Source organism: Eptatretus burgeri, chromosome 1 (genome assembly GCF_056783735.1).
Source record: "Eptatretus burgeri isolate ZD-2024b chromosome 1, Ebu_testis_v1, whole genome shotgun sequence".
NCBI lineage: Eukaryota > Metazoa > Chordata > Myxini > Myxiniformes > Myxinidae > Eptatretus > Eptatretus burgeri.
In genome coordinates, this window is record NC_140961.1 from 54,204,961 (window position 1) to 54,349,139 (window position 144,179).

At 43.2% G+C, this 144,179-nt stretch overlaps 2 protein-coding genes across 6 annotated transcripts in view; both read right to left on the reverse strand.

The window, feature by feature from the left end:
* DMC1 (DNA meiotic recombinase 1) overlaps window positions 1-18,884 on the reverse strand; it is a 39,864-nt gene extending 20,980 nt beyond the window's left edge. The window contains exons 1-5 of one of the 3 annotated variants that reach the window (XM_085884559.1): window positions 18,654-18,884; window positions 3,911-3,956; window positions 2,246-2,343; window positions 1,756-1,800; window positions 1,459-1,605 (exon numbers count right to left, since the gene is read on the reverse strand). In XM_085884559.1, the coding sequence (XP_085740685.1) occupies window positions 1,459-1,605; window positions 1,756-1,800; window positions 2,246-2,296 (243 nt within the window). In that variant the 5' untranslated portion in view covers window positions 2,297-2,343; window positions 3,911-3,956; window positions 18,654-18,884. Of the gene's footprint in view, window positions 1-1,458; window positions 1,606-1,755; window positions 1,801-2,245; window positions 2,357-3,910; window positions 3,957-18,653 lie in introns of all 3 variants that reach the window. The other 2 variants (XM_085884540.1, XM_085884550.1) reach the window with 2 other exon arrangements.
* A 13,383-nt stretch (window positions 18,885-32,267) lies between these two features.
* LOC147034511 (arf-GAP with dual PH domain-containing protein 1-like) lies at window positions 32,268-110,073 on the reverse strand. Of its 3 annotated transcripts, none has more exons than XM_085884677.1 (11): window positions 110,052-110,073; window positions 70,097-70,227; window positions 59,013-59,104; window positions 56,044-56,126; window positions 55,409-55,521; window positions 48,269-48,418; window positions 43,797-43,880; window positions 38,334-38,396; window positions 37,033-37,110; window positions 36,394-36,622; window positions 32,268-33,524 (listed from the first exon to the last, which is right to left on the reverse strand). In XM_085884677.1, exons 3-11 carry the CDS (start codon window positions 59,099-59,101, stop codon window positions 33,496-33,498), a joined length of 918 nt encoding a protein of 305 aa, XP_085740803.1. In that variant the 5' UTR covers window positions 59,102-59,104; window positions 70,097-70,227; window positions 110,052-110,073; the 3' UTR covers window positions 32,268-33,495. The 3 variants fall into 3 exon arrangements, with proteins under 3 accessions (XP_085740803.1, XP_085740795.1, XP_085740786.1); XM_085884669.1 differs by lacking the exon at window positions 110,052-110,073 and adding an exon at window positions 107,947-108,271; XM_085884660.1 differs by lacking the exon at window positions 110,052-110,073 and adding an exon at window positions 104,794-104,815.
* Window positions 110,074-144,179: the final 34,106 nt, after the last annotated feature.

The following is a 144,179-nucleotide window of genomic DNA, read 5'->3' on the forward strand; positions in this document are numbered from 1 at the left end:
AGTGCCTCCAAAAACCATGGCCCCATGTTAAAGTTGGAGCTCCTTTGCATGACCAGGTCGGCGAGTGAAAGCCATTTTTCGCGTTCGGGGCCTGGCGGGGCTACGACTGCTTTGGACCAATGATGAAGCTTGAATTCACCAAGAGCCTTGTTGGATCCGATTTTTGGCTCCTCCTCTCACCCAAGGCTGATAAAAAGAGCAAACACAGCTCAGTAGAATCAGATCTCGCGAGAATCGCCAAGACGGAGAACTCGCCAGACAAGAGGCTACGTCAGACAGCGGACCTCGCCGGGGAAACAGGCGGTGCAAGGACAAGCATCGGCGCTAAGCGAGGGGTGCCGTAAGTCAGCGTAATCAAATGTGGGATCACGTGTTACTGCTGTGAGCTGGGGGCTCTTCTCATTCTATCGACACTCAGTTCGGTTGCATCCCGCAGCAACACTTACAAGTCCAGATTCTCACACTATTACAATCGGGTCTTTTCTGTTATGCAACTTTTCTCTACCATCTATCTCTCGTCTACTGTGGACGCAAAAGGGCAATCAACATGGGCGAGCCCAACCAAGAATGTTCTTTGCAGAGCGAACCTTGCTGACTCGCATCTCACACCTTCCTCTTACACCACGCTGCATAACATGCTGAATAACAATCACACCGAGCACTCCCACACCATAGACACAGACACACTCAGTATTTCTCCCTCCTCCCCTTTCCTAAGCGTTTTGGGTTGTGCAGGTCTGTTGACCATGCCAGGTATCAAGAGGTTGCTAATCCTCAACTGCTTCTATCTCTCTGGGCTATCTCTAATTTTCCTTGGGTTTGTGTGTGTGATGGCACCTGTCGTAGCTTAAGTTAAGACTGTATAAGAATATTCGGGGTAACTCTACACTGTCTTCTTCTGTTGTAAATGTTGTATGCCTTTTTCCACACCCCACAAATTCCTTGCTTTCCCCTGCTGTACATTTGCAATAAATCCTGTACTGTGCCACATAATTTTCCTCACTCTTGTTTAAATAAATGTGCCTTTTAGAAATGTACCCAACTCATTTTTGTCCTTTTCTCCATTGGTCTAGCATGGCCCGCACCCTAGCCTAGCCAGGACATTATTCCCCAAAATATGCTTAAATAGTCGGTGCGTACTTGGCAGCTCCGCTCGTCTACACCTGATATGGTAAGTAACTTTAGTAATGCAAGTACGCATCGAGTGCGTGATTCCCCGATAAGACGATCACGTGTTCCTCGGTAAACGGTTGTCAGACGGAGGAGCCTGGGTCACGTGGTCAAATTATTGGCGTTCGCGGTCAATTAGCGACCCGCTGTGACACGAAGTTATTCGTGTGTGACAGCCTGTGTTTCCCGGTGAATCCGGAGAGGAACCAGGGACAGCCCCTCCCTCGTGGTTCCCCCGCGACTCTGGGATCGCGACAATATAAACAGATGTGGTCTGGAGACACTCACAATTATCTTGCTCACTGCTTCCTTAATCTTGTCTACTTTTGCTTCAGAGATGCCTTTAATGTTGCACAAAGCTTTTTTTGTTGACATCTGAATGCCTTTAACTGTGCAGATTCCGACTGACTTCAGCTTCTTTATATCAGCCACGTTCTGAGAAAGAGGAATACAATAAAATTACAATTGCAAGGATTATGATATCACTTGCATTTGGAATTAATTGTTGAATTATTAAGATATCATATTAAAGTACAATAAGTCAATGGTAAGAAAGCTGATAAATTTGAGAACTACTTTGCTTACAATTCCAAATTTCTGCAGCAATTCTGCGTCTTGGAAGAAGGAGTCCTGAAGAGGAAACATGAACAATAAACATACCAACTTGCAAAGTTACTGGTTGACCTCACCTGTTACTTAAAGGATGGAAGAGGTTATTTTAATCGGTGTGTATGTGTGTGTCCCTGCATGCAGATATACTTCAATAGAGAACATTCAGTCATTCTCAGATTGAACGTAATCTATGTACCCCAGCGACACAGTTTAGTGTGCACTTGTTCTCAAATCTACTGTAACGCCCAGCGAGGTGCTGCATTGTTACATACTGTGCTAGGCATGCCCATTCCCAAAGGGATGGGAGAGGCTATTGTAATTGGTCGGTGTGTCTGCATTCAGATCTACTTTAATATCGATCATTACTTTTTACTTTAATTGATATACTTGTGGTGCTCTGCATTGTCAAATGCTCAATCTTGTTTTACATTGCACTTTGGTCATTTGTTTCTGGTCGGCAAACCTCATCAGACTGTTGATCTTCATTCTCCTCCTGCATTTGCTGTCCCAACATCTTTGCTCCTTTTGCAATCCAAGATCACAGTTGCCAATCAGACAAAGCTGCAAGGAGAAACTGGAATAAGAGGATTCAATGTTATCTTCCTTGAGTTTAGGAAGATAGGAAAAGCTTGACAGCAAATAAAATCTTCAATAACACAAAGGTCATTAATTAAAACAAACTCTCAAAGCCTTTTCGTTGACGAGCTGTGGTACCCAGCATTGCCCGATGCTATTTTAATCCTGTAGGCATTTTAAAGAAAACGAATGTTTTTTTTTTTGTATTTTATGTGGGAGCTTAAAATGCTTTCCTACACCCACAACAGAATGGGGTCAGGGATCGTTTACAATTACCTTTCACATACCTACAAAGGTTTTGGCATTTTAGAGTGCTTAAAAAAAATTCCAACTTTTTCTTCAAAAATGTTCAAAAAAATCTTTTTTGCCCAAACCATTCCCTGACACTCAATGATTAACCTCTCTGGAAGTAGGACAAAGATCCGTTTGGCCATCTCTGAAAAAATGGCGACACAGACGGACATCTCTTATAATATTGATTAAAATTGTCAATTTCTTCGTTCTTGAGTGTACTGTACTGTGTCATACGGGGAGACTTTTAACTGTCTCAACTCAAAACACTTGCAACCCGGTCTATAGTCATGATTACAAATGTTCAAGTTATGATCAGATTTAGTCGGACTCAAAGGAAACACAAGTTCAACAGTGAACTGTGACCTCAAATCTGCGGTATTCAAAGGCATGGTATCAAGTGGGTGTTAGGATGGCCTTGAGGTACGCACACTGGCCTCTGAGCTAGTCTGGGTTCAATTCTTGACCCAGCTATAAACCGTCATCCCCTTCATCATGGCTCTTGTTTCACAGGCAGGGTGAGGAGTCAATGTATGTGCCATTCTTTGGTTGGACTTTAACCTGGGTGTCCCATCTACCAGCATTAGTTGGTGAACGGTGAAGATTGAACGGTGTCCTTCGCGAAGAGTAGGTGAGTTATCGACGGCACCATGGACAAATTGCAAATTCCTGCCCTCATCCCCAGACGGCATTGCATCAGCGGCAGAACCACGCTCTCAGCCAATGATTACTCTGCAGCCATGTGCTGCATATGAACGAAGAAGAAGAAGAAGAAAAAAGAAAAAAAAAAAGTGTTCAAAGTCACCTTACTTGGATGGTCTGAAAATAAATCTGTTCAGCATTCCCATCAGCATCTGGGTGCATTGTTTAATGCAAGTAAAAGTACACTGACATCTATTAAAATCTGTCCTCCATGCGATTTATGTGTGCAAGCTTCATTACAAACTCCACATCAGCTTTAAAGAAATGTGATCACTACAAAAAGGGAGTGAACACAACACAAGCCACATCAACTGCAGGTCTTGTTAAGTACTTGCAACCAACCCCAAGCAAGACATCCACACTCGCAATACAAATGGAAGTGTGACGGTCGAATTTACGTCCCAGACAAAGGACAGCATGCTCTGGGGTGTAGCACCTCCTGTTGTACGTAACTGTAGTATTAAATAGTATCAGAGTGCCTAAAGTTGGAGTATCTTTTCGAAAAAAAAAATAATAATAATAATAATAATAATCACTTCGGCTACATATGAGAGCCTACCTGGTCTGTTCAGTTGATTGTGTTGGCCGGGATTTTCTATTCAGTTCTCCAGTCCATGGCAAAGCAAAAAGAAAAGAAAAAAAAAACCAGATCTGTTAAAATCGGCAAATCTCATTCATCATAATAATAATCTTCAAACAGTGTATTTCCAAGCTGCCTCTCTCAATGGCAATGACCATCTGACAGTTTTACTTGGTACAACATCTTTTGCTCCCGTAATTTTAATGGCTTGAAAGGAAGGATTCCACAAAAAGTATACAAACCTGCATTCCTTTGTAAAGAAAGAGGAATGGAACAGAAACAGGGTGGGACTACGATTGTCAATCAGGCTGATGGGGGTGGGGCCACGAGACATTTGTCCAATCAGACCGAAAAGCAAAAAGGGTGTGGTTAACAGTGGAATATCAGGAAGTCGGTGACAGCAACAACCCACACATTTCTACAAAGTACGGACTATTTAGAATGTTAAATCGTCTATAAAGTGTGTACCACAGCATTTGCAAATCAGTGGTAGAACATCTATATGTATTTCTAAAAAAACAGAGAAGAAACAAGAAGGGCACTCAGTAGAGCATATAAATCCACCACGCAATGCCTGATCAAATAGAACATATCGGGCCAAATATTTTTTTTGAAATATCATGCTAAATATAGTTTTTAGCGCCGCCTCTCAATGGTGAAGAATCACTTAAAAAAAAAAAAAATCTCGAATCCGGATTCAGATCTTCACCAAAATTAAATCAATTCTTCCGAGTCACACACCCAACATGTCTACCAAGTTTCGTCCGAATTAGTCCACAACTTTTTGAGATATCGTGCTATATATCGTTTTGGCCCGATCTCACAATGGTGAAGAATCACTTTAAAAATTCTAGTAGTCGGATCCGGATCCGGATCTTCACCAAAATCTAATCAGTTCATCCTTGTCTCACATCAAACCTGTCCACAAAATTTCATCCGAATCCGTCCACAACTTTTTTAGATATCCTGCACACAGACAAACAAATAAACATCTGTTAACATTTCAACATCCCGATCCCAGAACAATCATGGAAACACAAACCAGAGCCGATCCTCTAAAATTAACATGTTGCGGCGCTGGCGGCTAAGGTTAATCCCCTGACCCAAATTGTGGTGACGGGCAGTTAACACCGCCAGCCCCAGACGGTAGAACTTCTCCCTTGGAGGCTGACAGCCGAAACTCTCGGAGATTAATGCGCGTGCGGGGGAAAAGGGCGCAATGGCGGTGCGACAGGGGCACAGAAATGGATGCACAATGGGGGTTTTTATACCCGAACCTCTCGAAAAATACACGGATACGGTCACTTAAAATTAACACATTTAATGAAAATACAGATATTTACAGAGGACAATAATAAATGTAACAAGTGGTGCCAGGCAAAAGAAATCCCGCCCATTTAAGGCATAAAGTTATTTTGGGGATCAAATTTTAATTTTCGTAACCATGTTTTAGTTTTAATGGAAAATTTGTAATTTTGACCAATGACCATGACCCCCAAAACTTCGAACCCCACCGATCTTCACAAATATGCATTTTTCACTTTAGGAATGGGTAGGATTATAAGTGACAAATAGAATAAGGTTCAGTATAAGCTTAGTTTGAAGTAAATCAGATCATTTTTGATGAAGTTATGAGCGAAAAACGATATTGATCTTTTCGTGACCTTGACCTTTGATCCAATTGGACCCAAAAGTTAATGGGGTCGTCCAACGTTCATTGCCCACCTGTGGATTAAATTTGATAGTGTTTGCTAAAGCCGTTTTGCCATAAAGTTGCTAACAGACAGACAGACAAACAAACAAGCAGTCATAGACTGGTACTTACGAAATCTTCAACTTGACCTCTGACCTTGTCAAATAAAAGCTGTCTCCAGAGAAGGTAGCGACGCAAACCAGAAGTTTCCACGATGATTCTGTACCAAACCTCTCATAAAACATTCGATTTTTATCAGAATTTGGACAACCGAGTGTTAAGCATACTTAACCGTTACCAAAATTGAAGACAGGATTGAAATTGACTTTAAAACGAGCGCATAATGCCGTGTGTTACAATCCCCCTCATTCGCATAATCTTCAGTTAAGCCTCAGACACGACACCCGACATAAATCTCATAAAACATCCGAGTTTTACCAGAATTTCGACAACCGAGTATTAAGCATACTTAACCGTTTCTACGATGATTCTGTACCAAACCATCAAAAATCGAATGTTTTGGATGTTTGACCTCACTGTGACCTTGACCTTTGACCGATTTTGACCAAAATCTAATCAGCACTTGCCATCACCCTCCTAAATCACGTGGTGTAATTTGACATTGGTAGCTTTTTCCGTTCTCGAGTTATCGTACCGACAAACAAACAAAGAAACAAGCAGTCATAGACTGGTACTTACAAAATCGTCAACTTGACCACTGACCTTGTCCAATAAAAGCTGTCTCGAGAGAACGTAGCGAGGCAAACCAGAAGTTTCTAAGATGATTCTGTACCAAACCATCATAAAATCGAATGTTTTGGATGTTTGACCTCACTGTGCCCTTGACCTTTGACCAAAATCTAAGCAGCGCTCGCCACCACCCTCCTGAATCACGTGGTGTAATTTGACATTGGTAGCTTCTTCCGTTCTCGAGTTATCTGTACCAAACCATCAAAAATCGAATATTTGACCTCACTGTGACCTTGACCTTTGACCGATTTTGACCAAAATCTAATCAGCACTTACCATCACCCTCCTGAATCACGTGGTTTAATTTGACATTGGTAGCTTCTTCCGTTCTCGAGTTATCGTGCCAACAAACAAACAAACAAACAAGCAGTCATAGACTGGTACTTACGAAATCGTCAACTTGACATCTGGCCTTGTCTAATAAAAGCTGTCTCTTGAGAAGGTAGCGACGCAAACCAGAAGTTTCTACGATGATTCTGCACCAAACCATCAAAAATCGAATGTTTTGGATGTTTGACCTCACTGTGACCTTGAGCTTTGACCGATTTTGACCAAAATCTAATCAGCACTCACCATCAGCCTCCTGAATCACGTGGTGTAATTTGATATTGGTAGCTTCTTCCTTTCTCGAGTTATCTGCACCAAACCATCAAAAATCGAATATTTGACCTCACCGTGACCTTGACCTTTGACCGATTTTGACCAAAATCTAATCAGCACTAGCCATCACCCTCCTGAATCACGTGGTGTAATTTGACATTGGTAGCTTCTTCCGTTCTCGAGTTATCGTGCCTACAAACAAACAAACAAACAAACAGAAACGGAAGGCATCTATATACTTACGAAATCTTTAGATTTCGGAAGTAACAAGCAGTCATAGACTGGTACTAACGAAATCGTCAACTTGACCTGTGACCTTGTCTAATAAAAGCTGTCTCTCGAGAAGGTAGGGACGTAAACCAGAAGTTTCTACGCTGATTCTGTATTAAACCATCAAAAATCGTAACGTCGACCGAAGCAAAAATCTCCATTTCTCCACGCAATTATACCTTAACGTAACTCAACGACGCGTCTGCTCGAGCGCACTGCATCATGGGACGAGCCGTGACGCGTCGAGTGAAATATTTTTTATACAATCTTAAAACGTCTCCAAAAAATCCGATTTTTACCAGAATTTCGACAACCGAGTTTTAAGCGTCCGAAGCGATCGCAAAAACCGAAGACAAAATTAAAATCGAAGTTAAAATGAACTCGTAAAGTCGAGCGAAGCAAAAATACTCCATTTCTCCACGTGAATTTACGGAATTATGTTTGACCTCACTGTGACCTTGACCTTTGACCGATTTTGACCAAAATCTAATCAGCACTAGCCATCACCCTCCTGAATCACGTGGTGTAATTTGACATTGGGAGTATCTTCCGTTCTCGAGTTATCGTGCCAACAAATAAACAAACAAACAAGCAGTCATAGACTGGTACTTACGAAATAGTCAACTTGACCTCTGACCTTGTCTAATAAAAGCTGTCTCTTGAGAAGGTAGTGACGCAAACCAGAAGTTTCTACGATGATTCTGCACCAAACCATCAAAAATCGAATGTTTTGGATGTTTGACCTCACTGTGACCTTGACCTTTGACCGATTTTGACCAAAATCTAATCAGCGCTAGCCACCACCCTCCTGAATCACGTGGTGTAATTTGACATTGGAAGCTTCTTCCATTCTCGAGTTATTATTTTTTGGATGTTTGACCTCACTGTGACCGATTTTGACCAAAATCTAATCAGCACTAGCCATCAGCCTCCTGAATCATGTGGTGTAATTTGACATTGGTAGCTTCGTCCGTTCTCGAGTTATCTGTACCAAACCATCAAAAAATCGAATATTTGACCTCACCTTGACCTTGACCTTTGACCGATTTTGACTAAAATCTAATCAGCACTAGCCATCACCCTCCTGAATCACGTGGTGTAATTTGACATTGGTAGCTTCTTCCGTTCTCGAGTTATCGTGCCTACAAACAAACAAACAAACAAGCAGTCATCGACTGGTACTTACGAAATCGTCAACTTGACCTCTGACCTTGTCTAATAAAAGCTGTCTCTTGAGAAGGTAGCGACGCAAACCAGAAGTTTCTACGATGATTCTGCACCAAACCGTCAAAAATCGAATGTTTTGGATGTTTGACCTCACTGTGACCTTGAGCTTTGACCGATTTTGACCAAAATCTAATCAGCACTCACCATCAGCCTCCTGAATCACGTGGTGTAATTTGATATTGGTAGCTTCTTCCTTTCTCGAGTTATCTGCACCAAACCATCAAAAATCGAATATTTGACCTCACCGTGACCTTGACCTTTGACCGATTTTGACCAAAATCTAATCAGCACTAGCCATCACCCTCCTGAATCACGTGGTGTAATTTGACATTGGTAGCTTCTTCCGTTCTCGAGTTATCGTGCCTACAAACAAACAAACAAACAAACAGAAACGGAAGGCATCTATATACTTACGAAATCTTTAGATTTCGGAAGTAACAAGCAGTCATAGACTGGTACTAACGAAATCGTCAACTTGACCTGTGACCTTGTCTAATAAAAGCTGTCTCTCGAGAAGGTAGGGACGTAAACCAGAAGTTTCTACGCTGATTCTGTATTAAACCATCAAAAATCGTAACGTCGACCGAAGCAAAAATCTCCATTTCTCCACGCAATTATACCTTAACGTAACTCAACGACGCGTCTGCTCGAGCGCACTGCATCATGGGACGAGCCGTGACGCGTCGAGTGAAATATTTTTATACAATCTTAAAACGTCTCCAAAAAATCCGATTTTTACCAGAATTTCGACAACCGAGTTTTAAGCGTCCGAAGCGATCGCAAAAACCGAAGACAAAATTAAAATCGAAGTTAAAATGAACTCGTAAAGTCGAGCGAAGCAAAAATACTCCATTTCTCCACGTGAATTTACGGAATTATGTTTGACCTCACTGTGACCTTGACCTTTGACCGATTTTGACCAAAATCTAATCAGCACTAGCCATCACCCTCCTGAATCACGTGGTGTAATTTGACATTGGGAGTATCTTCCGTTCTCGAGTTATCGTGCCAACAAATAAACAAACAAACAAGCAGTCATAGACTGGTACTTACGAAATAGTCAACTTGACCTCTGACCTTGTCTAATAAAAGCTGTCTCTTGAGAAGGTAGTGACGCAAACCAGAAGTTTCTACGATGATTCTGCACCAAACCATCAAAAATCGAATGTTTTGGATGTTTGACCTCACTGTGACCTTGACCTTTGACCGATTTTGACCAAAATCTAATCAGCGCTAGCCACCACCCTCCTGAATCACGTGGTGTAATTTGACATTGGAAGCTTCTTCCATTCTCGAGTTATTATTTTTTGGATGTTTGACCTCACTGTGACCGATTTTGACCAAAATCTAATCAGCACTAGCCATCAGCCTCCTGAATCATGTGGTGTAATTTGACATTGGTAGCTTCGTCCGTTCTCGAGTTATCTGTACCAAACCATCAAAAAATCGAATATTTGACCTCACCTTGACCTTGACCTTTGACCGATTTTGACTAAAATCTAATCAGCACTAGCCATCACCCTCCTGAATCACGTGGTGTAATTTGACATTGGTAGCTTCTTCCGTTCTCGAGTTATCGTGCCTACAAACAAACAAACAAACAAGCAGTCATAGACTGGTACTTACGAAATCGTCAACTTGACCTCTGACCTTGTCTAATAAAAGCTGTCTCTTGAGAAGGTAGCGACGCAAACCAGAAGTTTCTACGATGATTCTGCACCAAACCGTCAAAAATCGAATGTTTTGGATGTTTGACCTCACTGTGACCTTGACCTTTGACCGATTTTGACCAAAATCTAATCAGCGCTAGCCACCACCCTCCTGAATCACGTGGTGTAATTTGACATTGGTAGCTTCTTCCGTTCTCAAGTTATCATTTTTTGGATGTTTGACCTCACTGTGACCTTGACCTTCGACCGATTTTGACCAAAATCTAATCAGCACTAGCCATCAACCTCCTGAATCACGTGGTGTAATTTGACATTGGTAGCTTCTTCCGTTCTCAAGTTATCGTGCCTACAAATAAACAAACAAACAGAAACGCAAGGCATCAATATACTTACGAAATCTTTAGATTTCGTAAGTAACAAACAGAAACGGAAGTCATCAATATACTTACAAAATCTTTAGATTTCGTAAGTAACAAACACACAAACAGAGGACGGAAGTCATCAATATACTTACGAAATCTAAAGATTTCGTAAGTAACAAACCGGACGATTACAATATCCCACTCCCTCCCTCCGGGGGGCGGGATAATAAATATAAATCCATGAAGTGAATTAAACACTAAGTCGAGGCACCTCTATACACAGACTTAAATACAAAGGGAAACAAAAGAAAACCCCTACTTTATTCTTGTACTGAGCTTGGCCCAGAGATGGTCTTTGTGGAACTTGGAATCGAAGCGCATCTACTTGCACATGAGGACGCGTGGAAAATGGCGCCAAGTCGCTTCCTCGCAGCAGAAACGTTTGTCAGGCAATTTGTGAGCAGTATTCAACACCAAGGCTCAGAGACCCCGTACAACTGCTTCGTGCGTCGATCGTCCTCACCAACCCGGTATTTGACATACACGAGGACGGATCCAACAAAGAGCTAAAGGCCAGCATCTTGCTTCACCACGCGAGCCAAATCACCTCAACACGAATACAAGAATCATGCAGTCTTCTTGATGCTTCGAAGGAAAGCCAGCCATAAAGCCCTGTTCTTACAGGCAGTCTCCTCGCTGCATTCTCTCTCGACCGCGTGCGTCCTTCACTCCGCACTGACCTCGTGTGAGCACTCTCTAGCCTCTGAAGGTCCAATTTGGTCTGATGCCGCCCACGCCCTCTTCCCCTTCCTGCGTCTCATGTCACACCCATCAATCCTCCGCCTATGCGGCATGTCCTGCTTGCATGAAACACGGGAAGGTGGGGCTTTTGCCTGCTCGGTACATTTGGCTCGCTTGTAAATGCAAAAATACACCCGTGCGGGAGTGACGGTCATCTCTGCGAGAAACAAGCATGAGTTCCTGTTACTAGGGTGTAGTGTTCTCGGGTCAGGAGGGATTTTTGGCCAAATTTGAAGTCACGTGACACGAAAACGAAAGCGAATATCGAAAATCCGGCCCGACCAAATTTAGATATTGTCCCATAGATTCATATGCCACAATCAAATTAAAGATAACTTAAGAAATGTAGGAAGAGATAGATTTTCAAAATCGTCATTTTGCAACTACATGAAGCAGTTTTCGCAAAATTCAAAGTCACATGACGTGTACGTATTCGAAGATATCGGTATTCTTTCGAATGGACATGAAAGACAAGGTCAGCTGCTATGCAATGACACCATTCACTAACTTTTACCATGCCCAGTAGAGAATATATAGCCTCCTGAAGGTAGGGCAGTTTTTGCAAACTTTGAAGTCACGTGACGCGAAAGCGAAATTCGAAAATCCATGCCGACCAAATTTAGATATTGTCCCATACATTCATATGCCACAATCAAATTCAAGATCTCTTGAGAAATGTAGGAGGAGATAGATTTTGAAAATCGTCATTTTCGCATTTTTTTGTCAACCTTGAAGTCACGTGACACGAAAACGAAAGCGAATATCGAAAATCCGGCCCGAACAAATTTAGATATTGTCCCATAGAGTCATATGCTACAATCAAATTCAAGATCGCTTGAGAAATGGCGGAGGAGATAGAATTTGAAAATCGTCATTTTCGCAACTTCAAAGGCCTCGTGACCTTGAATGTCATACCGTCGTGTACGTCTCATCGACCTCCATCAGGATCACTAATGACCAGATCTCCCGCAGCAACTTCATTGTGAACGGACGGACGGACGGATCGAAGGACATCAACACCCATATTATGAGGTCATGCTCGAAGAGATGACCTAAAAATGTAGGAATAGGTTAAAGGGGGGCAATCACATACTGGGGGGATTATTCTTACTCCCTATCAAACACCGCACCACCCCCCCCCCCCCGTGGTGACACGTAACACTGAAGCTCACAGTGTCACTACTTAATTACAGAGATATTGTTGTGGGCTGGGGCGGGGGGGGGGGGGTCGGTGGCGAGGAACGACCACTAGGTGGAGCAGTAGAGCCGTCTCCCACCGAACACCCAGAATTTAGGTCGCGACCCTCTGAGAACTCCGAAGGTCATGGGTCATTTAAGGACTGTGATCGCCAATTCTCTGACGGCGTGGGGTTGGGTCAATAGCCAAATTTCAATATACCTAAGTACCCACGTCGTCAAATTACCGGGGAAGTCACACCCTCAACGGACTCTGTCGAACCGGGTCGCTCTAGCGACCTCGGTCCGGTGTAACCAAGCAGAATTACCAAAGTCCGTCAAACCCAATGACAACTTACGGCACCGATGGCCTCACTATTTCTCAAGCCCGCACCATGCTGGGTCAATGGAAGAAAACATGGGCAACGAACTGGAACATGTAACAATTGGGGGTTTATTTATAATGGGGCAATAATCGGGAAGGGAGACACAGAGCAGAGTTACAACTGAATAAGCAATGCAATGTACAATGAAAAGAAAACACTTAAGCAATTTCTACTTAAAGACAGGGCCCACTCAGACACACACACCCCAAAATAAATGGACCTCAATGGTCTTTATTCGGCTCGAGAGGGAAGGCGAGCAGAGGGTCAAGGTCTGGTTGGTACCTCTCCGCCTCTGCGGTCTTCACCGACCCGCGCTTGTGGAGCTCGGATTCCGTGGAAGGAAATGGGATCCTCAGCTCGCTCGCTCCCACACAACCCACCTCGGTGGGACTTGAACCCACGCCTCCAGAATCCAAGGAGCGACTTGGCCAGCTGCGAACGCCAATCAGTGACCCGAGCACCAACCAGGACGAGCGCCAACTCCGACCAGCACGATCATTGACCAGGAGCCACAAACTCAACCAGTAGGAACCAACCAACCAACTTCTCTCTCTCACGAGCAGCTCGCGACCTTTCTTATCCCTCCCCCTGTTCGGTTGGTTCTTTTCTTATCCCTCCCCCTGTTCTTATTGGTCGGGGGCATCGCGCGATTCACTGGCCGTCCCTCATTGGACAAGCCCACGGTAGGCGGGGCAACTCCCAGCTTTATGCGGCGGAGTAGGAGCTGAGGCGATTGTAGCTCCGCCTACTTCCTCACCTAAGGCCACATGCGTAATGGCGACGGTGGAGCGAGGGTCCGCTGTTGTTGTTGTTGATGTACAAATTCTAATTATAAAATAACTCGCAGCACACACATGAAATTCCCATTAGACAGAAGGAGGGATTCCAAGTATAAACACATACTTATCGAAATAACTACTGCGGGGACTGCTGTCTGTGTGCAAATGGCTGCCAAATCCATAACAATATCTCCTACACGTCCATGGACCAAACTACTCGATTCAATCCTAAATTTCCTCCATCTCCATCCATTAAATTAAATTCCTCCATCTACCCCCTCCATTAAATCTATCTCCATTAAATTCCTCCATCTACCCCCTCAATCGTAACAATATAATGCTCACATGTGACAAGGTTATGCCGTCAAATGTGGACATTGCAAACAAGCATTGGGTCCGGACAATGTGCTTTAACACAAGAAGGAAAAATCGTCATTGTTGACCGAGGTCTCGGTTCCCAATGACTTCAAACTAAATGCCACAGAAATTAGGAAAATCACCAAATACCAGGATCTTAAAAACGAGGTAAAGAGAATGTGGAAATTGAAGAAAGTTGAAATTGTACCAGTGATAGATAGGAGCCACAGGAATGATGAAGAAAACCCTTACTGAGGACTTAAAAATAATTCCCAGGAAATATCACTATAAACGAGCTCCAAGTGGAGGCTGTCAGAGGTTCATTGAAGAATCTGAAAAGAGCCCTTGGAACGAGGCTGTGAGAACTAACTTTCACCGTTTGGTTCATAAATCATGACCCTTTATGAAAAAGGAGGTGGAGATTTTGAGTTCTGGGAGAACTCCCTCCCACCTCCTGAAACCTGAAAATGGCGATAACAACCAAGGTGAAGACATAACCTCCTTCCACCTTCGGTGGCAGAGGTAATGAAAGAGGATGTCGGGATGTTCCTCCAAAATGTATGTAAACAAGGTAGGGATGGTCACGAGAAAGGTCCATGTAAAACCATCTCTATATCTTTGATATAATGGTTGTCCCAAGAAGTGTGTGTGTGTGTGTGTGTGTGTGTGTGTGTGTGTGTGTGTGTGTGTGTGTGTGTGTGTGTGTGTGTGTGTGTGTGTGTGTGTGTGTGTGTGTGTGTGTGTGTGTGTGTGTGTGTGTGTGTGTGTGTGTGTGTGTGTGTGTGTGTGTGTGTGTGTTTTCTGAGGACAACCATTATTCAAAGAAAGATGCAGGGATGGTTTCACATGATCATTTCTCGTGCCCAACCTTACCTTGTTCACATACATTTTGGAGAAACATCCCGACATCCTTCTTCATGTTTACCCTCGCCGAAGGAGAGTATATTTATTGCGTTTGGGTCCATTTGTTTGTCTTTGTTTGTTTGTCCACACAGAACTTTAGTGTTTTTCTCCGCAACTGCTTCTCAGATCGAGAGGAAATTTTCAACATAGGTGCGACTATTCATGTAGAATGTTTTAATCATAATTATGACGTCATAGGTCACATGGTTTGGCAGCCAAATTGGATTTACCCTAAAAAAAAAAAAACTTCTTCTCCAGAATGGCTGGACAGATCGAGGAGAAACTTTACACAAATATTCCCCAAGCCTTGGGTGTACAAGTTTGTTAAAAAAATAATTGATACGTCACATGGTTTGTTTAACAGCCATAGTGGATTGAAGAAAAATATTAAATAATGTTTTCTCTGGAACTGCTTAGTCAATCGACATGAAAATTCACAGTTACGATCTAGTGCTGGTAGGAATACACGTGTTAAATTCTCAACTTGATCTGACACATGATCTGGCAGGCAGAATTATTTAATTTTTTGATCTGGGTTTTAAAAAAAACTTAATTTTCTTATTTTTTCAAGAAGCTGTGAAGCTTCTCACTTGGCTCACAAGCAATTAGCTCACTTGGCTGTGCCTAGATGGGTTTGAGGGTAGAGGAGTAGCAGCTGAAATGCGAATCCTATCCAGGTTCCTCCTGATGACTTCATCTTTGCTTTTTGTTTAGTTTGGGTTCCTTCTGATTACTCCAATGCAGGACTGTACCGATTTGGTCTTCTATTTGATTTGAATTTATTTTAATTCCATTCTGAATTAAATTGAATAATAATTTAAAAAACGTCATGGGTCATGGGTCATGGTCAGGTGTCCGATCAAAGCGGGACATCTTGGTACCTGGTCATCACTGCCAGCAGTTATAACGTGGCACTTCTAAATATGACTCATTAATTACGTAACACACCAGTACACAAACGCCACACAAAACAAGTTATGAAGAGGGTCTGCAATCTCTGATTTCTCTTTCCCGTTAGTTACCTCCACCACCGGAGGTGGAGGAGGTTATGTTTTCTTCTGTGTCTGTCGTCTCCATCTCCGTCTCCGTCTCCGTCTCCGTGCAGGATATCTCAAAAAGTTGTGGACGGATCCGGATGAAATTTGGTGAGCAGGTTGGATGTGTGACAAGGACGAACTGATTAGATTTTAGTGAAGACAAGTCTGAAAAACGACGATGGTTCACGAGCGGTATTTGACGATGTACATTGTTTCAGAAGTTAAGGATGAGACAATGTGATAATTTTTGACCAAGTTATAAAAATTATCAACCTGATGTGGTACGAGTGACAGGTTATTAGCTGCAAAATGTCGAAAACCCGGTTTCGTTCAACAACTTTCAAAATTTGACCTTTGCATAACCTTTAAAGGTCACAAAACAATGTTGTGGACATTAAAATAAGGAAACGGGATACGTGCTATAGCTTATTGGAGTTAGTTCGTCGAAGAAGGTCGAAAACCCGGTTCGATTCCCATAACTTTGAAAATTTGACCTTTGTGAACGTTAAAGGTCAAAGGTCAAGAATTATGACCTTTAGTGCAAAACTTCCTCTGGATCATTCCAGGAACAATACAACGCCATATAGGCTATATGGCATTTCACACTCCTCGGATTATCCATACGTTGATGAAATCAGCGTAAAAACAAACTTGAAGGGGGCGCCACGGACAAGGTGTTCGAGATAGAGCAAAATGGTTTCAAGACTTTAGGTGGGGAATGACCTCAAGATGATGCATAAAAAATATTGTCATCCTAGCTCTCAAAGTTTGGGCGGTCGTATGATTTTTATGTCAAAATTTGTAATTTTCTAAGTTGGTGACCTTGTGACCTTGACCTTGGGACAAAAATGAAAAAAAAAAAGAGCTCCATGGGGCTATGCAGGTGCCATTGGGCTAACGAAATACCGAAAACCCCTGCCAGATTCGACAAACCCCCTTGGAGAAGATGTAACTTGAAACCGGTTACCCCCTAAAAACACGTTTTTTGGGCGTGGCTCCACCCATAACGGGCGCACCACGCCCATTCTCAGGAAAACACAACTAGATCATGATATAAAACTCCTACCAAAATTTTATCAGGATCGGATCAAAACCCACGGAGGTTAAATAGCACAAAAAGCTCGGGACAGACAGACAGACGGACGGACACCAATAACGAATATAGTGGTCACTTACTGACTCGTGAACCAATACAGATCCGGATCCGGCTACTGGAATTAAGTGATTCTTCACCATTGAGAGATAAGGGCCAAAAACGATATACAGCACGATATCTCAAAATGTTGTGGACGGATTCGGACAAAACTTGGTGGACAATTTGGGTGTGTGACGAGGAAGAATTGACTCGATTCTGGTGAAGGTTCGAATCCGGATCTGATTATAATTACCTCAGCCACCGAAGGTGAAGAGGTCATGTTTTCACCCCTTTCTGTGTGTTTGTTTGTGTACAGGATATCTCAAAAAGTTGTGGACGGATAAGGATGAAATGTTGTGGACGGGTTGAGTGTGTGACGAGGAAGAATTGACTCGATTCTGGTGAAGGTTCGAATCCGGATCTGATTATAATTACCTCAGCCACCGAAGGTGAAGAGGTCATGTTTTCACCCCTTTCTGTGCGTTTGTTTGTGTACAGGATATCTCAAAAAGTTGTGGACGGATAAGGATGAAATGTTGTGGACGGGTTGGGTGTGTGATGAGGATGAACTGATTCGATTCTGGTGAAGGTTCGAATCCGGATCCGATTATAATTACCTCAGCCACCGAAGGTGAAGAGGTCATGTTTTCACCCCTTTCTGTGCGTTTGTTTGTGTACAGGATATCTCAAAAAGTTGTGGACGGATCGGGATGAAATGTTGTGGACGGGTTGGGTGTGTGATGAGGATGAACTGATTCGATTCTGGTGAAGGTTCGAATCCGGATCCGATTATAATTACCTCAGCCACCGAAGGTGAAGAGGTCATGTTTTCACCCCTTTCTGTGCGTTTGTTTGTGTACAGGATATCTCAAAAAGTTGTGGACGGATAAGGATGAAATGTTGTGGACGGGTTGAGTGTGTGACGAGGAAGAATTGACTCGATTCTGGTGAAGGTTCGAATCCGGATCTGATTATAATTACCTCAGCCACCGAAGGTGAAGAGGTCATGTTTTCACCCCTTTCTGTGCGTTTGTTTGTGTACAGGATATCTCAAAAAGTTGTGGACGGATCGGGATGAAATGTTGTGGACGGGTTGGGTGTGTGATGAGGATGAACTGATTCGATTCTGGTGAAGGTTCGAATCCGGATCCGATTATAATTACCTCAGCCACCGAAGGTGAAGAGGTCATGTTTTCACCCCTTTCTGTGCGTTTGTTTGTGTACAGGATATCTCAAAATGTTGTGGACGGATCGGGATGAAATGTTGTGGACGGGTTGGGTGTGTGATGAGGATGAACTGATTCGATTCTGGTGACGATCCGGATCTGATAATTTTTTTTATAGTGATTCTCCACCATTGATCGGACCAAAAACGATATAGTATTGAATAACATGATATTCCGAGAAGGTGTTGGGCCTGATAGTGATATGTTCTCGTTGATCAGGCATTTGGCGGAGGTACGCGGTCCATTGAGTGACCTTTCGAATTCAACGTTTTTATTAGTCGTCATACAATATCCTGTGATATAATACATTAATCACATCACTGTGGTATAAAATATTGTAATATACTTACAAATCCTTAGTGTGGATCCACCGTCGTCCTGATTTCTGTATCTTGCAGAAAAATCTGACTGAAAATGAATCCGAAAAGACAAAACCTCAGTGAAGCGATTTCTTCACAGGATGAGACTTCGTTTCCAGCCAAGTGTGACGTCACCGACGTCCCTCAAGCACCGCGTCATCAACTAAACGTCAACCTTTTCATCAAGCCCACATGAGCTTGGAGCAGGGAGGCGATTATAACATGTTCGTTATTATATATTCTTGCCAAATTATTCTACTATTGTTATTGTTATTAATATTAGGAGCATTAATTAATATATGCTTTGTTACAATGTTATTATTTTTGTTATTTATTTTGTAATTAGAATGCCAGGCCGTGAAAGGACCGACTAAGCTGCCCTATATACCTCAACGCGGCGTGCATTGAAAACATGGGAATTCTTTTGAGTTCTTTGTAGGTAATTAGCCTCATCAAATCAGGAGACCATAACGATCATTTTGGTGTACCACATTCCACATCAGAATGCTCAAGTTTAATTCCACAAAAAAAAACATGCCTCACACCACACATCCATTTATAGATGCACATAAGCAACATATGGAATGTGGAGTGATTGTACCTATAATAACTGCATTTGAATTGTCATTATAGCAGGAATTTGTTTAACCACAATACGCACAGATGTTGAAATTTCTGAAGGTAACATACCTCCTCCTCCGCCCTCCCCCATTCTCAAACATGAGCATGTCCAAACGTCTCATGCAAGATGGCTCACCAGAAAGCTCAACACTCACAATCAGCAGCAACAGCATCATGTCGTGAAAACATGATTATTATAGCCTCTCCCTCCAGTAAAGGGGAAGGCATGTTGTTGTTGTCGGGTTGGTTTCTACAATATTTTTTAATGGTATCATAGAGTTTCTCGTACAGTCCACCTTGAGGAGCACGAAACCACCATTTAGGTTTTTCTTCAAACGTCCGTGCTGTATCTCGCAGCCGGTTGAAGACTTTCGGAATGAAATATTGCATCAATGATGTGAATAGAAAGTATGCCGTGTTGACATCATTTTCAGGTCATGACCCAATTGTATAGATTTTAAAAATTTTCATCAAAAATATCATCAAAAAAATCAAAAATTCATCAAAAATCAAAAATGTCATCCAAAAAAAATCAAAAATTCATCAAAAAATTGAATAAAATATAATCAAAAATCATCAAAAATTTCATCAAAAAAATCAAAAATTTCATAAAAAAATTTAATAAAATATATCAAAAATCATCAAAAATTCATCAAAAATCAAAAATTCATCAAAACTCAAAAATTTCATCAAAAAAATCAAAAATTCCTCGAAAAAAAATTAAAAACTCATCAAAAAAATAAATAAAATATATCAAAAATCATCAAAAATTCATCAAAAATCAAAAAATCATCAAAAATCAAAAATTTCATCAAAAAAAATCAAAACTTCATCAAAAAATATAAAAACAAAAATAACAAAATCATCAAAAATCAAAAAATATAAAACTATTTCATCAAAACTTTTCATGAGGTTTGTCCGACCGGAACGAAATTGCTCCCTTGAGATAGCCGAGTTTGAGGCGCATTTACGCTTAATTTACATCATATCCCTCAGAGTTAAAGGTCAAGGAAAAATGTTGGTCTGAAAAACATGAACATGTTTTTTTTTGTCATTACTCAATTTTGCCAATCCGGAATCTCATCAAAGACCGTTTGGCCTTCCAACATGTACTTACATCATGATAGTGTACCTGCACTGAAGTTGTGCACTTGATATTTGATTAGTGTCCTTGACCTACTTTTTTCGGATTATGACCTAATTAACAAAAAAACATCTTTTTGATCATAATGATTATTTTTCCCTGGTGTTGGCTTAATGAATCGGGTGGTGGGCTTGGGATCCTGTGGTTCTGAGTTGAAATCCGACTCAGATGTTGAATTAATACCCGGCGGGGTTGACTCAGCATGTGATCTTTCCAAGGTGAGCAAAAGGAGTACCGGCTTTCTGGGATGATTGAACCATGAGTATCCTGCTTCGGAGTGGTGACCCATCCAGGATTGTGCCCAAGAGTCCAGGAGACTGCTTCGGCAGCACCGACACTCTGCGCAGAGTCTGGTCCAGATGGATTTGGATTGGATTAATCTTCCTCCGATTTTCATGGTGTTAAGTTTTATGGATAGGATGGGGGCACATTTTCTTAATTTACACTCTATCCCTAAATGTTGAAGGTCAAGGTTATATGTTGGTCATCATTGGATCACGGGTCAAGGGTTAGTCGTGGGTGATCACCAAGGGTAAGACTCTCCCGATTTATGAACTTCTAAATTCAATTGAATAGTAATCGCTTTGTGATCGCAGATACAGTATCAAGTTTGGCTTTGTTTAGCATAAAGGTTTTTGAACGTTCAAAATTTCCCGACCCAGAGAGGAGGGATATACCCCTCCCAGACCCTCTTCACCCTTCCAGACAACCCCAGACCTTCCACACCCCCCAGACCTTTCAGTTGCTTCGCTCCCTCGTGCTGCAGATCTTTTCCATCCCATCGCGTTTTTCTCTCAACGTGAGCAACTATGGTGTTCGTGCATCACAGTAATTGGCCGCATGACTAAAATAAGCACCAGGATACTGAGAATGTGGGACAAATGGCGTCCCAGGAAGGTATGAAAGTGGACGCGGCCCATTTTGGTATGAAATAAAATGAGATGATCACAGCGGCACAAGGGATCACCATGCACCACTGAACACATTTAGCACCCAGACCTGAGGCGGCTTAAATGGTGGCCTCGATTATCTGGGATGCTACGACAATCCTACTGATTGACTATACTTCTCTCAAAACGACAATCATAGGGGAATATTACACCAGACTCATGCAAATATTTAATTCGGACATCAAGGATGCCGAGGGATGTTGACCAAAGGTGTGCTCATCCTTCACTTCACATGCCTGTGCACACAGCACATATGAGGTGACCCCAATTTGTGTACATGGCTTCAATGAATTTTATCACCCTGATACAGCTGCTACCTTGCCCCATTGACTATGAGCTGTTTTGACATTTTTAAGTCACACCTGCGAGGCTGCCAATTCAACGATGACAAGAAAGAGAGTGAAGCAACCGAGACACGGCTGAAGGAGCAATCTGGAAACATCAATCTTACTGGCAGAGACTGCAAAACAAATCCAGCATACATTGAAGTCAAGGGACACGATATATTGGGGAGAAAATTGCACATCTTGCACTGGAGGTCTGTTTTTGAAGTAGCCCTATAACAATCTACTTATACATAAAGCAGTGTGGATTTGGCTATCCCCCTTCATGAGGACGATTTGAGTCGGGTTTAAAGGCCAATCTTTAACATGACTGTGAGTACACTACGGTCTATTTTCGAGGATAAAAAAAATCTTGAAAAACATTTTCCATGAAAGAGTAATTACATCTCTCCTGTTGGAATTGTAGATGGTGACTTGCAAACTGAGCCTCAAGTGTGGTGTACAGTAAACGATTTTTTAAAAATAACAATAAATACAAGGTGCAGGGAGGTGAAATTTGCAGCACATGATGTGCAACACACGCAGAGTAAAACAAGTGTTCATTTACATCTGTAGGATGTCTAATAAATAAAGGAGATACAAGTACACCTGACGCTAGGCCGAGGCTTCAGAGTTTGGCATGCTCACGAGGCTGTGCCGTTGAAACAAAACGTCCCAGGAGATAAAGAAAATAGGGTGGGTGACGTTTGTATTTGTCGTGTTTGAAAAATAATGCTTGTGTGTGTGTGTGTGTGTGTGTGTGTGTGTGTGTGTGTGTGTGTGTGTGTGTGTGTGTGTGTGTGTGTGTGTGTGTGTGTGTGTGTGTGTGTGTCACACCAATCATGCCAAAACTACTGGGCCAATTGGCACGTGGACAAAGTTCAACCTCGTGGTGAATATGGTCTCCTTGGTTTCATCTGTCGTCATGGAGGTTTGGGAGGGAATCTCGACGAAAGTTCTCTTTGTAAATGTGTGTCATGTAGCGCCACCCAGTGGTGATGGCAGAGGTTATTACAAGTCATCTGTGGAGATAACTTACATTTTTGCACTGTGCATGTTCTCAGAGAGTGGGAAGCCCCAAAGTAAACCTACACTAATCAGGGAGGCAGGGGAAGGGGGGTAGTCTGGAGGGAGGGGAAGAGGTGGGGTGGGAGCCTGGAGGGAGGGGGTGAGAGGAGGCATGGGTGGGAGCAGAGCCTCCACTAAGTATGTGGGTGCCCCCCTGTAAAAGCTCATGTGGGGGGGGGGGCTTTTCGATGGATGGCCCAATAATATGGTGACATCTTCAGGTGAAGAATCGATTCATGCCTCGCCCCCAAAGGGGATTAGCCAAATATAAGAATGACCAGCTCTCTGGCTGTCACTGTGTATCCGTCTTTCCGCACCATCATGGGTTTATGTCGGTGATGCCTGGTCCGATTGTGACCAAACTTGGTAGGAATGTAGCATGGGTCAACCAAAGTGTGATATGAGGCCAACAATGACCGAAGTCAAATATCAAGGTCAAGGTCATCAGAGGGTGATAAATTACGTTTCTAACTAAAACTCTGGAATGAATCATCAGAGAAAGAAGTGTTTTTTTTTTTTGCATTAGATTCTTTGAATGAAAGCACATCAAAAGTATCATTGACATTATTCTTTCTCTGTGATGCCACGTTTTCGCAGAAAATGACGTCAAAAGTGATGTTTTCAATTGAAATGGAATGAGTGTAGAAAAAGACATATTTTCCTGAATGATTAATCAAATCAGACTTAAGAATTGACTGTCAGGTCCCACTGGGATCAGGTCAGGTGAGGTATGGGAGCATGCGCTGGAGCAGCGCGTCGCTGCGTCCACTTTCCGCCGGTACTCTCAGGGTCTCCGTCTGCCATACCCCAGGTAGATGCCTGGCCCATCCGCAACACCATAGTTGCATTGGTTATACATTCGCCTTTGCAGGGAATAAGTATTCTTAAAAAGGAGAGTTGGGCCTTCAGCAATCTTTCTAAGGTGAAACTAGCTGTTGTACCTGACAAGATTGGGATGATGTTTTGATGAATATGTTACGAATGAGGACAACGAAGTTCAACCAACTCACACAGGTAAGGGAGAACAGTTGAGGGATGGGGGAATTGGGCAAGGAAGAAACAGACTGCAGGCAGCAGAGTAAGTAAATACGGACAAGACAAGTGGGCAGTTGAGGATGATTTGATGAAGGACAATTGTACAGCTAGGAAAAGCTGACAAACCATATGGAGATTATGAAAGTGTGTCGTGGGATTGCAGAGGAGAGTCGGTGAGAATATAAATTATCAAGAATAGGAAGAAAGGATATGATGAGATGGTGATGGCTCGACATTTTAAAGGAGCAGAGGGAAGAACATGAGTGAACAGACTCAGGGAGGTGAGGACAATGCAATTGCTTGCAGACAGTCAAGTAGAGGACCCCGGACTCCATAGGCACACAGTTTAGTGACCAGAGGTGGATACTGGATGGTGTTTAATGCTGGAAAGAAATCCAATGAGACTGCTCTGACTCCTTGAAGTTCAGAGCATATGTCCATTGTTGAGTTAGCAGAAGCAGAAGAAGTCAAATGGTGGGGTCTATGGTGGACTAGCCATGAGAGAAGTCAAATTGACAAGTTCATGTTAAAGAGTTGGAGTACAGGCAGGCCTTGATGTCCAGGAATATTATCAATTCAGCAATATCTTCCTGATAAAGTGAAATATCGGAAGAAGGTGGATTATCGATCCATCTATAATAATAAATGCCTGTCCGTCAGTCTGTGTGTCTCCTCCAAAACTCCAAAAAACCATGCAACCAAGCGACCCCAAAGTTTGCATGCATACGAAGGGAACTCCAAGGTGGTGCATGGATAAAAATTGGGTGTTTGGGTTAATTTAAACATCCTTTTTGAAGATAATTTAGGGAGTGCTCATCACGAAAAACCAAAATAAGCCTAACCAAGATGGTGGCATGCCATCTTGGTCAGCCCTCTCTCAGCTTGCAAAAGTCTTAAGCTGCCATTTTTTTGGCATACTCAACAATGGCTTGGCTTGGAATGAGCTGCAATGATTTCTTAACGATAAAGTTTTTTTTTCTTCACTTTCCTCATTTATATCAGTGAATGCCTGATCATCATACTTACGAATCGCTGGATACATTGCAATACTTATAAACACCCAGAGACACCAGAGTTTGTGGCTTTACTTAATTTCCGCACATGACATAAGTTCTAGAATCTTAAACTAAGCTGCATTTCAAATTTTAAGCTCCAGAATTGAACTTAGCAACAGTTCTGACTGCTAAAAAAACAAGTGTTCATTTGTCCTATTTGGACAAAGTTTCACATTTTGGGTGTCTCAGGGAGGTGTTTAATATGATGGATCAGTGATTGCTAATCACTTGCCAAGCCAGCAGTTCCTTAACAACTGTTTCATTAGAGTGCTTCCTTGAATGCTTAAGCCACTTGGTGAGCATTCTACAATGTTCACACTGTCACAAAATACTGTATATCAAGGAAATCCAACACAGGTTGAGGCCATTCAGCCCATCATGCCTGCGCGAACACCACACCAACCCATCTACACAAGATCCAAGGAAGAAAATGCAAAAAAAAAGTTTTTAATTAATGAAATTAATGTTTTTGTTTGTTTGTTTGTTGTTGTTTTTTGTAGTTTTTGTATTTTTTTTCCCCATTTCTTCCCCTCAGGGGAGGGGGCATGGGCTTGGTTAAAGACACACAACATCTACCACACAGCCCCCCCCCCCAACATGACCCCACCAACAGCATTCCCTACACATGCACACAATCACCCATCAATGCTCAAACTACCTATAAACATCCCAATACCCCTCTATCTCCATAACTTCCAGGTACCTATCTAATTCTAATTTAAACTTTTCTACTTTTTCTGCTGCTACTGCCTTTCTTGGGAGACCATTACATGCATTATCTACTCTCTGAGTAAAAGTCCCCTGCCTTGCTAGCATCTTCACTCTCCTCTTCTCTACTCTCAGGCTTTGGCCCCTGGTCCTATCACTGTCTACTCTGTTGAATAATTCATCTGCACTTATTTTATCTATACCTTTCATTATCTTAAACATATCCATCATATCTCCTCGTAACCGCCTTTTTTCTAGTGAATAAAGCCCTGTCTCCTTCAGCCACTCCTCATAGCTGAGTCTAGCTCGGCCCGGAATCAATCTAGTAGCCCTGCACTGAACCCTCTACATGGCATTGATGTCCTTCCGCAACTGTGGTGACAAAAACTGCACACAATATTCTAAATGTGGCCCTCACTAAATTCCTGTCCAATGTTAACACCACCTCTTTAGATTTATAAATGATCTCCCTCCGAAGACAACCTAAAACCCTGTTTGCTTCACCTATAGCTGCCTGGCATTGTGCTGCCTGCTTACCTCCCATATCTATTACCACCCCCAGATCGTTCTCCTGTGTGACACGCTCCAAAATTACCCCTTGCATCCTGTAATCTCTATTTTCATTGTTCTTTCCCATCCCGAGCACCTTACACTTGCTCAGGTTAAATTCCATCTGCCAATCTTTTGCCCAATCCATACAAGTATCAATACTTTCCTGAATCTGATCACCACCTACTCTGCTATCCACATTACCTCCAAGCTTTGTGTCATTTGCAAATTTGGAAAGCTTACTCTTTACCCCATTATCCAAATCGTTGATGTAAATAATGAATAGTAATGGTCTGAGTACTGATCCCTGAGGCACCCCGCTACTTACATCCTCCCAGCAAGACATCCTCCCACTCACAGCCACTCTTTGCTTCCTATCACTAAGCCAGTTTGCAATCCAATTAGCGACCTGACCAGCCACTCCAAAAGCCCTCACTTTGGCTAACAACCTCCGATGTTGTACCTGATCAAATGCCTTCTTAAAGTCTAGATATACTATGTCCACTGCCTTTCCCTCATCCACTCGATCAGACACTGCTTCATAGAACTTTAAATGATTTGTTGAACAGGAACTACCTTTGTTAAACCCATGCTGACTACCTTTAATTAGTTTGTATTTGTTTAAATGGTTCCTTATCTGGTCCTTAATTAATTTCTCCAATACCTTCCCCACAACTGAAGTCTAACGAACAGGTCTATAGTTTTCCAATTCTTCTCTGGATCCTTTCTTAAATAGTGGTGTTACATTTGCTACTCTTCAATCCTCCGGTACCTGCCCTGATTCCAGGGTATGATTGAAAATATCCGTTAACATCTCGCTTACCTGCTCAGCCACCTCCATCAATACTCTCGGTTGCATATTATCTGGACCCAGAGCCTCATCTACTCTTAGATTTCCTAGCTGTTCCTTTACTTCCTCCACTCGAACCTGGATCTTCTGTAAAAGTCCTTCCTCACATCATCGATAGATACTCACAGCTATTGGCAATTCTCCTGACTGTTCTTGTGTAAAAGTTGAAGAAAAATACCTGTCTAATAAACCTGCCATCTCACCTTCATCACTAACCACTCTCCCGGTGCTCTTCCTCAATGGGCTCACACTGGTCCAAACCTGTTCTTTCCCCCGATATACTTAAAGAGAGCCTTGCTATTATGATTAATATTCTTACCCATGTCATTCTCATACTCTCTTTTGGCTTGCCGAGTTATTTTCTTAACTTACCTCTGTTACTCTGATAGTGATATAAATCGAACTCCAGTCCTGTTATTTTAAACATAATAAATGCCTTCTGTTTCTACATAATAGCATTCCTTATCTCACTGCTCAACCACCCTGGCCTCTTTCTGCTTCTAGTTTTCCACCTCATTGGAATGTACTTACTCTGCACTCTGCACATTTGGTCCTTGAAGGTTTCCCATTTCTCTGACGCCGATTGTCCTGTTGTTAGAGTCTCCCAATCTACTCCACCCAATTCTCTCCTCATTCCCTCAAAGTTTGCCTTCCTGAAATCTAATAGCCTATAGCCTTACCCTACTATCCTGAACTCTAACCCTCAACAGAATCTTTGCACACACAATGTTATGGTCCAACACTGCATCCCTCCTCGTGGGCTTATCTACAAACTGGGTAAAAAAGCAATCCTGGATTAAAACTAGAAAATCCTCATCCACTCTTCCCTTTCCCTGTTCCTCCACCCAATATATCCCTGGCAAGTTAAAAGCCCCCAGAATCAATACTCTTCCCTTACCACATGCCCTTTTGAATTATTCATGTACTCCTCCTTCCTCCTCTTCCTTCACACCCAGAACACTATAAAAGCATTCTACCAGTATCTTACTGTTTTTACAATCTCGAATCTCTACTCATACAGAATCCTCTACATTAATTCCATTCTCAATGTCATCCCTTCCTCTTGATACAATGCTGTCCTTTACCCAAATTGCTCCTCCTCCTGTTCTCTCCTTCCGATCACACCGATACACCTTGTAGCCTTCTAATCCTGTCCTCCAGTGACTCTCCTCCTTAAACCATGTCTCACTCACTGCAACTATATCGTACTCCTCGCTATCTAGTTTGGCTTCAAGCTCTTCCATGTTATTATTTAAACTTCTGGCATTGGTATAGAATATATTTAACTTTTCCCTTCCTGAAATTATATTTTCCTGCCTGGCCTTACTCATCACAATCACATCGTCCGTTCCTTCCTTAACAGCTTCCCCACGCTCCACTGACCTAAAAAAGCCTGAATTCCTTCCTCAATTCCCACTGGAAACCTTGCTGCCCCTTTCCATTTAACATACGGCCATCATTCCGGAAACACTCCCTTTGTCCCCTAAATGATTCCCACTGCTTCTTAAATGTAAAACCTTCCTCCCTACACCATTCTTCCAGCCATTGGTTGACATCTATTGCTCTGCTCATAATTTACACATCATTTCCTAATCTTGGGAGAATCCCAGAAAACATGACCTCACAACCCTTTGCTTTCAGCCACTCACTCAATATCCTGTATCTATTTTTCAAAACCTCTGAGTAAACTATCCCTACATCATTGGCTCCTAGGTGCACCACAACCAACTTCTTCCTGCCATGACCCGATACAATATTGTTTACCTTTCCTTCAATGTCCCTAACTCCCGCTCCTTCATAACTGTACAGAATTCTACGTCTACGATCCTTCCTGCAGAATGAAGAATCGACATATTTATTTGGCTCATCACTCACAAAACTCTCTCCCATACCGCATTTCTTCCAATTTCTATTTCGCCACCTCCACCACTGCCTGCACCTGCTGCACCTCCACACTGCCTGCACCTCCACCACTACCTACACCTCCACCACTGCCTGTACCTCCACCACTGCCTGCACCCACTGCACCTCCACCACTGCCTGCACACACTGCACCTCCACCACTGCCTGCACCCGCTGCACCTCCGCCACTGCCAGCACCCACTGCACCTCCGCCACTGCCTGCACCCGCTGCACCTCCGCCACTGCCAGCACCCACTGCACCTCCGCCACTGCCTGCACCCGCTGCACCTCCGCCACTGCCTGCACCCGTTGCACTGTCATCGCTGGCCATCACCGCTGCCCGCCCCTGTTGCACCGTCTCCACTTCCAATTACCCTCAGCAACCTCACTCCATAACCGTAACCAACTATTATCTACAAATTTCTTAAATTCTGCTACTTGCTGCAAATTATCAGTGCGTTTCTTCAACCCGGTAATAACCATCCTCAAGCGGATAATTTGCTCACACTTCCTACAACAATAAGAACCCTCTGCTTCCCCCTCATTTGCCGGGGTGTCGTGGGAAAGTCGCCCTCTGAGGCATCTCAACCCTCATTGGCCGGGGTGTCGTGGGAAAGTCGCCCTCTGTGCGTGATCTCCACCCTCATTGGCCGGGGTGTCGTGGGAAAGTCGTCCTCTGAGGCATCTCAACCCTCATTGGCCGGGGTGTCGTGGGAAAGGCGCTCTCTGTGCGTGATCTCCACCCTCATTGGCGGGGTGTCGTGGGAAAGTCACCCTCTGTGCGTGATCTCCACCCTCATTGGCCATCTCTGAGGCATCTCAACCCTCATTGGCCGGTGTCGTGGGAAAGTGATCTCCACCCTCATTGGCGGGGTGTCGTGGGAAAGTCACCCTCTGTGCGTGATCTCCACCCTCATTGGCCGGGGTGTCGTGGGAAAGTCGCCCTCTGAGGCATCTCAACCCTCATTGGCCGGGGTGTCGTGGGAAAGTCGCTCTCTGTGCGTGATCTCCACCCTCATTGGCCGGGGTGTCGTGGGAAAGTCGCCCTCTGTGCGTGATCTCCACCCTCATTGGCCGGGGTGTTGTGGGAAAGTCGCTCTCTGTGCGTGATCTCAACCCTCATTGGCCGGGGTGTCGTGGGAAAGTCGCCCTCTGTGCGTGATCTCCACCCTCATTGGCCGGGGTGTCGTGGGAAAGTCGCCCTCTGTGCGTGATCTCCACCCTCATTGGCCGGGGTGTCGTGGGAAAGTCGCCCTCTGTGCGTGATCTCCACCCTCATTGGCCGGGGTGTCGTGGGAAAGTCGCCCTCTGTGGCATCTAAGCCCTCATTGGCCGGGGTGTTGTGGGAAAGTCGCTCTCTGTGCGTGATCTCCACCCTCATTGGCCGGGGTGTCGTGGGAAAGTCGCCCTCTGTGCGTGATCTCCACCCTCATTGGCCGGGGTGTCGTGGGAAAGTCGCCCTCTGTGGCATCTCAACCCTCATTGGCCGGGGTGTCGTGGGAAAGTCGCCCTCTGTGCGTGATCTCCACCCTCATTGGCCGGGGTGTCGTGGGAAAGTCGCCCTCTGTGGCATCTCAGCCCTCATTGGCCGGGGTGTCGTGGGAAAGTCGCCCTCTGTGCATGATTGGACAAGGGGTGGAGTCAGAGCTGAGGTGATAAAAATCTCCGCCCACATACGTGGTGGAACGCACGTGGGCAATGGCGTCGGTGTGCGAAGTGAAGTGAAGGAGATTTGCTGTAAAAGAAACTCCGCAGCGCACACATGTAATTCCCGTTAGACACAGGGAGGGGGCCCCAACTATAAACACACACTTACCGATATAACTGTTCTATAAGGACCTGAGTGTTGAGTGCTCATGGCTGCCAGATTCGTAACAATACAATGCTGAACTACTTTAATAAACTGGACTTGCACTCGGTAGAGCGCATACCTCCTTCAGGCTGAATAGTTTACATTCTGTATCCCACCGATAGGCCTGATCTGGATCTAGACCTGAACCATAATCTAATCGGCTTGTTCTTGTCACATAACCAACTCGTCCACAACGTTTTGAGATATCGGGCTATACAGTATATAATATCGTTTTTGGCCTCATCTCTCAATGGTATACCTAGTGTTGGCTTAATGGTTAGGGTGGTGGGCTTTGGATCCAAGGGTCCTGAGTTCAAATCCTGCTCAGCTGTTGAATTAATACCAGGTGGGGTTAACTCGGCCTGTCATCCTTCTGAGGTCAGCAAAATGAGTGCCAGCTTGCTGGTGTACTGTGTTGGAGTGGCGACCCGTCCAGGATTGTGCCCAATAGCCAAGGAGACTGCTTAAGCAGCACCAATGCTCTGCATGGAGTATGGTCCCAATCTCCTCCTCTCAATGGCGACGAATCGCTTTAAAAATTCTTTTAATCATTCCTCATTTCGGATCTTCACTAACATATAATTAATCATTTCGTCTATGCCACACACCAACCTGCCCACCAAATTGCATCTGAATCCATCCACAACTTTTTGAGATATCCTGTTCATAGACAGACAGACAAGCAGACAGACATGAGTGAAAACATAACCTGCGTTCTCTTAAGGTAGCAGAGGTAATAAGTTAATTTTGTTGTTGGTATGTATAAACACTTATCTCCAAGGTTTTACCATACCCAAAGCTTTTGGGCACATTTTATCACCCTTCCCTTCCCCGCCCCTCACACCGCATTCTCTTCCCCTCCCGCTGCCTTCCCTCCACCTCCCTTCATGCTTACCGCCTCCCAAACCCTCTCCCCTCTCCACCCCCGGGGGGGGGGGTGGAAAGATGAGAGTTAAAGTGGGAGAGTCACTCAGGTGGATATTAAACTGGGCGTCCCATCTACCGGCACGAGTTGGTGGACGTTAAAGATCCTATGTTGTCCTTCGCGAAGAGTAGACGAGCTATCACTGGCATCCTGAACAAAGTCCAAACTCCTCTTCTGACTTCCTGCTGTCGGAGTGGTGACTGGCCCAGGATTGTGACCCCAGCTGTAGAAACTGCTTCGGCAGCATCGACGCTCTGTATATAGAGCATGGAACATGATCATTGATGTTTCATCTCATTTCAAACCTTCTTGATTGTAATTGGGAATTGGCATCTCTTCTTGTCCCCACATCTCTAAAGTGGAGCTTTGTCCCGCATTTCTGTGGGCTCCCTTCGTTTTAAAGTAATGCTTAAATTACAAAACCTGGTTGGAAGTACAGGTTTACAACTGAAAATGACAGTCTCACACACCGAGCGACTGTACAGTCATTCTTTGTTCAATACCTCGACCGTTCTACGGGCACTGAATGTTTAAGTTCCAGAAATGTCCGCTTCACCACATCACTAATTAGTTGAGAGCAACAAAAGAAATTCTAACTTTGCTGGACAATACACAAAATATACTTTTGATGTTATTACAACTGTAAAGCTTCAATTTAATTTGAAAAATAAAACCATACATCAGTTCAATGAAGCACATACAATCTCCAGCATTTAAGAAATTTTGAACGAGATCCTCCGCTGAATAAATGCCATCAGAGTTGTTCTAGGATTCCATTGATAAAGTACGTAACTCGTATCACTACAATTACTGAAAAACGACAGCAGAAGATTCGTGCCAGGATTGAAAAAGAAAAACAGCGTCAAGTTCCCTGATCTCTTAAAACATTATTCTTGTGCACAAGGCTCATGATACACGTGTAAACAGTGAAAATAACTCATAATTATATCTTTACATGGCATTGTGGAATTGGGGGGGATGGGGAGGAGAGGTATGAAAAATAAAATTGAGAGAGTAATATAAGGGAGGACAGGACATTGTCTATGGAGGAGGAAGAAAGGGACAATGGGGTCAGAGTAGAGGAGATAAAAGGAAATCCTACGGGGGATACAAAGTGGAGTCAGGGAGTGGCAGCAGACGGGGTTGGAGGAGGATCGAAAATTCTGCAATTTTCTATAATTAATTAATAAAAGAAAGATACAATGTAAGAAAGATCCCAGAATGAGTAGTGTCAATTATCCAGATCAGAGAACCCCACTTTCGCACTAGCAAAAGGATAAACAACTTCGAACATTTTCTGTTCAAGAATATTATAATACACACCCACGAAGAACTATCGAAGATAACCAACGAAGACATTTAATCGAGATGAATCACGAGTGTTCGCAACAAAAATCCCAAAACAAAAAAACATTTCTAAGTGACTGATTATTCCAACAAAAAAAAAACTTAAAAAAAAAAGATGACGAATGCACTCCGGGTATGTGGACGTACATTTTCAAGTGTCTTATTAAACTTTTTAATCGCCCCTTAAGCTTAATAAATTAGAACTTTGCTGTTGAATGATTAGGCAGCTGGTGAGAAGCAGAATAAAAAGACAGGTCAGTGCTCATGGCAAATCCAACCTACGTAGGCCTGCTGTCATACTGAGAACTCATTGAATGTAGCAAAAGTGGAACATAGCACACAACCCGACCCAAAGCCTTGCTTGTAACTTGCTGTTACTACATCGCCATGCAGATATCTTCATCCTGACGTGATGGCAGATGCAGCGTCGCCGGAAGGATGAGCCTGATAATTGTGCCAGCATGGCTTCAAAGATACTACAGGTGGCAGCAGGTGTGTTGATGTTCATCGCTTGTGCACAAAACGAGCTTCAACTGAAATGCAAAGAACACACAAATCAGTCGGATTTCTACGACTGTCATCATGGGAAATTTGTTTCAATTTCACATTTTGTGGACTTTGGGACCTCATCAATTAAACCAGACTGTAGATGGAGAAAAAGGGAAAAATGATATCACTTGGTTCCGGTGACATGTAGAGTTATAAAAGTTAAGGGTCACAAAGGCTGTCGTTCAGTCCAGTGTGAAGTTAAATTACTTTTAAAATTTGTTGCGAGTTGAAGGTAGCTTGTTCAATTTTTACATTGATATAAGGCCAATGGTGAGCGAGGATTGTACATAAATTACTTGCATCGACATCGGCGTGCATGTATGTTATCATCAATTGCAAAGATATTACAATGTACAAACTTAAACCATCTCAAAAAGCAAAGCCCATTCACATCCGCTTTGTACTCGGAATAAATTTTTGTGAAAACGACAGCTACGATATGGGTACTCGGTAGGGCACATGCCTCCACCACGCAATGCCTGATCCAATCGAACATATTGGGCCCAATACATTTTTGAAATATCATGCTATATACGTATAACTTTTGGCCCTATCTCTCAATGGTGAAGAATCACTTAAAAAATTAAATAACTCTCGTATCCAGATCCGGATTCGGATCTTCACCAAAATCGAATTAATTTGTCCTTGTCACACTCTCAACCTGATCACCAAGTTTCATCCGAATCCATACAAAACTTTTTGAGATATCATGCAAAATATAGTTTTTAGCCCTATCTCTCAATGGTGAAGAATCACGAACAAATTATTATCGGATTCAGATCTTCACCAATAGTGGGGCAACTTAGCTAAATATAGCATAACAATTGTGCATTTTGTGAGGAAAGCACCAAATTTGGCACACTAGTAGCCTAACATATTATGAACAGATTTGGATATTGGGCCATCTCAAATTCAGCCGCTGATGGCTGTGGCAGACATTTTCCACTGCCATTAAATTTTTGAGATGGCCCAATATCCAAATGTGTTCATAATATGATAGGCAAGTGGTGTGCCAAATTTGGTGCTTTCCTCACAAAATGCACAATTGTTATGCTAAGTTGCCCCACTACAAGGTCAAATCAGTTTGTCTTTGTCACACTCTCAACCTGCCCACCAAATTTTTTATCCAAATCCATCCACAACTTTTTGAGATATCCTGTACACAAACAGAAACAGACAAACCGACAGACAGTGGTGAAAACATAATAACCTTCCACCTTCGGTGGTGGAGGTTAAAAGTAAAAAATAAAAAAAAATTGCAAGTTTGTTGAAATAAATTGGAAGACAAAAGCTCAAATGGTAAAAAGGTTATGGCCCGAACAGACACAGCCATAGACACACACACACACACACACACACACACACACACACACACACACACACACACACACACACACACACACACACACACACACACACACACACACACACACGACTGCAAAACCCTGTCTCCCGCTGCGTTGTGGATGGGCTAATGATCACAACATGTTACACATGAGATTTGAACCTGGCTCCCCCATATCATGGCATGGATTCAGATATGAATGCGAAACAGACCAACCAAATATCTGCAAAAGAAAAGGTCGATCTGAATTTACAAAATATAAACTTGTAATGGCAAACAAAGTTCATCCTTGAGATAACAAAGGAGAATGCAAAGTGCAAATCGGAGGCGGATTATGGAGGGGTGAATAAGAGAACAAAATTAATAAACTGGCACAGAAAATGGGACTAACCCCCCCCCCCCCAAAAAAAATTGTTTTTTTGTGTGCTGGTAAGAACTTCATCCTGTAAATTAAACCTTAAGTCATGAGGGCATTTTGTCATTTGTGTTGTAGGATGAGGTTTGTGTTGTAGTATTGCATACGCATCCCTAACAGTGACGCTCTATCGAAAAACCTGGAACCATGTACACTGTACAGTGTATAAAGCAGATGATAAAGAAACAATGGAATATGAACTAGTGACCGGGCAAACAAGCCTTACAATCCTGGTAAATGTGGCACCCTGGTCCCTTGTCTTCAGGTTATAGAGGAGAGATAACCATGTTGTCAACATTGGGGTAGAATGAGAAAAAAAACACAAAGCATACTGAGAAGAGGGGGCAGACTTTCTGGAAGAGAGAATATAAATTCCCGGACGAGTTGGAACCTGACTGGAGAGCTTCATGAAACATGCCGAAGAGAACGGTGAGTAGGTAAGAAAAGTAAAAGGGCCGGGCTGACTGAAAGGCTTACTGAACAGCTGAGACGACTGAATTATTCATTTATTTTGATTGTAATATTTAATCAAAAGGTGACAAGGAGTTACAAGGAATGTCAATGTCGGAGGAGGCCATCAAGCCTGCAACTAAAGCACAAAAAGAAAAAAATACAACACAGCCCAAAGGTTTGTAATATACACAGTATGTGTTTTTATTATTCCTGTAAGAGCCAATATTCCAATGGGGTAAAATAGGTTGGGCGCCAGGCCCGATGGGCGATGGTGCGTCTCGGCCAGTCTTGGTTCAACCCACAAGTTCCTTATCTTTAAGAAAAAGACCACGAGCTCTACAGTGCAACCTTCTCATCATCGACCATGGACAAAAATGCCATTATTTTAGCTTCTGCAACCATTTTGTAGATACAGTAAGTACTTAATCCCTACCCACCATGTACTCTTTCCCTCGCCTCTTCCCTCTTCTGTCACCCTTTTTTCTCCCCTATCTTCCCAAACTTTGTCCTGTGTATTCTCTATTGCTTTATCCTGTACTATTGTGTACTATTGCTTTTATCCCTGCATCACTTGAAAGAGCATTGTGCATCGAGGGACGTGGCTATGCAACGTATACTATTACACAGCAAACACATTCACCTGCATAGTCTTGGGGACACATGGGCCGTTTGATAACATCTTCGAGAGCGGCCACCCATTCCTTCAGGTGTGAGGGCGACTCGCATGCAAAGAGGAAATTGCGTTCTGGTGTGCATATGGTGAGTCCATGCGGAAACCGTGCATTTTGGGTGCCAAGCGGAAGTTCTGTGTGCACGGAATACCCACTGTCTATGCTTCCAATGAACACTTCTCCTTTGGGGAATGCATCCTGGTGGTGAACAGTAAAAGAGTGGATGAGGTAATGACAAGGAACAAACAGCAGTTGAAATTGGATGCGGTACAAACAAACAAAAAAACCTGTACAAAAATGTAAGGCATCATTTCAGCTGAAAGGCCAATTACTTATTACATAAGCAAATGCATGGGGTTGGAGGGGGAGGGGGGAGATTTTAAGGTAAATAGGGAAATAAAGGAGAGTAGGGAAGTGGGAGGGGTGGGAGGGAGCAAAGGAAATGACTTGAGCATTGATGACAAAAGTTGGAAAGGACATGAAAAAATAAATGACGGGAGGAATGCATAGGACAATGCAAATATACGATAAAGCAATTAGTCTTATGGTGTGAGATCCGATTGCCTCACACCATCAGGCTCATTGCTCATTGCCTCGCACCAAGTTACCAATGGATCTTTAAAGTACATGAGCCTGCGATCCATAGTGTCCAAGGTGCACCAACGTCGTTTGAAGCCCTCATGAGGCTACGGAGAACATGGAAACAGCAGAAATAATGAAGGTAAACGTGAAATCACTGCATTGTGCATTGCAAACATCAGGAGTTTATCAAGAGGAGATTAACATTAACAAAACAAAAACAAATCGTCACGACCAATTAAGTCAAAAGACCATGAAAGACCAAAGCTCAAAAAAGAAAATAAAAAAACGACAAATTGAAGCTTTCTTTATGGAAAAAAATAACTTTCAAGATGCTTGTTTCATGGACATTTATCATTGTGAGATACAGTTACGACCTTACACCCTGTAATAATAAATATTGCAGACATATAGTATTTATTAAAGTTCAAACACATTTTTCTTTGACACACATTTCATATTTAATATTGCTGATTAAATCATGTCAAGACAATAAAATGAAATGAAGTGCTTTGTTCTCTTAGAAGTTAAATACAAAAGATCTAAAAACCATGGAAACACAAAAACAAACGAGAAGGCACTTGGAAGAGCACATACCTCCGCCAGGCTGAACAGTTTTGTTTTGTATCCCACTGATAGGCCGGATCTGGATTCAGACCTTAACCAAAATCGAATTGGCTTGTTCTCATCACCTAACCAACTAATCCACCAAGTTTTGTCATAATGCGTCCACTACTGTTTGAACTATCATGCTATGTATCATTATTGGCATTATCTTTCATGGTGAAGCATTATTTAACATTTAAAAAGAAAATCTCATATCCGGATCCAGATCTTCACCAAAATTGAATCAATTCGTCCTTGTCACACACCCAACCTGTCCACTAAGTTTCTCTGAATCCGTACACAACTTTTTGAGATATCGTGCCACACAAGGTGTCCCATATGTCGATAACCCCCTTTTGCTGAGTTGCAGATCACAGAATATTTGATGAAAACACACATTTCTGGCATTAAAATCTAGCTGAAGGATCAGAATAAAGATGGTGCTGCTAACCCCATGTATTTAGCCCTTAGAAAAAAAGTAGAAATAAAAAATAATAAAAATGATTAGAAATTACATGAGTAGAAATTTAAAAAAAGAAAACTTCCACTACACGCTACTTGTTTGAAGAAAGGAACAATCATTATTTTATCTATCCTTTAGTTTTGAAGTTTTGATTTAACAACAGCCATCTGCATTCCATGAGATATATTTTGTTTTTCAGAAGGGGTGACTCCATGTCGTACAAGTTTTATTGAATCAAGGTAATAAATCAAGGTAAGTTACCCGAGGGCCTGATTTCTCCATGTAGCCTTCTATAGCATACGTTCTTGTGAGCTTCTTCACCAGCTGTGAAAGATACAAAAAACAATCAAGTTGCAGATCGTACAAGACAAAGAAAGAGAACACTTTACCAAGAAATAAAGCTTTGTTTGTTTTTTTTTCCATTGACATTGCTGTCAAAACAGCATTGAGCAAAAAAAAAAAAAAAAAAAAATCCAAGGGAAGTCCTGTTCACACTGATAAAAGTGACATCCTTTTTCATTGACCACCACAATTTCGAGGGTGAAAAGGTGGCCATTTGCAGCTGATTCTTCCTGATATTTGTTGGGGTATGGAGTTATAAGGGATGATTCTCTAAAATTAATCAAAACTGAAAGCTTTGTTTCAGTGGAGACCGAACATTGCACGATACATTTCAGTTGGAAATCTTCCATACAAGTACTGATGGAAGATAAATGCGTCTGACATATGAGCTTTACGCAAAAGGCCGTCACCACATCCATTAATTTATCGATGTGCCACGCGGGGGTGCTGGTTTGCATCATGGCTGGGAGTGAGGCTGTGCAGCTGATGCATTGCTTCCTGTTGCTGTGGTTAGGGCAGAAATGTTTGGAACATAGCCTTCAGGATGCCGTGGGATCGTTAATGTCCTCCAACTAATCTGCAATCGTTAATGTCCAAAACAGCAATCTGACAATTCATAGTCGGGCCAAGAATCTAAACCCAGGCGAGAGAGAGAGCTCACAGGTAAGTGCACTACCTCTGCACCATCCTGTCAGGCAGTATCTAAATAAAGCAATGTAATTTTATTTTTTAACAAGATCCCTTTCAAGGAACTTCAATGCAGGAGGAAGCCATTGGGGCCAGCAAGCATGCACAATGGTTGCCAGCCTATAGTTGTTCGTCCACACCCTATCCCTTTCAAGTGCTGAGCATCAAGCAAGGAAGCAGCAAGTACAATTTTGAAATCTTTGGTATGACTCAACCAGGGCTCAAACCACTGACCTCCCAGACTTAGAGCAGGCATTCAAAGTAACCATTATGCCACCGAGTCTAGTTCAGAGCTTATTGCTGAGTCTGGTTATTAAATTAATTCATGGTACAGGGTGACCACAAAAAATAAACAGTACCCATACAATTTAATAATCCTTTATTTTTTTAACCCAAACACCCAATTTTCATTCATGCACTACCTTGGAGTTCCCTTGGTATGCATGCAAAGTTTTGGGCCACTAGGTTTCATGGTTATGGAGTTATGGAGGAGACACTGACATATATTATTATAGATTTAAGATGACATGTTCTTTGGAACACATTTGGTTCACATGATGCATTATCATTATGGAAGGTTTCAGAAGGATATCTTTCATGTCGTAGATTTGATTTTGGCTACAGCATATGCTCCAGGTGTTGGTCTCAATACATCAGGCACACTTTGATTCGATGGTGAGGGGCAAAATTGTTTCTTACTCTGACACATTCAGCTGCAGTGATTGAATGGATGTTCTAAGATACTGCTGCTTTGAGATAATCTATGGATTGTGGCCTTGATCGGTAGATGTTGTCCTAAGCATCTAACCCTGAACTCCATTTGAGTCTTGAAGGATTTCATTCTCAGGCAGATTTAGATGGAAAACGATTTTTCTTTAGTTGTCCACAGCATGATGAAGAAATGGGGCTATCTTGATAAAATCTAAATCTGCTGACGACATACTAACTCCACTTTATACACCTGCAAAAAGAGGACATCATGAATATTGTTGTGGGCCGGGGTTCGGGTGAGAAGACCACTAGGTGGGGGAAGCTATCTCGGCTCCCACCAGACTCCCCGGAATTGTAGGCCGTCATACACAGATAATTCCGTGGCGCGGCGGGTCGCTTAACCGACCCGACCGTGGACGCCAATAACTTAACCGCGTGACCGAGGGTCTTCCCGTCTATGGGTTAATCGGGTTACCTAATTAATGGTTTAATTACCAGGGAACACGCCCTCAGTACGCCTTGTCCAAACCTGATCACTTGACCAGACTGGATCACTTTACCGGATCGGATGCACCCGAGCGACACTGCCAAGGATGTACCGGCTAAAAGGAATGGATAGTTGAGAATAAAGTCCCGGATAAACTAGGATTCGGACCATGCTGGATCAATGGAAGAAAAGACAAAAACGAGCAGGGAACATTCCTAATAATGATTTATTAACAATGGGCGAGGAAAGGTACGTGGCACGATAAAGATTTATCGGGGTGTGTTGTGCAGAGATAGGGGAGAGAGGTGTGGTGCAGCAAATAAACAGGCAACTTACAAAAGGGGATACAGAGCAGACTTAACACGAGAATAATAACAATAATCATAATAACAATAACGATCTTCTGCAGTCTTACTTAAACAGACAGGCGCCAGGACACACACACATACACACACGCACAGACACAGAAAACCCGATGAAGAGGGAGTATTGAAACGAGAAGGGAAAGGAGTTGAGGCTACGTTCTTGGTACCTTTGTGCTTGGTAGCACGACACGTCACCAATAAATTTCGGGGGAGGGAGGGGGTGCTCTGTGGTGCGGTAACCGATACCTGGCGCGTCGTCTCTGGCTTCAGCAGAGCATGTGGAGACCATGTTCGTGAAGGAGGGGCTTGAGTGGAGAGGGGGCGGAGTCCAGGGTGCGTGGACGGAGTGGTAGGCCAGACCAGGTCGGCGGGTGGGGTTGACGTCATGTGAGTGGAGACGAGGAGGCGGTGTACAGGCAGCAGGAAGCGGGTCATGGCGATGTCGACGAGGGCGAGGCCAGAGAGACAGAGGCGGGGTCCAGGCAGCAGGAGGCGGGTTATGGCGATATCGACGAGGGCGAGGCTAGAACAAGAGAGTGAAAGAAGAAAGAGAAAGGCGGAGGGACCGCTCCGACCTTTATAGGACTTGCAGTATGGGGGGAGGGACCACCCTGAAGCGAAATGTCATCACCTGAATCGGGTGCTCCGATTGGCCCCGACCACTCATGTGGCCCACTAACTTTGTCCGGAAACCACCTCACTTCGTTTCCGGCAAGGTCATCCCAGACAGCGAACATATTTCGCTCCGACCCCACGACATAACATGAATCGCCCACACCGAAATTGGCACGCGAATCGTCCTGCAAAAACCCCCGGGCCATGCCCTGGCGACCGGCTGAGGGTCCCGCATGCCCGCTTGGGCACCCGAGCAGCGCCGATCAACGTGCCCGCTCCACGCGACAACGCGGCCCGCACCACACAACACTCCTCGGCTCGATCACAGCTTCGATGGCCGTAGAGAGAAGACGTTCACCATCCATGGGGAATCCGCTGCTGTCAGTGAGGGACGAAGGTACATGGTTATGGATAAATCCATGCACGTTTCGTGAGTGGCGTACGTGTCTGCCTTTGAGCACATTCGATACAGTGCGCGGGGTTCGGCCATTATGCACATGGTCAGTGCTCGCGTTCGCCCGATTCTGCTCGCGTGTGTGCGGGGCAAACAACGATATGTATCAGATATTTGGTTGAAAAGGAATGCGCCGCTTTTACTCCGCACACTCGTATCCCGCCCAACATGGCGTGGAATCATCTTTATCGGCCTCCACACATTTTCGTGCAACGTGGGCGTCGTGCTGGCTGTGTTTCCTGTGTTGTGAAAAACACCATTCGTGCAGCCTCTTAAGAGGTATTCATTCATATGCCTTTTTAATGCAACTGGCAATCTTCCCCAGATCATCGGAAGCTCGAGTCGATAATCCCGCACTGCTAAGTGCACTATATGACTCGCTGCAAATGTTGGGTTTAGGGTCCGCTTGGGAACGAGGGCTCTGCCCCGTCGTTTCCTCACAGCGGCGCCGCACGCGCTGGCCTCCATGAGGGCCCACCTCACAGTGAAGGCGCACGTGGCTCAGATTTACCTCAGGAATAATCAGACGAAAAGAAGAGTAGAAACGAAATGAAGAATAAATGATGTAAGCAAACCAAGCTATGAGATCATTGCAACGCACGCCCCTGTTGTCCCGATAGACAAAAGGGAAGGGACTATCTACACGTATAATAATGGAATAACTGTCTCGGGACCACTACCTGTTGGATGCATGTGGTTCCAAGAACCGCAACAATATGAAGAAAGTTATTTGAAGTAAGGTCAGTTCCATTTTTTTGTGGTCACCCTGTACAATACTCCAAGCAGAGCATCAGTGCTGTTGAAGCAGTTTCTTGGCTGGGGTTACAATTCTGGAAGGGTCACCACTCCGACACAGGAAGGCAGGGCAAGAATTTAGAATTTGGGCAGGGTGCCAGTGATAGCTTGCCGACTCTTTGTGAAGGTCACTTTGGGATGTTTAAATTCCACCAACTAATGCTGGCAAGAAAGGACATCAGTTTAACGTCCATCCGATGGACGGCACCACACATTGATGAATCACCCTACCTGTGAAACATCGGCATGACAGTTTATAGCTGGTTTGGGATTTGAACCCATGTACTTTTTGAAGACAGCTTCGTGGCAAGTGTGCTTACCTTGAGGCCATTCTGCGAGTCTGGTTATTATCGCTTAATAAGAATGCATATGAAAACCAAATTATGTTTTCAATTATTAAAAAAACAAGCTCAAATGAGCTAAGATCCTCGTCCTCTTGATGATGACGTCATAAAAACGAATATGACGTCATCGTGATGCATCAGGTTTGCGATAAATTATCTGTGCTAATGCCCAGCTTGATTCCCGCAAACAAAATTCAAACAGCTTGCCGAGTTTCGGAGATAATGGTATAGGCGATTTACATTAGCGGCGATATTATGACGTCAACTTTTTTTTCTCGGAAGAATTTCCAAAATCGGAGATGGTTACTGCCTGCGTGTGGGCTTTCTGCATATACATGGCAGGTTTCACAAAGATCCGATGAAAACTCTGGGTTGTGAAACAAAAAATGTCAAAAAAATAGGAATGACGTCATAAAAATTGATATGACATCAGTGATGTATCATATGTGCGGTAATTCATCTCTGCTAATGCCCTGTTCGATTCTCGCAAACAGAATTTAAAAAGCTTGCCGAGTTTCGGAGATAATTTTTTAGGCGATTTCCATTAGCGGAGATATTTTGACGTCATAACTTTTTTTCTCAGAGGAATTTTCAAAATCGGAGATAGTTACTCTCTGCGCAGGGTATTTTTACATATATATACCAAGTTTCAGGAAGTTTCGATGAAAACTGTAGGCTGTGAAACAAAAAAGTCCACAAGAAGAAGATGAAAAACAACAACGTGAGTAAGACTTAGAGAAGTCCTTCACGAGGATCTAAAAAAAAAAGCAATAGCTTTCTCAAAGTTTTTCCTGCTCTCAAAAAATACATGGAACATTTTCATTCGACACCAAAACAAGTTTTTAACACACCGAGTTCATTAATGGTTAATTTGCTGAGCCAAGGCTGTTGACAACAGTCCAAGGAACACAATCTTGCACTCACATCTTGGTCTTGAGCACCAGGAAATGCCACTTGGAGGTAATGGAAACGAGCCGCACGTATCGCATTAAACCAATCCACAATCACCTGCTCACAAGCAGAGGGGAAGACAATGGCAACAGGTCGTTGTGACAAACAGACACCTAATGGACCATTTTCATTATGCTAAGTTTTGAGTTTGGTGGATCTGAATTGCATCATAAAAAGATTCATTGTAAAACCTTTCCAAGGCTCTATTTTACATTTAATCGACTCTCTCAATTCACTGAGCAAGCTGTACATTTCGAATACAGATATTTCAAACGATGCACCCAGATTCTTCGATGGAAACGTTTGCATGACCCAGATACATTTTCTACAAGTTGGAAAATCGCGTATGTTTGAAAATTGAAAGGCATCACAAAACTTGCTTGTGCTCTTCTCTATTGAACTGTCTTAAGTAACAAACTCCTTCCTGGTGTCAGCGTTTAGACAAGCATAAGGTAAATACAAGTCACAAATAAACAGAAAAGTTAGATTATATACAGTACATCTGCTATGTATACAGCAATCAAGACCAAATAATTTGGGCAAAAAAGTAACTTTTATTGAGATTAACTTGATAAACCATTTAAAATACATGGACCATTTTCATTTGGAACCTTTTCCCAAAACGGAACGTTTATAAACCGCTCAGACAGTTACAACTTCATTAACTGATGCTTTCAGGAAAAATACAATTTTTTTTTTTTTTTTAAAAGACAGGCAGCTTCTGGAATGTTTTGATTGAAATGTTATATTTTGGATCATCTTGTGTAATTCTGAAAAATGCCCATTACTTGTAAAGGCCTGTGAGAGTATTCACCCCCCCCCCCCCTCGACCAATAATGCCACATTTCGATGAATTACAAATTATATAGATACAACTTTTTAATTCATAACTGAGGAGATCAAACGAAACACGGTTATAGTTGAATGTCAGGAATACCTGAAAATAACAAGTACAAATCAAAATTGACTGGTTGTAAAAGTATTCATCCCCTTAGGTCAGTACTTGGTGGAAGAACCTTTTGCAGCAATGACTTTGTGGGTAGGTCTCAACCAGCTTTACACAGTGAGATAATGAAATCTTTGTCCATTCTTGATGTGAAAATTTCTCTAGTTCTGCCAAGTTTCATGGGGATCGTCGATGAACTGCAATCTTCAAGTCTCGCCAGAAATGTTCAATTGGGTTCAAGTCAGGACTTTGACTAGGCAACTCAAGAACATTTATTTTCTTCTTCTTCAGCCACTCCAATGTGGCTTTAGCTTTGTGTTTCGTATCATTTTCCTGCTGAAATGTGAATCTCCTTCCCAGTTTCAGATTCATGGCTGACTCAAGCAGGTTTTCATCAAGGATTCTCCTGTATTTTGCACCATCCATTGTCCCTTCTATCCTGACAAGCTGACCAGTCTCTGCTAATCAAAAGTACCCCCATAACATGATGCTGCCACCACCATGCTTGAAAGTAGGGATGGTGTTGACTGGGTGATGTGCAGTGTTAGGCTTGCACCAGACGTAACGCTTTGAATTTAGACCAAAGAGTTCAATTTTTGTCTTGTCTGACCACAAATATTTTCTCCACATGCCTGTAGTATCATTCAGATGCTTTTTTGCAAACTCCATATGAGCTTTTAGATGAGTCCTTTCAGTTATGGTTTCTTCCTTGCTACCTGTCCATGGAAGTCAGCTTTGTGTAGGGAATGGGATATTGTTGATTGATCATCACTGACCCCCATCTCGGACATAGACCCAGGCAGGTCTTTCAAAGTCATTGATGGATTTACAGTGACATCCCGAACCAGTTTCCTGTTTGCCCAGCGACTGAGTTTGGATGGGCGACCTGTTCTGGGTAGAATCTGGGTGGTTTGATACGTCTTCCACTTCATAATGATGGATTTCACTGTAATCGAAGTGATAACAAGTGACTTTGAAATCTTCTCATAATCAAACGGAAGACCAAGAAGTAAAGAGCAAATATGGAGTCATCAGGAGGATCCTGGATAGGATTCGGGTTTCAGCCGCGACCCTGCTATCCTCAAACCCATCCAGGTGCAGCCAAGTGAGCCTTACAGAAAAATTTCTGCAAGAATTCACTTCTCCTTAGACAGATAGAAAACAAAAGAGAGGAATAGAGAGTAAAAGATGAAGGAGAAGAATAAGCACAAGAATTAGAATGAATAAAGAGGATTGTGAAAAAAAAAATGAGAAAGTAGTATGAAAGGAAAAAAGACCAAAGAAGAACTGAAATAGAGAGATTTCCATAGTTACTACCCAGGCTCAAATGCAGCAACATTGTAACCCTCTCCTGAACGGTGCTTCTCCACCACCATATGTCTGACGTCTTTGGACAGCTTCTTCTTCTTCATGACTGCCTTGTTAGTTGACCAAGTAGTTGCACTTTAAAACTCCTTAGATAAGTGGGGGAGTTTAATTTTTTATTTAAGCCACCGATTACATGGAGGTAAAACCTATTACAGTTATTTTGTAACCTTTCAAACAAATAATTTACTCCTGAAGTGATTTAGAGTTAATTAGCTGAAGGGCTTGAATACTTATGCAATTGAGAATCATCTGATTTTCCCTGTTAATCTAACTTATTCACATTTCATCTGCATTTTTCTTCGGACAGCTTCTTCATGATGGATTTCACTGTACTCAAAGACCAATAATTTATAACTTTGTAGTAGTTTGTGAAGATTATGTATTAAGTTTGATTTGTAAGTATCAGGAAATGAGCTCAGGTGGCATCAAAATGTGAAAACTTTGGAGGGGGTGAATATTTTTGCAGGCTCTTTGCAAGTAAGGCTTGCAGGATCTTCTTACTTTGCAAGTAAGAAGAAAGTATTTTTGACTCGAGAGCTTTCTTAACAAAAAACAAAAAACATTTTGTTTTGTTCCATCATTTGACGGATTGGTGGGTAATGCCACTATAACTTACTGACCTCTGAAATGGCTATTATATTTCCTTCCCATGGGACGATGATGCTATATGGGCAAGACATTGAATTCTAGACAAGATCATTCTGTATGGGGTTTGTAAGCTGACTTACATTTGCTATCATCTGGCATTAAAGATCCTGTGTTTTTTTTTTGTTGATGAAAAGTCAGTAGGCTTTTGGGCTTGTACCATGGCCAAATCTTCTCTCGTTGTTGTTAATTACTGTTAAAATTGATGAGACAAAAAACAAAATCAAGAAGAAGAATGACAAAGAAGAATGTATAAAGTTATCCATCTGCCGCTCCTCACAGCTTCGTCTAGATACCCCCAGAATCAATCTAGTCGCTTTACGCTAAACCCTCTCCATGGAAGCTGTGTTCTAGTTATCAAGTTCCAATAAGGCAGTCATGTCTGACTTTTGGTGGCATTCATGGTCAGATTTCAAAAATCCTACGTACCCCTCTACTTACCAGAATTAAAACTGTCTTACACCACGATTAGTGCAGAATTCCTTTATGGCTAGACTACCAAGCCTGAAGTATGAAGGAAAATAAATTCTAACTGGCTGAGGAATTATAATAGTGAGTGTTCTGTCATTGAAGCCAATTTCAACTTGCTATCCCTCTGTCCAGGAAATTTCCAAATTAACCTTTAATGAGGTATTTGATAATTTGAACTTAATTATTTTAAAATGAACACCATTAATTTTTCACTATGCTAAGTTTTGAATGTGGGGATTTTTGATTTCCTCTGTTTAATGCTAAATACGTTTAATCCTAAAAGAAGAGTTTGGCCGTGATGAAGAACCAGCAATCCTAACGTCATAAGACGTCTGGCATTTTTGAAATCCATAAATTCAGAATGATGTTGCGTGTGAAAAATTCATCATCCTGATCATATCAGAATACAATGCAATTGCAAATTTACAATGGAAATATAAAAATAAAAATGCTTGCAGTGCATTGCAATTATAGAGAATCTACTACTATTTTCTTTTAATGGCCCCCATTATTCTTGCCTTTGTGTGGGGTCGGCAAGGGGAAGTTTTTGCCCAAAGTCTTCCAGGAACCGGCTGACTCGACCTGACGTTCGACTGAAGCTCATTTGTGTAGGAATTTGTAATTTGTTCACGGTGCCGGCGATGACTCACCTACTCTTTGCGAAAGAGACCATGGAATCTAAAATGACCACTAAATAATGCTAGAAGAGGGGATAGCCAGCTTAACGTCAGTCACACTTTCGGATGCAATGCTCGGTTTGTAAAGCACCAAATCCGGCTGTTTATAGTCTGGTTAGGAATCAAACCCAGACAGAATAGCTTAAACGTACGTGCAGTTAGTTACCACCTCCTTACCATCCGGTCACACTGCAATTTCGGTGTCTAGTAAAAGGCATCATAAATCAATCCGACAGACAATATTAAACAAAGAACACAGTGCAGATTCCAAACAAACATCGTATTGTATGTCATAGTCACAAAAATAATGTTTTGCATTCCATCGACCTCAAGCCTACCTTCCCTTCCTGGTGGAAGACAAAGATGTTCCGTGTGATACCATCTTTAAGGTGGGTGATCTGTAGCCCATTTTGATTCCCAATCTTATGGGGTTGAAAGGTCGCGTTGATATCACATATCCTGATGACACTTTTAGGTTCACGTCCTTGCTGAAACACCAACAAAAGAATAATAATAATGATAATAATAATAATGATAATAATAACAATAATTCAAAAGCAGTCCGAATATACCAGACACTTTTTAATCATGGTGTCCAGGAACATGATGACAACGGTAGAAACTATGATCGAGGTTTGATGTTAATCTACAATTGGCTTAGAATTATTGTAAAAGAATGACAGATGGCTGGAAGTTTGTAAAGTGGTCTGCTGACTTCTGGCAAGTTCTGTGAGCATTGATGGCACAGGCACGCAAATCAATCTGAATAATTGTGAAACAGCATCCAACATTGTTTCAGCTGCTGGAAGTTGTGGAATTAAGTTTCTGGTGAACAAGTTTGTCAAACCAGCTATACTTTACAAATATGAGGTAAGGTTCATGATACGTGTCTCATACATATAAGTGCAATGTCTGAGTGATGCAAAAGGTTCAAAATGAGATGCGAATCACATGTTTACCTGGAACTAAAACCAGAGAATTGGCGTCAAAGCCACCCAATGCTCGCCTGTTTATACATTTATCGTTTTTAAAAGACTAGTCTAATAAGATTTTTTTTAATAAAGCATTGCAGTGAAGTCTGATCCAAATAATTTTTAAGCAATATATGTATTTGTATATTGTAATCAGCAACAAGAGCGCAAGTGAGCACAATATACGCCCGAACAAGAAGGTATATAGAGAATTGTGCTACTTCATGGAAAACAGCATCCTGGTTGCCATGGAAACCACTTTAGATGACGACCGTATGTCACGACACACCGTCTCCACAGTCTGTACCTATGTACCAAATATGAAACGTGAAAGTTGAAAACTTTGGGAGTTAGAGTGAGAACAGGAACGATGGAAAACAGCATCCTGGTTGCCATGGCAACCACTTTAGATGACGAACGTATGTCGCAACACACCGTCTCCACAGTCTGTACCTATGTACCAAATCCGAAATGTGAAAGTTGAAAACTTTGGGAGTTAGAGTGTGGACAGGAACGGATGGAAAACAGCATCCTGGTTGCCATGGCAACCACTTTAGATGATGAACGTATGTTATCCTAGACCACTGGGAAAGGTAAAAACACCACTATACACTAACTGGGGTCATGCTGATCCTTTGTAGCCAGTCTAGATGTAATCGGGCCAGAACTGGAGGAGGAGTAGCGCAAGGAGGTCTCCATTATGAAATTATTTTTTTAAATTGCAAGTGAATCAGCCTCCATTTCATCTTCTGAGCCTTCATCCTCAACTGGATAGCCTGCCACACCTGAATATGCCTGCCACAAGCAATGTGTACTGTATCCAACCCCAATCATGACAACGCTTATTAAGAAGTAATTCATCTAAAGCTTTTATTTGTTATATACTGCTTTTTTGCTCCTCCTCACTCCTCCATCCCTCCTCACCCCCCCCACCCTCCTTGCCGCCTCTGCTTCCACAGTTCCCCCACACCTCCTCACAACTCCCTACCTCCTCACTCCTCCATCCCCCTCTCTCCCCGCTTTTATTCCCCCTACCCCCTTAGTATACTCGTCATCTGGATGGTGGTTATATCCGGTTGGACCCTCCCCTCACACTGCCTCAACATGCCCTCCCCTCATGTTGCCTTCCCTTTCCGCACCCCTCCTTGTTCCCCTCCACACTCCCTCTCCTTCCTCGTTTCCTCACCCCCCCCCCCAATATAGTGTAGCACCCTCCTCCCACATCTACTCTCTCACTCTCCTCTCCCCTCTCCCTCTCTATCTGTTTCTGTCTCTGGACATATCCGGACAGTGGTTATGTCTGTACAGTGTCTCTCTCTCTCTGGGTGGGGTTTATGCCCGGATGGGAGTTTATCTCCGGATGTGTCCTAGCAGTGTTTGTCTCTGGCCAGCTTGGCTCTGGAACGTCCGGGTGGTATTTATGTCTGGACGGGAGTTTGTCTCCAGACTTGTCTGAACAGGAGTTTGTCTCGGGACCGTGTTTATAGGATAACCGGTAGAAAATGGATTTGAGACATTATTTTGTTTCCCTCTTCACTGTTATTCTATGCAGAATCATTTTGATGAGACAGTATGAATCATAATTAATGCTCCACCACACGTCTGCCTTCCCTTCCTCTCACCTCACACAGTCTTCCCTTCCCCACCCCTCCTCACTCCTATCTCCTTTCCCCTCCACCTCTTCACTCTCCCCGCTCTCTCCCCCCCCACACCTATCTCCCTCTTCCCCCCTCTTTTTCTCCCACCCCCTTTAGTATTACCGTCAGCGAAGCGGTGGGTGGTATTTGCTGGTATATACAGGGCGGTGCAGAGCCGACTGACACATTTGGATGTGTGATAATTGAAACACACGAGGTTTATGTTGAAAGCTTGCAATTTTATTATTTACGGTAGGTAACAACAGGAAGGTGGCCTCCACCAGTTGCAGTGCATTGTCTTTGAAAAATGGTCCCACAACCCAAAAAGTTCCCACTCCACCCATCAGACAGGAGAGCGGTCTGAAATGTGTCAGTCGACTCTGTACCACCTTGTGTGTGTGTGTATGTATGTATATATATATATATATATATATATATATATATATATATATATATATATATATATATATATATATATGTAGGCATGGTCGTCTCCGGATGTATCCAGACAGTGTTTTGCATGACCCAGCCAGCCGTTGCTTATCAACAGTTTCATTGGAGTGGTTGCTTGAGTGCTTAATAGTGGTGGGAAGATCGATTTCAAAGTACTCCATTCCATCCATGGAATCAAAAGAAATCGAGTTGAGAAGTGGAATTAACGTCGATTCTGAGTCATTCCTACATCATAGACAGAATCGTTTTTTGGGGAGGAGAATTTTTTTTTAGTTCTACATGGCCTGTTAATGTATTAATTGAAGAGGAACATGCCCCTGGGACATCCTGTTTGCAATATATCAGCAAAAGCAAATCACTTGCAAACTAGATACACCCCAAGGGTGTGTTCCTTTTAAAATGAATAGTAAGGAAATTGGAGTCAGCCGGTAAAGCATGCCGATTGCTTTGCTGACAAACGGGAAGGCAATACATCGACTGATAAAGTTTTGACAACATGTCGTTCATAAGGCAGAGAAGTGAAGTTTGGAAATATTTTGGGAACGTTAAAGAAGACAGTCCGAAAATTACATGCTCACTTTGTTCAATAGACCATTGCTCATCATTGTAATACATCCAATCTGCTAAAACATTTAAAAACCAAACACCAGAGAGAGTACTTATTTGTGACAGTTGTGAATGCGGATTCAAAGAAACCAAAGTCTGCAACAGTAACAAGTTCACTTTTGCAATCAACGAATGAAAGCAATTTTGCCCCGTCATGCTGCCTTCCCCTCCTCACGCTGCCTTCCCCTCCTCATGCTGCCTTCCCCTCCTCTCCCATCTCGCTCCACAACAACGGGAGGGGTAATATATTACTTTCCCGTCCCCTTACATTTTTTTCGTTTTTTTACATATACAGGACTCGCAGAGTACATTGTTCCAATTTCCAAGCATGCAACACATTCTTCTGACGCATACCTTCATTTGGGTGATGTGTCGGCAAAAACAAATAAACCCGGGTTATGTGCATGAAGCAAAAGCATACCGACTGCTGATAATTCAAAACTCATGACACTGGAAAACGTGGGGACAGGAATACTGAACTGTAAATGGTGGAGACTTGTAATACCCTCCCCCACCTGAAGGTGGTGCTACACGATACACATTCACATGGAGAATTTGCGTCACCCTCCCTAACCTCCCCCCCAACTTTGCATTCCCATCCCTCACCCCCACCCCCCCGTTATTCTTGTGGCAAAGACCACAGTGATGAAACGTGAAAGATGAAAACTTTGGGAGTTAGAGTGCAGACAGGAACGGATGGAAAACAGCATCCTGGTTGCCATGGCAACCACTTTAGATGATGAACGTATGTTATCCTAGACCACTGGCAAAGGTAAAAACACCACTATACACTAACTGGGGTCATGCTGATCCTTTGTAGCCAGTCTAGATGTAATCGGGCCAGAACTGGAGGAGGAGTAGCGCAACAAACAAACACACACAAACACCGGTCTGTGAATTATCGTAAGGAAACTGATCCGAGTCTGATGTCAGTCTCGTTATTTTTTTACCGAACTAGAATTGCACTCGGCAGAGTGCATATCTCCCCCATGCTGAACAATTTACGTTTTGTGTCCAACTGATAGGCTGGATCTGCATCCGGTGTTTAACCAAAATCGAATCAGCTTCTTCTTGTCACATATCCAACTCACCCACCAAGTTTTGTCCGAATCCGTCGATAACTTTTTGAGATATCGTGCTATTTATCGCTTCTTGCCTTATCTCTCAATGGTGTAGCATCACTTTAAAAATTCTGGTATCCAGATTCATATGTTCACTAAAATCTCATCAATTTGTCCTTGTCACACACACAACCTCGCCACCAAATTTCATGTAAATCCATCGATACGTTTTTGAGACATCCTGTTCACGAAAAGACATCCACACAAACAGGGGTGAATATACAACTTCCGTCCACCTCCGGTGGCAGGGGTAATAAATGCCTTCTGCCTATCCTGAATACTACTCCTTACCTCGCTGCTTAACTACCTTGGACTGTTTCTGTCTGTATTTACACCTCACTGGAGTACTTATCCTGTGTATTGTACGCTGCACATTTGTCCATTTCTCCAATGCCGATTACCCTCCTGTTAGCTTGTCGCAATCGAGAGCACCTAACCCTCTCCTCATACTCTCAAAGTTTGCCTTTGTGAAATCTAACAACCTAACTCTACTAACCCGCACTCTAAGTCTTAACAGAATCCTTGCACACAATGTTATGGTCACATGAACTAAATGTCCTCCTACCTCCACCTCATCCTGGAATGATGACTTAAAAAGAGGTCCAACACTTTTAAAATGATGATCCCAATATTGGGGAGGAGGTAAGAGGAATGGCAAGGCATATTAAAAATAATTGCAAAGCCTTTTAAAAAAAACATAAACAAGGGGAAAAGAGCGGTTTGATGCAGGTGTAGGCAATATAAGGGATAGCACAAGGAGATTGAGCTGTGAATTATAAAGTGAGATGGCAAGCTTATTAAATCGTTATCTTGCTTCATCATTTATCCAAGAGCAGGTTGGAAATGTATCAGCAGCAGATAGAATCTCTATAGGAGGTGAGAAAAGGCTGTTTGGGGAGTTTTGGGGAGTCAAGAGACGGATAGAAAAACCAATAGAAGGTAAAGCTCAAGGGCAGATAATAGGCATCCGAGAGTGATCCAGGAGGTCGCAGAGTAAGTAAGTGGGATGTAAGAAAATATCTGTAATATCTAATTGGAGTCAGCTTTATGGATACCACAGGCTTCAGAGATTAGGAAATGGAAAAAGAGAATTATCAACTTGTTACCTTAACTTCAGGAATGAGGAAGCTATTAGAAACATTGATTAAGGTTCAGATCTTCTCCGTCTTCCTTTGTATGCAGCCCATGGCTGTGGGGAGCATCATTTTCAGTGGGTGCAGGTATGCCATTAAAGCAGTGTCCATTGTAGGAAAGATCAGAAAAATTTTGGAATTTGGCCAGGATGCCGGCGATACCGAACTTATTCTTCGCAAAGGACACGGTGTGATCTTGAAAGTCTACAAACTAGCACTGGCATATGGCACGCCCAGTTTTAACATCTGTCCGAGGGACGGCGCACACATTGATGAATCACCCTGCCTGTGAAACACCAGGGTGACAGTTTATAGCTGGGCCGAGATTTGAACCCAGGCTAGACAGCTTAGAGGTGAGTGTGAGGGATCAGATGAGAAACAATTTGGACAAATTTAAATTAGTTAGAGCTAGTCAGCATGGCTTTAGTAAAAGAAGACTAAGTTTAACAAATTTGTTTGAATTCTAGGAGGGAGTGATTGATTTGATAGATGAAGGGAGTAGAGCTGATGCATTGTGCCTAAGCTTCCAAAGGTATTCGATAAGGAATCACAGCAAAGGCTGTTCGTTAAGGTTTTGGTTTGTGGAATTGTTGGTAGGGTAGCAAACTACATTGAGTACAACAATTCTTTTTCAAAGAAGTGTTGAGAGAGGTAGCTCAGCAAAGTGAGAAAATAAATAATGTGAAGCAACGTTTCGGTCATGAGGCCTACTTCAAAGAGAGAGAGCTTTCAGGCAAAATATTTGACGCAACGAACAAAAAACAAACCAAAACAAAACTAGAAAGCAAGTGAAAATGCAAAGCCAGTCTGTGTCTGCTTTGTATTCAGATTTCTTCTTCCATACACGAAACATGCCAAAAACAGCTTTTAAATATGACGATTTTAGGTGACCGTGACCTTTTTGACCTCAAAAGCAATCGGCGTGAGTGACCCAATTGGCGAACCCTGCTCACATTTCAAGTCAATCAGATGAAAGTTGATGATTTCATGCAACCTTTGTCCTTTGTCCTTTTGATATTAAAAAAAAATACAAAAACAATCGACTTCTAGCTTTTGATTGGTGAAACAATTCAAGTGACCCAACATGAAAATTATTTTAAATTTCACGTCGTTTGGATGAAAATTGACGATTTTACACAATCTTGATCTTTGACTTTTTTTGATCGAAAAACAAAACAAAACAATTGGCTTCGAACTTTGGAATGGTGAAACAATTCAATGACCCAATATGCAAATTCTTAACATTTCAGGTCAATTGGATGAAAATTGACGATTTTATGTGATGCTGACCTTTGACCTTTTGACTAAGTTAATAATTTGACTTCTCCATATTATCAATATAAAGGGTTTTTTTTGGAAAATTTGATGACAAAAGGTCAAATGCAATATAAAAACTTACGGCCCGGACAGACACACACACACACACACACACACACACACACACACACACACACACACAGAAGTGATTGCAAAACCCCATCTCCCACTGCATGGGGCATGGGCTAAAAGCAAGAGGATATATGTCCAGGAGCAGCTGGAGACCCAACACCTCCTCACCTCCATCTTGGTAAAGTACTTCAAGATGCCTTCCTTCTCAGACAGCACAAACTTGCGTTGCAGAAATTGACCATTGTCGCGGCCTCGTTTCCAAAGCAGTCCCTCAAGAAAGCCTGTCATACAGCAACATTGGGAATCCTTACAGTTGTAGAAAACTCATATGCAGAGGTGTGTGTGTGTGTGTGTGTGTGTGTGTGTGTGTGTGTGTGTGTGTGTGTGTGTGTGTGTGTGTGTGTGTGTGTGTGTGTGTGTGTGTGCACCTGAACAGGGACAATCAATTGTTTTCAGATGCCGATGCCAGGATGGAATTTTTAACAATACAAATAACTATTCACTAAAGGGTTTTACATTTCTTCATCTATAAAACACAAGCTTCTCCAATAATAGTAATCTAAAGGATGCTTTGTGGTCCATTACTTTCGGAAAATAAAAGACCGTTAATGAAATTGGCAATATTTTATATGATCTCTAAGTATGACAATGCAATTACAGCACAGTAACTGCTCAGCATAAAGGCAAGTCATGAGGAAAAAAATGAGAGAATTACATTGGTGGAGAAAGAAAAAGAAAACCAAAACACCGAAAAGAATGCACAGCCGGGCACCTGCAGGACCCCTTCATTGGGAACAGCTCACCTGATGTATAAGCCTCCTGTTTATCAACAGACATGAATTCCTGCCGCTGGTACTTCGCACAGATCCACTGCTCTCTCAGTACTCTGCATACAATGGAGAGCAGAAGTTGTTGAGATATGTAAGTTAGCCTTGCGTTTCACACTCGGGCAATTCACCTGCTCATTCCTGTGGAGGTGTGCCTGATTGGCCGCATTGAACTAGATGGCGTTGAAAATGCTCAATGCATGAAAATTCAATCACAACACTTTTTTTTTTAGGATATTTTAACTCAAAATGTATTTGCATGAAATGTATATTCCTAACTTAGTCGGCCAGGGGAGGTTTTTGGCCCAAATCTTGAATGACAAACCAGCTGACCCAGGCCTGACATTCGACTGAAGCTGATTTGAGCAGGAATTTAGAAGTAATTCAGGATGTCCGCGACAGCTCGCCTACTCTTTGCGATAAAGACACCGTGGGATCGTGAATCGATCAACTAACTGATGTACTGACCTGATGGTTTGTTGCCGGATTAGCAATCTAACACCAAGTAAACAGCTCAACAGGTAAGTGGACTACCGCCGCACCATCCTGCCGGACACCTGGATAAACGTTATTCACTCCAAAATGAGAGGAAATTAATTTTACGAAATATCATGTTTACACTTTGAAACACTCCGTCTGATAAGCTGTTATAATCTGCATCCAATAGGTCGGTAAAGTCTAACGTTGTGGATTTCATTTTGGCACATTGCTGAGTAAGCAAACAGAGAATGTCACCTTCCCGTAGTCACTTGTGTGTATATTGCCTTTAATTAAGGGAAATAGTACCTTGATTCGGAGAGCTTTTTCATGTGCTCATGCAAATAGGAATTTGTTTTCTTTAATATGTCCCAGTATGAAGAAGTTTTGAAATTTTATGAACCACACTCCCTCTCCACAAGCAATTTTCACTGTATTGGTGGTAACGCTTGATCATCGACATGATGGAATAAACATACCTGTTGATGGAAAAAGGTTCAGGTAACTTTTGAGAAAAAACAGCATATGAAAGAAAACAAATAAAATAATAAAAAGGAGCAAAGAGTGTAGTACGAAACGCAAAGCGGCAGACATTTACAAGAGATTAATTAACGTCGTAAAACAATTGATAAGAAAAAGATGGCACTGGGGCTCACAGGACAGGACAGATGTAGCCCACTTGCCTTTGTGGTGTCGAGTGTGGGTTTGAATGCCAACCCGACTGTAACGGTCATCCTAATACTTTGCAGGCAGTGCGTTGCCTCAATGAGTACACTATCCTTCGGAGGGATATTGAGCCAGATATCATATCTGCTGGAATTGCCAGTGGATACAAAAGATCCCATGGTGGCTTTCGCTGAGTGGAGGCCATGAGGGCTGGTACCCTGGCCAAATTACAAATTATTACCCGAGCCTAACCTGTGGAAGAATCGTGACCTCTCTAGAGTTGGTGCGCCTCGATGCTTTGTCGAAAGCATGGGCTTCCCACCTACAACGGAAACCATTTGGGAGAACCAATGCTTTGAAAACAGAGTATGGTCATGGATAATGATGAGACAAAGGTTCAACAAGTCTACAGCAGGGCATTTTGTTACAGCTTCCTCAAGAACAAAAATAATATGGTCAGTGCTTTGGATTAATCAGGATAAAGGTGACAAATGAGTAGAAGGAGCGTCAGTCAAAAGAGGAAAGAAAGCACATTTTGGTGAACCACAAACAAATGCCTCGCAAACAGCAAGAATCTGAGGACAAAAAAACTTAAAAAGCCTTTAATCTCATGCTTTGACTCTCATGACTTGTGATATATACGTCCTTCCTATTTCAGTGAGGCAATGCCCCTCTCACCTCTGTACTCACCATCCATCATCCCTCACAAATACACTCTCACAAACTATGTGGCTTTTGATTTTTAATAACATGAGAAGGCTGGACAAGAAGAACATAAAAATTTTCAACACCAAAAATCATTCAAGCCAACAAATTGTAGCTCCACTTGTAAAGGCAAGTGCACAAGTGTTCCTCATTTAACACTCATTAACTCACAAATTGGTACGAAATGGACAAGTGCTTATTCGTTGATACTCACGAACAGTGAGTTTCAAGCCACAAAAGATGTTGCTCGAGTGCTGCATGTCTGCTACTATTACACTGCATGCTTTGAGTGCAAAAAGGTGATGCCGCACAACTCTCAAACATGCATATAGGATAGATTCAGATTTGTACTGCAGAAACAAACACAAATGTTGGTGGTTTGTGACAACACTCATTTCAAATGAAAAATACTGTCCCAGAATCAATCGATCCATTGGCTCGAGCTCATTAATACTTGCTCAGGCCAGGAAGCTCAAGGAGCTTGCCGCATCAATATCCACATGGGCTGGCAGCATGGCTCAGGGGTATACCGTATGCACACTCGTCTATAAGCTGTTAAGTTGGAAAAGTAGGCGAACTATCGCCGGCACAATGAACAGATTCCAGATTCCTGCCCTAACCGACAGAGGGCACTTCATCAGCAGCACAGTCATGAACAGCAGCTAATGATGATATCCCGCAGCCTTGTCCTGCTAAGAAGAGGTGTCAATGGGAAACTCAAGATGAATTATCAATATCCATCCACAAAACTTCAAACGACTTGCCTGTTCATGAAAAAAAATCAACGAAAAGATGGAAATAATAAACAGTGATAATTGAAAAGTGTGGTTGATGATTTTTAAATCTCAGTGTAGTAAGGATGATTTCAGGTAAATTCCAGTTGCCATTTAAATAATGGAGTTGGTGGTCACATACACATTAGTGGATGCAGAAGGGAGGTAGGAATCTGTGCTAAAAAAGGGAGCAGGGGAAGAGATGAGACTGAAGGGAAAGGAAGGGGGAGGCTACGTGGAAATATTTGACACTGTCTGGCTTTCACAGGCTTTTAAGGTCAGATATATCCTCATATTCCGTGTGCAATCAAACCTTATCCTTACGTGCAATCGTCCATTGTTGGTCGGTAATAGAAGGGAGGAACAAACTTTTCGTACTTGTCTTTTGCAGCCTTGTTTCCCATGCGCTCCATGACCTGCCGAGTCAAAACAATGCATGGTCAACGTAATGTTTAACTGTGAAAAGTTTAAGAGATCTCGATTAATATGGCAAGGACAAACATCATCAAAACGTTTTTTGTTGTTGGTGCAAATATGAACATCACAGTGTCAGAATAACAGTCTTCCACCGAATTCATCCCATGGTGACCGCCCCAGCTTTGACTCCGATAAAACAAATGACTTAATAATTAATCCTTTATTAGTGCTGAGGACGAGATTAAACAAATATGCAAACGTTCTCAAGCACCTTGTGAGCGAAATTTAGAAACTTTATTCCCAAGGGGTCATTTTTAATTAAAAGCTGCTGTTCTGGTACAGCGTCCACAGGGAGCTTTGCATTCAGTTGTGGACCTTAAAGATCCCATTAAATAAAAGCACAATTAGATATAATAAGAAAATGCAGTGTTTATCCGAATGAACAAACATGATAACTTTGTGATTAGAACACAATAATAAAAATAACTTTTATAATTATAAGAAAAATAGCAATAAACCTCCCTTAAGGCTGTCACACCTTGACGATTTAGCCAGCGTATGCCGACGTATGAAAAATTCGTCTAAAACGCTGGCACACGTCGAATACGTTATGGGTAAGTTTTGTATACGTTAAGAGCATGCAGAAGCACGCTGGCATACGTCGTAGTATACCGAGCACGTCGACAAATTTTAAGCATGCTCAAAATTTTTCGACGTATGCCAGCATATGACTCACACGTTCCGCATACGCTGGCCATAAGTTGTAGGCACGTTACGCGATCGTCGACACACGTCACTTGTAAGTTACTCATTAGTCGAAACACGTCGAGGTAATGTTTAGCGTACCCGAAACTTATTTCTAACCTATGAGTAACGTGCTTTGAACCTATGTGTAACGTATCTCCAACGCATATTGACGTATGTAGACGTATTTGACGTCTTCCGGACGAGCACAGAACTTACTGAACGTGTTTCTAACTTACAGCTACCGTATAATGGCGTATTGGCAGCGTTTAGGGGAATTGGTATATAAAAATGGGCTTCACAGGAGGAACCCGTCAGTGTTCCAGACTCCATGTTTTTTTTTTTTTGTTTTTTTTTCTTCAGCATGACGGTGATGTTGACACTTCGATTTATAGTGCGGTTATGATTTAAATCGTTGAGCGGCAGCGATTTAAATCATTGAGCGGCAGCCTATGAATAGCCTACGCCACGTGATCGTCGACGATACGCTGCCGCATGCTATGCATACATTAGACTATCGTTGGGCATACATTGTGAACGTGAACTGACAACACGCTAAGCATTCATTGGTATAAGTTATCCATAATTTATCGAAACGTTCTGTGTACGTTACCAATACCAAAATGTGTACGTTATGCATTTGTCCAACTCGTTATGAATACACCAAAAAACTTAAAAAAACATCAATAGTTCAGCATAGAAAAACATTTTAAAAAAAGCCGAAGAAAACTTCGAAGATTGCTGCAAAGAAGTCTCCTGGCCGTGGACGCGGACGTAAGGAGGATCCATCATCACCCACATCCTCCCCATCACACTCACCTACTGCTACTGACATGGACCTACTACTACTACTACTACTCATGGCACGCTCACCTACTACTACTACTGATACTACTGACATGGACATGTACTCACCATGGAGTCTGAAACACTGACGGGTTCCCCCTGTGAAGCCCATTTTTATATACCAATTCCCCTAAACGCTGCCAATACGCCATTATACGGTAGCTGTAAGTTAGAAACACGTTCAGTAAGTTCTGTGGTCATCCGGAAGACATCAATCAAATACGTCTACATACGTCTATGTGCGTTGGAGATACGTTACACATAGGTTCAAAGCACGTTACTCAAAGGGTAGAAATAAGTTTCGGGTACGCTAGACATTACCTCGATGTATTTTGACTTATGAGTAACTTACAAGTAACGTGTGTCAACGATCGCATAACGTGCCTACAACTTATGGCCAGCATATGCAGAACGTGTGAGTCATACGCTGGCATACATCGAAAAATTTTAAGCATGCTTAAAATTTGTCGACGTGCTCGGCGTACTACGACGTATGCCAGTGTGCTTCAGCGTGCTCTTAACGTATACAAAACTTACCCATAACGTATTCGACGTGTGCCAGCGTATTCGGCAAATTTTCATACGTCGGCATACGCTGGCTAAAACGTCAAGGTGTGACAGGGCCTTTACACTTCGATGTCTAGTGCGGTTATGATTTTAATCATCGAGCGGCAGCCTTTTAATAGGCTACGCCATGTGATCGTCGACGATACGCTGCCGTGTGCTATGCATACGTTAGACTATCGTTGGGCATACGTTGTGAACGCCGACAACACGCTAAGCATTCGTTGGTATAAGTTATCTATAAGTTGTTGAAACGTTCTGTGTACGTTGCTAATACGTTATGCATACGTCCAACTCGTTATGAATACGCCAAAACTTTTTAAAAAACATCAATAGTTCAGCGTACGCCAGCGTTTTACATACATTTTGATACGTTGCCATACATTGGCTAAAACGTCAAGGTGTGACAGCCCCTTTACAAGGAAACTTCGACACAGGAGAAGACCATTAGCGTCATAAAACCTGCACTATTATTCCTAACATATGGTTGTTTGTCCGTGCACTATCCATTTTTTAAATGCTGAGCGTCAAGCAAAGAAGCAGCAAGTTCCCATTTTTAGAGTCTTTAGTGTGACTTTAGTCTTTGACCCACCGACCTCCCAGACTCAGAAAAGATGCTCTAACAGACTAACCATTATACACGAGGCTGGTAAAACATTGGAGTGATGTGCCAGTGGTGTCAATTCAAATCCAGCCAAAAGTAGCAATGTTGAAGATTTAAAATAGAACAACCTGGCAACTGTCTGAAGACAAGCTTATTTCCAGAAACTTATGAAGAATTCTTCATCCCACACTCAACGAAAGGCCAGACTTCGTAGTTTATTCTAATGATTCTAAATCCGACACTCATCTCAGCCCATATGCTCTTCAGAAACTTGAGCTCGGGATTCCAATAACAACATGATAACATATACAGGGTATCCACAAAGTCTTGTTCCAGTTTTAATATCTTATTACAATCAAACCAAACAAGACTTTGTGGAAACCCTGTATTTTATTTACTGTTGGAGAACATAAGCTGAAAACTAGAATAGCACTCAGTAGAGCACATACCTCCGCCAGCCATGCTGAACAGTTTACATTTTGTATCCCAATAAAAAGCCGGATCTGGATCCATACCTTAACTAAAATCGAATCAGCTCGTTTTTGTCACCTACCCAACTCATCCATCAAGTTTTGTCATAACTCATCCACAACTTTTTGAAATATCATGCGACACAGTGCCTATTGAAAGTCTACACCAGTGGTTCTTAACCTTTTTACCATCACGCCTTCTCTAGTAGTTGGTCCTTGCCTCCACACACCCTCCCCTCACATCTTCAACCAAATGAATAAAAATCCCTTCTGAATTAAAAGGAAAAATAAAAAAAAAATGCGTGTTTTTAGTCTTTTTATTGAACAAAGAATTCTTGGATTTTTCTGTATTTTGCTCCATACATTTTCTATTCAATCCTGACAAATGCCCCAGTCACTGCTGATGAGAAACATCCCCATAAAATGATGCTGCCACCACCATGCTTCACAGGAGGGATGGTGTTCTTTGGATGATGTGCTCTGTTGGGTTTGCGCAAAACTTAACGTTTTTCATTTAGCCCCAAAATTTCCATCTTGGTTTCATCAGACACTTTTTGCCACATGACTTCAGAATCTCTGGAGATATCTCAAATGTGACTCAAAGTGGGCTTTTTGAGTAATGGCTTCCTTCTTGCCACCCCACATACAGACCAGACTTGTTGAGTGCTCGAGATATTGTCATATGCACAGTGACCAGTCTTTGCCATAAAGGACTGTAGCTCTTTCAATGTTGCCATTGGCCTCTTGGTGGTCTTTCTGATCCTTGTTTGGTCATCAAGTTTGGCGGGACGGCCAGATCTAAGCAGGGTCTTGGTGGTACCATATGCCTTCCACTTCTTAATGATTGTCTTGATTGTGCTCCAAGGGATATTCAAGGCCTTTGAAATATTTTTATACCCATCCACTGCTTTGTGCCTTTCCACAACTTTATCCTAGAGGTCTTTTGAAAGCTCCTTGGTGCTCATGGTTGAGTTTTTGCTGTGAAATGTATGACCCAGGAGAGGAAACCTACAGGAACAGCTGATATTATTCTGAAATAATGAGAATCACTAGAATTTAACACAGGTGGAGGCCAATTAACTTGGTGTGTGATTTTGAAGGTGATTAGTTGCACCTAAGCTAATTTAAAATTGCTATTTTTAAGGGGGGTGGACCCAACCCAAGCAAGATATTCTAGTTTTGTATTTTTAATTAATTTTCTGAAATTTATAGAATTTGTTTTTCACTTAGAAGTTGTGGATTATGATGTGTAAATGAAAGTGGAAAAAGAGTGATTTAATGCAATGTAATTCCAGGTTATAAGGCAGCAAAAGGTGAAAATTTTGAAAGCGGGTGTAGACTTTCTATCAGCACTGTATATTGTTTTTGGTCCCATCTCTCAATGGTGAAGAATCGCTAAGAAAAAGAAAAAAAAAATTATATCCGGATTCGGATCTTCACCAAAATCGAATTGACTCATCCACACCCACCAAACTTGTCCACCAAGGTTTGTCCGAATCTATGCATAACGTTTTGAGACATCATGTTAAATATTGTTTTTGGCACAATCACTCAATGGTAAAGAATCACTTTGAAATATTCTCGTATCCAGATCTGGATTCAGATCTTCAAGTCAGGTCAGGTATGGCAGCATGTGCCGGAGGAGTACGTCGCTGCATCCACTTTCCACCGAGCTCCATCTGGTCATCCCCCAGGCAAATGCCTGGCCCATCCCCATCTCTTTGAGATGCTGATCAATCTGCTGCAACAACGGGGCACATGGTCGGCCCATTGGCCTCCTCCGCTCACGGGGCTCCCTCACTGAGGGAATCTGGTGAGCAGGATCAGCATCAGGAAAAGAGCCACATGTCCATACAGCCACAACTGATGTTTATGCACTATGCAGGTAACAAATCGCATTTGAGTCTCTCTCAGCAACTGCTTGTTGGATACAAAGTCTGACTAGTGATAGCCAAGGATTCTCCGAAGAGACTTGGTACAAAAGGAGTTAAGTCTCCATCTCAGATCCCTGGTCAGAGACCAAGTCTGACATCTGTAGAGCAAGACTGGAAGCACCAAGGACCTGAAGACTCAGACTTTCGTCCTCCTGCATAGGCACCGACAGCGCCACACCCCATGATCCAGTGAATCCATGACTCCCCAGGCCCGACCCAGACATCTATCAACCTCTGACTCACAGCTAGTGGAGCCAGGAATATCACTGCCAAGGTAAGTGAATCTGTGTGTGATCTCAACATCCTTACCACAAACAGGTACAGACAAGATAGCAGCATCCTAGATGTCAATGAAAGCCTGGATCTTATTTTGACCTAGGAAACCCGTCATCCCATCGGCTCCAACTGCTCATTCAGCAACTCGAGGGCCCCCAGAAGGATATCCAGTCTCCGCAAGGATGACTGCATCATCTGCAAAATAAAGGTCAGAGATCTTGACATTCCCAAACGATGCACCGCGGCTTGATCTCTCTGACATCCTCCCGAGAATCCAGTACATCCAAGTGCTGAAAAATGAGGGTGTTAGTACACACCCCTGACAAACTCCACCAACAACTGGAAATAAGTTTGAGATGGAACCACCACACCTCACAACACTCTCAGTCCCAGAGTACACTTCAGACATCAGATTAATCAGTTTTGGTGGCACCCCACGAAGACCAAGAATCCTCCAGAGGGCATCCTGATACACCGAATCAAATGCTTTGCAGAGATCAACATTGGGTGCAAGCACTAGCAGACCTGCCGAAACTCTCGTCGACATAGGGTGAGGACACGAAGAGCAAGGACACAGTCAATCATTGACCTCTTTGGCATAAAGCCTGAATGCTCTGGACGCTGGTGCTCAAGCAGATGGTGGCGAACCTGATCAAGAATTATTTGAACAAAGATCTTGCCCGACACTGAGAACAGCATCACCCCTCGGTAGTTGTAGCACTCCTAGCGATCACACATCCCTTTCTAGAGAGTGACAACAAGGGTTCTCTTCCAGTCAGTTTGGATGATGCCTGTGTTCCTGGCAGAGCACAGAACTGCCTGTATCGACATGAGTACAGCATTTCCACCAGCCTTGAGAAGTTCAGCATGGATGCCACAGATCCCATGAGCTTTACCACGTTTAAACAGGTTCATCACAGTCTGTGTTTCCACAAACTAAGGTGGATCACAGTTAATTGGAGGGTCAGCAATCGGGAAAGTAACACCCCTCATTTCCAACTCAATGGTTTCCAACTCTGCCCTTTGACAGGTTTTGTTTTTAATCCTGCTGGGTGTCCATATCCAAACACCCTCCTCACTCGGAAACCTGATGGGTTGGGAGTGGGGGGGGGGACGGTTTATTCGCTGCCAACCTGACCATGAAACAGGTTGGTACAGGTTTACATGATACCTGTAGCATGTTTCAAATCTAATGACAATGGGTCAGGTCAGATTAGATCTGTGACTTGCTGCAGGTTTTCACCAAAATGTAATCAATTTGTCCTTGTTGTACACCCAAACTGTCCACCAAATTTCGTCCAAATCCATTCACAACTTTTTGAGATATCCTGCTCACAGAAAGACAGACAAACGGGTAAATAACATAACCTCCATCAACCTTCAGTGGCAGAGTTAATAAATGTTTTTTTTTCATCATACTTTTTAATCAAGGGGTTGAAGTTCATGGTGAATCTAAACCAGAAAGAGCAGCAGGCTCACAGACTATACTAAAGGGAAGCGGGTGGGAGGATGGATATAAACAAGGAGAAAAGGCGAAATAACACAAAATGGAGGAACAATGTCAGGTTAAACTAGAAGGGCACTCTTCAACATTGCAACGCCATCAGATATGCCTGCACCCCCATTATTACATCATTTTTTATACTTTAACCAAGTTTGATTTAAATTGCTGAACCGAGATTCAAAATATTAAATAATTCTGGCTGTCAGACCATAAATCCGATCAGAAGAAAATTTAAAACACATATTCCACATGACTACTCGATCATAATTTTGACATTTCATGTTGATTGATGAAGCAGATCAAAAGAAATAATTTTTCAAAGATTTTTGTTCAATCCAATATGGCTGCCAGACCATGTGACCTATTAATTGTTTGTGAAAACCCTGGTATCTCCAAGCATTGGGGAACATATGGGTGAAGTTTCTCATCGATCTATCAAGCTGTTCTGGACAGGATGATTTTTAAAGGTTTGAGGGTAAATTCAATATGGCTGCCAAACCATGTGACCGATGACATCATAGTTGGATAACTTTTTGTTCCCCATTTGACATGAAATCAGAGCCGTATCCCTGGACATATCGCGTGCTTTTTACACGGTCTGGCACCCTGCCCTGCTCACCAAACTCTCTTCCTATGGTATCCACGTGGATATCTCATCTCCAGTGGCCATCTCCACTCATGGCTCGCAGACTTCCTCTCCTGTTGCAGTCACCGTGTGGCCCTAAATGGAGTTATTTCATCCCCTCTTCCTGTCCAGGCTGGAGTTCATCAAGGCAGTGTTCTTGGCCCTATTCTTTTTCTGGTTTTCATCAATCATCTCTCCGACTCCCTGGAAAATCCTCTTTATCTCTTTGCTGATGACTCCACCCTTTGCAGTACCATCTGCCATCCCTCAGACCGGCAAGCGGAGGCTTCTTCGCTCTCTGCAGATCTGGGTAAAATCACAAACTGGTCCAACACGTGGAACATGTCTCTCAATCTGGACAAATCTCACACTCTCACGACGTCTCTATGAAAGGACCATCTGGAAACCCCCCTCCCCCATCTACTTTCTCAACAATCCTCTTGAAGAAGTCCTTTCTTTCAACCTTCTGGCTCTCACTACACGACCGTTGAAAAGTTTTAGAACACCCCCATTTTTCCAGTTTTTACTGAAATTTAAGCAGTTTAATGTTTCAATGTACTCTGAAATTAAAACACAGAACAAAGTAAACAATTGCAGATAAAAAAATAAATCATGGAATCGTTTTGTTGAACAAAATTTAATCTAAATTTTTGACTCATCAAAGTAGCCACCTTTTGCAGATATAACAGCCGAACATACTCGTGGCATTCTTTCTACAATGGAAATCAAATATTGTTCGGAAAGATCTTCCCAACACTGTTGCAGAAGTTCTGACAAATGTGTTGCACTTGGAGGTTGCTTTGCTTTTCACCCTTCTGTCCAGTTCATCTCAAACCAGCTCGGTGGGGTTTAAGTCTGGAGACGGTGCTGGCCATTCCATGATTTGAAGCCTACCGTCTTGTTCTTTTCTTCTAAGGTAGTTCTGACATAGCAGGAAGGTATGTTTTGGGTCGTTATGTTGGTGTAGGATGAATCCCTGACCAACTAGGCACAGATCAGAGTGTATTGCATGGCGCTGTAAAATGCTGTGGTAGCCCTTTTGGTTCAGGGTGCCAGTCACTCTGTGCAAATTGCCGAATCTGGATCCAGCAAAGGAGCCCCAGATCATCACGCTTCCTCCTCCATGTTTGACAGTTGGTGTCACACACTGAGAAACCATCCTTTCGCCTCCTTGACGGTGTACAAAAACCCTGCATGATGAACCGAAGATTTCAAATTTTGATTCATCGGTCCATAAGACCTTCTTCCAGTTTTCAGTAGTCCACTGGCGGTGCTTCATGGCCCAGGCAAGCCTCTTTTCTTATTTTGCCATCTTAGAAATGGCTTGCTTACTGTCACTCGACCTGTCAAACCTGCAGGTTCTTCTCTTCACAGTTAAAACTGAGACTTCCTTATTTCGACCAGTGTAAAGCTGTGCTTGAAGCTGCTCTCCTGTGAGCTGCCTCTCACACAAGCTGTTGACTCTCAGAAACTTGTCTTCTAATTGTGTTGTGGCTTTGGGTCTACCAGTCCTCTTCCTGTCAGAGTTTCCTCCAGTTTCCAACTGCCTTTTTATGGTGTCGGAAACTGTACTCACTGTACCATTTCAGTTTATTCACTGGACTTAACTGCGTAAATTTCAGTAAAAACTGAAAAATGGGGGTGTTCTCAAACTTTTGACCAGTAGTGTATCTGCCATGATCTTTTCTGGGAAGCCACATTTCCAACCTTGCCTCCAAAGCCAGTCCCCGACTGGGAATCCTCCATCATGCAAAGTCCTTCCTCGGCCCACCTGAGCTCCTGACCACATACAAAGCTTTCGTCCACAGCCTGATGGAGTACTGTTCTCCCCTCTGGGCTGGTGCTCCTGCCTCTCACCTTTTTCGGCTTCACGCTGTGGAAACCAAGGCATTTCGGATCATTGGTATCTCTGCAATGAGGCTGAGTCTTTGGGTCTCTCCTCTCTCTCTCACAGCAGGCATCTCGGTGGTCTTTCTGTCTTCTACCGCCTCCTCTCCAGTCTCACCTCCCCCCCCCCCACCCCGCTCTGTCTGCGATTTGTCCCTACCATATTTCCGTAGGGCGTTTAAGATCCGCCAACATCCCCCTTTTGGTAAAACTACCAAAATCACGAATCATTGCTCACCTTCACTCTTTCGTTCCTCTTTTTTTTCCGGACTTTGGAATAAACTCCCTCACTCTGTTAAATCCCATATTTCCCTCCAGGCCTTCAAAACGGTTGTTTACCACCACACCTCTTATCGTCCCCCATCAAGTCCTCGATCTTTTCTACCCCCATTAATCCACCCCAAATCCACCTCCTTCAAATTCCCTGCTTTCCTTCCTGAAAGTCCCTGTAATGTCCATCTTGTATACCCCGTGTTCCCAGTCTCATCCCTCTCCCGTTCATAGATCTCCTAATGTCTCTGTTCCCCACTGTTCTGTCTTTCCCACTCTCGCCACTCTCGTCTCATGCCCCCCTTGATGTGCATTGTGCGTTCGCTCTCACACGAGCCTCGACAAGGTATACAAAAAAAAAGAAGAAAAAAAAGATGACCCTCAAAAATTTTCATACTGATCGGATAAAGCGTTTCACATTTGCAATGATGACGTCATAACGAAACCACCTATGACGTCATCAAAAAGCCACCCATATTTCTCATGGGGAGTACTTCACATGTGCCAAGTTTCAATCTTTTCCATGGAGTGGTTTCGAAGATACAGAGGTCCAATTTTTTTCCTTTTTACCAACATAGCTGTCACACCACGTGACCTATGACGTCATAATTATCATATCAACATTCTACATGAGTAGTCACACCTGTGGTGAAAATTTCGTATCAATCGGTTAAGTGGTTGCAGAGAAAAGAGAAAAATTAGTACAGACGAACGGACGGACGGACAGACCACCCGAATACATAATGCCACCGGTGACTTCATCACCTGAAGCATAAAAATATTTTGTTACTTTGAAGGACCAAGGCATCACTAATACCCCTTTCAATGACACGGAATAATTGCATCCTTCTCGAAGAGTTGACGAGGGGAAGGTTTTTGGGCCAAACCTTTAATGAAACGGCTGACCATGCCTGACATTTTACTGAAGGTGGCAGGAATTTCTCAAATTGGGTTGGGTGGTGGTGATACCTTGCCTACTCTTCACGGAAGACACCATGGAGTGTTTAAAAACTACCAACTAATGCTAGAAGACGGGACACCCAGCTGAATGTCCATCCAAGGGACGGCTCACTGTGTTACAACACTTTGTGAAGCACCAATCCCGACAGGTTATTGTCAGTTCGGGAATGAAACTCAGATTAGAAGAGGTCAAAGTTAAGTGTGCTACCTCTGTTCCATCTTGTTGGGCATTGAGGAAAAGACACCCATGAAAATAACACAATCATTGTGTCCCAAATCTACATTTCAAACAATTTTTGGCACTCACCTCCACCTCATTATCGCTCCAATTCCCACGTTTTACCTCCTTCACCCGGCTGATATCTGTGATGCAAACGTGTGCGTATGAGCACTGGAGGCAGGTGAACACACCAAGTGAGCAAGATGCCCATTCTGGGTCTGAGGAATGATATCAGAGAGACAAACAATGAAGAATTGGTAGGACAAATTAACAATTTGATAGAGAACAGTCCACTGTTTTATTTTCTCTTACTAGTGAAGAACAGCTTGGTTAATCCCCCCAGAATTGGCATATTTTAGTACGACTTGTAATACCCATTCCCACCGTGGACGGCACTATGCCATACATATTGTTACATGTGTGACGTACAGTGTAATTATTAAAACTAGTACATGCCCGTATGTGCGTGGCCGTAAGTGGAAAAAAACCCCAAAACTTTCAAATCGTGTGCCAGAAACAACAACCACACAGGCCGTTCCTTCGCTCTCGCGTGCCTGTACGTGCGTGGCCGTACGTGCAAACCAAAAAAAAAAAAAAAAACTTTCAAACAACCACACAGGCCATTCCTTCGCTCTCGCGTGCCTGTACGTGCGTGGCCGTACGTGCAAACCAAAAAAAAACAAAAAACTTTCAAACAACCACACAGGCCGTTCCTTCGCTCTCGAAAACGACGACTGAATTGGGGCATTGTGTTTATCTATAAATGCGCATAAGAAATCGAGAAATTATTAGAATACAGTGAGTCATCACTATCCGGAATTGGTGCGTGCCCGTACGGAATGTTCACAGGCATTCCACGAATTATCGCTTGCATTGAAGTAACAACTACTGTGATACTTACACACACAGAGTAAATTAAAATCAAAATTAAAATCAAGTTTACCTCCCTGTCTTTGCTTGCCATGATATTGGCTGCCATTAACCATTGCCACTCCTATGCCACGGTAACTAAGGCGCTCTTTCCCCATTGGCCACGCCTATGCAGCAACGTGTCCTGTCATTGGTTTGGTATATAAATGGCCGCAGCAACGTGCCTTGTCATTGGTTTGGTAAATAAATGGCCATAACTTGGGAACCACTTGTCCGATTAATATCAAACCTTGAAAAGGCACATCCACAGGGCCCCAGCAATATACCTGGCAAGTTTCAATTACATCGGACCAGTGGTTGTCAAGAAACAGCGGTCACAGACACACACACACACACACACACACACACACACACACACACACACACACACACACACACACACACACACACACACACACACACACACTTCTGGAATTATAGATAAATGTTAGGTCTTAGCATGGTCCATATGTCCTGTGCAGGATAGATCACTATATTAAGGGGACTTTGTGTTTAGGGTTAAGTTGTCCTGTTGTTGTACATTGTTGGAAGGCAGTGTTGTTAGTAGTGGAAGTATCGAGGTTAAGGACAGCATGTGATCTGTCCTTCCTATCTGAACTGATGAGTGCCAAGTGAAGCAAAGTGAATGGACTCCTGAGAGGGACATTTATATGAACTTGCCCACCAGAAAATGGCACAAAAGATTGCTCCCTTACATCCCTCCGGTGCCTTTGAGGGCCTGACGGTGTCACACCACCACTGGGGTCATCGCCAACGCTATGGCCCCAAGAAGATCATCCTGCTAAGGAAGCAACTTGGCTCACCATTGACCCCCCCCCCTCAATCACTGGCAACATGGAGCATTGCTGTTGGTCGGACCCACTGGCATCCTGCAATTGGACCGATGGCGGAAAATCACTGTCTTGTAATACCGACTCCCACCATATCATCTTGTAATACCCCTGGCCTGGGTGGCCACATCATGTAATGTGGGGCTTGGGGAGGGTCACGAGGAGACGGTGAAGAGGGGATGAAGGGTGGTGCACTTGAACATCTGAGAAGCAGTATTATTTCTCTTTTTTGCCATGGTTGCTTCATGGTTCTGGACTCTGCTCTTTTGCTGGGTGCACTCATTGGCACTGCAGCTACCTTTCGCTGGGGATGCTCCTCGTGCTTGACCACTGTGCTTTATTTGGGCAGTACGGGCCTACTCTCCTCCCCTCCATAACCATTCTTTAGTGACTCGCTGAAAAAGCCTCGCCTGTATTTTGTGTGGGTGTGTGTCTGTAATTGGGTCCAGGATTCCATCAGCACCAACAGTTTTCCCCTGCACGAAGTCTGACACCATTTGCTGTCTTGGAAAAACAAAGAAAGGTGATATCCGATTTTCCCTGTGCATCAACCACTCCACTAATGGTAACAGTCTTGCTTATTTCAACCAAGACAGATTGTGGTTGATATCCTCTACCTGCAACAACATTAAGCAGCTTGTATTCTGTATTGATGCCCTTCTCATCTACATTTATAGATAAGCTGCGGTTTGTCCTTTGGATTGCATTTGGTGAGAATATGGTCCAGTTCTTTGAAGTAGCTTGTTACTGATTCTTCTGATGCACAACGTGCTCTAACAGCTCTGATAATCTTGATGGTTTTACCATGCACAGCTCAGGCCATCTGTCCATAAAGTTGTAGAACCAATGCATGACACTCGTCATCTTTCTGGTGCTTGCCGAGGTGAACAGCGTAATCTGTCACCATGGTCAACACCTCATTCCTTGGGTAGCCATACCCACACCCTAACTGCAACAAGATCTTTAACTGGAAGAGTCTAACGTATCAGCTTCGACTCTTCTAGCTGTGACAGTGTATGTTCAGGACCATATCAGGTACAATCAACAGAAAATCTGCAATCAACTCTCAGGGTAGTCAATGGTACTGCGTACTGTCTGGGTGCTCTATAAACAGCAATACCATCTTCCTTCACTGCCTGGTGTGCTTTTATAAGCGCGGGTGAGTATAAGCGTCTTTGTGCCCGTTTCGAGAATGGGGTAAAAATAAAAATACAACTCAAAACAAAGGTTGCATAACAAGAATAGGCCCCTGCCCTCAGCTCGCCTTTCCTTCCCGAGCTGAAGGGCCAAATAAAGGCCGCGGCCACAATTTCTTTGGGTGTGCATGTGGCGCCAGTCTGTTAAGTGGAACTGTTAAGTGCTTTTCGCTCACTGTACATTGCCTGCATTTCTTTTATTCGGGTAACTCTGCTCTTTGTGTGCTCCCCTTCCCGATTATTGTTTGTAAATAAACCCCCCTGTTAAATGTTGCAGCTCGTTTTCTGTGCTTTCTTCCATTGACCCAGCACGGTGCGTATTGAGAATTAGTGAGGCCGTCGGTGCCGTAAGTTGCCATTGGGACCGGCGCGGCTTTGGTAACTCCTGCTCGGTTACGCCAGATCCGAGTCGGTACCTGCGACTAGGTTCGGACAAGGTCGGCCGAGGGTTGTGACTTCCCCTGTAATTTGACGACGTGGGTACTTAGGTATATTGAAATTTGGCTTTTGACCCTACCCCATGCCGTCAGAGTATTGGCAATCACGGTCTTTATGTGAGCCATGACCTTTCGGAGTTGTCCGAGAGTCACGACCTAAATTCCAGGTGTTCGGTGGGAGATGACTCCACTGCTCCACCAAGTGGTCGTTTATCACCACCGAACGCCGGCCCACAACAATAGTACTTACAGATTACTCACCACAACCCAACATGCAGTGCACACACCCGCAACACAGCTGGCAACAATGTGGTGGGCCCCACATCGATTGAGCTACTGTATTCGCTGGCAAAATGGAAATAGCTGTTTTTTTTCCCCCATAATTTGGAGATTTAAAATGAGAGTGAAAATATCCGATTGTGCAAAAGTGAAACCGAAACATATGCAAAATCCAAAGGGGGGGGTGCAGATCCCCTGCAACCCCCATGAGTCCACCATGGGGGGTGGGGAAGAAGTGCTGCTGTGGGGGTGTGTGCAGTGGCTGGGCCTGGGAGGCAGGGAGGGTGGCGTGGTTGGAACAGATCACAAAATGTTGAACCCCACACTCCACAATCCCGAAGGGGTGGTAAACAGGGTTCAAATTCCAGCCACAGAGCCTTTCCACCAAAACACAAACACCCCGGCAGTTTGCAGTCAAAATAATAACTGCAGACACGGTTGCTCAATGAAACTCTCGACATAAAAGAAACTCTTGGAAAGAACACAACTACAAATGAACATTACTAACCCAAACTTTTAATAAATCCAGGAAATCTTACTGCAATTCCCTGATATAATTTATGCATCATAACCTTGAGTCATTTACGCTATGAACGCAAGCAGATGTTCACAACCTGTTGTATAGTTTCACTTGCTGTACAGCACTGTCATCGTAATAGCTCTACTCACTCGTTAAAACGTTCCCTCATATTTAGTTTCGGTAAGTTAAGTTTGGAGAAGTTATGTATTAAAATATCGAATTATTACGCATCAATTATGTGAAGGGGATTACAATAACAACAAGAAAAAGAGCAATCAGAGGTTGCAGAGCCTCGCCAAGACTTCTTTTGGATTTTTATAGGTTTTTTTGGTAAATCCAATATGGCTGCTGAATCACATGACTGATGACGTTATAATTTTTTTATGTGGATCATTTTATCCCGAGATGACCCTCACAAATTTTTATACTGATCGGATGTGGCGTTCTACATATGCAATTATGATGTCATAACGAGGGCACCTATGATGTCATTAAAAAAAATCACACTCGTTCCGCATGAGGAGTACTTGCTACGTGCCAAGTTTCAATTTTTAACTTAGTGCGGTTTCAGAGATACAGAGGTCCAAAGTTTTTTTTGTTTTTCCAATATAGCTGCCACACCACGTGACATATGACGTCATAATTATCATTAGAACATTCTACATAAGTAGTCGCATCAATGGTGAAGATTTCGTCTCAATCCGACAAGCGGTTGCAGAGAAAAACACGAAAGTTCTGTGCGGACAAACAAACAAATGAAAATCAATCATCGAGTGACAACTTGGCAAAACAGCACAAAGTAGAATGGTACTCGGTGGTGCGCATACCTCTGCCAGGTGGAACAGTTCACGTTTTGTATCTCACTGATCGACTGGATCTGAACCAAAATCCAATCTGTTTGTTCCTGTCACCTATCCAACTCATGCACCTTGTTTTGTCATAACTCATCCACAACTTTTTGACATATTGAGATATATTTAGTTTGTGGCCCGACCTATCAATTTTAGAAATTAGGCCTGTGTTGACCTTTTGACTTTAAAATTAATTGGTAGTTGAATTCAGCGACATGACATGAAAATCCTCTTCAAATTTCAAGTCAATCGGATGAAAATTGAGGATTTTAGAAAATTTGGCTCAAATTGGCCTATTGGCCTATGTCGACCTTTTGGCCTATGTTTACCTCAAAACGAATAGATGTTTGAATTCAGTGATCTCAAATTCAAATTGCTCTTCAATTTTCAAGTCAATCGGATGAAAATTGAGGATTTTAGAAATGCGTCCAATGTTGACCTCAAAATTAATAGGTGGTTGAATTCAGCGACCTCCTTTGCAAATCCTCTTCAAATTTCAAGTCAATCGGATGAAATTTGAGGATTTTAGAAAATTTGACCTCAAATTGGCCTATTGGCCTACGTAGACATTTTCTGGTCGACCAAAATTTTACGAAACTTCAATGTGGGACCATCGCAGGGTCAGTGACATTAATCTCTGAAAATATCAGAACGATCGGTTGAGCGGTTTGGGCTGGAGGCGAGCGGACAGACAAACAAACGCACAAACAAACAAACACACAAACACAAGCAAATGGAGGCAATCAACATACTTGTTAAAAAAAAAACCAAAACATTTTTTGCCAAGTAACAAGCAAACGGCACCAAATGCAATACCATCTCCTCTGGTGAGGGTAAAAACTAAAGTTACGGGAAGCTCGGATTCGGGTAAGACATGAAGTAATGACGTAAGGTTTAAACATAATATGCTGCGAGTTTAAACCAATGAGAGATGGAGATGTCGAGGCCACACCCACAAACCGGCACAATAGAATTTAGAATCTAATTTTGCGATATCATCATTATTAATGGTCATGAAAAAAAAAAAACCAAGCAGTCTATATTCAACTGGAGGTCTAATTTGGTGACAATTGGCCCAGTAGTTTTGGCATGTTGGTGTTACAGACAAATGGACAGACAGACAGACAGACAAAGACAGAAAATGACATTTATTGATTAGATTATCGCCGTTCATCGTCTGTCTTCGTCCCGCTGGTTCTATTTGTTTATGTGTCTCGTGCCTGTGCCCTTTTTAATCAATCCATTTGTAGTTTATAAGCTGTGAATGCTTGCTCCATCCTCTGCATACCTGCACTTAGCTGATCCAATAAATAATTGGATATCCTTGCAGGAAATTGTTCAAATAGTTCGGGGTAAATCAAGAATATCCCTCATTTGGATGAGCGTGGCATACGAGGTCGAGATGCCATGACATTAGAGACACGACGCATGGCCCATCTGCTCAAGGCCGTGGGCCTTCCAAGTGCATAACAGTGTGGACGTTTGTCTCTCACATGATGCTGGCATCGATTGGGATCGGCATTCGCGCGACAATATTTATATGGAGAGGATTTGGGTCCTCCCCAAACCCGGGAGCTGTGAAAATTTGAATTAACACAAGGTGGGGTTGACTCAGCCTCTCATCCTTCTGAGGTTGGTAAAATGAGTACCAGCTTGCTGGTAACAGGGGGCATTGCATCAGCGGCACAGCTGCACCCCCAGAGAATGATGCAGCCAAGCAGCCACAGGCTGCACACGAATAAATAAATAGATGTATGGTACACATTATAATAGTGGGGCAACTTAGCATAACAATTGTGCATTTTGTGAGGAAAGCACCAAATTTGGCACACTAGTAGCCTATCATATTATGAACAGATTTGGATATTGGGCCATCTCAAAATTTTTGATGGTAGTGGAAAATGGCTGCCACAGCCATCAGTGGCTGAATTTGAGATGGCTCAATATCCAAATCTATTCATAATACGTGAGGCTACGAGAGTGCCAAATTTGGTGCTTTCCTCACAAAATGCACGATTGTTATGCTATATTTAGCTAAGTCGCCCCACTATAAGTTAAGCAATTAATGCTAAAAGCATGTTGTCTTAAGTCAGATAATCTCTGGAAAGTTAAGCTCTCAACTTCATTGGCATTTCCGGAGATGAGGATGAAGCGCAAGATCTGTTCATCTCATATTGCGGGCAGGTCAGTTGGTACATGGTTCACAACATATTCAAGTGAAACTTGGTACATGGTTTTATTCTGATAAGTTACAGAACCAGTTCTAGTTTCAGCTTGTTTCATCAAATTTTCACAGAGTTATGCCCTTTTTAAACTTGGAAAATGTCACATATTATAGATGGGTCAGTGTTCAGCTGACGTGACTCCACCCCACTGCTTTCCACTCATTAGCTGGACAGCTGGCCTGACTCCACTCCAATAAAATCATGCACCGCCATTGCATGAAGCAGCACCAGGGGGTTAATATTGCTTAGAGGGACCCAAAGTAGGTGAGAGTATCGATAGATCAGGTGGGGAGACAGATTAGGGTAGGGCAGATTGATGCCATCTTGCCAACTTGCTGGCCACTACCTGCGTCACCTACCTGCCAGCCATATCATCAACCTGCCGGCCATGTCATGGTCCTGCTGGCTTACATCACCAACCTGCTGGCCTGTCACGGCCTTGTGTCCTGTACCACCATCACCGGCCTGCTTTACCTGTCATGACCCACTAGTTTGTATGTCATCTGTTTTGTGCCATGACTACCAAAGTCAGTCATGCTGGTCCTGCCCACAGGATTCCCCAACGTGAGCCTGAAAGCTTCCAACATGAGTTAATATATGAACCGACACCGCGACACTGACATCTACCGCCTCCTCTTTCGATGTCTGCGATGTATATCAGTAGATCTCAACTTATCATTTCTCACGACTGAAGTCTGCTTGTTTACTTATGTAATTTCATGAATAATTCATTTAAGTTTTTGCCCCCCACTCCCCCTCTCCCCCAGGGAGATTTATTTATTTATTTATTTTTCGAAGTAAGCTCATAGAGTGGGTCCCGGTGTCCAGACGTCCGTTTGTTAACATTTGACTGAAACATCTTCTCACAAACCACCCGACAGATATGGACCAAATTTGGTAGGATGCATCAGGACAGCAAGGTCTCGTGGGGTCATGCTCTCCATTCGGATGCACCCCTATTAAAGGAGGTGAAATGGGAGATTTGCCCCAAATATTAGAAAATATTTGGTAAAGGAGGTGAAAGGGAGGTTTTGGCCTCAAATATTGAGACTGTATTTTATTCAAAAATCTTCTTCTCAGAAACCGCTCAACAGATCCAGACCAAACACGCCACGAGGCATCGAGACCATGCCCAAACCTTAAGTTGTACTCCGCATTGCCGTACCTCCCCCGAAGAGGAAGCCTAGGGACCCCCTTCCTGAATCCCACAATTTCACCTCAACATCTTCTCCACAACTACCTGAGCGATTCGGACCAAATTTGGCGCAATGCATCATAAAATTAAGGTCTCGTGGGGCTGGATCCACCCATCTAATATGGGTGAAAGGGAGGTTTTGCCCCAAACATTGGTATTTCATTCAAAAATCTTCTTCTCAGAAACTGCCAACCACATCCAGACCAATGCCATGTGCCATGTGGCATCGTGACCATGCCCTAACTTTAAATTGTGCTCCTCGTGGTGAAATCTCCTCTGGAAAGGGGGCTATGGCCTCCTTCCTCTAATACCTCATATTCACTAAAACATATTTTCCTCACAAACTACATGACCGATATGGACCAAATTTGGTATGATACATCATAAAAAGTAAGGTGTCATGGGGTTGTGCTCCCCATCCAGATCCGTCCCTATAAGAGACTGACAAGGGAGGGGGGGGGTTCATCTCCAATTCAGGTAATTCATTTTAACCTCGTCTCAGAAACAGACCAAAGTCTCCATGAAACATGAGGACCAAGCCGTTAACTTAAGTTGTGCTCTCCATTACTGAACCACTTCAGGAAGGGGGAGCCAAGGTCGTCAGCCTCCCATGGGGCTATTATTATTGCCGGTGCCATAATAAGCAAAAATATCCTTCGTTGTTTCACAACATCATTCCATGAATTTGAATGTGTACATATCAAACTAGAGGATTCATAGAACGAACACCGAACCTCATGCAGTCTTGAGAAAAAGGACAAAAAGGACATTTCCAGGGATATACTCTGGATCATGGGTACCGGCGACATCACAACAATGGCACCACGTTTCTCACAGCACTCAGCAGGGCATTTCCTCAGGAGGAATGTCCTCCCCATCGATGCCAACCGGTGGGGATTGTCAGTGCTCTGTCCTTCAAATGCTGAGCGTCAAACAAGGAAATAACACGAACCATTTTCACCTCCACCACCGAAGGTAGACGGAGATTATGTTTCTACCCCTGTCTGTATGTGTGCAGGATATCTCAAAAATTGTGGATGAATTCGGATAACATTTGGTGGACAGGTTGAGTGTGTGACTAGGACTTATTGGTAAGATTTTGGCGATGATCCGGATAGAAGAATTATTTAAAGTGATTCCACATCATTGAGAGATCGGGCCAAAAATGATATATGGCATGATATCTCAAAAAGTTGTGGACGGATTCGGATGAAACTTGGTGGACATGTTGAGTGTGTGGGAAGAAATTGATTCAATTTTGGTGAAGATCTGAATCCGGATCCAGATACTAGAATTTTAAAAAGTGATTCTTCACCCTTATGCCTGGTGTTGGCTTAATGGTTCGGGTGATGGGCTTTGGATCCTAGGGTCCTGAGTTCAAATCCCACTCAGCTGTTGAATTAATACCAGGTGGGGTTGACTCTGCCTGTCATCCTTCCGAGGTCGGCAAAATGAGTGCCAGCATGCTGGTATACCGTGTCGGAGTGGCGACCCATACAGGATTGTGCCCAATAGCCAAGGAGACTGCTGAAGCAGCACCAACGCTCTACACAGAGTATGGTCCCAATCTCCTCCACCATTATATTAAGAGATAGGGCCAAAAATTATAGACTGTGTAGAACGATATCCCAAAAATTTATGGACGGATTTGGACAAAATTTTGTAGACCGATTGGGCGTGTGACAAGGACGAATTGATTTGGTTCAGGTTCAGATGCAGATCCGGTTTCTCAGTGAGATACAAAACAAACTGTTCACCCTCGCAGAGGTATGCACTCTACTGAGTGCTGTTCTCAATCATGTCCTTGGTACGACTCGGCAAGAGTTTGAACCACCAATCACCAACCGACCACACTCAAAGCAGATGCTCTAACCATTACACCACTGAATCTGGTAAAGTTAATAATAACTTTGCGAGTTAACATATAAATTAGGTAATAATATTGATTTGGCAGGTTAACTTTTACCTCCATATGAACCATTACTGGATGTACTTTTCATGATAAATATGGACGTGGGAGTTTAGTGCGTGAACTATTTGCCTCTCAAGCTCCTGAAGGAAGACAAAAAACATCATTGCAACGGTAATCTATGTCAATCGGCATTAGTTTTCAGATGTACTGAAATCTATCTACCCTGGCAGGCTCTGCACTGTGAAATGTTCTGTCTTTGTTGTCTATTGTTTGGTACAAACGTTTGACGTTGGTTCATCAAGCACAGCAAGATCTTCATTCCCCGGATGGCACGATGGGGACTCGGGGTCTTTTAAGAATAATTTGGTCAATTGGTGAAAGATTTGCTGGCTTTTTAAAAAAATTTGAACATAGACATTCAAGGTAAGTTTATTTTTGCTTCTTTACCGCATCTAATGTTGCGATTGCTTATTTTGTGAAAAAGCATGTTTGAACATAGTATTAAAAAAAACATAGGACTGCACATCCTGAAGCTCACCTGGATCAGGAGCAACAGTCACTCAAACTTCCCCCCCCGCAGACCTTCTCAGACCCTGATTTTTTTTTAATGCCATGAACAAACTTTGGTACGTCATGGGTGATGAAGGTTGTGGTCAAGTTTCGTTGAAATTGTGTGTGAGTTTCAGAGAAGAGAGCAAATACTACACCTGACTAAAGTCCAGGTGAGCTAAAAATATTATACGTGGGATAGTAGTTGAAATGTATGAAGAGTCCTGCCGAACAATGGCAGGGCTGTTTGTGTTTGCAAGCTCAACAGGCATGAGCATGTGCGCAGGCACTGATAAGATGGGAAAAATTCTTTATTTAATCATTTGTGAATCAAAATAGTCCGGTTTAAGGGTAGTTAGATGAGATGCTTGTTTGTGAGGCTACCGAGTGAACAGGCAGACTGTCACAATATATATATATTCCGATCCTGCTTGTAAACTGTCCTGATAGTTTTTCCCATCTGAACTCATGATGTAAGGAACCCATAAAGGTTCAAAACCCATAAAGGTCCAAATCCCATAAGTCATACATGTTTGTGCATTGTCTACTAATGTCCTTGCAATTCAGGTGAAAGTACACCGATGTCTACTCATGTGTTTGTCCTGTATGTAATTTATATATGCAAGCAACTCCATGAGCTCGAGACCATAATAGTACTACTTTTAACATGCCGAAAGATTTCCACCTTTTAGTGGGGTTGGCTAGAGAAAGTATTTGGCCTAATTCTTCCACAAACCAGCCGTTTGACTGCAGATGATTTGGACAGGAATGAAAAATCTGGCTGCGGTGCTGGAAACAGCTTGCCTAGTGTTCGCGAAGGACGGTGTGAGATCTTTATTCAACATCCACCACCAACTAGCGCTGGAAACTCGTTCTCCGGCTTAACATCCTCCTGTTGGGTGGCATTCATGCAAATGCCAGGGTGACAGTTTGCAGCTAGGTCGAGATCCGAATCTAGGTTTGGACAGCTCAAATGCATTTTAAGGTAACCAAATTTTACAGCCCTGAAAACTCCAGCTTCTACTCGTGAGAGTAATTTAAAATTTCGTTCACCCATTGTCTACTTTGACCACAATTTTCTCACGAACAGTCACATATCGTGTGCGTGTACAATTGTGCCGTTTGAGCTGTAACATTATCCGTGGTATTCCAGTGCCCTTAAGAATCTTGATTGTTGGCAGATATGTTGGCTCAAAACAAAGCACGTTAAAATTTCAAGGATTTATTTTCTGCAGTGGCCACCTTCCTTACAATGCCTTTACTTGTGCATATTGCAATGCTCGATTTAACAGCATCAGCAACCGACCTTTGAGGAATCCAATAAAGCCTGTGTTCACAGACTGCCATTGTCTACATTTTCAGCAAAACAAAAAAAGTTAATTTAGCTCACAATAATCCATAGTATGTCATACATAGGAATGACTGAAATAATCCTCCCTTAATACTGTTTTTGAAGGACACTGGGATCTTTACCGTCCACTTGGCTGATGGGACGACAAGTTTAACATCCATCCGGGGGACGGCGCACACATTGATGAATCATCCTGCCTGCGAAACATAGGGATGAAGTTTATCGCCGGGTCAGGATTTCAACCGAGGATAGACAGCTCAGAGGTGAGCATGCACACCTCTAGGCTATCCTACCAGTCCTTGCCCTAAACTACAGGTGTACTGAATCAATGGTGCCACCACACTCCAAGCAATGATGCAACTCAGCAGCCTTGCGGTGCAGATGAAGGAAAGAAAACTGTATTTTAACGTTAGATTGGTTTCCTAATATATGGCTGACCTATGAGTTAGGTGGAAGATCTGGATTTCCACTGCACAGAATATAAATCGACTAAAATGTCAAGATCATGCTTCACAGGTAGGTGGCACAGACCACTGGATCTGGAGCTTATTTGGACCCTGTCCTAATGTTGTAACCCAAATTTGGTGGCATTCTGACTGGTGAGTCTAGAGAAGATTTTTGAAGGAATTCACTAAGTCCACCATTTTGATCTACTTAAAATAAAGTGACCGGAGCAAGATTTGCAATCCCCGTTACCAGCCAAGAACCGAATGTTGCTGCCAAATTTCAGCTGGATCAGCCCAGCTTTGATCGGTTTGGCCGAAGAAATCAAAACCGGAGACGGACAGACGGACAGACAGATGGATAGACGGTGCATGATGACAATACCCTATTTGGAATTCCAATTCCAGATAAGCTAAAAAAAAAGCAGAGATAGAACTGAGCTTGACACCGAAGACAAGGCCTTTGTATCCTTCTGGCTTTAAGGATGAACATATCAATATGAAGGTAAGAATGGAAGGTAAGAATTACAAACTCGCAACTAAGAGAATAATACTGAAGAGGAATACCAAAGATTATGTGGAGAGCTGAAGTAGAAAAATTCACTGGAATTCATCCACCATCCATTGGGACCATACTCTGTGCAGAGCGTTGGTGCTACCGAAGCAGTCTCCTTGGCTATTGGGTGCAATCCTGGATGGGTTGCCACTCCGACACAGGATACCAGCAAGCTGGCAATCATTTTGCCGACCTCAGAAGGATGACAGGAAGAATCAACCCTACCTGGAATTAATTCAACAGACAAGGGGGATTTGAACTCAGGATCCTGGGATCCCAAGCCCACCACCCTAACTATTGAGCCAACACCAGGCATACTGGAGTACAACAGTACTGAATTGTAGCGAATAGGACAAAAAACTTTGACCATGTTGAGGGAGGCGTTCATCATGCAGTGCACGAGATAGGTGAGTTAAGTCTAATTAAGTCATAGTGATTAACACTGCAAATAATGCAAAACTCAGTTCTACTCAAGAACATCTAATATTCTTCAGCTCACATGTTCCCTTGATATTTAACTTACATTTACACCTACAACCAAAGAAAGATTTCACTCAAACATCAATTCATCATTTCCGACATAGTATACAAAACTAATTATTCAACGGCCTTAATTATTACCAGCCTCTTGTGGGTCTGCCGGAAACTCTTTTTTTATTCCCCAAGTCTTTCACTAACCAGATGGCCAGTTCTCACGTTCAACTGAAGGTAACAGGAACTTGTAATTTGTTCAGGATGGTGCAACAACTCGCTTTTCTCTTCGCAAAGGACACTGTGGGATCTTCAACATCCGCCAATCAATGCCATTAGATAGGACACCCAGTTTAACTTCTATCTTAGGGACAGCAAACATATTGATGAATCACCCTGCCTGTGAAACACTGGGATGACAGTTTATAGCTGGGTCGAGATTCAAACCCAGGTTAGATAGCTTAGAGGCAAGTACGCACACCATCCTGCCAGCCCATCATAATTTCCAATATATTATTGAAAAATAGCCTTTTACTGGGCATCTGCTGCAGACAAACTAAAAGATATTTAAAGCTGTTCTGTAAAGACAAATACGACAGGGTAATCAATACAGAGATACCTTCAAGGCAAAACACACAAGACTTAGCACATTTCGAGATATGATTTCCCAAATATAATTTTTATTATTCCTTTTCTCATTTCGGTATTTTAACTTACTTGATGTCATAAAATTAACTTAATTTACTTTCGCTACATTGACCACATTCTTGTAACTCGCAGGCACTAGTTGTTGTTATTATTATTATTATTATTATTATTATTTTTTGAATAAACTGTCGAGGCTCGGATGAGAGCTAACACACAGAACGTACAACAAGGGGAGCATGTGGAAGTGAGAGGGATGGGGTGGGATACACAGGGTATACAAGATGGACACTACAGGGACTTTCAAGAAGGAAAGCAGTGAATTTTAAGGAGGTGGATTTGGGGTGGATTAGCGGGGGTAGAAAAGATCGAGGTTTTGAATGGGGGAAGATAAGAGGTGGTGGTGAACGGCTGTTTTGAAGACCTGGAGGGAAGGGTGGAATTGGAGAGAGTGTGGGAGTTTGTTCCAAAGGCGGGAAAAAAGAGGAATGAAAGAGTGAAGGTGAGCAGTGATTAGAATGAGTACCCTTCTTGGCGCACCTTCAGTGGGCAATATGCTGTGGCAGTCTTGGAAATGCACTTTCTAATTTTTGAAAGAAATTTTTATTGATAACGACTTATCTCACTCCACGTCTTAAAATAAAGATGATATGTAATACCGGCAAGCACCAAAGGTGGCGCTATTTCCACCACATGCCAATTCTTGAATTTGTTTGACATTCACGTTTGCTCCATTATAGTAACTAGCGTGGATCGGTGTGCTTTGCGTGCCTCACCGCACGACGCTGCAGAGGCATAGGCATCTTTGACCATGCCTACTTTCTCTAGGAGTGAGAGAAGGGGGGTGTGGGTTAGTGGGGGTGATGGTGGAACGGGGGTTGTGGGGGGGGGAATGGGGGAATAGTGGAGAGAGGACGGGGCGATGATGCTGGGGGTGATGGTGGGGGAGGTTGGCCAACTATATTTTGTGCTCTGACTGATTATACACTGTAAATCAGAAGTCAGAACCCAACGCATATAAATAAAAAGGAACTGACCACAAATTGATATTAATTTTAAATTATCAGTTAGAGCTGGACAGCAAAGACAACACAATATAAAAATATACCATCAGAGATGGGGAATCCCCCGCCATTGAATGAAAAAGGTCATACATATTCCAGATAATGAGGGAGGTAAATTGGAAACAAGACACCATTTGGTCATCATCTCAAAAAAGTTCCCCAGGGGTGAGGAAGGAAGTAACCAAAAATAATTGAAATCAGATAAGCGGTTTTCCATTTATTACAAAAAACATTTTTTTGAAGATGGCCACCCCAGTCGGCCATCTTGGAGCTGGCCACACTCAAAATCAATAGGGTTCTTCCTTTTCAGGTGGTACATGTGTGACCCAAATTTCAAATCGATATGGCGAACAGTTTATGAGTTATCGCACTCACAGCTATAAATGTTGACGCCCGGACGGACGGACAGCCGGACGACCTGGGTGACAACAATATCCCCCTTCCGCCACGCGGCGGGGGATAAAAACTGGACGGGAAAGTCGAACTGCCAGCCGTACAGTGCAGACGTACTCCCAATACAACGCTTCCCTTGGACTTCCGGTCGGTGTTTACTTCATATATTTTCTTTTGCCCAAACTTTGATCTCAATCTCAATTAATCAAATCAAAGTAACAAAACATAGGGGCAATACCCCTGGGTGCTCACCTGGTAGCGGCTGGATAAGATAACCAGGGAACAACTGGTAGGCATGGATGACCCCCCCCCCAAACATGTAATGGAGAAGAAAGCAAGTACCTATTGATTTTTTTTTCATGCCATGAACAAACTTTGGCACATCACGGGTGATAAAGGTTGTGGTCAAGTTTCAGCACAATTGTGTGTGTTGTTTCTGAGAAGAAAGTAAATACCCCTTTTGAGGAGCAACCTCCCTTAGACCCCTTTAGACTTCCAATTTTTTAATGGCGTGAACAAACTTTGGTACATTATAGGTGATGAAGGTTGTCAAGTTTCATCGAAATTGTGTGTGCAGTTTTGGAGAAGAAGGCAAATACATATTTTAGGGGGCAACCCCCTTACACTCCCTTAGAGCCTGATTTTTTTAATGCCATGAAAAACTTTGGTACATCATGGGTGATGAATGTTGTGGTCAAGTTTCATCTGAATTGCATGTGTAGTTTCTGAGAACAAAGCAAATACCTATTTTGTGGGGCAACTCCCATAGAACCCCTTGGGGCCTGATTTTTTTTCACTGCCATGAACAAACTTTGGTATGTACACGGTGATGAACAGTGTGTGTGTGTGTGTGTGTGTGTGTGTGTGTGTGTGTGTGTGTGTGTGTGTGTGTGTCTCCAACATAGCTCCAAAACCATGAGACCATGTAGCCTGAAACTTTGCATGCATACTAAGAAAACTCCAAGGAAGTGCAAGAGTGAAAATTGGGTGTTTGGGTTAATTAAAACACCCCTTTTGAAGATAATCAATGGCCTTATTTAATTATATCCTTCACCAGTCGATCCTCGGTCACCTCGCTCTCTGGGGTCTGAAGGTGTTTCCTAGGTAACCTCGCTGGGGTCTGAAGCTGCCATGTTTTTTGGCCTGCTCAACCATGCCTTGACTTGGAACAGGCAGCAATGATTTCTTACGCCTGTTAACGATAAAAGTTTTTTTTTCACTTTCCTCACTCATATCGAATGCCTGCTAATGATAGCTACAAATCGTTGTGTACACCACTTTTGTAAGTACTATAGTTTTCAAATTAGGAGCTTGGAGGGATTTCATTCATTATATGATACTATTTTCCACGATCTCCTCTCACGGACTAATTAGAGTATATAATCGAAATATTATTTCTGTTTGGAGGATCGGATATTGTCCGGACTAAATAAGTGCCGAAATCTGTTGTGAAAGCTTATAATTTAAAGAAATAACAATTCTTATAACGAAGCTGATGTACCTATTTAATTGAAGCAATCAGAGCTATGTTCCCTCCTCCATACATACACTAGAAAATGTGAAAGTTTCAAAGCATTAAACGTCTCTTTTTCTACTGTTTGGAGAATTATACTGAGTGAGAATTTTTTTTTACGAAAATAACAAAATTAACCAGCTTGATTGAGCAAAATGATTTCATGCATTCACTGCCAGACCTCACGCCCTGTCCTGTCCCCCAAAGACATATGATCAGCAGACACACACCAAAGAACACACACACACACACACACACCAAAATTGTGTTTGTAAGTGCATTAGAAATGAAGATATAGCCCAAAACAGAATTTATCAAAAGTCGGTCGCGGCCATTTTGTTTTTCGCCTCAAAAAAATTCCTCAAGGGTGCGAGTCTGGCACCCGGCTGATTCTGATTCAGGATAGCTCAGAGATGATGAATCAATCAAAAACTTCATAAAGACTCTAAAGCATGCTTTTCCCTGAAATGGCTGTTTGGCATCAAGACTATAAGGAACAGCTAGCTGGCTTGGCAAGCAATTGAAGATCGGTTATATCAAACACCACTCGGAGACACCCACAATGTCAAACAATGTCCGAATTTGACAAATGAAAACTTTTTTTTTAAGCAGTCCAAAATGCTGCGGAGGTCAATACCGCAGTTAAAATTTTGAAATTCGGTTCAGGATAAGAGATTCTGGAGCTTATCCCATGTGCAGGAATGAAATAAAGGCATGAACACTGGCATCTGTGGTCGTTTATAAGCATTGCGACTTGTTCAGCAATTCGTAGGTATGGAGACCAGGCATTCGATAATATGAGTGAGGAAAGTGAAAAAAATAATTGATTACTTTATCATTAAGAAACTGTTTCAGCCTGTTGCAAGTTAAGGCATTGTTAAGCAGATCAAATAAAAATGGCGAATTAAGACCCCTGCAAGTTGGAACGGGTTGACAAACACTCTGACCGAGGATGAAACCTTGATAAAGGATAATTAAATAAAGCCGTTGATTATCTTCAAAAGTGTTGTTTTAATGAACCCAAACACCATATTTTCATTCATACACTCCCTTGGAGTTAGTTTCCTTAGTATGCATTCAAAGTTTGGGGCTGATAGGTTTCATGGTTTTGGAGTTATGGAAGAGACACACTGACATATATTATTATAGACGAGCAAATACTACCCATCGGTTCGCTGATGGTAATACCAAAGTGGGGAGACGGGGAGGGTGAAGAGGTGGAGGGGATAGGAGAGAGGAGGGAGGGGGAGAGAGAAAGGAGAGATTGGGAGAGAGGAGGGAGGGGGAGAGAGGAGGGAGGGGGAGAGAGGAGGGAGGGGGAGAGAGGAGGGAGGGGGAGAGAGGTGGGGTGGGGGAAGGGAAGACAGTGTGAGGTGAGAGGAAGGGAAGGTAGACGTGTGGTGGAGCGTTAATTATGATTCAGCATTACAGTCATAACAGTGAAGATTGAAACAAAACAAAGTCTGAAATACATTTTCTACCACTTACACTATCAACACCGCCCGGAGACAAACTCCCGTCCAGACATAAATACCGCCCAAACATGTCCAGAGCCATGCCGTCCAGAGACAAACACCACCCAGACACGTCTGGAAATATACACCACCGGAGGCGTTCGGAGACAAACACCACCCGGACGCATTTGGAGACAAACTCCCGGCCGGACATAAACACCACCAGGACAGGTCCGGAGATAAACCCTGCCCGGACATATCAGGAGACAAACACCGTCCACATATGTCCAGAGACAGAGAGACAGAGACAGAGACAGAGACAGAGACAGAGACAGAGACAGAGAGAGAGAGAGAGAGAGAGAGAGAGAGAGAGAGAGAGAGAGAGAGAGAGAGAGAGAGAGAGAGAGAGAGAGAGAGAGAGAGAGAGAGAGAGAGAGAGAGAGAGAGAGAGAGAGAGAGAGAGAGAGAGAGAGAGAGAGAGAGAGAGAGAGAGAGAGAGAGAGAGAGAGAGAGAGAGAGAGAGAGAGAGAGAGAGAGAGAGAGACGGAGAGAGAGACGGAGAGAGAGACGGAGAGAGAGAGAGAGAGAGAGAGAGAGAGAGAGAGAGAGAGAGAGAGAGAGAGAGAGAGAGAGAGACGGAGAGAGACGGGAGAGAGAGCGGAGAGAGAGAGAGAGAGAGAGAGAGAGAGAGAGAGAGAGAGAGAGAGAGAGAGAGAGAGAGAGAGAGAGAGAGAGAGAGAGAGAGAGAGAGAGAGAGAGAGAGAGACGGAGAGAGAGAGAGAGAGAGAGAGAGAGAGAGAGAGAGAGAGAGAGAGAGAGAGAGAGAGAGAGAGAGAGAGAGAGAGAGAGAGAGAGAGAGAGAGAGAGAGAGAGAGAGAGAGAGAGAGAGAGAGAGAGAGAGAGAGAGAGAGAGAGGGAGAGAGAGAGAGAGAGAGAGAGAGAGAGAGAGAGACGGGAGAGAGAGACGGAGAGAGACGGAGAGAGAGAGACGGAGAGAGAGACGGAGAGAGAGACGGAGAGAGACGGAGAGAGAGAGGAGAGACGGAGAGAGAGACGGAGAGAGAGAGACGGAGAGAGAGACGGAGAGAGAGACGGAGAGAGAGACGGAGAGAGACGGAGAGAGAGACGGAGAGAGAGAGAGAGAGAGAGAGAGAGAGAGAGAGAGAGAGAGAGAGAGAGAGAGAGAGAGAGAGAGAGAGAGAGAGAGAGAGAGAGGGGAGAGAGAAAGAGAGAAAGAGAGACGAGAAAACGGAGAAAGAGAGAAAACGGAGAGAGAGACGGAGAGAGACGGAGACGGAGAGACGGAGAGAGAGAGAGAGAGAGACGGAGAGAAAGACGGAGAGAGAAACGGAGAGAACGGAGAGAGAGACGGAGAGAGAGACGGAGACGGAGAGAGAGAGACGGAGAGAGAGACGGAGGAGAGAGACGGAGAGAGAGACGGAGAGAGAGAGACGGAGAGGAGACGGAGAGAGAGAGGGAGAGAGACGGAGAGAGAGAAACGGAGAGAGAGAGACGGAGAGAGAGACGAGAGAGAGAGACGGAGAGAGAGACGGAGAGAGAGACGGAGAGAGAGACGGAGAGAGAGACGAGAGAGAGAAACGGAGAGAGACGAGAGAGAGAGAGAGAGAGAGAGAGAGAGAGAGAGAGAGAGAGAGAGAGAGAGAGAGAGAGAGAGAGAGAGAGAGAGAGAGAGAGAGAGAGAGAGAGAGAGAGAGAGAGAGAGAGAGAGACGGAGAGAGAGAGAGAGAGAGACGGAGAGAGAGAGAGAGAGAGAGAGAGAGAGAGAGAGAGAGAGAGAGAGAGAGAGAGAGAGAGAGAGAGAGAGAGAAACGAGAGAAAGAGAGAGGAGAGAGAGAAACGAGAGAGAGGGAGAAAGCAGGAGAAACGGAGAGAAACGGAGAGAGACGAGAGAAAGAGAAACGGAGAGAGAAACGGAGAGAGAGACGGAGAGAGAGAACGGAGAGAGAGAGACGGAGAGAGAGACGGAAAGAGAAGAGAGAGACGGAGAGAGAGAGAGAGAGAGAGACGAGAGAGAGAAACGGAGAGAGAAAGGAGAGAGAGAAAACGAGAGAGAAGGAACGGAGAAGAGAGAGGGAGAGAGAGAGGGAGAGAGAAAGGGAGAGAGAGAAAACGAGAGAGACGGAGAGAAGAGAGAGAGAGAGAGAGAACGAGAGAGAGAAAGAGAAACGAAGAGAAGAGAGAGAAACGAGAGAAAACGGGAAAACGAGAGAAAACGAAAGAAAACGGGAGAAAAGAGAAACGGAAAGAAAGAAAACGAGAAAAGAAAACGAAAGAAAACGAGAGGGAGAAAACGAGAGAAAGAAAACGGAGAGAGACGAGAGAGAACGAGAGAGAGAGACGAGAGAAACGAGAAAGACGAGAGAGAAACGGAGAAAACGGAGAGAGAAACGGAGAAAACGGGAGAAGAGAAAGAAGAAAACGGAGAGAGAAACGGAGAGAGAGACGGAGAGAAAGAGACGGAGAGAAAGAGAGAAGAGAGACGGAGAGAGAGACGGAGAAAGAAAGACGGAGAGAGAGACGGAGAGAACGGAAAGAAAACGGAGAGAGAAAACGGAGAGAAAGAAAACGGAGAGAGAGACGGAGAGAGAGACGGAGAGAGAGACGGAAAGAGAGAGACGGAGAGAAAGACGAGAGAGAGAGACGGAGAGAGAGACGGAGAGAGAGAGACGGAGAGAGAGACGGGAGAGAGAGAGAGAGAGAGAGAGAGAGAGAAACGAGAGAGAGACGGAGAGAGAGAGAGAGAGAGAGAGAGAGAGAGAGAGAGAGAGAGAGAGAGAGAGAGAGAGAGAGAGAGAGAGAGAGAGAGAGAGAGAGAGAGAGAGAGAGAGAGAGAGAGAGAGAGAGAGAGAGAGAGAGAGAGAGAGAGAGAGAGAGAGAGAGAGAGAGAGAGAGAGAGAGAGAGAGAGAGAGAGAGAGAGAGAGAGAGAGAGAGAGAGAGAGAGAGAGAGAGAGAGAGAGAGAGAGAGAGAGAGAGAGAGAGAGAGAGAGAGAGAGAGAGAGAGAGAGAGAGAGAGAGAGAGAGAGAGAGAGAGAGAGAGAGAGAGAGAGAGAGAGAGAGAGAGAGAGAGAGAGAGAGAGAGAGAGAGAGAGAGAGAGAGAGAGAGAGAGAGAGAGAGAGAGAGAGAGAGAGAGAGAGAGAGAGAGAGAGAGAGAGAGGTGGGGTAGGGGAGTTAGCAGAAAGAATATGTTGTGCTTTATGAACAACACACACACACACACACACACACACACACACACACACACACACACACACACACACACACACACACACACACACACACACACACACACACACACACACACACACACACACACACACACACCTGTTTGGCCGATATCGGCAATTGTTCGGGAATCGGCAGGGTTGGAGTCAGTCAGTGTGATTACCAACTACAGTACATATAATACTCTATTCAACACAGAAACCTTGAGGAGCTTTCAACGAAAAATAACGTTACATTTTGATAGATGTTTCAGGGAGATGTTCACAAAAATGATTCTTTATAAACAGCTGCATGTGATGGGTGGAAAACATTTTGGCTCGGTGATTTAGAAAACACGCTAATACGGAAAACGGCTCAGAAATTTGGTGTTATTTCACAACAACTCGCTCAGGGCGATGGAGCAAGAACCACTCATTCAGGGTGACGGAGCATGAACCACTCGCTCAGGGTGACAGAGCCCGAACCACTCGCTCAGGATGGCGGAGCACAAACCATTCGCTCAGGGTGATGGAGCAAAAACCACTCATTCAGGGTGATGGAGCATGAACCACTCGCTCAGGGTGATGGAGCAAAAACCACTCGTTCAGGGTGACAGAGCACAAACCACTCACTCAGGGTGACAGAGCCCGAACCACTTGCTCAGGGTGACAGAGCATGAGCCACTCGCTCAGGGTGATGGAGCACAAACCACTCACTCAGGGTGATGGAGAAAAACCACTCATTCAGGGTGATGGAGCATGAACCACTCACTCAGGGCGATAGAGCCTGAACCACTTGCTCAGGGTGACGGAGCATGAACCACTCGCTCAGGGTGACAGAGCCCAAACCACTTGCTCAGGGTGACGGAGCATGAACCACTCACAAAGGGTGACGGAGCACAAACCACTCACTCAGGGTGACAGAGCCCGAACCACTTGCTCAGGGTGACAGAGCATGAGCCACTAGCTCAGGGTGACGGAGCACAAACCACTCACTCAGGGTGATGGAGAAAAACCACTCATTCAGGGTGACGGAGCATGAACCACTCGCTCAGGGCGATAGAGCCTGAACCACTCACTCAGGGTGACGGAGCACAAACCACTCACTCAGCGTGATGGAGAAAAACCACTCATTCACGGTGACGGAGCATGAACCACTCGCTCAGGGTGATGGAGCACAAACCACTCACTCAGGGCCATAGAGCCTGAACCACTTGCTCAGGGTGACGGAGCATGAACCACTCGCTCAGGGTGATGTTGCACGAACCACTCACTCAGGGTGATAGAGCACTCACTCAGGTTGATGGAGCACGAACCACTCGCTCAGGGTGACGGAGCAGGAACCATTCCCAAAGGGTGACGGAGCACGAACCACTCGCAAATGGTGACGGAGCATGAACCACTCGCTCAGGGTGACGGGGCACGAACCACTCGCTCAGGGTGATGGAGCACGAACTACTCGCAAAGGGTGATGGAGCACGAACTACTCGCAAAGGGTGATGGAGCACGAACCACTCACTCAGGGTGAGGGAGCACGAACCACTCGCTCAGGGTGACGGAGCAAGAACCACTCACACTGAATGATGTGGCATGGTAAAAGCATCCGCAGAGAGTGAACGATTCACTCAGAACGACGTCATGGGGTTCCGCTATTGATAATGAGCACTTGGAAAGTGGGCTTAAGCACTCAGGCAAGCACTCTAATTAAATGCTTGACAAGGAACGGATGGTAAGGCTTTTGCTGCATCCCATAAAATATCTTTTTAACTTCAAAACAAGTCTAAACTGCACACACAGCAGTTAATGAAATAAAATGAATTAATGTAATGAAATGACTTCATCCACAAAAGAGTTGCAGCTTAATACAAAACAACCCTGGAGACATCACAAAGTTCAATAGCTCGTGAAATAAACATTGCAGAAAATCCACCATTTCGCCTTCTCATCTGTGCACGTGTTCCGTGGAACATCGGTTCGGAATCCACACAAATGTTATAACTTTATTTTAAAATGTCCGTTCCTTCACCAGATTTGCTTTGATTCCCTGTGGAGCACCTTGCGGAACCTCCGAAAATATAGACACAGATCTAGCAGACGCTATGGATCGGCATTCCCTCGGGGGGGGGGGGGGGACAGGGTGCGCGGTATGTCAGTGAATGCATAAAATCATTTAGCTCAATGAAGCTGGTTAATTTAGTTACGTTCCTAAACATATTTGGTTCCTCATAATTCTCCAAACAGGAGAAAGAGAGAAGTTTAATGCTTTGGAAATTTCACATTTTCTTGTCTGTGTATGGAGGAGGGAACATATAGCCTTGCTTGCTAAAAGTAATTAGGTATATCAGTTTAGTTGTAAGACTCGTTATTTGTTTAAATTATCAGATTTCACTGGAGATTTTGACACTTATTTAGTGCGGACGATATCCGATCTTCAAAACCGAAATAATATTTCGATGATATACTTTAATTAGTCCGTGAGATTAGAACGTGGGAAATCGTCTCATATAATGCATGAAATCTCTCCAAGCTCCAAATTTGAAAACGATCCTACTTACAAAACCGATGTATACAGGGATTCATAGTGATGATGAACAGGCATTTGATATGAGTGAGGAAAGTGAAGAAAAAAAAACTTTATCATGAAGAAATCATTGCGGCTTGTTGCAAGTCTTATGGCTTTTTGACTTCTGGTTTTGGGTTTGGAGCGACGGCAGGGTCTCTCTGCTGTCTTTCTCCAAGTTTAGTTTCCGGTCGTTATTTGTCCCGGTTTAACTGTTTATTTCCTCACCTGCATGCTTCGTGTGTGTTCCAAGTTCAGTTTTGTTTCAAAAATCATGCTATTTCGTGAGTTTTCGTTGACCTTGTCTTAACAGGTTCCTTGAGGCCTACCCGTCCTTCCCCTTTCGGTGTATGATCGTTTTTATTTGTATTCTCTCCCTCTCACCTTCAATTCCTATTTATACCCCGTGTTCCCCACCCCATCCCTCTCCCTCCCACAGATCTCCTAATGTCTCTGTTCCCCACTGTTTTGTCCTTCCCTCTCCTGCCCCTCTTATCTCATGCCCCCCTTGCAGTGCTTTGTGTGTTACCTACCATACGAGCCTTGATAATGGAGACAAAAAAAAGGTCAAGGCATGGTTGACCAGGCCAAAAAACATGGCGGCTTCAGACTCCAGCGAGGTTACCCAGGAAATGCCTTAAGACACAGCGAACGATATGGCCGAGGATCACCTGATGAAGGATCTAATTAAATAATGCTGTTAATTATCTTCAAAAGGGGTGTTTTAATTATCATAAACACCCAATTTTCATTCTTGCACTTCATTGGAGTTTTCTTCGTATACATGCAAAGTTTCAGGCTGTTATATTTTATAGTTTTGGAGTTATGGAGGACACACACACACACACACACACACACACACACACACACACACACACACACACACACACACACACACACACACACACACACACACACACACACACACACACACACACACACACACACACACACACACACACACACACATTGCCTTTATTAGTATCGGTGGAATGAGGAAGTCACACAAGAAATGTGTTTTTTTTTCTTACAAACGTGAGTCCATGTATAGTGGGAAGGACGGACTGATGGATTTAGACATTATAGGGCATCGCCTCCAGAGCTGGAATTTTTCTCATGCTAAAAATGTTACTTTGGCCTTGACTTGCCAAAAATAATTTGGATTTCATTTTTGTAGTTTACAATAATTTCTCAGTGGTACATTGCATTTACCACAACTATGAGGAAGTTCAATAAAGAAGGTTCAGTGGTTGCACCTGCTGCCCAGACACTTTTATTATACTTCATGAGTATTATCTCTATTATAAAAGTAACTCACAAAGGGACCTGGTGAAATGGCAATCAGTAATTGGTTAATGTGATTATTTGTTGATACATGCTAGGTTGTTGATGTTGGCATATTATTGACCCTGTTATGCCTCGTAGTCAGGCTGTAAGTTTACGTTCATTAATGTTGTGAAGAGATAAATATTGATGTAGACGTGACCTTTGGAAGATGAAATTGTTGATGTCTGATTCGGGTGTAGATTTCGAAGCTGAGAATGTTTTAATTGTTGGCATGCTCCAGGTGTGCTGCTAGGAGAACGATATTTTTGGCAAATGTGCGATATTGTGGAGTGCCATCGTAACTGATGCCGTGAATTCCTGTTGCACACAATAAATATATTGACGTGTAGTTGTCGATGTGAAAACACAGGTTTTTCCAGGTGAAGGCCAACTCTTTGTAGTGTTTGTACTTTGGCTTTATTTATTGTCATGGCAAATGCTGGTCGAATTGGCAACTGACAAAGACGTATCTGAAATGGCACAGTCGTAATTTTTGGAAACAGCTTTGAAATGATGCAACTACGCAATAAATGACTCGTCAAGATTTCCTAAAAAGACACTCGTCATATGAACGCACAATGTGTGGTTGAAAGTGATGAATATTGTTGGCTTTTTAAAAATCAGAATATTTGTTGAATGTCGGTGCTTGGAAATTTATCGTGAATAATTAGTTTCCAAGCCTACACCAGATGCTGACGGAGCAAGATGATGCGGAGCAGGATCAGTCGATTTTATTTTATGAAAGAAGAAGACGAAGGAGATATAAATTAGAAAGTTTGGTGCCTGATAATAAAGAGCCAAAGTCAAAAGTACATTCATATCTATCAAAAATAGTTGTGCAGCATTTAAATTATGGATTTACATGAGTGATGGATTTACATCAGGACTTCTCTCTTCCCCGTGATGTCTGCAATCTTATATCGCGGTACTTATTCTGCTCGCTTAAATTGGCCGTGGTGAATATTTACATATCAATTTCATTACGAATTGCAAGTTTTTATTGTGTTGTTGACTTTCCTCATGTGAAAATAATTTTGCTCAGCAAATTTAGGATAAACATGCATGCACAGTAGTCCAACTAAGGCCTTTGGCAATATGATGCGGCACATGGGCTGTCAATGATTTTATTATTGCTGATATATTGCCTTTAAGTTGCCTCACCTTCAAACATTGTATTTACAGATTGAGCTTTGGTGCTACAAAAGCAATTTCATGGTAGAGAGTACACCGGGTGGCTTCCCATTACTTCCTACTTGTGGTCAATGCAGGAAAATCAATTTGGCAAAGGCATAGGCACACAATGGCTGGCTTTTGTTAAATGATCTTGTGATTTTGGATATACAGGTTTTTATCGGAATATTTTAACCTCCACAAACACAGACGGAGACACCCACGTAATGCCCATGCAAAGTACAGAGCAGTCATTGATGCAATGCCACACCTGCGAAGCACCAGCAAATCGATTATGGTCAGGTCGGGAATCAAATGCAGACTACACAACTTAAAGCTGATTATGCTAAGCTATCCTGCCTGTCCCCATTTTAAATAGGTTACAGATTCGAAACCTCAAAGTATGCATGCTATTCCAGGTTGATAGTGTGTACATACAGTATCTCTATGCAGTGTTTCAAATGTCATGGGACTACATGGATTGTGTCTCCATTGAACATGATGACACCACGCACACGAAGCAAAAAGCGGGGTAAAGCAATTGGTTCATTTACTGTCCGTCCGTCTTGTCAGTTTATGATCGAGGAACAACTTATTTAAATTGAATGTTGGATTTTTAACACGAACTGGAATGGAAGACAAGTCTGTCATTTTACTGTACCTTGGCCCCGAATCCGTCCAGACCAGACATGTGAAGAGAGGAATGAGGTAATCTTTTGTACTCTGTCTGCCAGCCTGGCAGTCAAACAAATTTGAAAATCATTCCAAACTGGAAACGTCCTGTTTTGAAGGATGTTAAAAATGACACAAACAACAGGCACAAAGAACTCACATGCTAAACCGGGTGATGCAATCGACACTGGGGAAAAGAGAGGTAAAACCCTGAATCAATTTATTTATATGCCTTTAAACCTCTTTAAACCTTTATTTAAATTGAATTATATACTTGAAAACTGAAGAACAGAAACTGCATTCATAATACTTCCAAGAACAATGCTATATTTCGATACTAGTATGAAAGCCCATCAAAAATGATGGGTTGGAGTTATTTTATTTGATATATTCAAGGGGACTGAAAGATGCGATGTTTTGTAGCAAGAAAAAGCGTTATTTTAAAATACTACATGGACAGATGTTACTATATTTTCTTCATCTACTAGGACATTTCGTTTCAATGGTACAGCCTCGTGAGTGTGCCAAAGTCTGAAGCCTCGGCCTAGCGTGAGGTGTGCTTATATCTTCTTTATTTATTAGATATCCTATGGACGTAAATGAACACTAGTTTTACTCTGTGTGCATTACACGTCACGTACAGTGAATTATTTATTGTTATTTTGAAAAAAAAATATGCTTCTGTACACCGCCCTTGAGGCTCGGTTTGCAAGTCGCCATCTACAATTCCAATAGAAGAGATGCAATTACCCTTTTATGGAAAATGTTTTTAGATTTTTTTTTAATCCTCAAAAACAGATGGTGGTGAACACAGTCATGTTGAAAAATTGGCCTTTAACACCTGACTCAAATCGTTCTTATGAAAGTAGATATAGCATTAGAGGGTGTGGAATGTGTATTGTGGTGAAGAGGAGGCCACCACAATGGCTATGTACCAATCAATAAAGCCTCCATCTCTTAAATTGCGACTCAATGTCATCTTATTACAGTGTATAAGGTGGTTGGTGTATGAAACTGCTTCATTAGTGCTAAACTTTTGGATTTTTTAAAACGATCTTTAAAATCATTATTTTATTAAAATGAAGTACAAGAGAGGGTTGCCGTTAATGGGTTTCTCCTTCGTGGATTTGCTCTAGTGCAATGTATTTATTGAGGAAAGGTTTGTGGATTGCGATAAATGTGCTCGAATAACCGCAGGTTGGCAAAGTATTTTCTACATTTATTCGCCTAATTAACATGGGCTGTCAATACAATAAACCCCTCAAATCCCCAACATCATCATCACCATCAACTCGTTTTTAGCTCGCCTGTTCAAAGAACAGAGAGCTATAGCGATACCCCCGGTGTGAGAGTGAGCGTCAGTGTGAGCGTGAAAATGTTAAAGTTTTTGGTGCAAGTTATTTCGAAGCTTACCATTCATTTAATATGTGTACGAGGATGCTGATATTTGGCATGGAGGTTCCTTTGGGGTATATTATTGATGTAGTGAAGTTGAAATTAAAAAATAATTTCAAATGTTTTAAATTTTTGACCTGTTTTGAACTTAACTTTTTTGGAGCATATCAACGTTAAAGTTTTTGGTGCAAGTTATTTAGAAGCTTGCCATTCATTTAATATGTGTACTAGGATGCTGATATTTGGCATGGAGGTTCCTTTGGGGTATACTATTGGTGTCGTGAAGTTGAAATTAACAAATGATTTTAAATGTTTGTAAAATTTCAACCTAAGATGGTGTCAAAGCCACCCTATGCTTGCCTGTTTATACTAGACGCTTGCCATTCATTTAATATGTGTACTTGTTTGCTGATTACAATATACAAATACATATATTGCTTTAAAATTATTTGGATCAGATTTCACTGCAATGCTTTATAAAAAATATTATTAGACTAGTCTTTTAAAAACGATAAATGTATAAACAGGCGAGCATTGGGTGGCTTTGACACCAACTCTCTGGTTATTATCACCATCATCAACATCGCCACCACATTATTGGATAAAGTTTATCATCATCATTATTGTTAAAGGTAAGTTTCATGATCTTAATAACTCAAGAAAATAAACTTAATTTTATTATCTCAATACAGGTCTGTTTATTTGTCTGTGAACAGGATATCTCAAAAAGTTGTGAACAGATTTGGATGAAATTTGGTGGAGAGGTTGGGTGTGTGACAAGGACAAATTGATTCGATTTTTGTGAAGATCCGAATCTGGATCCGAGAGGTGAATTTTTTTTTAACTCTTTAAGTGATTCTTTATCATTGAGAGATGGACCAAAAACGACATAGAGTGTTTCATGATATTTAAAAAAGATGTGGACAACTTATGACAAAGTAGGTGGATGAGTTGGTCAGGTGACAAGAACAAGCCAAATAGATTTTGGTTCAGGTCCGAATCCAAATCCGACCTATCAGTGGGATACCAAACATAAACTGTGCAGCCTCACGGAGATATGCGCTCCACCGAGTACTGTTCTAATATGTTGTATAATTCCATACCCCTGGGCCAATACAGGGCTTTCAAAATACCGCAATCCTCCCCACAATGCTCGGTGCTCGTGCACAGAAACCCCTAGAAATAGCGATATTCAGGGAATGTGAACCTCTAGAGTGCATGCACAATAGGACATGTTATATAAAATGGCTCACTAAACTTCTAAAAGAAGCCCAAAATACTTTGAAAAGTACCTGAAAGAAAGCTAAGGTGTACCTCTGCACAAATAAAGAGTTTGAGGGAGACAACATATCTGGTTTGGGTGCTTCTCAACAGTGATGGGAAGGTCATATTTATGGCTTGTGAATGCAGAGGTGAAGTTTAAAATAAACTTTTAAACTTATGATATTAACTATTAATCATGCTGGGGGGGGGGGGAGAGGTGTTAAATATCTTGTTTGGTTCTAGAGCCACAAGAAGAAATACACGAGAATTATTTTTGTGAGTCCAATTTGCATCCAGGAACACAACAATTGTGGTTAACCATTTTTGAATTGCCATTCTTTCGTTTAAATGCTGAAAATTATGTTGGAAACACTATTTGACTTTCAGATTATGAGGGAATTTAGCCCATCATTGCTGTGGTGCACTCTTGGATTATTTTTTCCTGCAGCTTTAAGCATCAATCTTCTTGATGGTTTACTAAAGTCTAAATAACCCGATCTTAATCGGGTGACCCACGTTGTTGTATCATATCGTTAGAAAGTTCTGCATGTGAGCAAAATCACAAAAGACAAAAAAATATTTCCAAGTCTCACTGCATCATTCAGAGATAACGAAGCAATGAGATGCCCTAGATTTTTACATTGCAGTAATTTTATAACCATCCAGGATCAAATTATCTGACCATGTCATGTCTTTCAGACTTTTTAATGTATTTTGATAATTCACATACGAAACAGATTGAACAAATGTATAATTACACCAGCATACATGATTTCCAGTAAAATTCCCACGTATCATAATTGCTAATAACAAGCTTGAAAGAAGAATTTAAATACTCACTGTTAACCCTTTGCAAGCTTAGACCACAACAATATATATCTCTCTCTCTCTCTCTCTCTCTCTCTCTCTCTCTCTCTCTCTCTCTCTCTCTCTCTCCTCTCTCTCTCTCTCTCTCTCTCTCTCTCTCTCTCTCTCTCTCTCTCTCTCTCTCTCTCTCTCTCTCTCTCTCTATATATATATATATATATATATATACTTTATTTCTTCCCAATTCCAGTTGTTTAAACATGCACCTTGTTCTTCCACAAAATCACTTTTCCTTTTCAATTGCCTCTACAGCTGTTCCATTGTGCAGCCAACTCATGACTGCAAACTCAAAATATACCATCAGAGATGGGGAATCCCCGCCATTGAATGAAAAAGGTCATACACATTCCAGATAATGAGGGAGGTGAATTGGAAACAAGACACCATTTGGCCATCATCTCAAAAATGTTCCCCAAGGGTAAGGAACGTAGTAACCAAAAATAATTATAATCAGATAAGCGGTTTTCCATTTATTACAAAAAACATTTTTTTCAAGATGGCCGCCCCAGTCGGCCATCTTGGATCCAGCCACGACCAAAATCAATAGGGTTCTTCCTCTTCAGGTGGTACATGTGTGACTCAAATTTCAAATCGATATGGCGAACAGTTTATGAGTTATCGCACTCACAGCTATAAATGTTGACGCCCGGACGGACGGACGGACAGCCAGACGGACAGCCGGACGACCTGGGTGACAACAATATCCCCCTTCCGCCACACGGTGGGGGATAAAAACTTACTGAAACTGACCCCAACAGAAGTAAGGTGGGTAATATTTCTATGATGTCACAATGGTGAAACTGCACATGCTGAATCTGCAAATGTCACAGGTGGAAACTCACATAATGTCCTCATTCTGCTTTAAACTCAATCTCTCTATATTTTCATTCCAAACAGTATCATTCCGATCACAAATTAATACTATAACATTAACTTAACAAAACACAATATGACAAACACTCTTGAGGTCAATGAATAAAGAAGCCATTCTCACACGACACCCAATTCAGATGAATCTTATGGTGAGAAAAGGCGGATACCAAACACTTTGTATGGATCAAAAATTGAAATTATAATTGTATTAAGAAATTTATGAAACCTCCCACCGACTTTAGAATGGATAAAGGTGGGGTCATTTGGGTGGAAACTCAAAATCACAATTATATTGTGATATCAAAGCAGTGAATGTTTCTGTGGAACCCAAGATTGTGTTTACTTCCAGATCGGGAGCAGTTGCATACAGATCAAAAGTCAAAATCATAATTGTATTGAGGTATTTATGAAACCTCCCACCCTCATTAGGACATCCGTTGGGGCCCAAAAAACGTTCCACTGCAGGTTTGATGGGGCGAGCCCCAAAAGTGAGGGGGTATGCCTGGTCCGTGGATGTGAAGGAGACATCTCGATGTAAATGAAGTAGGGAAACTTTGAGCTTAAGTGTTACTTGTCACCACACGGGGGTTGGTACTGTGATAATTAGGTAGGGTTGAAGACTAATTTGTCCCAGTATATGATTAGCCCTGTGACCTTTTCCTACGTTTTTGCATTTACAAGCCAGCAATAACAGGAATCGCATCATTAAAACAAAAAGCGAGCCAAAAGTGCTGAGCAGGCAGAATCCCCACATTTCCGGTTTCGTGGCAACAAGCCATGCCTGGGGTGGATGATTGATGGGCGTGATGTGAGAAGCAAGGAGAAAGAGGAGATGGTTTTGTTGGGTTGAGTTTTGGGTGTGAGGGATGCGGTTAAGAATGTGACTTGAGTGAGGAGATGGCGGTTGGAAGAGAAGGTCATGACAGTTGCTTCGCCTCAACAGGACGAAGAAGGTGGTACGATTCTCATGTTCGTGCTGTGTGAATTTGCCTGCGTGCTGGAGTAAGACGCTAGCCATTGACTGTTTGGCTGAGCTCTGAAGTGTGTACGTTTCTGAGGAGGGAAGGAGAGCGTGCCTCATGGCCTGATCACGTGGTCTCAGAAATCGTCTCGTCGCGTGGGCGATCGTTGTGAACAGACCGGGTGCAAGAGAGGAACGGTCGGCATATTTGCTCATTAGAAGAAGCTACATAGCGGTTTATGAGCCCTGAAGTTGAGTGCCATCTCCGAATAGCCTTTTATGCGTTTCCCACCGCGAGAGACGACATGGTTTGATCGTCACGTCCTAAAAGATCACTTCTGGACCTGAAGCTAAGTGTTGGGAGAAAGGGAGGATTGAAAAAAAATAATTTATGCTTTTCCTCTTGTCCGTTTTGTGTCTGAGTGTGGAGGCACCTCAAATTGGAAATTAGACTTAGTTTACCTTACATTCTGTTTTTATTATTACACCTTGAATTATTACCATTGTAAGCGTTTGATTTTCATTAAAAACCCGTATTTATTTAAGTTGCTTGTATCTGTTGTGGGTTAGAGTAACAAGCCCTTGTGCTACCGTCCTGGTGAATGCCTCTTGTACATCTTAGCCGTTAACCGTCCTGCACACACGATAACCTCCGAGGATCACGTGTTCGCTTCCAAGGAAAACCGCTCGGTGATCCGGCCTGGTCGGTGTTAACTGCCCGTCCACGATAATTGGGTCAGGGGAATTAACCTAACCACCACAACCACGACATTTGTGGATCAGGAGTGGGATATGAACCCCTGCACTCCCTCGGGAGTGCAGGATTCGAACTCTGAACAAACATTTCACAGGGGACACAAAATTGTTGATCATAATAATTGTTGTCAGGTCGTGCAATTCAAATGTCGATCGAGAGTGGGATTTTTGAATCCTTCGGGACCATGACATTTGGTGTCGGAGTGAGCTAAGCTTCAATTAAAAAAAAATTAAGAAAAGAATTGGGAATCTAAATTTTGAAAAGATCACCTTTCTACCATTGAGGGAGTTGGGTTGTAGGGCCGAGGTACAAATTGTGTAGTTAATTGGTGTCAAGAGAAAAGACCGCTTGGATTTTTTTTCTTCTTTTTCTGAGGATATTAAACGCGTGTGGGAGATATTTGACGTGCAATAGATGGCGGTTCGGTGGGAAGATAGTAAGGATGAAGGAAGCGAGCCGGGGTTAGAGCCAGGAGATGACGATCAGGGTAGGAACCTTCCCAATTCCTGGGCCATCGAGTCAGAAAACGAGTGCGTTGGCTCTCCAGTTCAGGTTGGAACAAAGAAAGGAAATAAGGGAAAGGAATGAATGATTGAAAAGGAATTGGAGAGGAAATGAGGAGACAAAATCAACATGGGGATAAAGTGATGGAATGAATGAAGAGTGAATGGAGGAGGCAAATTGATTGGGTGAAGGGACAAATTGATGAACAAAGGAATAAAATGAGGGAAATGGGAAACAAAATTGTTGAACAAAGGGAGGAAATAAGGGAAAGGAATGGACACTTGGAAGGGCAATGGTTCCAGCGTTCAAAGTTTGAGGATGCATTTTCCTACATGCAACTCCAGGCTCAGCCCCAACCACAGAAGCAGCGAGTGTTCACAAGTGTTGTTACCAAATTACATGATGTCTTTGGTTTTGTTGATGAGGACGTGTCCTTCCAGCTAAGTGCCATGGAGGGGAAGACTCCAACAGTGGGAGACAGGGTGGCTCTGTTTTTTTTTGGTGGCTCTGTTCTCGCTGGCGTGTGCCTGCCTTTTGTCTGGTCCGGCATGGGCGTGGTTTAGAGCTCTTCCTACTTGTACACGGCATCTCCAAATGAGGTGATAATGGGTTCTGTAGATACATTTTATCATGATGGGTTTGGGGGTGATAAAATAAATTAATTGATGATGATTAAAACTTGCTTTTAAAATAAAATATATTAATCCTGAAATAAAATGTACTCAAATATGATATGATTCTTTTTAAGTATGTAAACATTTGGAATTAACATAATTATATTTTTCCTCTGTATGGAAAGATCACTTGTATATTAAAAGTGTTAACAGGTTGTGACTTTGCCAGTAAGTTGAATATAAAGAAGAATTGCCTGTCATGTGAAACTATCGAAAGAATTTTTATAAAAGACACAAACAAATTGGAATTAAATGTGGATTTCAGAAAATGTCCAGATGTATCCACTAAGCTCTAGTCGCTTCAAGATAATATATCTTCCCAGTTTTGGGAGAAGCAGACTGACAATTTTAACCTCCAGAGGATGGAAACTTGTTTTAATGGCCATTAGAGTTGATATTTGATGTCATTCTTGCCTTCTGTGCGGTTAATATGTCTGGGTTTGAATATGTGTTCCAACCATTTAAGCAGGAGCTGTCAAAGAAGACTGAAGATAAGGTTCACTTGGAAATTGTCAAGACCAGGCAAACTGGCGTCAGCGTCAGAAAATTAAAAAAATGTGTCTTACTGGAAACTGTATAAAGACGAAGATTCTCCAATCGTGTTGAGATTTCTGGAATGCTTTGTCTGTTCAGAAGCTCCTATGCATGCATAATAAATGTGTCTTGTATGTGAATAAATGTTCTAAAATTGTACTGACATTGTGTAACTGTATCGACAGTTCCATGGAGCGTTGATCATCTACATGTCTCCTCTGTAGCAACCCATAAACTTGGCGGTTCCCAACCATCTGTGCACATCAAACTGGCACACCACTGACACATACGAAACTCCACTCTTCTCTCCATTTTCTCATATTCTCACCTGTCTTTCCTGGTTGATTGATGACATGTCATGTCTTGTATGTAGCGATAGATAAGTTTGTTTTAAGTGGGCTTCATAAGTTTTAAGGTAATTACTTTCCTCATGTATCATTTGAATGTGCTTCCGTTGCTTTGATTGTAAATATCCATTATTGTGCTTGATTTGACGGTGAATTAATATGCTGTTTGATTGTAAATAAATATCTTTTACGTGTAATTGTAAATGAGTGTGTTGATTAAATAAATGTGCGTGTCAAGGCTTGAGATGTTTCCGACCAGTTCATCTGTCTTTCCTCCATTAGTTCAGCGTAGTCCGCATGTTAGTGTTAGCCGGGAAGTTCTACCCCACGTGATTTGCTCTTGTTAGCCAGTACACACTCACTGTATCGCTCGGCAGTAATTCGTGTGTGCATTGAGGTCACGAGACCCCCCTGTGGTGTCGGTCCACAGGTGAGATACCATGCAAAGCAGTAAAACCCTTCCAGGATTGGCAGTACCAATCGGTGTTCGTGGTTGCTTAACAAAACATGAGAGCATGAAGTTATTCATGCCCGGTGGCTTCAGGACTGGGTGTTCAGGAGGAACTCGCACACTTCCCGTCGTGGCGAAACTTGAACCCCGGATCCATAACAAGATATATATATATATATATATATATATATATATATATATATATATATATATATATATATATATATATATATATATATATATATATATATATATACGACAGCACATATAATGGTGGATGATACCTCATTTAAAAGGTATTAGGTCTGTACAGTGCATGTTGCGGTCTACAAATATCTATATTTACGCAATTTTGAGTTATGTGCATTTTTGTTCTGCACACTGGTGGTGTATAAGCTCAGAGTCGTTGGTTCACACACATACCAGAAGTAAAAAAATAATATATTCGCAAATTAATTAGTCAATTCCGTCCAACAAATAATGTCCTTTTTGTGGATTGACTTCACCGACAAACCTGAGCAATCTTAACAGTTAATGACTATTATGCAGACTTGGCGTTGGGAAGTATGTGGGGGGGGGGTGAGAGGGAGGAGGGGAAGGGGAGGGGTTGAAGAAAAAAAAAGGGAGAGTGGAGGGTGGGGCAGAGAAGAGACAGAGTTGGGATAGGAGAGTTGAGGCTTGGGAGCAGGTGGGGGGGGGGGAGAAGTGTTGAGGACTTGGGCTTTGCATGGGCGTGTTGAGGGTTTTAAGAGGAAAGGGGGAGCTGCAGACCTGGGGTGGTTAGGGGTTGAGGACTTGAATAAGAAAGGAGATGTGGAGGACAGATATTTGGAGTGGGGGGAAGGCACAGAGAAGCAACAGAGTTGGGAAAGGTGGGTTGCAGCACGACACCTTTCTGAAAGAAATACCAGGTTGGTATTTACATTTGAATGTCAAAGATCCCACTGTCTTTTTCTTCTTGAAACCACAACAATTAATCCCATGTTCATGGGGAAGTAAATTTGGCTCACGTCTTTCACGAACAAGCTGGCCAGGCCTGACGATCAACTAAGTCGTAAGGACAGGAATTTGGAATTTGTTCATGGTGCCCGGCGAAAGCTCACATACTCTTCACGAAGGACACCGTGGGATCTTTAACCTCCACCGATTAATGAGAGCAGACGGGGACATCCGGCTTAACGTCCATTCGAGGGATGGACCACACACTGGATGGCCATCTTACCAGCCCTATTTAAAAAATCCCAGCTGTGTTTCTTTCAAAAAAGAAGAGGTAGTTGCGTGCCGGTCTTCTCACCAAATTAGGCATCTGTGGTTTGCCATACAATAAGCCTTTACCTGCATTAGGTGGACATGCTGGACTGCACTGAACCGGTCCGCTTTGATGCTTTATATAATAAGGTAAATCATATAAAAACTGGTCTGTAAGAGAAATGGTTAAATGCTGCAAAACCATTTTATCACTCCTACGATCATAATGATAACAGAGAGTAATAATAATAATAATAATAATAATAATAATAATAATAATGATAATAAATTGCTGTACCTGGTGCACCACAGTCGGCGCACACATTGTTTCCTGGAAGCCGGAGGAGCTCGAGCAGCCTCCGCTGAGCCATTGGACCGGCAGTGGACAGGTGTACGGGCAAAAGAGACTGTACCGTGCCAGATGGCGAACCACCCAGCAACCACGGCTTGTCTGCCGGGAAAACCGAGCACTGCTCCCTTGCGTCCGAGCTTGCTTGAATGGACTGTAAAATCGGGAAGGGATACCCGAGAGATTATGGCGCTGGATGGGTGTTCAGTGACGGGGAGAGACGAGGGGAGGATAAAACGGGAACCGCCTTGTTCCGCGTTCCTGTACACTGGCTTGCACGAATGGTGGCCCTCCCTCCCTCTTTGCATGTTCGTTGTACTTCAGTTCTCATATCTCTTTTTTTTGACCTCCCCATCTTCAAGCATCTGATTTGATGCAGCGCCTTGACTATCGGAATCCTAGAATCTGAGTATCGTGGTCGAAATTGGTCTGATTAAGACTTTAGAGAATGCCGGGATGCAGGGATAGCGCTTACCTTTTGCCGAGCTGTCAAACCTGGGTTAGATTCCCGAACGGACGAGAAGTGTCGGAATGTGGTGCATTTGCAGGAAGGGCGTTGCAATACAAAGTGCACCGTCCCTCGCATACACGTTAATCTGGGTGTCCTACCTGCTCGCATTAGTTGGAGGGAGGAATTTTGAAGACCCCAGATGTCTTTCGGCAAAGAGTTGCTGAGTTATCGCTGGTACCCTGGACAACAACAACGTTGCTGTATCCCGAATGCGCAACGAAACTGGATCAGTAGCGAAGCCGCACCAGAACAATGGTGCAAACCAACGAGCCAATTTTGAAATTGCATCCTGGTCCAAAATGCATTTGATAACAACGACGAAATACAAATATACACTGTTGCACAAGAGAGAGCTACAGCATTTGGCTCGTGATGCCTCTGCTTTTCCACACATTGACTTGATCGATTTTCTGTATTTCTTTCCGTTAGTCATAAACTTAACATTCTGTTAAAATCTAGGGGGCTCCATCATGTGCTGTCAGATTAGTTTCATATGTAGAGTGTTGACATATAGATTGTATTTTATTGATTTAACTTGCCTTTTTTTTTTTAGATTTCACGAGACTAGACAGTATACATATGCAAAAATATATATATGTGTGCCAAGAGGTACACACATTTGTCTTGAAGCTGGTGAGCCCGAGTTCGATTCCCAACCCAACTATAAACTGTCATCCTGGTGTTTCACAGGGAAGGTGATTCATCAGTGTGTCCCTTGTTAAACTTGGCGTCATTAGTTGGTGGGTGTTAAAGATCCCAACTGTAGCAGTGCTCTGCCATTTGAGCCATCTTGGTGCCCCCACTGGATGAGCATGCAATTCTCCCACATTATGGAGATGCCACTCTCTTCCCTATGGTTGGCAGTGAGTGCCCCAGAAACAGTGTGGGTCATGTGGGTCGTGTGGTCAGTACTCAGACCTGCTTCCCAACTGATGATACTGAAGTTGATGAGCTGCAGATAACTCTGAAGCATGATGGGCGCTGTCGAAGATGCTTAATTTAGGAAGGGTCCAGTGTCTCGTGTCTGGTGTTGGCTTAATTGTTATTGTGGTGGGTTTGGGATCCCGCGGTCCTGAGTTCAAATCCTGCTCAGCTGTTGAATTAATACCAGGTGGTATTGACTTTGCCTGTCATCCTTCTAAGGTTGGCAAAATGAGTATCAGCTTGCTGGGATGATTGAACCATTTGAGTACCCTGTGTTGGAGTGGTGACTTGTCCAGGATTGTGCCCAATCGCCTGGGAGCCTACTTGGGCAGCACGAATGCTCTGTGCAGAATATGGTCCCAATGGATGGATGGATGTCTAGTGTCTTGCTCTGCTTTACCTACCCAGTAAATTAATCACCCCAGATGGGGAACAAGTGCTCTCAACACCCAGAACCAGAACTAAGGGAGATGAGAAGAGAGGGGAATTGGAAAGAGAAGAATTACAAAGGGAGTTCAAATCTTCTGTATAAACACAATGCATTTCCCTGTCCACTGATATGATGGGAGAGGTAATTTAGCGAAACAAAATTGCTGCAGACATAACTACACCATGGAACCTTTATGTGTTGTATGTGTCTCCTCGGGGTCTTCCAAAACCGCAACACGACCGCTCCTCCATACCAGACAAGTCCCGTATCTGCCGGCATCAGTGCATATCAGATGTAGTCCCTTTAACACGATTACCTAGCATATCAGATCCCTTAGTGTGGCATTTATTTGTACAGGAAAGGTTTTCAGACACATCCCCACTAAGAAAAATAATGAAATCTGATGCATTGTGTAACTATTCCGACATATTCACTCCACGCAAGTGTCGATGCAGTCTGATATTCAATTCCTTATCGGGCAGGTCCAGGTGGGTTTTTTTGAGAAAATAAGCAAGGATGTGCACGAAGGTGACTCGAAGGGGAAGTACTCTTCAGAGGGCGCAGCAGGGATGCTCGTGATGCTCAGCTGCAGTCCCCGACCGAGCTTGTTGCCCGGGCCTGGAAAGGTTGGGGATGTTCCGGCAGGAGGGCTTGCGGGACTGTTTGACCGTGATTCTCATAGGTTCACTCATGTCTCAGAGACAGCTCAGATAGCCGTTGGCTTCCTGGTGGTGCCTCACTCTTGGGCGGGTCTCTCGTGAGCTTGGCCTTGGGGGGACAAGGGCAGTTGGGTTTTCTTTTGTTAGATCTTGATTTTGCTTTGGTTTGATTGACCTTTTCTATCCTCCTTTTTCCAGAGGTGGACTGGTTTCTCTCTGAGTCTTGTGCTTGCATGATTCTGACTGCAGTTAGCAGTCATTTGTTGATTCCGGTAATCAAAGAAAAAAAGGACTCACTTGGAGATCTGTTTAGGGTGTCCTTCCTTTGTTTGCTTCGGGGGGGGGGGGGGGGTTCGCGTCCCATCTTTTGTCTGTTTAGTCAGACTTAGGTGTCTGATACCATGGGTTAGTGTTGAGGCTTCCTTTGGTTTTCAAATCTTGCCCTTTGTGGCATATTCTGTTTGTTTCAATTTTTCCTGCCATTTGATTCCATTCTTGTTATTAGTATTGATTATTGTTATTCTTTGGTTCCTCTTGACTTGTTATTTGTGCCCTGATTTACTGTTTCTGCTTTGTTGATTTGTTTGATTATTGTGCCTCAGTTACTTGATTACTTATTAGTCCCCTACTGGTTTTACCAATATGTTGCGACGAGTCCCCAACGTGTGTGTCGGGGTGGTGCTCAGATGTCGTCCACCAGACGGCGGTCTCCTTGGGTTAACCTGAGGCGGTCCCTTCAGGTGGGTGCTTGGAATGTCCTATCCATAAGAGAGGATGATCACCTGTCTCTGTTATCTTTTGAGCTCAAGCGTTTGGACATCGGGATTGCAGCTCTCTCTCTGAGGTTTGGAGACCGGATTGTGGTGAGATCATGGTGGGTGGTTACACCTACTATTGGTCTGGTCACTCTGATGGTTTCCATGCCCAAGGAGTTGCTGTTGCTGCATCTAACAAGCTGACTGCAATGATAATTGAGGTAACACCGGTCAACAAGCGTATCATGAGACAAAGAATCCGTCACTCCTTGGGTGTCATTTCCATGGTCTCTGTATATGCTCTGACTCAGGCGAGTGAATGAAGAATGCATTCTATGCCACGCTCGAGTCTGTGGTTGTTCAGTATCCCAGGCGAGATACTCTTCTGGTCTTGGGGGATTTCAATGCATCGACTGAAACTGATAGGGAAGGTTATGAGACATGTGTTGGTCCCTATGGGTCTAGAACTGTAAAACAGAATAGCACTAAGTTCCTTGACTTTGCAAGAAGTCATAGACTTAGAGTGGCTCGTTCATGGTTTCAGCACCCACAGGCTCATCACTGGACTTGGTATTCTAACGCTGGCGGTGTGGCAAAGAAGATTTACCATGTGCTCAGTGATGGTCGCTGGAGGAAGATCCAGTACTGCAGGGTCTCCCGGAGTGCTCAGTTCCTCAATACTGGCCACCGGTTTGTTGTAGCAACTCTGAAGTTTCAGCATAAATCCAGGAGAATGGTCCCATCCCTGCCTAGGCTGGATGTTGGCAAGCTCAAGGATGAGAGGGTCACTGAGGAGTTTGTGAACAGGCTGAGTGAGGATTTGGGGGGGTCTGGGTGCTTTGTGGAATCCTGAAGAGTTGTGGAGTGCCTTCAAGACCACAGTCCTCGATGTTGCCAGTGGATGTCTTGGAACTCACCATCGGGTGAAGAAGAATTTTGTTTCTCAAGGGACACTGGATACCATTAATGAGAGTCTCAGGGCCAAGCTGAATGGCAGAGCTGAGCTGTTCAGGCAGTTGAGGCGTAAACCTGTACGTGTGCTGAGGGTGGACAAGGAGGCCTGTGTGTGAGGAATCTGTGAGGCGGTACAGCATTACCTGTGGTCAAGTGATTCTCGTCCTGCTTGCAGGGGAATTCACGCATTGCGTTCCTCCAAGACTGTCCCTCGGTCTACTGCAGTTAGAGTGGAAGGTGATTGGCTCTTGACAGAAGAGTCCGAAGTGAAGGCCCACTGGGCCAGTTACTGTGAGCGGCTGTACCAGACTGATCCACCAGCTGATGAGTTGGATGTCAGGGGTGTTACTATCCCGATTGCTGACCCTCCTATCAACTGTGATCCACCTTCGTTTGTGGAAACACAGGCTGTGGTGAACCGGTTGAAATGGGGGGTAAACCTCCTGGGATCTGTGGCATCCATGCTGAACTTCTCAAGGCTGGTGGAAATGCTGTACTCATGTCAATGCATGCAGTTCTGTGCTCTGTTTGTAACACAGACACCATCCCAACTGACTTAAAGAGGGGCCTTGTTGTCCCTCTCTGGAAAGGGAAGGGTGATCGCCAAGACTGTGAGCTTTCTGCTTCGACCAAAACCTGAGCAACCCACCGGCACTATATCAACTTCAAAAGCCCCATTTGAGCTCATCTTCTGAAACAGATGGATACATCTACCATCGTTACCAATAAGAAGCCTGTTTCCAATGAAACCACCATAAATGCATGGAACCTGGACAGGATTGGGACACAACCAACCAGTGATGGGAGGTTGTAAGTACACTGCAAGGTCTGTCGTGGCGGACCACGCACCGACTCGGATAGTGGCCAGGGAGCAGTCAGCTCTGACCATTTCATCTCTGGCACAACCACCATCAAGAAATATTCGGCATTAGGACACAGTCAGAGCTAATGTCACAATGCAGCTGATGGTAAGTGGAAGATTATCAAGTTAGAATAGTTTCATTTGAAGAATGTAAATTTGATCGATCAGTCTTGTTTTTGACGCATAGAAAAATAAATCAAAATGATCTAATAGTCCAGACTAATGTAAATAAGACCATTGGCTGTTGTGAAAAAGAAAGAGTCCCTGAAAACAAAAACGGTCACCAAAAAATAATTAAGTTAGGCAGTTTTTTTTTTTCCTAATTTTTTTAAAAATTTGTTTTGAACCCTGCAAATATCAATCATGACACAAGGACAGAAAGTCTGTTTTTACCTTGAATTCACTCTCACTGAAAAGTTTCACCATGATATACAAGAAGCCAACAAAAACATTTACACATAACACTTCACAGATTCTTAGACATGAAAAAATGAATTTCAAAATTACATGAACCCGGCAAAACTAAAACCATAGCTTGGGGTGAGTAGATCGCATGACATACAAAAATATAACCAAGGGTACCATCCCAAACATCACAAAGGAAATAACAACACATGCAAGAACTGCAAGGTTAAAACAAATAATCACCTTTCAGAAAGCAAACCACAACCGTACGTACAAAGGCATAGCAATGCGCAGAAAAATCTGTTATAGCTGCAAAAACTAAACATAACTGGGCCTGAAGTTATGGAAGTCCCACAGAGAATGATGGCAATGCACATCATTAAATGCTCACGTTTGTGAAAATACCTTTGAGGCTGTTCAATTCTACCCTTCCATTCAGGGCTTCAGTTGGTCCAGGAGCAAAGCCTGTGAAAAACAAGGTCTCGCTCAACACCACATAGAGGTTTGGTGGCATATTCTGTTAGGGCAACCCTTCTGGAACATTTCTAGGGTGGGTGTCACTCCAGATTGTGGCATAACATTTTTTTCTACAGGGCAATGTCTGTGGTGTGGGTCGGCTCTGAAAAAATGTCTGAAATTGCGGCGATGATGTCATACTGGTGTTATTTCATACAATGTTTTTAAAAATATTACAGGCAATTCAACATCACTGAAGTGCAAATGGAGCAGAAGAGAATGCTACAGCATGCTGGTATTTGTCACAAATGAATCGGGTTATTCTGGGTTTTTTTTAATTGTCTAATGGGGTTGGGGTGAGGGAGGGATTTTGCTCTTGCCTTCAGTTCTATTGTTGCTTTAACTTTAACTCTATAACACTTTGAGCATTACATATCTGATTGCAGATATGTTAAAATTAACACCAAAATTAATTGCTTTACCCACCATAATAATCCAAATAGAAAACAATAAATTTTGGCATTTTGAAAAGTAATTTTTCTGTCATTAATAATGTAACTTTCTTCATGAAAACCACTTGGAAAATTATAAAACAAATATAAAGGTAAGAAAAGTACTTCAAAGATCTTTATTGTCGAATTACCATGATCACCGAATTAGATTTATCCATGTTGATGCATGAAATCCTGAAATCGAGCTCAAATATACCTTATTGTATTAAAAGCCGTCCCATCTCAAAATGGTGGCTCATACTCAGCACTCAGTTTTTCACTAAGAATAGGGATGTTCCTCTTAGACAGCCCTGAATTAACACACACACACATCTTCAAGAAACAGAAATATGCAAGTCCTAAAAATTAATTTAATATACAAAAAAAAGAAAAAAAGGAACATATATATAGGAACATATATATATATATATATATATATATATATATATATATATATATATATATATATATATATATATATACCTCTGTACACACATGTCCATTCATTCTCCGAGTAAAATCAGAGCGATGGCAGGCAGGCTTGGCACAGTGGCAACCAACAAGATTGACGAGACCTTTTGATGCTGGATCCTTGTCCATCATCTTTGGCTGAGACATAGCTTGTGTATCGTCTGATTTTTCCCATCCACTGCTAATTGGCATCTGCCTGGGGGATGGCCAGACGGAGGCCCCTGGAGTACCGGCGGAAAGTGGACGCAGCGACGCGCTGTTCTGGCACATGCTCCCATACCTGACCTGACCTGACTGCTAATAGGATCTGGTAGGTTTTGCTTTGCCTGAAGAGTTCGCCTCCACACAAGTGTCTGACAGCCCATTTAATATTAAGAGCCAGGCTACCTGATGTAGGTGGAAGCCCTTCATTTCTCTGGTTCTTGTGGTAAAACAACCGGTACTGGACTGTGTCGCATGTAGTGCCAGACTTCTGGACACAGGTGCACAGGTGCACAGACTAGAAACAAACTTATCACAATCTGTAATTGTGAACTTATTCACAGCTGGTTTCACATGACTTATTCACATGACAAGACTTGTGTGCATGGGGGTCATTTGACTCTTGCATGTGACGAGCAATGCAAAAAATCTTGTGCAACCATGAGGATCCTTCTCTCGTCCGACTGATTTCTGAGCAAGGTTCCAAGCATCATCACTCTCATCAGCGGAAATAACCCAACGCACGAACCAATATAGACTGTCTGGAATAATATTTTTGGCTGAGGCAAGATTCAAATCTGTGCTATTCATATGTTTTATACCGATTCCATTACACTGCACAACATCACTTCTGATCAGCATCACAGGGTACAAAAGCCAGGTGTGTTCTGTTTGGTCTCAATCTCTTTCATCACGTGTAGTTGCACTGGGTTCAGACGAGCTAGATGCTTGTTTAAAATATGCATTCAGAACATCCTGCAGAGAGATGTAACTGCAATACACCAGTTCTGGTTGTGTTTTAATGTGGAGCTGGTGGAATACTATCTCTTCATCAAAATGTTTCATCATCCTGAGCTTCAAATGCGGCTTTGTGTACTTAGCTGCCTTTATGTGGGTCAATACCTCGGACCTCAAGAACAGACTTGTATTTGTTGAGAAGGCTGTCCATATCAAATGCCTTGCCAGCTTCTAATTCAGGTTTATGATCGTGAACCAGTTCATCAAAAGCACTCGCATATTTGTCTTCATATTTACGGTCATTAAAGGCTCAATGTTTGATATTTGGCTTGGTGGTGTCGTTTGAAAACACACCTTGTGATATTTGGCTTCTGCAGCCACGAGGTCATTGCTCACATCACGGAGCACATGCAGCATAGAACCTTGAGCTTCTGCTGCATGCTTAATCGACTACAAACTTCAAATGTGCTAACATTCAGCATTTCCGTCTCCTTTTTGTGGGACTTATTTTTTGCAGAACAGACACCTGGCCCAGTCCATGACGTTTGATTGAGATCTCAATTGTTTCCCTGACTGGCTTGCGTCTTGTAATGTCAGATCATGATGCTTCCGAAGGAGAATGAGATGGCCCTCGTCTCTTCTGAATGTCATCCAGATTGTGCTTGCTCATGCATGTCTTGTCACCATTTGAGTGTCAGTATACACTGTAGTTTTCAGTGCCTCTAAATCTGGCAGCAAATGCCCATCTTGCCTTCGATGTAGTGCAGAAATCAGTTTCTATGGAAGACATGTTTGCTTTTTGAAGAACAAGATTGATTCTGCTAAATATTGGATGAAATATTTGTTGTTCATGAACTAAACTTCAGTTTCTGAGAAAATGATCCGAATACATTCACCTAAAACTGAATGAGAAACTTTTCTACTCCAAAAGGCATATACAGGTTCAGTTTGATGAAGATTAATTTTCTTGAAAAGAGAAAAAAGAATTTAACGCAACACTGAAAATGGCTCTTAAATCTTAAATTTATATTTAATTAAAATTAAATACAGTTGTCTCTTAAATTCTATACCACATGACAAGCAAGACTCCATGTATCTTTGTTTACTGTAGTGCTCCTGAGGAAAAAAAACAAATAAATAGGCATGATTAGGTAGTCTCTCCTAATTGGTGGTTGATATTTTATAAAGTCCTGATTAGAAAAAAGAGCCATATGAATGAGCCCTACTGCCCAACATTTTCTAAAAAAAAATAAAAAATGAAAATAACAACTGACCCCCATCTGTCCATCTTCTATCTATCTATAATTCCAGCAATGTGTGTGTGTGTGTGTGTGTGTGTGTGTCTGTTTGTCTGCGACCGCCGTTTCTCGACGACCGCCGATCCGATCTGATTGAAACTTGCCAGGAATATTGCCGGGGACCCGCGGATGTGCCTTTTCGAGGTTTGATATTAATCGGACGAGCGGTTCCCAAGTTATGGCCATTTATCTGTGGACCAATGACAAGACATGGTGCTATGACATCACGAATGACGTCACAATTAATGTTTATTTATTTCTTCTTATTATTATTTTTTTTGCACGATTGACGGTCCAATCTGATTGAAACTTGCCAGGAATATAGCTGGGGACCCGCGGATGTGCCTTTTCAAGGTTTGATATTAATCGGATAAGCGGTTCCCAAGTTACGGCCGTTTATCTGTCAACCAATGACAAGCTGTTTTTTTCCCAAGGTTTAAATGAATTGTTCAAATTATTAATTAATCCCAAGGTTTGAATTTTCCCAAGGGAAACAGCTGTTTCCCAAGGGTTTGAAAGCTGTTTTTTCCCAAGGTTTGAATTAATTGTTGTGCTTGGTACACATTTGTGAATACATTTACAGAGAGAGGAGGCGAGAGAGGGGGGGGACGAGAGAGGGGGGTGTCACAATTAAAGAGAAGGGGAGAGAGGAGGAGCGAGAGAGGGGGCGATAGAGAGGGGACGTCACAATTCAAGAGAGGGGGAGAGAGGAGGGGGCGAGAGAGGAGGGGGCGAGAGAGGAGGGGGTGAGAGTGGGGGCGATAGAGAGGGGACGTCACAATTCAAGAGAGGGGAGAGAGGAGGGGGCGAGAGAGGAGGAGGCGAGAGAGGAGGGGGTGAGAGGAGGGGGTGAGAGTGGGGGCAAGAGAGAGGGGAGAGAGAGGAGGGGGGAGAGAGGAGGGGCGAGACTAGGGGGGAGAGAGGTGGGGGTGAGAGAGAGGGGGCATCACAATTCTTCTTCTTCTTCGTTTGATATGACGTCACAATTGACGCTGGGGACCTGAGTATGTTTCCCAGGTTTTTCCCAATTTATGGTCATTTATGATACGGTTGGTCCGATCGAATTGAAAAAATGCCCCAATCCAGTCGTCGTTTACGAGAGCGAAGGAACGAAGCTGCACATACTGGCACGCACCTACGGGCCCGCACTAATAATAATAAATATCAGTGTATGTCAGTCGGTCCGTCTCCTCCATAACTCCAAAACCATGAAACTTAGTGGCCCCAAACTTTGCATGAATACTCTGGGAATTCCAGGGAAGTGAATGAATGAAAACGAGGTGTTGATTAAATTTAAACATCCTTTTTGAAGATAATTTAGGGGGTGCTCATTACAAAAAAGCCTAACCAAGATGGTGGCGCACCATACTGGTTATCCCTCTGTCAGCTCACTGGTGTCTTAAGCTGCCATTTTGTTCGGCCTGCTCAACAATGCCTGAACTTGGAACAGGCCGCAGCAGTTTCGTCACAATAAAGCACTCAATTTTTTTCCCACTTTCCTCACTCATATCATCAAATGCCTGATCTCCATACCTACGGATCGCTGCATGCATCACTTCTGTAAATGCTATAGTTTTCAAATTAGTAGCTCGGAGCTATTTTATGCATTATATGATGCAATTTTCCACAACAACCTCTTACGGACAAATTAAAGTATATACTGAAATCATATTTTATTTCTGCTTTGAAGGTCAGATCTTGTAAACTAAATAAGTGTCGAAATCTGGAGTGAAATCTGAAAATGTGAGAGAAATTAATGATGTTGTTTTTCCAGGTGCATCCCATTACCAATCAGCTTGCTATGGCTTGCCAAGCCAGCCGTTTCTTATCAACTGTTTCATTGGAATGCTTGATTGAGTGCTTAAGCCATTTTGCGAGCACTCTACAAGCTGATTGGTTGTTCATTTGCATTCCATGGCGATACAAGGCAAAAGTACCCGCACTGTCACTCCATACTCTCCCTCTGCAAAACACAACCAAAAATACATCGATCAATGTAAAAAAGTTAATGCCCCACCCACCAAGGTTGGGCACTGTGTTGTGGTGCAGTGACTCAAGTGAGTCTGCTGAAAATGTGCAATTTTATTTTTACACATTTCCCCTTTTTGTGTGATATGCTTTCATTATACAACCCTTCACTTCGACACAGATAGATACAGTACATATATATATATATATATATATATATATATATATATATATATATATATATATATATATATATATATATTTATATACATATATATATATATATATATACATATATATTTATATATATGTATGCAGTATATACTAATAAAAGGCAATGTGTGTGTCTCTTCTTCATAACTCTAAAACCATAAAACCTAGCATCCTGAAACTTTGCATGCATACTAAGAAAAGTCCAAGGAAGTGCAAGAGTGAAAATTGGGTATTTGGATTAATTAAAACACCCCTTTTGAAGATAATTAATGGCCTTATTTAATTTTATCCTTCAGCAGAAGATCCTTAACCACCTCGCTGTCTGGAGTCTTACGGCGTTTCCTGAGTAACCTCATTGGGGCCTGAAGCCACCAAGCTGTTTTTTGCCTGGATGTAAGTCAGCTCCAGATTTGAAAGTATCAGCAGTTCCGACTCCCCCCAAAAGTGTTGATTCGGACATTTCATGGGTGTTTCCGGGTGCATAGTTGTGTCGAGTGCAATTGGTAATTGCTTGCCAAGCCAAGCGTTTTGTTGGAGTGCTGAAGCCACTTACTGAGTTGTACAGTGCAGTTAGTGTCCTGATCGGGATTTTCAGTCGACAGTTACTACAAGGTAGAGGTACGTATACAGCATACACAGAGGTGGTACATACGGGTAGATTTTGATCTGTATGGACTCTCCGCAGGTGTGTGGATATGCCATGCCTATTATGGGGGCCGTGTTGGTAAAGTTTCATCCTGTATCTTATGGAGGATCTTTCAGGGTTTTCTTTGTCCTTGTGCCTGTTTCTAAAGCATTTGGTTATCGGAATTGTTTTACAAAGGTTAAATGTTTCCCTTTGTGAGTTTCAAAGCAAAATATATTTGATGACACTCGATTTCTGAGTCGCTTGCTGTCTTAACACGTTTTCTAAATAACCGAGCCAAGTTTTTTTCCCCACCCATCACACTCAGTTGTTTATAAAGATTAACTAGCGATACCCATGCACATGCATGGGATAGCAGTACAACAGAGCTGGAAGCAGACGACAGACCGTACACGGGGAATGACAAAAATACGCATTGTGCAAAATGCAAGTGGTACTATGGAACGCCCAGACTTCCCAAACATTGTCGGCATGTCCACTAAGTGCCACAGCAATTTCATAGGGATCGTGTGACGGCGAGCCGAGTTTTTTAGTGTGCAAGCTTGGTATTATAATAGAGATGTTTGTGAACATCTCCCTGAAATGTCGATATAAATGTAACGTTGTTTTTCGGTGAAAGCTACTCGAGGTTTCTGGGTTGTATGCAGTCCGTACTGTAGTTGGTAATGACTCCAACCTGCCGATTCCAGAAAAATTGCCGATATCGGCCAAGCGTGTGTGTGTGTTCACATATGTGGGAGTTGTTGCCCAGCTCCACATGGAGGTGGGGTTCATCAGGAGGTGAAACAGACCTATGAGGTCTAGGTGTGTGTGTGATCTCCACATGTGGTGGATGGGTGTCAGGAGGTGAAACAGATATCGATAAGGTGTGAGTTTGTGTGTGTTTATATACACATATGTGGGAGTTGCTGTTGTTGCCCATCTCCACATGCAGGTGGGGTTCATCAGGAGGTGAAACAGAGACCTATCAGGTATCGGTGTGTGTGTGATCTCCACATGTGGTGGATGGGTGTCGGGAGGTGAAACAGAGACTCATTAGGTGTGTGTGTGTGTGTGTGTGTTTATACGTATGTGGGAGTTACTGTTGTTGCCTGTGATCTCTACATGCAGGTGGGGTCGATGAGGACGTGAAACGGAGACCGACCAGTGAAGTTTTCTAGTCTCAAAGTTTTGTGCCGAGGGCTCTCTTCAAGATCGTCGCTGAGCCCCAGACAGCTTCCAAACGTAGTTTGTTTGTTAAAATAGTCGCAGGTATGGTTTGTCGCTCACCTGTAAAGTAGATCTGGGGAGCTTATGGGATGGCGCATCGTCTATCCGTTCGCCCACAAATACTTGAAACTTCTTCCCAGAAAGTACATATACGATTTCAATGAAATTTGACCATAACCTTCATCACCCGTGATGGCATTAAAAAAGGGGGTCTGAATGGGTCTACAGAGGGAGTTTATGGGGTGGGGGGTGGGTGGGTTTCCTCCCCAAAGAGGTATTTGCTTTCTTCTCAAACAAAACGCACAATTCCGATGAAACTTCACAACAACCTTCATCATCCATGACGTACCAAAGGTTGTTGATGACGTTAAAAAAAATCTGCAATAAGGGGATTTAATGGGGGATGCCCCCCAAAATATGTATTTGCTTTCTTCCCCAAAACTACACATACAATTCCGATGAAACTTGACCACCATCTTCACCACCTGTGATGTACTAAAGTTTGTTCACAATATTAAAGAAAATTGGCGTCGAGGAGGGTCTATGGGGAGAGGGGGTTGCCCCCCAAAACATGTATTTGCTTTTTTTCTGAAACCACACACAATTTCCATTGAAGTTGACCACAACCTTTATCATCCTTGCTGTACCAAGGTTTGTTTATGGCATTAAAAAAAAAATCCATAGGCATTTACTTTCTTCTCGATTATACATTTTGTGGATCATCCATGCCTAGCAGTGGTTGCCTGATGTTATCTTATCCAGCGATGACCAGGTGAGCACCCAAGGGTATTGCCCCTATGTTTAATATTTCTGTGAGGTTCTTTGTCATCATTCCTGTCGGTCCAGCTATCACTGGTACAACTTTGGCATTCTTCAACTTCCAGGATTTTCTCACTTCATTCTTGAGGTCTTGGTGTTTGGTCATTTCCTTGATTTCTGCATCGTTTCGTCCAAAATTACTGGCATTAACACCTCAATAAGCAATGCTGCCTTCTCTTTTTTTGTAGCCAAATATGAAATCTGGTCGCAATGCTTTGTTTTCGATGTTTACGCTCGATGGGATCATTAAGTCGTATGTGAGCGGTAGGCACTTCCATGTTTTCAGTGATTACTTTTGGTTCATGTTCCCACAAATTTTCTGGATATCAAAGTTTAGATATCAAAGTTTGAACTGGGATATCAAAGTTTTTGCAGATATGCCAGCAGATTGCATTATAAACTGTTGTGTCATTGTGTGTACACATTAAATGTACACATTAAAAATGAAATGTTTCGTTTTTTTCAAGTTTTGTCTGGCGTTTAATTTGGAATGCTTGCTGAAGTGTTTAAGCTACTTGGCCAGTGCTCTACAAGCTTCAATCTCAACAAGATGGTGATGCCATATCTCGGTACTCTGTGGGGGCATCCCCGAAGTTAGGAAGGCAAAATAAATTAGAGGATTAGAATGAATAAAGCAATGGGTCAAGTCAACTGGGAGTTCAAGAGAGAATTTAAAAATGCTTTCAGTGGCCACAAAGCAAAGAATTTCCACATAATGGCAGGGTAGCCAAGAGGTACACACACTCACTCTCAGCTGTCGAGCATGGGTTTGAATCTCAACCCAGCTATAAACTGTCATCCCGGTGTTTCACAGGCAGGGTGATTCATCAATGCGTGTGCAAACTCTCGGATGGACCTCAAACAGCGTTACATTTGCTGGGATTTCCTGGTCCCCCCCCTTTCCTCAGTCCCACCCATCTATCCCTTCCCCTCCTCAATCCCCCATCCCCCTTTTTTCTCTCTCTCTCTCTCTCTCTCTCTCACCTCCTCCCTCTCTTAATATCCCTGTCAGCTTAGCGATGGGTTGTATTTGCAAGTGTTTAATATGATTGGCCAAACATGTTTCATATCATGGAGTATGGTAGTACTCCATATAGAGGGATGAAATGGGGGAAAAATGGCCACCCATTCAAATGTGCATACAAGGATAGGCTTATAAACTACTGTAGAGTGAAGTCATAAGCATTGAAAAGCCATATATTTTATTCATCAGTGTTTTCTGAACTACCATGACTTAGAAAGACGTCACAATACATCGCTAAAGCACCACATCAGGAGATCGCTGAAATGCCAATTTGTACTTCTTCGTCTTCTTGTGATTCTTCCCCTCTCAAAACAATATTGTTACGGTTGTGGAAATTCACAGGACACCATATAGGTCCTTAGATCAGTTATTGTCGATAAGTCTGTGTTCAGATAGATTCCCCCACCGATGTCTAAGGGAATTATTCGTGTTACCGGGTGTGAATCTTCAGTTAGCCGTTTTTCTTTTACTATCTTTATTTTGGACCAACCGCATTTCGACCACAACCGCCTTCACAACAACCACCTTCACCACAACGACATCTCCTCGCCATCTCCTAAACCACATCTCAACAACGAACAACATCGCCTCACCTTCATCTCCGCAGACGCCGCCATCTTTGCGCCAGCCACGGCGAGTTCCCCATGAACGGCATCGCCGCTGACAGACGCAGGGGTTCCCTGTTAGGACGGGGGCCGGTGATTTCCACAACGTCCGCGTGGGGCAGATGATCTCTGCCACGTCCGCTCTCTCCGAGCTTCGCATCGAAATCGGATCAAAAGATCGAAAGGGGCAGAGCCAGCGGGGGGTCAGAGGTGAGGGATTGGAGATCAAAACCTTGCCTCACGGATCCCATATAAAGGAGCACAGAGACGCTAAGCGAGGAGTTGTGTGGAGCCGCGTTGGGAGCTGGATCAGTCTGGAGTCTGCAGTCGGTGAGGAGCTGGAGAGAGCGGAGGAGACGGGAGCCTGGAGCGCAGCCTGCTGTGCCGAACTGTGGGTCGCTGGGGAGAGGCCAGAGAGGAGTCGCCAACCAGCGGCATAACGGTCCGAGGTGATAGGGCCCTGGGACAATCCAAACGACGCGGAGGAACGGACGGGCTCTTAAGAGAGCATCAACTCTGAGAGAACAAAGACCCGTTTGTTCCTCTGAGGCATAGTAGACTAGGTTCGATTGACCGGGCCGCACGACGAGGCCTGGGCCGCGCCGTGGTCACTCCAGCTGCCGTGTGGACGGGACGCCGAGGAGCACCCAGCGAGTCGCCACGAAGGCGGCAGGTCACCAGCGCGGCCTCTCGGAGCTCCTTCGGTCTCCCAAGCTCTGAGAAATATTAAAGGCTTACGAGCCCGGGCCTTTTCTTTTCTGGGGTTTTGCATGAATGTTGTGGCGCCATGTCTAAGTAGAACTGTTAAGTGCATGTGTGTAAATAAATAATAATAGAGGGTTGTAGTTCTTTTTCTTGCTTGTGTTTTGTCACATACGTGCATTGGTTGCATACATGACTGCATACGTGCATTGCTTGTATATGTGCATGTGTAAATAAATGTCATTGTTTAAATGTTAACCCGTTCGTTGCGTCCTTTCCCTAATTGAACTGCCATAATTGAGTTCGGAATATAGCTGGCTTTTTAATAGCTGATAAAAGAATCGGATCCGGCGGGGCTTGGCGATATACACCGCTCGGCAAATCGCAAATGGAGCGAGCTGATTAGCGGCTCGTTTCTAAGCAGTGCCCGTTGAGGGACAGTCTCTCGGTAGTCTGCCCGTGAGATTAATTAGGTAAATCGACCATTCGGCGATCGGACCCTGTAGCGCGGGTAGAGTATTGACAAGGCTGTGGTGTGATTAAAGATACACCCCTAGCTGGATTTCGGCGTTGATCCGAAAGCTGCGACTAGGTTTGTCCGTTCAGTGGGGGAGAGGTGCCACCATTGGCTAGAAGTGGTCACCCGCACGCCGAACGGGTGGTAACCACAACAATATAAAACTTTAGCCCAACCTACCTCAATGACTGCTAAAGCCATGATGGCGATTCCAACATGAGGAAGTTACTTCGTCTCTGGGCTAGTGCATACAACCCCAAATTAAAAAATATATATAACACATTAATAGTTTTATTAGGAAAAGAAATCAAACATAAATGTGGACTCAACCAAACCAGGCCAGGATTGTGGGAGGAGGGAAATGGACAATGGACAGAACCATTCCAAAAGTGATAAATATCCAAACCATCACCAAAATCAACTGAAACAAGTATTAAAACAATTTAATAACATTAATATACTTAATCCATATCAAAATAATGAAATATATAAAACATTAATTTTTTTGAAAAAAACAACAATGTACGATATTTCCACGACAGAAGTGGTAATCCACAGTGGACTGAGCCAAAAGCCAGGATTGAGGGGGGAAGGGAGGAGTAGAATGTACCATAAGCCAAATTTAATAACAGATGTCATCCATACCAAAATATATAAAACATGAAGCATTTTATTACTTTAAAAAATTGCGCGCAAAAAATAAAATATATATATAAAAGACTAGAAAGCAAAGGCCGTTCACATCCACTTTATGGATATACATAAAATTCTGCGGTGTGAGGAGCGAAGAGGGAGAGATTGTTCATGTGATATTCATCACAGTCTTTTTCGATACCGATATCTGTAAAGTTCATCTTCATCATTCCCATTGCATCAATGATCACTGGTACAATTTATGCACTCTTCAACTTCCAGGATCTTTTCACTTTGTTTTTGTGATGTTGGTATTTGGTCATTTTCTTGATTTCTCTGTTGTTTAGACCAAAATCGCTGGGAACTGACGTCTCAATGTGTGTGTGTGTGTGTGTGTGTGTGTGTGTGTGTGTGTGTGTGTGTGTGTGTGTGTGTGTGTTGGTCATTAAGTATAACATGTAATTCTCTTTGCTAACCTCACCTCCTCCCCTCACCTTTTGGGACATTTTACTTTTGTTGTGCGATTGTGATGGTACGTCAAAAGATATCGTGATGGTAATCCATGAGGATTGTGGTGTCATACTGTCGCATCATAATGTGTTGTCATTCTTCATGGTTCTTCTTCTTATTCGTACCTCTTCATCCATCACAAACCCACGACAAAAGTAAAATGTCAAAAGATATCATGATGGAAATCCATGAGGAATGTGGTGTCGTACTGTGGCATCGTAATGTGGTGTCATTCCTACTTTGTTTAGTTGTTTTTTTTTTTTTTTCAGATTTCATCCCTCTATATTTTTACATTTTTTTTTTTTCCTGGTTCTATTTTGGCTTGCCAAGTTATTTTTTCTATTAACTGCTTTTTACCCCTATACTGATGAGTCCGATTCCAGACAAGTTATTATATCTATAACTAGAACGGGCACTCAGTAGAGCGCATACCTTCACCAACGCTACATTTTGCCCCCCCCCCCAGAAACCGTTGATTGTGAGGGTATTTAATCCCATACCACATCTGCCATCTCATATGTGTTATGATGGCTTAAAAACATTAAATTTCCTGTGTCATATCGTATATCACAAGATTGGGCATTGAATTCACAACATTTTGGCATTGGTTGCATGCAAATTGGATAAAAATCGACCGCACTATGGCAAAATGACGATTTTGACCTTTTCATGACCTCGACCTTGACCTTTGTACTCTTAATTTTGTAATTGGTATTAGAGTGTGGGGAATAGAACAGTCAACATTTTGGTGTTGGTTTCATGCAAGTCGGATTAGAATTGACCGTGTTATGACTAAAACCGCACATTTTGCAATGTCGTGACCCCCCTGACCTTTGACTCCCAACCGCTAATAAGGGTTATTACGTCATTGTGTCATGTCACATATCACAAGATGAGGCATTGAATTCTGAACATTTTGGCATTAGTTGCACGCAAATTGGATACAAATTGACCGCGCTATGGTAAAAAGACGATTTTGACCTTTTCATGACCTTGACGTTTGACCCGATCGCTCCCAAAAATCTAATCAAATGGTCCTCGGATAATAACCAATCATCCCACCAAATTTGCTGCGATTCAGTTCAATACTTTTGGAGTTATGCGAATAACAAACAAAAAAAACAAACAAACACACATATTCACAAATAAATAAATAAATAAATAAATACACAGCGATCAAAACATAACCTTCGCAACAAAGTTTGCGAAGGTAATAATAAATGCCGGTGTGTGTGTGTGTGTGTGTGTGTGTGTGTGTGTGTGTGTGTGTGTGTGTGTGTGTCACCCCCACAACTCCAAAACCATGAAATCTAGTGGCCCAAAACTTTGCACACACACACACACACACACACACACACACACACACACACACACACACACACACACACACACACACACACACACACACACACACACACACACACACACACACACACACACACACACACACACACAGAGAACTCCAAGGGAGTGCATGAATGAATGACAACTGCATATTTGGATAAAGTTAAACACCGCTTTTGCAGATAATTAATGGGTTTATGGGATTAAAACCCAAAACAGGCTTACCTCGGTCAGCCCTCTTTCATCTTGATTCACAATTTTGTTTCAGCTTACTCAAAAAGCTTTGGCCATTTTGCCAAGGATATAATCAAAATCGGTCTTCAGATTTGATTGATCGGAGCTGGTGGGCTAAATAGCTGTCAAAATCTGGAGTGCAATCTGAAAATGTAAGGAAATTAACAATTCCTTTAACCAAGTGTATTTACATATTTACTTTAAGCAAGCAAGGCTGTGATCCCTCTTTCTTCCATATTTACAAATTGCAAAGCATTAAACTTTTTAAACTGTTCAGATAATTATATTGAGTGAAGAAATGATTAAGGAATGTGCCTAAAGTGTAACATCATTGAGTGCAACGAAAAATATTATGATAAAGTGCTCATAATCGAATGCCTGTTCTTCGCTGTACACCTGCCAAGCCAGACATTCCTTATTGGGTGGTCGCAAGAGTACCCTTATTCTCAGGTTTTCCGTCTGTCTATGTTTGTCTGTATGTAATGGACAGCTCTGGAAGCCAGAGGAGTCAACCGATTTCGATGAAACTTGACAGGTAGGTTCATACCAGGATCTAGTTGTATGATTTTGAGCACCGTTGCTATGGACACCACCATTGCCTAGCAACGGGACTTTGAAATTTTGATAAATTCTAAAAAAATTATTTTTTCGAAAATCGGCTTCCAGGCTTTTATGCGCACTATAATCAACGTCTTTGTCAAAAAATTTCAGCCCGATCCGTCAAAAAAACTGTATGACGTATGCAATTATGTCGCGACCACCCATGTTGCCTGCCGGCTTGTGTGTTTGTTTGTATGTAATGGACAGCTCTGGAGGTCAGAGGAGTCAACCAATTTCGATGAAACTTGACTGGTAGGTTCATACCAGGATCTAGTTGTATGCTTTTGAGCACCGTTGCGATAGACGCCACCGTTGCCTAGCAACAGGACTTAAATTTTTGAAAAATCCGAAATTTAAAAAAAAATAAAAATAAAAAAAATCGGCTTCCGCGCTTTTATGCGCACTATAATTGTGGTGAATTAACGTGAATCAAGGGACATGACGCGGGATCACATGTTGTGCGTCTCGCGTATAAGGGGAGGTCTCTGCGGCACGGGTGGATTGTCCCCGGGGCATTGCTATTGACATCGGCTGTCCACTTGATGCTCGTTAACTGAAGGTGCTCATTGACTGGTGAGAATGGAGATTATATCGAACTCCGTGCTTACGCGGATTTAGTCTGCAATGGTTAACTGCACATGTATACGTTACTGCTTATGTACTCCTAGCTGAACCTGTATTTCCTGGTGTGCCCACAGAAGCGGCTCCAATCAAATGGAATAAAGCCTAAACTCTGAAGGTTCATCTCTCGCTCTCATTTCAATTTATTCCATTTGATTTTCTCGGCTCTCTCAACCAAAGATGGACAAGATCTACAAACCAGAGAGGTTCGACGCAGACCCAAACACGACTGACGCAGAAATGAAATGGTCACATTGGTTCTGCTCCTTCTCACACTATCTGACCATCATCGCGGAGGGAGCTGACAAATTTGCCGCTCTCGTGAATCATGTCTCGCCCGGCGTGTACAGGCTCTTCTCGGGGTGCGACACTTACGAAGCAGCGATTGACGTGCTGCAGGCGCTCTACGTGAAGCCCAAGAACGAGGTATACATACGACATCTTCTCAACACACGCAAGCAAGCAGCCGGGGAGACAATCGATCAGTTCCTGCAAGCTCTGAATCAGCTGGGAAAAGACTGCAGCTTCCGGGCGGTAAGCGCCGAGGAACACCGAAAGGAAGCCACACGGGAGGCATTCATCCAAGGACTCAGATCAGCCCACATACGGCAACGCTTACTAGAGAAAGCGCAACCCACTCTTGACAAGGTAGTCGATCAGGCTCGAGCGATGGATACGGCTCAGCAGCAATCTGAGTCATTTGGGACACCGATGCTGCTCATGAACGCTGCTACGATGGGAACCCAAGGAACCCCACTGGCACAGACACAGCCAGACATGAGGGATGGAGAAACACCCGAGGAGCCGGATACCCAGACCTCTCCAAACTTCTCAGCTTCTGCGACGGTAGGTAAATGCTTCTTTGTGGGTACAAAAGGCATCCTCGTCAAAAATGTCCTGCCAGAGATGCCACATGCATGAATTGCGACAAGAAAGGGCATTATGCCAGGGTATGTAAATCTACTCTAAGGAGGAATAAACCCACTTCTGCGGCTCTCTACTCGCAAAATAAATTGACTGCAGCCTCCCCGGGGAATCTATCCAAGGCTATCATCAACGGGGCAATTAACGGGCATATGGCTGAGGCACTGATTGATACCGGTAGCTCTGAAAGTTTCGTCAACAGCTCGCTAGTGAAGGGCAGGAAATGGGTAATCCACCCGACTGACAATACGGTATGCATGGCCGCCACCTCACTACAATCCCGCGTACGAGGGTACTGCAATGTTGAATTGGACGTAAAAGGGTACACGCATCGGGATGTAAAGGTGCTGGTGCTTCGTGATTTGTGCGCAGACGTAATTCTGGGTCATAATGTCCTCAAGCAGCACACGAGCGTCGAAATACCCTTTGAGGAAGCAAGCCTCGTCTAATTTTAAATGCGCTGACCACCGCGGAGGTGACGTCCCCCCAGCTGTTCGCTAACTTGTCGCCGGTCTGCAAACCGATAGCGATCAAATCGCGGCGATATACCACTGCTGACATGAATTTCATCACTTCAGAAACCAAGCGATTACTGGAGGAGGGAATTATAGAACCGAGCGATTCGCCATGGCGCGCACAGGTGTTAGTAACCAGCAGTCAGAACCATAAGAGACGGATGGTTGTCGATTATTCCCAAACGGTCAATCGCTTCACCCAACTCGACGCCTACCCCCTGCCGCGCATAGATGAGATGGTCGAACACGTGGCCAATTATAAGGTATTCAGTACCATCGACTTGCGAAGCGCCTATCATCAAATTCCCATCCGAGAGGAAGACAAACCGTACACTGCATTCCAGGCAGGGCGGCGCCTCTACCAGTTCAGAAGGATTCCGTTCGGTGTCACGAATGGAGTAGCTTGCTTCCAACGGGTTATGGACGACATCATCTCAGATGAAAACCTCGAAGACACTTTTGTTTACGTGGATAATGTCACAGTGTGCGGTAGGGATCAGAGGGAACATGATAGGAATCTGGACAGATTCTTGAGCATTGCTGGAAAATATAATCTGACTCTCAACTACGAGAAATGCGTATTCTCGGCAAGGTCAATTGACCTTCTCGGCTACACAATAGCCGACGGCACAATTAAGCCTGATCCTGAGCGATTGCGCCCGCTCCGTGAGCTTCCACCACCTCAGGACTTGCAGACAATGCGCCGGGTGATCGGGATGTTCGCTTACTATGCAAGATGGATTTCGCAATACTCCGAGAAAATACATCCCCTAGTGCATTGCAAAACTTTCCACCAGATGCCGCTGTCGTGAAAGCTTTCCACGATCTCAAGGATGATATCAGTAAGTCCGTGGTTTTATCGATCGACAGCTCGGTGCCCTTCGTGGTGGAGACCGACGCTTCAAATCACGCCATAGCTGCAACACTTAATCAGTCTGGGCGGCCGGTCGCTTTCTTCTCGATAACTCTCTCTAGAAGCGAGCAGAGACACTCGGCAATAGAGAAGGAGGCGTACGCCATCGTCGAAGCGCTGCGTAAATGGAGACATTATTTACTGGGAAACCACTTCACGCTCGTTACGGACCAACGATCCGTGGCTTTCATGTTTGATGGGAAAAATAACGGGAAAATTAAGAATGAAAAAATTATGAGATGGCGGATAGACCTAGCCTGCTACAGGTACGACATTGTTTACCGGCCCGGGAAGGAAAACCCTGCTGCAGATACCTTCTCCCGGGTCTACAGTTCGGCAACAATCAGTCAGGCTTTGCAAGACCTCCATGTGTCTCTGTGCCACCCAGGGGTAACCAGGATGGCACATTTCGTACGCAGACAAAATCTTCCCTATTCTGTTGAAGATATTAAACAAATGAATGCTTCATGCCCTGTTTGTGCTGAACTAAAACCCAGATTCTTTGGCGCGGCATCTGGCAGACTGATCAAGGCTACTTCCCCCTTCGAGAGACTAAACATCGACTTCAAAGGGCCCCTGCCCACCGAGACAGACAACAGATACATATTCACCGTTGTTGATGAATATTCAAGGTTCCCTTTCGCGTTTCCGTGCTCGGATATGACCTCGGGCACTGTCGTGAAATGTCTGTCTGACCTCTTCGCTATGTTTAGGAGACCTTCGTACATACATTCAGACAGAGGGCCGTGTTTCATGTCGGCCGGGCTAAAACAATTCCTATTAGAGCACGGCATAGCAACTAGTCGAACGACGGGTTACAACCCACAGGGAAACGGGCAGGTGGAAAGGTATAATGGAGTTATTTGGAAAGCCATAACTCTGGCGCTGAAATCGAGAGGACTGGGCCCCGAGCGATGGGAGGTTGCTCTTCCTGACGCAATGAATTCCATACGCTCTTTGCTCTGCACGTCCACAAATGCCACTCCTCACGAACGTATGTTTACTCACCAACGACGTTATGTTGACGGTCAAACGGTGCCCAACTGGCTGACCCACCCCGGTACAGTGTTCATGAAACGCCCGGTACGACAAAGCAAGTATGAACCGCTGGTGGAGGGGGTCGAACTCATTGACACTAATCCAGAGTATGCTCATGTCAGGCTCCCGGATGGCAGGGAGACCACTGTGTCGGTTCGCCATCTGGCTCCCGCCGGTACTCCTCCCGCCGGTACACCACCTCCTGGCACTCCTCCTTCTGACATTTCCCCCCCAGGAACTCCGCCAGGCGACGGGGCTGCCGCGTTCCCCCGAGAGCGGACGAGGAGTCATCACCGGCACAAGTCGAGGCTCACCAAGAGGATCGGGAGTCTCCCTCAAGTGAAACTGCCGTTTACTCCCGGAGAGGTCGACGAATAAGGCCCCCTCGACGACTCAATCTGTGAAGGAGATTATCGGCATTCTCGCTGCTCATGCTCCTATATGCCCATTATATCATATATCGATGCTCATTTCCATGCTCCTACAACTCAAAATAATCACTGCTTGGCATGTATGCTTCTGTAGATCTATTAGTCCGCGTTGCTTGAAATGTATACTCCTATAGTGCTAAAGCAATCATGGTGTGTAAGATGGGCCCCTAGTTACATTTTAAAGGTGAGGAGAATGTGGTGAATTAACGTGAATCAAGGGACATGACGCGGGATCACATGTTGTGCGTCTCGCGTATAAGGGGAGGTCTCTGCGGCACGGGTGGATTGTCCCCGGGGCATTGCTATTGACATCGGCTGTCCACTTGATGCTCGTTAACTGAAGGTGCTCATTGACTGGTGAGAATGGAGATTATATCGAACTCCGTGCTTACGCGGATTTAGTCTGCAATGGTTAACTGCACATGTATACGTTTCTGCTTATGTACTCCTAGCTGAACCTGTATTTCCTGGTGTGCCCACAGAAGCGGCTCCAATCAAATGGAATAAAGCCTAAACTCTGAAGGTTCATCTCTCGCTCTCATTTCAATAATCACCCTCTTTGTCAAAAAATTTCAGCCCGATCCGTCAAAAACGGAATGACTAGTATGCAATTATATTACTATATGCTTTCACCCCAACGTTCACGTTCGGATTCCCTAACGTAGGGTTAGGGAATCGAACACAAATGATGAATGGACAGTTGCTCATGCTCCTATATAGAACAACGAACGGCAAAAATGCCATCTGATGTGTTCTCTTATCTACATATTTCAAATTCGCCTTAGTCTAGAGACCACCCATGTCGCCTACCGGCTTGTCAACTGTTTTGTTGGAATGCTTGCATGAGTGCTTAAGCCACTTAGCAATGGCTGCCTATTCCTCTGAGCTCCCAAATTTAATTGTAACAAAACTTTATGGGATCACTTTTTTTTTTAACCACAATACACCTTACTCAGAGTTTTACAGACATTCTCTCACAATTCATGACATAAAAATACGAGCCACCAATTGTCACGTGGAAGGGGTGGGTAGGAGGAGGGATAGGAAAGCATGGGAGTCCAGAAGGAGGAAGGGGAAGGGGGTGCGAGTTCCGAGGGAGAGGAAGGGATGGGGTGGGAGTCCCGAGGGAGAGGAAGGGATGGGGTGGGAGGAGGGAAAGGGGTGGAGTGGGAGGAGGGAGGGGTGAGGACCCATGCCTTTGCTAGTTACAAACATTGACTCAAAGTAAAAGGGAATTTATACCACAATTTTTGGAGTGACACCTACCTGAGAAATGTTCCATAACTGTTTCCTGAACAACAGTTTGAGATAGAGGTCCAAAGTTTTTTTTATTTTTCCAACATGGCTGCCACAACACGTGGCCTATGTCGTCATAATTATGATTAAAACATTCTACATGAGTAGTCACACCTATGGTGAAAATTTCGTCTCAATCCAGTCCGACAAGCGGTTGCGGAGAGAAACATGAAAGTTCTGTGCGGCCAAACGAACGAGACACACAGATCCAAACGCAACACCCTCTCCTTCGGCGAGGGTAAACATGAAATAATTTGATTGCATTGCAGGCCATTCATGAAATGGCCAGAATTTTAGCACATCTGTAACCATGCTGTTTCAGCTCCAAAGACATTTTACCACATATTATGGCCAATGCTGACCTGAATATCCAATTATCACGACGAAATGATGCTTTGTGGGAGATTGTTATTATTTTTTTCCCCTCAAAATGACAATATCAGAACTCAAAATGACATACACGAGTCAAGTGAATGTCCCGAAAAACGGCCGTTGTTTTGAGTCGGCCATTGAAGGGTTAAAAACTCAAAATAGAGTCTGGCAAACACTTGATTCTGATTCAGCATACCAAAGCAAGTCCAGTAAGAATGAGTGCCCACCATTAGGATGAAATGCTTCCATTGGTAATATATTTTCCTCCAAATCTGACTGTCAAAAAAGAGCCATTGCAAGAAAGATACCATGATTCACACATCAAAATGATAATCTTCCAAACAAACCAAAAATTACTCAGCTTCAGACCACCTCTCCGTCCTGCCACCCCAAAACCCAAAATTACTCAGCTTCAGACCACCTCTCCATCCTGTCACCCCAAAACCCAAAATTACTCAGCTTCAGACCACCTCTCCATCCTGCCACCCCAAAACCCAAAATTACTCAGCTTCAGACCACCTCTCCATCCTGCCACCCCAAAACCCAAAATTACTCACCTTCAGACCACCTCTCCATCCTGTCACCCCAAAACCCCAAATTACTCAGCTTCAGACCACCTCTCCATCCTGTCACCCCAAAACCCAAAATTACTCAACTTCAGACCACCTCTCCATCCTGTCACCCCAAAACCAAAAATTACTCAGCTTCAGACCACCTCTCCATCCTGTCACCCCAAAACCCAAAATTACTCAGCTTCAGACCACCTCTCCATCCTGTCACCCCAAAACCCAAAATTACTCAGCTTCAGACCACCTCTCCATCCTGCCACCCCAAAACCCCAAATTACTCAGCTTCAGACCACCTCTCCATCCTGCCACCCCAAAACCCAAAATTACTCAGCTTCAGACCACCTCTCCATCCTGCCACCCCAAAACCCAAAATTACTCAGCTTCAGACCACCTCTCCATCCTGCCACCCCAAAACCCAAAATTACTCAGCTTCAGACCACCTCTCCATCCTGCCACCCCAAAACCCCAAATTACTCAGTTTCAGACCACCTCTCCATCCTGCCACCCCAAAACACAAAATTACTCAACTTCAGACCACCTCTCCATCCTGCCACCCCAAAACCCAAAATTACTCAGCTTCAGACCACCTCTCCATCCTGCCACCCCAAAACCCAAAATTACTCAGCTTCAGACCACCTCTCCATCCTGCCACCCCAAAACCCAAAATTACTCAGCTTCAGACCACCTCTCCATCCTGCCACCCCAAAACCCAAAATTACTCAGCTTCAGACCACCTCTCCATCCTGCCACCCCAAAACCCAAAATTACTCAGCCTTCAGACCACCTCTCCGTCCTGCCACCCCAAAACCCAAAATTACTCAGCTTCAGACCACCTCTCCATCCTGTCACCCCAAAACCCAAAATTACTCAGCTTCAGACCACCTCTCCATCCTGCCACCCCAAAACCCAAAATTACTCAACTTCAGACCACCTCTCCATCCTGCCACCCCAAAACCCAAAATTACTCAGCTTCAGACCACCTCTCCATCCTGTCACCCCAAAACCCAAAATTACTCAGCTTCAGACCACCTCTCCATCCTGCCACCCCAAAACCCAAAATTACTCAGCTTCAGACCACCTCTCCATCCTGTCACCCCAAAACCCAAAATTACTCAGCTTCAGACCACCTCTCCATCCTGCCACCCCAAAACCCAAAATTACTCAGCTTCAGACCACCTCTCCATCCTGCCACCCCAAAACCCAAAATTACTCAACTTCAGACCACCTCTCCATCCTGCCACCCCAAAACCCAAAATTACTCAACTTCAGACCACCTCTCCATCCTGCCACCCCAAAACCCAAAATTACTCAGCTTCAGACCACCTCTCCATCCTGTCACCCCAAAACCCAAAATTACTCAGCTTCAGACCACCTCTCCATCCTGTCACCCCAAAAGCCAAAATTACTCAGCTTCAGACCACCTCTCCATCCTGCCACCCCAAAACCCAAAATTACTCAACTTCAGACCACCTCTCCATCCTGCCACCCCAAAACCCAAAATTACTCAACTTCAGACCACCTCTCCATCCTGCCACCCCAAAACCCCAAATTACTCAGCTTCAGACCACCTCTCCATCCTGCCATCCCAAAACCCAAAATTACTCAGCTTCAGACCACCTCTCCATCCTGCCACCCCAAAACCCAAAATTACTCAGCTTCAGACCACCTCTCCATCCTGCCACCCCAAAACCCAAAATTACTCATCTTCAGACCACCTCTCCATCCTGCCACCCCAAAACCCAAAATTACTCAGCTTCAGACCACCTCTCCATCCTGCCATCCCAAAACCCAAAATTACTCAGCTTCAGACCACCTCTCCATCCTGCCATCCCAAAACCCAAAATTACTCAGCTTCAGACCACCTCTCCATCCTGCCACCCCAAAACCCAAAATTACTCAGCTTCAGACCACCTCTCCATCCTGCCACCCCAAAACCCAAAATTACTCAGCTTCAGACCACCTCTCCATCCTGCCACCCCACCCTGGGAGATTAGAATTAAATTTTTTTTTTAAGTTTACATACAACATAGGCTCCCAAACTTTTGTCCATGACCCAAAATTTGAAATCGCATTTGCCTCGAGACCCAAATGGTACTGACCGACCAAAAAAAGTCAGAGATAACACCCCCTCAAAAAAACCAGGCACTGTGAGAAGCTGGTAAGCTGCCAACATTTGAATACAGTATATCACCAAGATCAAGCAGCACGTAGTCATCCGCAAACCATCAGAAGACCCTTGCGACCCATTTTTTGGGAACCCCTGACCCACAATGTGCAGGTAATGGACCAAAAAAAATTAAGAAAAAGAACTAGAACGGAACTTAAACATTGCGACATAAACAGATATGCCTCCACCCACATCATTTCACATACTTGAAGGAAGTTTGATTAAAATCCCTTCAGCAGTTCTCAAATATCACATTTTTGCTTGACAACCTTCAACCTTTTGACCCCAAAATCTAATCAGTTCACCTTTACTTTGATCATTACACTTACTTGTACCACGTTTGACTGAGATCCCTTCAGCCGTTCTTAAGTTATCACGGTAATGAAAACCTATCACGGATAGACGGACGGACAACCTGAAAACATAATGCCTCTGGCGACTTTGTTAGCGGGGACATAAAAAAGTAAAGAGAAAGTCACTTAGTACAGGGCGTTTCAAAAAAAAAAAGTGGACTATTTGAACAGCCTGATGTTCTGTTGTTTCTAATGCTATACCCTTCTCTCTTGCAGGTTATAGTGGTGGTGGTGGTGGTGGTGGTATGCCATTTCTAACAAGTAGTCAGTAGGACCCTACATCAACTTATGTTCACAGTGGAACAAAGTTAAAATCGTGACTTTGTGGTTTGAGGCAAAATCCTATGTGCAGGTGACGATACTGTCAGTATTACAATGTTCACACCAATAATGCACCTTCAAATTGGAGCATTCAGCAGTTGTGGAGCACTTCCAACCACATGGAAATGTGAAAAATCAAAATAAAGGCAACAGTGGCCACCCACTAAGTGTTACCAGAGAACATTGATCTTGTGAGTGATTCTGCTATCAAAAGTCTGAAGAAATCCCACCGTCAGCATTCCTGAGAACTGGTGATATCGGCCTCACCTGTGGTGCTTTCTCACTTTGAACTCAAGCTCGACCCCTGCATCATATCTGTACGGCATAAACAAACTCTGAATGGCATGGCATGGCAAGCCGTATAACAATGCGTGATTGGTTCAGTGACCAAATGTAAAGGTCCCCAAATTAGATAAACTCCTTGTGGTTCAGCGATGAAGCAAACTTCCATTTGAAAGGGGCTATCAACAATAAAAATAACATCTTCTGGGGTGTTGAGCCTTCTGAGGAGGTGTCTGAGATGGCTCTCAAGGGCCCCAAGACCACTCGCTTCTGTGCATCGATTGACAGATGGAATATGCTGGGACCGTACTGGTTTGAGGATGCCAATGGGAGATGGTGAGAATCAACGGCAAGTGGTACCACGAGGTCTTTCGCCAATTTGATGCTGATCTCGCTCAACTACCGTCTCCAAACCAACTCAGGCTTGCATGGTTCATGCAGGACAGTGCCCCACCACAGACTGCAGGTGAAACCATAAACTTGCTCCACCAGCTGTTTGGAAATCATATGCACGAGCCTGGAAACGGTGCACGAGTGGGCACCACACAGACGCATTTGAATCCATTGAATTTTTTTTCTTTTAGGGTGCTGCCAAAGGTCGTTTATGCCAACAAATGTCCTGAAAACAGGAGGTGTACTACTGTTTGCAACCACTGCAGCCACTTGCAAATTAGTTGTTGAGCATTTCAGTCAGGATCAAAGCCTCCTTGAACAGAGGCAGAGCCCACATTGAAAATGTCAACTACAAGCTGTATAATGAGTGATTTGAAAATGGCATGGTGTCTATTTTCCATCAATGTATGACTGAACTTGCTCCCTTTTGTAATTATTCTATAATAAAACAAATAATCCACTTTTTTTGAAACATCCTGCAGAGTGTTGGGCCACCATGTGCATCAATGGTGGCATGGATAAGATGTGCGATGCTATTAAATGTCTGGAATGGTTCCGCACAAACGTGACATCGTTCTTCCAGAAGGAAGTCCTCCAATTTACGTCGGTGGAAGTCAGGGTTTTAGGTGCCTCTGTGCAGACAGTCCCACAAATGCTCTGGGATTGAGGTCTGGCAATTTGGAGGGCCATTGAAGATCGTTGGAGGGCAAATTGGAGGGCCATTGTCCTTGTGCTCCTCAAACCAATGGTAACAACATGGGCCCTGTGGACTGGAGCACTGTTGTCTGAAAGGCACCCCACCCAGCAGGGCAAAAAACAAAAATGCTGCATCATGGAATGCAGATGATCGCTCAGGATAACAACTTAACATGCTGAATCAACCCTCCCTTCAAATAGAATGAATAGAACCAGGCCAGATCAGGAAATCACATCACACATTATGGAACCACCAAAACCTTTTACTGTTGGAACCAGGCATTCAAGACGGCAGAGCTCCCTGGGCTGTTGCCACGGCTATTCACCCACTCATCACAACCATATTTTACTGTTGGAACCACTGTTCAGCAGTCCATCTGTGGTGTCGACAGAACCAGAATTCATTACCATGCTCACAAGTTACTTTTTCAATGAGATTCTATAAATCAGTGATCGTCTATTTTTTAGAGGGGTCCACTTCTGCCGATAAAACATCAGTGTGAGAGCTGCCACATGGCTTTCCTGGTTTCGTAATGGCTGCTATTAGGCCCTGCCCCACATCCTCTTCTTCATTGTGGTTAACTGGGCTGCAAGCATAATTGTTTGGAGACTGCCATCCACTGATGCAGTTATGTTATTTTATGCTCGACATTGGAACGCTCTTTTGAAAGCATTGGGTCAATTTGATAGCATTTATGATGGGATATTTTCACATTTGTGTATTATTGGGTGCACATCAGGGGCTGCACAATGAAGGGAGCTATAGATTGACCCAAGGAACACAAATCCGAAGGTGTCACAAAAATCTGATCCAAGAAAAGGTAACCTTTAAAGGTTATTAGAGGTCAGATCGGGTAAAAAACAAAAACAAACCTATATCAATGTCATACAAAGGTAATCGTGTCAAATGAAAGCCATCAAAACAAAACACTTATTCTGGGATGTAAATCGATGGGGTCAATAAAGGTAATTTTGAAAGTATAAAGTGATAGTCAACAGTGTGACCCTGAAGGTCGTGCAAGGGCAAAAAACAGGAACATCAAACAATGGCATGAGGATGGTCATTTATGGTGACAAGTTCTCCATATTAAATACAAGGTGGGCCAAAGGTCACTGAAGGTTTTCTTTTTACAGATAAAGAAGACCAGGGAGATTCATTATGAACGAGAAGGGCACGTGGTAGAGCGCATACCTCCACGACGCAATGCCTGATCCACGAAAAGATATCGGCCCATTACATTTTTGAAATATCATGCTATGCAGTACTATATCGTTTGTGGTCCAATTTCTCAATGAAGAATCACTTTCAAAATTAAATAATTATCGGCTTATAATCAGCCAGCTAATATTCCGAACGCATCATGGCAGTCAATGGCAGAAAATGACACAACGAGCAGGTTAACATTAAAAAATGGGGACATTTATTTTAAATGCACATATGCAATGAATGGGGGAATGGGACAGGACACGAGCAAAAGCCTACAGCCGATGTCTATTGTTATGCATATAAACATGCACTTAATCAGTTGTACTTACGTAGACAAGGCACCACAGACTTTCATCCAAAACCCCAGAAAGAAAGAACCGGGCTCGTGAGCCTTTATAATTGCTCGGAGCTGGGATGACCGAAGGGGCTCCGAGAGACCGGGCAGGCTACGTGGCTACCCTCGTGGTGACTCGCTGGGTCCTGGTTCGGCGACCCTTGGTGTCTTTTCACGGACCCCCGAGCTCCGACTGGCTCCCTTGGTCGTCCGGCCTCCACTGCGGCCTGGTCAAGCCGACGACGTGCTGGAGGAGTGAATGGGTCTCGACTCAGGCCTCCTGGTTGCGCCGGCGAACCCCCAGCGAACCAACTGCCCAAACTCTGAACTCTCCAGCTCCCAACGGGGCGTCTCTCCACTCCCACTGCCGACTGCAAGCCACGAAGTCCAGCGCCCAACTCAAGCGCTCTCTCCAAGCGCTCTCCCCAACTCTCCGGACTCAAACACTCGACTCCAGACTCTCTCCAACGGCCCAGCCCAACTCCAGCTTATCAGCATTCCAGCACAGCTCTTTATCGGGTCCGGGGGTGCTCGCTCTTTTACCTTCGACTCTTCACCCCCGGCTGGCTCTGCCCCTCTCACTTTCGATTGGCCAGCTCTTTCAGAGTGTTACGCCGTTTTGATCCGATCTTGCCGTCAAACGCGGCCGTGTTAGAGATCATCGTCAAAACGTGGCCGTGTTAGAGATCACCGTAAAAACGCGGCTGTGTTGGAGATCACCGTAAAACACGGCCATGGGTTGTCGTTGTTAAAATAAAGATACAAAAGAATAACACTACCTTAAAGATGCACAGCCCGGCACACGAACAAATCCCGTAATACATTGGTGGGGAAATCTAACCTGGAACACATTTACCGAAATAAATGAATGGTGTTCTGTGAATTTCCATAACCGTAACAATATATTTATATATGTATCTTCTTCTTCTTCTTCTTTCGGCTGCTCCCGTTAGGGGTCGCCACAGCGGATCATCCGTATGATCCGCATAGTGATTTGGCACATGTTTTACGTCGGATGCCCTTCCTGATGCAACCCTGGTCGCCCCTTACGACACAGGGATATGGTACGCCTATTTTAACCGGGGTATACACCGGCCCAGTACACTGGTACTCACTTCGCCGACCTCGGAAGGATGACAGGCTGAATCAACCCCCTGGTGTATTAATTCAGTGGCCCAACGGGGCTTGAACTCAGGACCTTTTGGTTCCCAAGCCGCTGCCCGAACCACTGCGCCAACACCAGGATCCTATATATTATATATGTATAGATATATATGTATATATATGTATATATATGTATATATATGTATATATATGTATATATATATGTATATATATATATATATATATATATATGTATATGTATATATATATATGTATATATGTATGTATATATATATATATATATATATATATATGTATATATGTATGTATATATATATATATGTATATATGTATGTGTATATATATATGTATATATGTATGTGTATATATATATGTATATATGTATGTGTATATATATATATATGTATATATGTATGTGTATATATATATATATATATATATATATATATATATATATATATTTATAAATGTATATATGTATGTATATATATGTATATATGTATGCATACATATATTTGTATGTATGTATATGTATATATATATATATATATATATATATATATATATATATATATATATATATATATATATTTGTATGTATGATATATGTATATATATATATATATATATATATATATATATATATATATATATATATATATATATATATATATATATATGCTGTTAGGGTTATATATATATATTTATACATACAAACATACATACATATATATACATATATATATATATATGCATACATATATATACATATATATACATACATATATACATATTTTATATATACATGAATCTCCCTGGTCTTCTTTATCTGTAAAAAGAAAACCTTCAGTGACTTTTGGCCCACCTTGTATTTAATATGGAGAACTTGTCACCATAAATGACCATCCTCATGCCATTGTTTGATGTTCCTGTTTTTTGCCCTTGCACGACCTTCAGGGTCACACTGTTGACTATCACTTTATACTTTCAAAATTACCTTTATTGACCCCATCGATTTACATCCCAGAATAAGTGTTTTGTTTTGATGGCTTTCATTTGACACGATTACCTTTGTATGACATTGATATAGGTTTGTTTTTGTTTTTTACCCGATCTGACCTCTAATAACCTTTAAAGGTTACCTTTTCTTGGATCAGATTTTTGTGACACCTTCGGATTTGTGTTCCTTGGGTCAATCTATAGCTCCCTTCATTGTGCAGCCCCTGATGTGCACCCAATAATACACAAATGTGAAAACATCCCATCATAAATGCTATCAAATTGACCCAATGCTTTCAAAAGAGCGTTCCAATGTCGAGCATAAAATAACATAACTGCATCAGTGGATGGCAGTATCCAAAAAATTATGCTTGCAGCCCAGTTAACCACAATGATGAAGAGGATGTGGGGCAGGGCCTAATAGCAGCCATTACGAAACCAGGAAGGCCATGTGGCAGCTCTCACACTGATGTTTTATCGGCAGAAGTAGACCCCTCTAAAAAATAGACGATCACTGATTTATAGGATCGCATTGAAAAAGTAACTTGCGAGCATGGTAATGAATTCTGGTTCTGTCGACACCACAGATGGACTGCTGAACAGTGGTTCCAACAGTAAAATATGGTTGTGATGAGTGGGAATAGCCGTGGCAACAGCTCAGGGAGCTCTGCAGTCTTGAATGCCTGGTTCCAACAGTAAAAGGTTTTGGTGGTTCCATAATGTGTGATGTGATTTCCTGATCTGGCCTGGTTCTATTCATTCTATTTGAAGGGAGGGTTGATTCAGCATGTTAAGTTGTTATTCTGATCGATCATCTGCATTCCATGATGCAGCATTTTTGTTTTTTGCCCTGCTGGGTGGGGTGCCTTTCAGACAACAGTGCTCCAGTCCACAGAGCCCATGTTACCATTGGTTTGAGGAGCACAAGGACAATGTTAGCGATCTTCAATGGCCCTCCAAATTGCCAGACCTCAATCCCAGAGCATTTGTGGGACTGTCTGTACAGAGGCACCTAAAACCCTGACTTCCACCGACGTAAATTGGAGGACTTCCTTCTGGAAGAACGATGTCACGTTTGTGCGGAACCATTCCAGACATTTAATAGCATCGCACATCTTATCTATGCCACCATTGATGCACATGGTGGCCCAACACTGCAGGATGTTTCAAAAAAAGTGGATTATTTGTTTTATTATAGAATAATTACAAAACGGAGCAAGTTCAGTCATACATTGATGGAAAATTGACACCATGCCATTTTCAAATCACTCATTATACAGCTTGTAGTTGACATTTTCAATGTGGGCTCTGCCTCTGTTCAAGGAGGCTTTGATCCTGACTGAAATGCTCAACAACTAATTTGCAAGTGGCTGCAGTGGTTGCCAACAGTAGTACACCTCCTGTTTTCAGGATATTTGTTGGCATAAACGACCTTTGGCAGCACCCT

Coding starts and splice junctions, on each gene's coding strand:
- LOC147034511 (XM_085884669.1), bottom strand. CDS start 108,019: ATGGCTCAGCGGAGGCTGCTCGAGCTCCTCCGGCTTCCAGGAAACAAT. Junction 38,397..43,796: donor CTGGTGCTCAAGACCAAGAT/GTGAGTGCAAGA, acceptor TATCTTTCACAG/CTGGTGAAGAAGCTCACAAG. Junction 36,623..37,032: donor TGTACTTTAAAGATCCATTG/GTAACTTGGTGC, acceptor GTTCACCACCAG/GATGCATTCCCCAAAGGAGA.